Here is a 144,179-nt window from a genome sequence, read left to right as displayed (position 1 = left end):
CCGAACCAGATTGACTAAGCGATTGTTGACGTCACGAAACATGACTAAATAATGACCATCGGAACATAGATGAGATGATACACGGAGGTTGTATCTAGAGATATGTCCTTACGGTTTTAATTCCTGCCAAGATATTGTTTGTCACCTCTGTTTGTAAGGGTTGAAGCTGAAAGCCACGGGGAGATATCAATAAGAAGATGCATGCATGGGTCGTCTTGTAAGAAGCTGATTCTGAAAGATTAATTCAAATTAAAATATGAAAACGGGTACGATCAAAAATTTAAAGGGCTCTTTATATTTTGAGGTTGCATTTCAGTGGTGATGATTTTAATAGAAAGTTTCTCGAAAATTGCAGAGCAGTCTGATCTACGTTAGTGTCATTAACATAAAATGTTTAGCTTTTGATATAGCAGTGAGTAAATGATCTCTCACCCCTATATTATACTTTCTTTCTTGATATGCCCTAGTAGTTATTAGGCATGTCAAAGAAGGTAATTGCTAAAACTCGTAGATATATATCTTCAAACTAATATCTTAAACAGGCGATTGCAAGTTTAAAGTACCGGTATGAGGATAATTCAAAACAGAGTTTGTATATACCCCTACCGGGATATTTTCAATTCATTTGCCCAACTAAGAAAATACAAAAACACCCCTGATAGATCCTGAAAGGCGGTATAACCGTTCGCTAGTCTTCTTGCCAAAACCTTGGTATACACAACAGTAAATGTATATGTCTCTATATTAATAATCAAATAATGGAACTTAACTATGCATAATGTTAGGATATACTTGGTTTAATACCTATGTCATCCATAATGCACTATATTATATATACACGGTAAATCTACAATCTACTTATTTCTTGAGTGTAGACCCATATGCACACTAAACCTAGCTGACCAGACTCTCCGGTGCCAGCACGACCAATATTCATATTCGACATTAATATGTCTCGGAGTATAAAATAAGCAGCAATTAATTTTGAGATATGGGTCAAAATACAAACGCCCGTCTGAAACAAGGACTGTCGATCATTTGGACTCCATTTATATTTTTATCAATATTATGGCCCATTACTTTTAAACTACGACAACGCTTGAGAAAACTATAGTTAATTATGATGACCAATTTCTGTTGAAAGAAACACATGAAATAACATGAGACATTCAATGCAACCTACCTTTAGCTGATAGGTCAACATTTAGACGATCACCTCCTTTCCCATGGACTCTAAACCATAAATAAAACGTAGGGAGTACTCTTGAGCTCTGTGCGATGTAAGGTAGAAGTATAAAGGAACATAGTTTGTTTACGTGTAGTCTGCTGAATCTTGTGTAGGCCCTACACATGCTCAAAACCCAATTTTTGTAGAGAACCTATTGTCCCCGTAACGGTTCGCAGACTGTCAATAATACTCGAATCTAACAATTGAATCTATCACCATTCAAACATAATAGAAGTACGTCCACATGGGTCGATCAGAGTACTGATATCTCCAAGAGTTATGATTCGCACTTTCATGCACTAACTGCATTACATTTTCATTGAAACTTTTATAACGCTTTTTGTGCAAATTAACACATGATTGCTGAATTATCATTTTTGTCGACTATAATATATATCCTGGTTTTGGAACTATGATTAAGAAAGGCGGAAGCACGACCTGGTGACTTTGCACTTTGTTCGGTTCTAATGGACTTTGTGCCCCTGGCCATGCATGAAAGCAAATATATTAGTATGAGTGGCCATGATGCACAGTACATAGGGTGATCTGATAGAGACACTTAGCTTATCGTTAAAAATGTCAACCACAAATGCACATTAATATTAGGAGATATTATTTTTTTTATTTTAAATTCGTATTCATGCAAATCTGTTTGGCTACCCAAGGCAAGCTTCGGCTACTGATAGCTCACAGAACTGTGGTATCGCTCTCTTCTTCCCCTCACCTCCAGTATCAGTGTTTCATTCTGCCACTGTTTGTTGTTTTGTTGTTTTGTTGTTTGATTGGGTTTTAAGGCAATTCAGTCAAAATTAACTATTTATGCCTAATGATACTGTGATACCCGGGGTGCCTTTTATCTACCCCTGCTCTAAGATTGCCGAAAGTGATTTCTTTATAATTTATCCTTGTATTAAGTGTCTCCATCCTTCAAAAAACAAACCTAATAAAACAAAACAAAAACAAAAACATAAATACATGCAAGTCAAATAATGTCAGAGAAATCGTGAAGTGTAATTAATGTTATTCAGCGAGGTGTCCGAATGTAGATCAATACTGTCACAGTACTACTTCTTGCATGCGACAAAGAACTAATATCTAATCATTTTCTAAAGTTCAATGTTATAATTAAAACAATTAAATACACATGTATATTCCACTCTGCATGGACGAAAAAGGAAAGGAATTGTTCATGTATATATTTATGAACCAAAATTAAACTTCATCTTTCAGTCGGAAGTGAGAGAAAGGTTAGTGTTCAAGTTATACAGTATGTTAGGGTTAATTGTAAATGACTAAATAAAAAATAGAGGATGATAAAAATGGGTGTACCGAGAGTGTATAGAGTATGAGGCATCGTTACTCGACGACCAAAAGAAAAGAGAATGTGAGACAGGCGGACCGAACAAAACGAGTTAAGTAGAAAATAAAGCAATTATGAAAAGAAAATTTTTCTTCAAGTATCGTTAAATATTCTTATACGGATTCAGAAACAAAGTTACTTACGGTACGTCAAAATCTCACAACAAATAACACGATATCCATCAACTATTTGAATATAAAGGAGGTTTATTTGTATCGTTGTGGTACATTGTGCTAGTACTATATTTTGTTACACTGCATCTTTCAAGGAATTTTTCTTCATCAGGTAGATGATGAAGACGGTTATATGAAAACGACGATGACAAGGAAAACGACTGTTCTTTCACTCCATAGACAATTTGAGTACCAAACACCAACACAGCTCTTTCTAACAGCGTATATGAACTATACGATTTCACACTCGGAACTCCCCGTGTAAGTTTGAACGCTTCAGAAGTTTTTCGAAGGTTTTATTGATCTGAAGGTTCTCTAGAGCTTTATCTCAATTATATTTATTATGTCGAACAGCATCAGATTTAAATTTGGTCGGTCATTTACGCAATTTTTTTATCTCAAAAATTATATAAAATGTTAAAACAATGAAATTGGTTCAGTTTCTATATTCTAAATCAAATAATTAACGCTATGTCTTGGAGCCGTATCATCTTGAGTATGCACTCGTCGAGCAAGAATATTTTCAGCCACTATATTTATATGCATTATCATACGCATATTATTGTTATTATCAGTATTGTTATTATCATTATTATTAGTGTTATTATTAGTATTATAAGTAGTATTATCATTATTACAAATATTGACGGTTTTCTTATACCTTCTTTATAATAATATTTCTTCATTTCCAATGTTTGAAAATAAATCAGTGGAGAGGATGGATAAGTTCTCATGCCCATAGCTTTTAATATAGTCAACAATTGTCTTAAATTTCTTACAATACTTTAACACGACACGGGCAGGTCTGTTAATTTTCACTCAAAATTCAGTCAAGAATTCTATTCAACACACAATGAACCTCTCTACTAACAATGGCTTTGTCAGTGTGTTATACACAGCCACTTCAAACCATCTCAGTCTCTTCTAACAACAACCACAATGATATCAAATCAAATAAATGACGAGAATAGAAACAACAGGGCATTCGGGACATAATCTAGAGGACAAAATCGAACGAATTTTCCACTAATGATTTGAACAATCTTTAACTTACTTTGTGCTAAGACTTCACATCATAGGCTATAGCATTTGCTCGTATAGACTCTCTAGAACGCAACGACACTACCACAATACATTAGATTCAGTCGCAAGAAATTTCGTAGCAATTACTTGAAACCTCGTCAATTAAAGAATACCATGTTTAACAAGTTTGAGATGAAACTACTAAATTAATACTACACGTCTTTATTGAAAAGATTGTTATTTTGGGTGACAGACATAATTTCAGCTTGTATATACGTTGTGAATTAATCGAATCATTTTAATATCTGTTAAATATGTTCTGCTTGTGAGCGAATTGGAAGAGGTTTAATGAAAACGAAGGCCAACAAATATACAAGAAGGACAAACTTTATCTTTGACATAGTCGTATACGATTCAATATCTCGATTCATTTTTTTGTAACGTTTCTTTCACCTTTTCTTTCCAGTATTATATTATATATCTTTCAACTGTATACTCTACAGCACGGCTATACCTGCTTACAGAACAGTGGATACACGCCTTTAAAGCTAACATAATCATTTCTATTGTTATTATCATCATTATAGTAAACTTGCATTAGTAAAATTATATTCAGCGCAGTTCACTATAGAGTTTGCAACAACTATGAATAGAAGGTCGGGGTACAATATCGACATTATATGATTATGCTGTATAAATATTCTCACCAATTATTCTTGTATAGCATATGTTGGCTTTATACAATGGCATACATTAATTTCAATTTCTGTTATGGCATTGCATTGTTAGGTAAGACAAGTACAGAATATAACTGTTAAATATGAAAGATTCTGCGGGTATTTTTTTCCTCCATTTTATTTGCGAGAAATTTTGTGTATACCCACTCTAGTCTAAGTAATGGCAACGTGTGAAGGAAGAATAGAAATATACAAGCTTATATTATGTCACTCCAAATTATTTCATCTGTAATATTCGGCATACCTTCGACGCTGTCATTTAGCAAAAAATAAGTCAAAGTAAATATAAATTGGACAAAATTATAGCTTGAACGTTAATTAACACGTGCGAGGTCCACAGCAACACCCGTCTTGCAACAAGCAGTATTACGTATTTACAATGATGCAATCGTAAACAACAAAAAATAGTATAATTTTGAACAAAAATAGCAATATAATTTTGAACAAATCGTATCTGTACAGATCTTCGCTGGTACCGCTAGTGGAGGGAGAATCCATGATATCTCATTATGTTTCTAATTTCTTTTCTACCAACATAAAACTTAAAGGCCACACACCCTTTACTTTTCATTATCGTGACTCGGCTGTAAGAGTATTCAAAAATATTTATTACAAAAAACAATATTTTCAATCGAAATAAGAGTGTTTAGATTTTGCATAAATTTTCCCTTTTTTTCTCTCTAAAATATTAGAACGATTTAAGAAAAACAATGATCAGTTCGATGTTTTTTGTTTGTTAAAGCTTTTATAGAACGAAGGGTAAAAAGTAAACTATAATATTTGACCATAACTATGTTGATTATTGCATAATGACTTTGCGGATTTCCGTCACAGCCCACTTCTACCAAAAGTATTTACAAACTATTTTATACCTTATGGTAGAGGTCACTGTGCCTCAGCTAATCTTTAAAGCATTTTTTACCTGCTGAACTTACATTGCTAATTACTGAAAACACTCTTCACAAAACCCCATAATGCCTGTACCCGTTCTTACCGTGCATTCATCCATTTAACAACGGTTTGCACTATGCCATATCATATTTTAATCCACCGACTACCTACACAAAACTAATCCCCCTTCTAAACACTTTTTTATCCAGCATAGTTTCCTCCCGGATTAAGCAATCAAGCAAATGAAGAAAATTAAGATCCATCATCTAATGACCAAGCATATTGATGAAAACATACATACTTATTTGCTGCTGGACGGTTATTATTGTCACATAATCATTTCCAATGAAAATGCGAGAAAGATCGTTGCAATTCAATACTAAAAGCCATACAATTTGTATTGTATAATCATCAACGTAATAAATACTAACAACGATACATAACATCAAAACTCAATAAGATATTTCAAAATACTAGGTCTAGACAAAGAATGGCAAAGATAACTCATAACATAATCATCGCACCTTAAATCAGTTTGCACCGTATACAACAAGACAAAAATAATGCAAATTAATTCTATAAATAATCAATTATCGCTTTTGATTGAACAATGTGCACATCGCATAACTAGTCTGATGTCTCCTTTTATATACTTCTTTCTTTTCTCCACTCATTTCGAGTGATGCTATCCGTAAGAATGGCTTCTTAGTGCCCCACCAGGGCAGGGCCAATGATCATACTCCTTCTTGTTTGCGATCCCCTCCAAAAGTAGGCAAAGAAACGATTTTTTTTTTCGCGGCGCTTTTTAATCATATTGTCTGAAGAATAAAAAAGAATGGAAGAAAATGCACAATTGACATGAAAGATCGAGTCAGACCTGCACAAAAATGGAACGAGTGGTTCAAATTAGCTGTACCAGTTTTTGATAAAATAGATGAAATATTTCCTGCTTGTTTTAAAGTGATCACAACCAAAGGGTGAAGACAAATAGTTATTGAGTATACAGAGTTTGTGATATTTGAATATTAAGTACATCAAGCCTGCAGAATATGACATGTACATGTATATATAGATATGTTTTATCGCTGCATGTTTTCTTATACTTTAGGAAGAATTTGTTTACATCATAATTATATGGAACTTTTTTCCAATTTGTTTGTCATCGTAAGAATATAATCTTCCCAAAATCGTTTACAATCCTTATATAGATGCCTTCTTTCTTTCTTTCTTCACACACTAACCCTTGTAATGTTAAATCAGAATATAGTCCCTAGTCACGCGACGCACACGTTGTCAAATGATGGACTCGTTGAGAGCATTGATGTCGACATCTCGAGCGTCGATCACCCCATCGACATCCCGATCCCGACATTCCTTCACGTCGTCTGGTACTTGACGTCCATCGCTGCTCCCAGGGCCTTGGTAATCATCGTAATGATACCCATTGTGGTAGTTACTATTCCTCTCGTGCGTTGAATGATAGTTACCTCCTCTTTCCTGACTACTCGATCGATGGTAGTTCCCACCATCACCTCCACCACCAATATTTTTACCCCCTCCACCACCACCACCGCTACCACTGCCGGCACTACTACCAGCCCTTTCATGTCCCGAGCTATAGTTTCCTTCTCTTTCAAGAGACTGATTATTTCGAAGTCTCCCTTGCTGACGGTCGCTCGCTAGTCGCTTTCGTTCTTCCGTCGACTTGCTAAGCCTGCGGTGTACTTCCGGTTCACCACTGTACTTGTTGCCATGATTACTGCCGCGCGTGGCCGACTGCCCCCGTCGAGTAACGGCTTCGTAGTCAGCTTGAGGTATTTGTGGTGTGTTGGGAATGGATGCATAGTGGTCGTACTGCGAGTCTTCATGACTCAATGTTCTGTGTATCACTCTAGGAGTAGATCCTTCATTTCTACTGCTACTTCTACTTCTACTTCGTTTTTCTTCCAAGCCATGATTGTTACTAGAAGAAGCGTGGCCATTTCCACCACCACTTTTGCTCACTTTGCTCAAACTTCCATTGTTGGTACCGGTTTTGCCTGGTGTTTCTCCACGCTTCTTGTTGAGACTGCTTGTTATGACTTCGTCATCTTCTGTAAACACCTTGTTCGGCATGTTGGTAAACGCCATCTGTTGGCGTGATAATCTATGGAAGATGTGAAAACACCACGGGGATTAATTTCACATGCTTTTTACAATCTCAACTACCTGTTCGTTACTATAGAAAAAACTTTGAATTAATTTATCACAACACGTTAGTTTGTCACTCAAAATATCGAGAGATAAAGTCCCATACAGAATCTGTAAGCAGGATATTAGATCAAAATTTACGAAAAAAATCTTGTTATTAAAAGAAGAAACACCAAGATAAGACATAATATCAGTCCTGCAAAGTATTATTATTATTATTTTTTTTTTTTTACTATGAAAGAACTTTTAACCATCAACTCATTGTGACAACACTTTGTGAAGTTTTAGCAAGAAGACACAGTGTACCTTGGTCTATAATCATCTATACTCACTTGACTTTACTAGCCGAACCTAGCCAGGGTTTTCCCTTCTGCTTCGCCGCAGCATTTGTATAAGGGATATCTGGATGACGGGTTGAGAAGTGACGATCACGAACTATGGGTAAGCTGACTTCATAAAGCTCGTCTACGACCATGAAGCTTGTCTAAAAATAAATAAATAAACCATAAAAATAAGTTATAAACATATATTCTGATTGACACATGGACTCGTCTTACGAACCCGCAACATCCCATTAAAAGATTAAGCATACATCCAGTATTAAGAGGGCATGGACGCTTAAAGCATTATACGGGTCCTTCAAGTTTAGAGGCTTGTTCACACAAAACGCGGGAAACAATCAAGGTGTACCTCATTATGTGAACGAGCCTTTTTTTTTAAAGCTGTCTATGTATATAAGAACCCCTTTATAAGCCCACTGATGTTGTTTTTTTTTCTCCATAAACCTTATTGCATTAACTCTCATCTTACAGGAATGCCCTGTTTATCGACCTTGAACGTCCTTACATTGAGAAGGCGACAATCCTCCCAAATCCCCCTCCCAAGCTAATAACGCACATCTGTGATAGCCGTAAGAAGCCAGTCATCACGCCATTACATGGGAGAAGAGTGTAGCCTTGCTTTTAAATTACATTGCAAGCGCTGCATGCTTGCACGGACCATAACACCAAGAGCTCTAAAGGATTCCCCGTATTACAGGGGTATAAACCTAGTCATTCCCAATGACGTCGTAAAGTGTAATGTTGACGAAAGTGCAGCCAAAGAGTACGTAACATAAACATCATTAAAACTCTTTTTTAGACGTGCCTTGGATGCGATGCAAAATATATGTAATGTTTCAATTTAACACGGAATTCCATGACTATCGCAGAAGCGTTGCGAAATATACAATCAACTATTGTAAAGCAATACAATCTCCATGACGCCACAATATTGTTATTCGGGAAACACAATTCTCTTGTATTGTACATTAATACACTGGTGACAGGCAATCATTTCGTGTTCTTTTTTTTAATCCACAACGTACATGATAATAAGAATAATTGATTACATAATTATGAACACAATAACAGAAGCATAACATTGACTTGTAAATAGAAGTATAATATATCAGTAAAATATTTGAGGGATTTTCAGATTAAACAGATGCCGTAAGATGTGTTGATTTTAGGGTAAAAAACGAATGGGTATAGTGGTGAGCCAGGCTTCCACTACTTCAGGGCGTGACGACCATCCCTTCCTGACGCGCGCTGGCTCCAGCTGATAGCATCCATGCAGTATGGGCCCCTATATCCAGGGGGTTCGGACCCCCTACTCACTGCTTTTGCGATCACCCAACGTAAAAGGAAAGGTTATATTATTATTATCTGGAGGCCTTCCTGCTGCCTTTCTAGGACCACCTCAAATTAACTGTAACGGCTGGGGCCAGATAAAGCATTTTGTAATCAACCTTAACTGTTGTTGTTGCTGTTGTTTTTATTATTAGTAGTACATTCTTTAGTATTATTATTATTATTACCATTATTATTATCATTATTATCATCACCATTATTATTTATTCCTCAATGGGATAGGCCTATTAAACAAATGAGTAAGGACAAATAAAACACTTGCACAGGCAAGAAGATGTACCTTGACATTTAATTTACATACAGTTAAATCTTTATTACCGAGGCTTACCCAGAGGACAAAATAAAAGTTCCATCCTGCTAAAGGATAACAAGCTTCACATCCTTCTTGATGACTTCATGATACATTTTTAAAGGATCTTTTGGGGGCATGAGTAGATCGAATTGAAATGCCATTAAGCACTATCTTGTTTGTCTACCGCCACAATGTATGATGAATACAAAATTATGTCTTTTACAAGAATGCAACGTATGCGTTGTATAAGAGTGCGACGCAGTCTTAAATGTCAATACTGATGTTGATTTCAATAACCATTTCTCTATCCATTTCCGTATTAGACCCTGGCGTAATACTAATTACTGAAATTCCGTGATGATATAGAAATAGTCTTGCTTGTCACTTTGCATTGTGACAGCTTGAATGATGATGACCATTAGTCAGGATTGGACAAACGTAAAGAGACAGACATAATTACAAGAAGCCGGATCAGAATTATGATACAAGAAAACATTCATATTTCAGAATAAAAGGAGTAATAAATAGGTGAATTTTTATAGAGCATCTATACATACTACACATCAATTCAGTAAGTTGTTTTTCTCCTCCCCTTGCGTTTTATTTGTATAGTTATGCTAACAGCAGATGAAGCGAATTAAAACAGAATTTATGAAGTACATTAGCATCTAAATAACCGAATAAGTAAATGAATGAATAGATGGATAAAGTACAAACGTTTAAATAAATAAATAAGTAAAGAAAGAAATAAACAAGAGAAGAAAAGGGTAATGTGTGATAATACTGTGACGGTATGAAAAAACTTACTGAACATGAACTTAGAACATACTTATGTTTCTTACATCACGATTTCTGATGTGAATGACCAAATAATATAACAAGTGCTGACAGAAGTCAAACAATGTGATTACCTCAATATTCCTATCAACGATCCAGTTCATGTCAAAATCATCGTCGTCTTCGCCGAACGGGTTCATGAGGTTCTCCGCCACCTGGAGTAGGGAGGAAACGTCGAAATACCTTAAGCAAACGGACCCCAAACTGTCTGTCAGATGATAATTATTCTTTGAAAATGAATTATAAGACTGATATTTATAAAAGTACCATACCATATAGATTAATCTACAAATTTGAACATTTAATATTTCACAAGTAAAATATTACCACGTAAGCCTAACACGACTAGATACAAACACAAATCTGTACATGGGGCCGTGTCTCCTTCGATCTTTCTATATTCATACTCAACTTCTTTCTCTATAAGCCGTTCCTCTGCATACACAGGTTGTATTCTTTTATCACAGACTGACTGATTAATAGGTGTTACAGATGTAACAAACAAACTATTAAAAAAACAAAAAACACGTTTCGTTTGTGTCAAATTTTAGAAAATGGGACCTTAAGGCTCGTTTAGATAGATATATGACTCGGTAAACCGCCGCGGCCTTTGTTTACGTGTAAATGATTAATAGAATGACAACTGGGCGCAACAAAGATGTGTCATAAGGAACGAATATACTTTACGTCATCATTAAAACAAAAACCCGACATATTATCTGAACAAGGCTGATTCCTAACCTTTAACCATCCAACATAGAAGACGAATTCTAAGATGGTGAACCCTGGCACATAGACATCAATGGTATGCCCGTCGTATCCCATCAACGGGTCCAAATACTGGCGACCGAAAAGACAAGCTAGGAAGTAACTATATGTTGCTATTGTAACAACCTGTAGAAGAAAAAAAGAACTATTTATGGAAGCAAGTTATATCTGCTTATATGATAGATATTCAATACGACAAGATTGCAACTCAAATCGTATATAATTTGGAAATACATTGCAAAACTGTAACTTTGTGAGACTACGAGTCATTGTCGGCAACAAGGGAGATAGACGGGACTCCTCTTATTCCTTTTGATGTATCAACAAGTTTAAAACCTTCCTGTAATTTGTTCATGATAAATCCACTATTGATCGTTTCCGCCTTTCACAACACATAAAATTAGACAAATTAAAATACTGAATGAATGGGAATACACATTATATCTACAACAGAGGAGTATCTAACATACAGTGAAGCCTCTCCTCTTATTCCTTTTGATGTATCAACAAGTTTAAAACCTTCCTGTAATTTGTTCATGATAAATCCACTATTGATCGTTTCCGCCTTTCACAACACATAAAATTAGACAAATTAAAATACTGAATGAATGGGAATACACATTATATCTACAACAGAGGAGTATCTAACATACAGTGAAGCCAGCGTACCCGCCCCCACCCCCACCCCTCCCCCCTCACCACCATGCCGAATCAGGCATATTGAGAAAAAAAAACTAACAATTTGGAATGAGTTTACTACGCATGTTGCTGCCCATAATTATGCACACTACCACCCCCCCCCCCTTCCCCGGATCTCAGCGGAGTAAGTTCATGATTTTAAACGAATTTGTTAAGATTCCATGCATATTACTTTTTGAAAAAATCTTGTCTTTGTGGAGAAAAATATCAAGCATCAGTTGATTGCACTTTGTAAACAACAACAACATATAACATATTAAGGAATATTGCAATACGTCATGCGTATTACATAAACAATCTTTATTCACGCCTCAGAGTAATATATTTTCCATCATCCAGTAATTCGCTTTTATAAAATAAGATATTAGATTTTCTCAATTTAGAAACGTGTCTATTTATCTCTGCATGAAACTGGGTCTGTTGATGCAAAACACCCATTACATTGATACACTTTAAGCTTCGGAGCATCAAAACGTAGAAAAAAATGTTGCCATAGCAATGAATTGCAATATTTTCATATTACGTAGATTGCATTATTGGCAACGGAGATGGAAATGACAGTATTCCACACAACTCATTTGTATAATCTCAAAACGTATCGCATCACAAATAGAAAGAAGAATCTAAATAAAGACGGACGATGTTTCTTTTTATCTACTGTACTATATTGTACTGTATTCATCTTGTACTAAACAAGATACAAATATAGGTAATGTAAAGTGTTGGTTGGCCTTTTATTTATGACGGAATCAATTCATTTTCTAAAAGTCAGCCTTACGATTACATGTGCTTCCTTGTAAATCTTTTGTTTATGTTACATATTGTAACGTTCTGTTTTGATTAGTTATTTCCTTTCTGTTCTATGTGTCTGTGCATGGTGCGCAGTCTGAATGGATTTGAATAACATTAGTAATGTCGTCGTGGCCTTCAGAACACAAATTCACAAGTAATACATTCTAATCACAGGGTGGAAGCGTTTTCTGCAGTCTATTCAGGACTTCAAAATGACCATTATGCCCTAGCGATTGGTATATATATGAAAGTAGTATTCAGTTTAGTAATTGGGAAAAAAACCTTCACCCATGTTTGGTTTGAGTAGAAAAGAAAAACAGAGTAAGATATTTATGTAAGTCCTCGATAATAATAAAGAATGCTGATAAGAACATCATAGTTTTATCATTATGAAACATATTTTGCATTCAATTGTATAGGACGAAATTATGGATAAAGAGAAATATATATAACTTGCATACCTGAGTATAAACTAGTGGGACTACAATCCAGTCGTAACCATAGAGCTCGAAACATTTATTCTGGAAGTTGTTCAGCTCCTGCAAAAAAAGAACAGAAATATAAAATGCAGGAAGGAATTAACAGTGACATGCAGTGAACAGTTTTTATAGCGAGAAAGCTTCTAAATAAAAAGTGGATGATTCAGGTATGAGTCACATTCATGTTTCTCAGATGAGCATTAAGATCATCCAGGCTCACATCCAGGGGCTCATGACCAATAATGTTTTAAGCATTCTCTTTGTGAAGAAGAGATACGGCGTCGATAATGGTGGAATGAAATACGCTTGGGGATGAAGTGCGTTTTATCAATGAAATGTGTCACGTATCTGAATGAATCAGGTATCTGGATGGAGAATTATAATGACGTTCTCAATTTCAAGGATCTTCCGCTTGGCAGGGTGACTAATCAGCACCAGTTTGTAAGAGAATATCCTATTGAAACGTGACAAAGACACTAAATTTGGAACCAGATGGAAATGAAAAAAAGGCAAAATTTAGTAATAAATGCTCACTTGAACAATCTTCTTAAAAAAAGTGGTTTACTCTGTACAGGTATATATCTCTTTCCTTTCTTCTTTATCACCTTCTTCATAATCGTCTTCTCTTTTCTTTATCAGTTTCAAATTTCTCCTCACACATTTTGCCTTCTTTCTCTCTCTCTCTCTCTCCCCTCTCTCATCCTCCTGATACTACCCTCTTCGTCCCTTCTCCTCTCTTCTTTCTATAAATCTTCATCTTCCTCATGCTCTTTCTCTCGATTCTTATTTTATCATCTGTCTTTATCTAAGACCCTTCTCGTCTTCTCAATTGCACCGTTTGTCATATTCCAATTTGGACGTGACCCACTTTCGTTCCATTCTCCATCAACGTCTAATCAAATGAATACAAATAGGGTACAGATTCAGATTTCAAAAGCGTCAAATGCCTACAAGAGAAAATAGGAACGGGTGATAAATCAAGACGTGTGGCAAGTATGCTTTGGAAAACTTGGAGTGGTTACAAATACCTTGCTATAAGAACAGATCACAGAGACTGTGAAATTGTTAGAGCAATACAGCTTTCAAATGGGATGTAGTGTTTATATTTTTTTACCGGCTTTTAAGTGTAACAAAATAATGTGCATACAAAATAATATAAGCCTTTTTGGCGGTTTTGCATAATAAAAGAAAAACCGCTGCATTTGGAACTTTGTATCATTTTCATTTTTTAAGGTGTCGAAACCAAGGGCGGGGTCTAGGATTTTGTGAAAAGAATTGAAAATTCTGAAACACACACAATTTTTTTTTTTTCAGGTATACTTTAGCTCTAACATTATTTTGATGGGATAAAGACATACCTAAAGGTATGCATGATGTTCATTGGAGGTCTCTGGCCGTTTGTACCCTATAATTCAGTATCGTAATAATAACACACATGGCTGTCTCTCGTATGTGCAACATTGGTAGTGATATAGAGTCTTACAAAATCAGTCGACGAATTTTGTCTACATGACGAAATATTTTTTCTGATGTCACAACATTGAGAAAATATTCTTGTACCTATCATGTTTATGGATTCTGAAAGAAAGGCAAAGAGTAAAGCAACAGCAACAAATACCTTATTCCCCATTGATCTATTTTTGAGGTTACGAAGAAAAATAAGGTTGTGCAAAAAATACATTTCTGATACCAAATCAGCCAGGGGTTACTGCATGCATGCGATCCAACATGAAATATGCTACCACGTAAGAGGCGCCTCCAGTGAAATAATGGTGGGGCAGAGTTTGGAATGTGCCCATGTTGATCCCGAACGTGCCCCTGATGGCAACACGCTCATCTATTTCATGTCCCCTAATAGCGAGCATCGCCCTTCGCCTAATTGCATCTCTGCTGTCGATATTTGAACCGAATCGAACCAATTACAGATGCGATAGAAAATATTCTTGCCCTAGGTGCTCCTTGGTTGGTATCACGGGTGACGGGAATGGGTGCAAGAGGGTGAGATAAATTAATGAGAGATATGAAAGAAGACAGTGATGCGGGAATAAAGGGCAGTAAAGATGCAACGGGAGAGGAAACGGTGAAAGAGTGAAGAAGAAGGAAAGAGGGGGCAGACAACGAAGGGGAGTGACAGATTCGAGAGGGAATCATAGGAAAGGGAAAGAAGATGATAATGGAAAATCTGACAAATTACTTATTGATCGGTAGGTATAAATTAGAAATAGCTATCCAGGAGACCTCCGAAGATATTTTAATCAGCATTATGAAATTTGAACAAAGAGAAACATAATAAAATACAAATTAAATAAAAACAAATGAAATCGGGAAGTAACATGCAAGAGACAGCCGAAACTGTATAAGCTCTATACAGATGCTGAGATAAGGAGACTATGAGACATAGACAGGACTGCATACGGATAGAGTACATTATAAATGTAAGAAATCGTTGGCAAAGAAAGCAGTCCCAAGCGAGAGGGGCGCGCGGTGGAGGGAAATGACGCTCAAAGTCAGACAAAAAGCGTGGGTCAGATTTCGGGAAATAAGATTAGGAGCAGGGAATCTCATTTGCACGGTGGGCGAGATGATTTCCATCGGCTATTCACTGCCCACGTATGATCAATGACAGAGCAAATGGTGAAAGGGGAAAGACAGAGGAAAGGAGAGAAGAGGATGGGGTGGGAGAGAAGGAGAATCATCCATCTTACCCTCTCTCACACCAATGGTGTATGGGTGGAGAAGGACACAGAAGGGAAAACAAATAAGAACAAATTTAGAACGGCGTCTCAAATGTTGACAATTTTACCACGTATTTCATGTATAATTGATTTTATGATTATTTTTTGCAGTTTGATAAATATTTATTTCATTTTTCAAGATTAAGAAATACCCAGAAGAAAAGCTTTCAACTCATAGCATGTCCCATAACGTGCGTTTGAATGAATGAATGAATGAATGAATGAAAATTTCGGCATCCGTAAACATTACATTTGCGGTTTAAAACCTTTTAAAATTATGATCACTTATGAGCACTTCAAAGCGTGCGAAAAAGGTAAAAAAAAGTCATCTATTGCGTTCAATATTGTAACCGTAAATAGTGTTCAGTATACACGTATCGTAACATCTTCATGCTAGTTAAGTTATCTTCCTAGTGTCCATTCTACATAGAGCTCTTTTCCTCATTATTTGGAAACTCCGTAAAATATATCGATTAAACAGTGTTACCGAATGTATAAGATATACGGGAAAATATAGGACGCCATTCTACATGCATGTGTCATAATACATTGATAATAGTTTGTCTTCGGGGAAAATCTTTACAGTCAAGGAGCTCAACATGGAGCCCGGAAATTAACTCTTAACATCTTCCAGCCTCCGGTTAAACGTTGCATCCATTTAGAGAGATTTGTTGAGCCTCGCATCCCTTGACAGAACATGATTTATCATCCAAACTCTGGTCTCATTTACCGTATAGTATGAAGTTTTATTGTTTGTTTTTATTTTCCACATGAAACATAAAAATACTTGCATTTTACCCGCCCCCCACTCAGTGTTATTTAGGGTACGCATATGCGTGTTCCAAGCGACCCCCCCCCCCCCTTTCAGCAAAAGTCCGGTGTGTAAAGTCAATACGGTCGACCTTTTTCTTTTGTTATACGAGCCTTTTTCAGCACCCCCCCCCCCCATTTTCAGCAAAAGTCCGGTGTGTAAAGTCAATACCGGTCGACCTTTTTCTTTTGTTACGGACATTTTGGTAACACGCATGGGGTCCGTCCGTTCTCGGAGTGGGGGGGGGGGGGGGGGGGGGGGGGGGGGGCGGGGCATTTTATACGCAGAACATTTTTATATACAAAGGAGGAATTGAAAACAGCTGGATAGCTCAGGGGCATTGATATCTGTATAAAACCTTTAAAAACCTGTTAAAAAAACTTGCGGCGACAAGAGCTATGTGTTTATTGATATTATCATATGCTTTTGACACAGCAGTATTTAACATTGCTCGTTTAGAATCTTTCTTTGTATATTTCTTGAATCATTTAAGTTGGATTTTATTCCTCTTATTCTCTAATTTTTCACATTAAACGACATTAATTTGATGAAACACCATTTAAAAAGGGGGAGGGCTGGAAGAGAAATAAGAGAGGATGGGTGACTCTTTCACAGTCTCCAAAAACTGTATACATGCAGGCTCACACACAGCCACGCTCACTCACACAATCTTGTAAAATTTTAAAAATAGGAAAGGAAAGGAGCTAACGACAATAACGCCCTTTTCTACGATTAACATACGTATGTACAGTATTTTGACTGACGCCATCGTATCCTTATGGTTACTCCACTGCTGGTATGGTCATTTGATTGGCTTCTTTCCACCAGAAGGCTCTAGAGAATAAGATGCCTGTGGCCAATCTTGATTAAAGCATATAACAGGCGACGAGTGACGTATACCCCTCTCTCATGTAACACGTGTTTGATACCAGAGGACTACCTCTTCTTACATATGCTATATTTGACATTTGGGGTGAGATTTAAAATACGAAATATGGAGACAGTGGTGTGTTTCAACCTTGCGTTCTCGTATGGAATATGAATTCAAAGCCATGTAATCTGAGTGACATGAAATGCAATATTGGGAGATACAAAGATAACATGATTACCATACTCAAGAATGTCTCGATACATTCGATGTTATTCATAAATAAAACATTTTGAATACAAAAATACACAAAGTAACGTGTGAGACTCGCTTGCCTTCAGCAAAATGATTTGAAGAGTATTAGTATGCATGCCGGCAGTGTGTGAAATAAGGCAAATAATTATGAAAAAGACCAGTTTCAGAGAAGATCAATTTCTCTTTTGTAAGAACTTATGTATTTTTTTTTTTTTACTAATTCAAGAGATCGATGAAAACGGTTCAATAACGGGCAAGTGAGATATAATTCATGCAAAATAATAACAATGTGACTTTTAACAGAAAAGAAAAGAGATATGAGAGAAAGAGAAGAGGAATAGCGCATGCTAATCACAGAAAACTAAAGAAAACAACATACGACGCGATGAGAGATCAACAGCGGAATGAATAACAAAAACCTATAAAAACAATTGGATTAAGATACCAACGTAGCAAATAAAGGAAAGTTTAAGGAATATAAAGAAAAAAGAAAAATATCGGACAGCACTGATAGAAAGCCCACTAGACTACGAGCTTATACAGTAAGACTTCTGTAGGTCATTCATATTCCTTTGACCATCTTACGGAAATGGAGAACATCTAAGAAGAGGAAGATGTATTTGGCTTGTTATGATTGGCGGAAATTACAGACGACGAGTGACTTCTTTAAGTACAGATGATTTGCGTGGTCAGATGACTGAGTGGAAAGGGGTATCACTGGTTTCTCTTTGAAAGCTTGCCAATCCAATCGATCTTCCGTCATTAGTAAGGTCCATTAAAGTGCTATGGCAAATAACGGGATTGATTCATCATGCACCTTGCAACTTATTCCTAAAATGCCTAGATTGTCCTCAGCTCTATAGAATTAAGCGAAGGAGGTAATGCGAAGAGATGACGACCCGCCCCATTAACCCAAGTGTGCTTAGCCTACATAGAGCGAGAGTTTATACAGCTCACACAAACATTAAAAGCATTCTCGAATCCGTGGATGAGGCGATTTGGCGCTAACAGAACTGTCAGAGTAAAGCTTCCTAACACACGTTGAAAATTATATGTAACTTGGGAGCTAATCAGGGGCTTTAATATGTCAAGTTATATTCCACGTAGTGTCCTGAATATAATTATGCTTGCTGTGCAGGGGTATTCATTATTAACATAACATCATTCTATACTCGATGAACAAAACATCGCCATTGCCACAGAGCTTGGATTTTTACAAAAAGTAAGTCCTGAATGTATGAGAAAACACAAGTATATTGATTTCAACACATTAGCTTGACCACAAAATACTCCACAGAACAATTGTAGATCACATAACAAATCTTGTAGACCCATTATTAACTTTCACGTATACTTTCTTTGTTAGATGTGAACTTATTATGTTTTAGTTGCAAAGGAACGTAGAATAAATTGTGTCAACATTGCAATCCACGACGAAAATGTATAAGTTTATAAATATAGACTTAGGCCACCCTCGCACAGATATAGAAAAAGAGAAAGAGAGAGAGGGTGAGAGAAGGAGTAAGAGAGAGAGAGAGAGAGAGAGAGAGAGAGGCGCGAAGAGGGGGAAATAGAGGGACGAGATACAGACTGATAGAACGGAAAGAAGGGGGTAATGGTCTAGAAAACGAGAGGCAGAGAATAAGGGAGATTAAAGAGAGGAAATGAACAGTCATGGGCAAAGCGGCACATAGGAGATGTGGATGCAGAGAGAGAGAGAGAGAGAGAGAGAGAGAGAGAGAGAGAGAGATGCAGGGAAGATATCGTAAAGAGAAAGACAGAGACAAGCCCAATATACTTTTCCTCATTCTAGTTTGTGTGTTAGGGCTACTTAAATATGGATGAACTCACATTTAAACAATTAAATCACCACTTTGACAATGCTAACATCTTAATCTGTTCGTATTCTTTCATGATTTAACGTAACCAGATAAAAAAAAAAAAAAAAAAAAAGGGAAGCCTAACTTCTGGTTTCATTTTGTATGTGTGACTGTGGAGGGATATATAATTCCTCAATAATACTCCTATATTTTCATAATATCACTAATTTGACAGGCATAGTTGTCAATTACTAGTTTTCTGTGATGACTGATATGTAAACAAACGAATAATATAATCAGTACCACCAGTGATTTTTCAGCCCTACTTTCGTCAACTATCATCAGTATTCTTCTCCTTCCTCTCTCGCCATTATCATTCACTCTCATTAATATCATCCTCATCACATTGTCATTATGTTTCGTTCCATATTTATCAATATCATCCCCATTACTATCATCACTACCACCAACAACATCATCATGAACAACACTACCATCACCATCACCATGAACAACACTACCAACAACGATTTTACCACCAGCACCAACAGCACCACATCATCATCACCCATATTACCATCATCATCACCCCCACTAGCAACACCATCAACACACAATCACCACCAACATCTTCACAACTATCACCACACCATCACCATCACCACCACTGACCCCAACATGACCACTGCCATCACTACCATCAACCTGTCACAACCACCCCCATCACCACCATCACCACCACCACCACCACCACCACCACCACCACCACCACCACCACCACCCTCACCACCACCACCACCACCACCACCACCACCACCACCACCACCACCACCACCACTACCTGACACGGATACCGTTCATACTTACGTCTACGACTGTTTTCATGGCCGGGTCACTGATAATACGGGCTTGTTTGCGACACATTCTGCATAGATTGACAAACCAAGCACAAGGTACCCAGTATTTAGGATTCTCTGTGCCTAGGTTCTTAAATATATCCTTCTCATCATCAGTCATTAAACCTAAAGAAAAGAAATCATACGAGCAGTTTTTGAAGACACATGACAAAATTAAATTCAATTACCTTCATCAGAACAGACTGCAAAAAAATACCAGTATCTTTATAAAGAAAACTTTTTTTAGTATGAGTCATTGTTAGGTGGTAAGTAATTTAAAAAACGAGCAAATATTATTCATTGTCAAGGGGAAGATAGATTAAGCTTACATAATGTGAATTCTAAACTTATTGATACTGTCTTCTATGTGAATCCTTCATATATTAATTATTAATTGATACCTGTTTGTGAATATGACATCCATAAAGGACTATCGTCAGACTGATCAATCATTCTCATTTCTTTTATCATTTATCATTCTAACAAATCACTCAGTTACACATAAAGAATTGGACACGGTGAGGTAAATGATATACTAGTAGTACATGCATTGTCCTTGACATAATGCCCCACTGGGGAGTAACAAATAATAAAACCAGCTTACACAAAAAACGGCATGTCATTCAAAGCGGAATGTGTTATAGAACGGATATTTGGACGAGAATATTTTCACAAAGAGAATGTTTAATTTCTCTGAAACGAACCTGAAATTACTATTGAGCATGGAGTATGAAAGAATATTATTCCTGAAAATGCCTGCTCAATGGAAAGCAAATACGCCATAAATTATTGAGGTCTGTATGCGTTGCCGGAAGGTGAAGGTGATGTGAATGTATGTGAGGATACCCTAGGGTGCACGTAGCATGTGATTTATGATACAAGCTCAAGATACATGAACATATTTCTTCTTGTTGTATATTCAAACTCCCTTGGAAGATATTTCAGTTTTCATAGTGCCTATAATAGTATATGTGCCCGATGAAAGCAGACTGATGGTTTAAAAGAGGGGGGGGGGGGGTGGAGATATATTTTTGATATGTAATTGACACGTAGACATATTTTCATCTCACGACTTACTCTAAAATTCTTATCCCTATTAGACATGTTTTATTAAATACTAACAATATTTAAGGTCATTAGAAATTTCTTTCTTTATCATAATAATTTGATTTCGATCACCATCACAATATACCAATCCAAATTCCGAATATTATTGGAGGTATTTCATCCCTCCTCCTTATGACGTCATACCTGCCTCTACAAGATGCGCAAGAGTTGGGAACCTTTTCTTAACCCTCTTGCTCCCAGACCTGTATACCAGTATAGCTGCTAGGTTGACATAACGAGCTAATGTTCTCCTTATTATCTTCCCATCCTCGTCGTTCCCAAGTACATGAGCGGAGACATTATACACCACCCGGTCTGGCCAGGGTATCGATTTGAATTGCATCCACCATCTGGGTTTAGGAGAGAAAGAAAAAAAAACATCATGAGTTGTGGCTCTAATAATTTCTTTATTTTAAAGAAAAGTATAAATAGCATTACACGAATTTGCACAAGCACAATATTACAAGCACAATATTACAAGCACAAACATAGCCAGGTCCATGAACCTATTCGGGTTCAAGGCAGGTTTGTACAATGAATCATAGAAAATAAAATACAAATACAAAGATGAAATGATGGAATTTAAATAAAAGTGACTAAGGAGAGAACTATCGTAACATTAGCATGTAAGATTAATAATCTCATTAAATGGCATATTTATAATAACGAGAATCTTCTTTCGTCATTTCTGGCATGTCTATTGATATATTTCACTTGTAGTCATTGGTATTTTTTAGTATTTAATGGATCTATATTTTGATTCCGCAAACTCAAAGGTTTGGTTAGATTTTGTTCAGTGATGCTGCTGCAGCTATGTGACCCCAGTGTATATCATCTAGTTGACATGCACATGCCAAATAGTGTTGACAGTTGGTATTCATCCTACACTGGCATCATCTGACTTAGATAAACAACGAAACTTCAAATAAGTTGTTTTGAACTTTATTCCTACTTATACCATCCAAGAGTAGATCATTTTTAAGCATTGACCATACACTTAGTCCCATCAACTGTCTTTGATGGCGTTCAGTTTAGTCGTCTACCGAAGTAACAAAGTAATGGGCCTCCATATGACATGAGACAACATCTCATAATGACGTAAAGACGACGAGTGAAATGGTTGTTCAAGTTTTCTACCACACATTGAGAGGTCAGAGCCGTCGTCTGAAAAGCTTCTCCTGCTGTTAGGGAGAATGTGAAATGTAAATACCCTGGTCCATCATACGGGTCCCATCTTCATTTGAGGCGTGATGGCTACATCGTCTGAAGGCACGGAATTGTTTCACTTAAAGATAAAGTTGATTTCTGGTCATGCGATTGCATTGTGAAAGAGACTGCCTGGAAGCACCTGGGAGAGATTGATATTGTGACACAAAGTATTGGTGTATACTGTGAGGTCTTGGTATTATCAAAATGATGAGAAATCGATCTTCTTGCTGACAGTAATTATGCGCTGTATACAGGAATGTGTATATGGGGCTTCACAAACGTATGGCATGAAAGTTGCGTCCAAACATTAAATTAAGCTATTACCTGTCATATTCCGAATATATTAGAAACCAAACATTAAATTAAGCTATTACCTGTCATATTCCGAATATATTAGAACATTTGAAGAGTCATCCCTTTCAGAGAAAAAATTTCTATGATGTTCTTCCACACTTACAACAAAAATTGAAAAAGCTCAAAAAATACTTTTTATTTTCACCAGAACTCAATTTTCTCGTTGAAAGTGAGGCATTTAGAGAGAGATCCAATAATAACTGATGGTGACCGACAGAGCTGACTCCTATCTATAATAAATCATTTTTAAATAACCATGTTTCCCTTTTTTATGAAACGAATCGTTTATACTTATGTGATGAAGAGTAAATGCGTGGTAGTTGTGCAGAGCGGTACCATGAAAGAAAGGGAACAAATCAATACCGGTAATACAGCAACTTCTCCGAATGTTGATTGTGCTAAGGGAGCAGCTTTCACAATGAACCCAAATTATCAAACGTGTCACCTTACAACAAAATAAACATTATGGTTCTACGTTGCCATCACATGGTGAACAAAATCATGTTCACTAAACAACAGATGCACAGCCCTGGTTTCACAAAAGGATGTAAATGCCATCTAAAACCTGTCCAAAGGTAATGTGAAAACAGAGGAAAATACGAGACTTTGTGGACAACAGACGCATTCACTAAATAGGACACGTTCGGATTTGGCAATGAAAGACGACATTAAGTGTTCAGGAATCATATTTGTATTTTTGATATGTGAAAATGTGATTTTTTTTGTTGTTGTTGTAATTTTGAAGTTGTTTCCTTCTATTAGAATAGAAAATTAGGACAGAGTACGTGAGGAATTTTGTTCGCGTAGGCGTGAGTGTTAATACTCCAGTAATGCAGCTGGATATGACGGTTGACTCAGTTTCTAACTCGTTGACACATTGTTAGACAACACAATATGGAGGCAAAACGCATAGCCTGACTACAGAAATTGAATAATGATATAAAACGATGGGAGAGAGGAAAGAAAGGTTAAAAGAAGGTAGAAGGAAATAGATGAATTAGAGTTAAATGAATTCGGAAAAAGAGCAGACTTCCGTATTTAAACTGGCAAGGGAGATTGAGAATGCCATGCATGCAGGGAGTAAATAACTTGCGGTGAATGAAGATGCCAATACACATTTCGTGATCCCTCATCCCTAAGAGTGATATGCATATTTGTCAGAAACAATACAGAATCAATAATAGATTCTTTTTTAAAGAATAAACAAAGTATACAATATAATAATTTCAGTTTCGATTTATGTGTTGTTATTTGAAACATATTCGAACTTGGATGGTTGTATGAATGGCGTCTATTAATTCAAACAAACACTGTCTAGAAAACTGGTATTCAAAGTTATGTCAAGTCTACTTAGAAATGAAACTTACCTATCAAAGACAACGGTAACATAGAAACCCAGCACGAAACTTATAGGGAACACTTTGGTGTAGTCGTAAGCGTAAATGGCCAGCTTCTCGAAGCCTATTTTGACATCGTCCGATCCAACGAGCGCGAACCGGTAGATGAGGCTGACGACCGTGTAGAAGAGAATAAAGACAATCATCTCACGCCAGAGGAGTTTGTAGACACTGGCCCGCCATCTTAGAAGTAGGCCTGCAAGTCCACCGAGCTTTATCTGCAAATAGAGTAGGATAGTAGCATCACCAATATAGTTTAAGTAACAATAAGAGTAATTCTTAGATTAACATTAATGTTCAGGTGAGGAACAAAAGTATGTAGATGTTTTTAGCCAGGGGCTCATCTAGCATGGGATGGAGACAGTGTACACCTTCGATTTTCAGTGTGTCTACTACTGTCAGTACGGATGGCCGTCCAGAAACATCGCCCACCATGTTTGTCAATTTTAGACAACGTTCTTGCTAGTGATGGTGGTGGTGGTGATAATATGGTTTGTGCTGGTGCTGCTGCATGTCACCATGGAGCATGTTAACGGTTGTGATGTTGAGGATGATGGTGGTACTTGTGCTGGTACAGGTACAGGCCCTGGTGCTGTATACATCTACTGATGATGCTGTTTGGTGTTGGCGGCCGTTGTGGAGATAGTAATCTTGCTGCTGCTACTGGTTTGCTGGTTATTTTAAATAATTGATTTCGGTAATAATAAATGATCTCGATCATGTGCGGGTAATAGAAACGTGGTAATTGGGCGTGCTTTGGATCTTTAAGAAATTCAAATTTCACCTCTTTCGATAATTAACGTGCATTTACCACTCCAACTAATTTTAACAACGACCCCTCGAATTAATAACTTGATAATTACTTATATTAATCTATAAATATATATTTTCCTCATTAAATTTATGAGTACATGAGCCAACAGTCTTATCACATAAAATCTACTCACAATATCCGCTGGACATGCTCTTATATCCATGACAAGCTACATAGCAATTTATTTTGTTTACCTACCTGATCCATACATCAAGATGGCACGAGATAGCCGAGTTTGTTTTACTATCACCACTAGAGAGTAATTGAGATCCCTGTATATTGCTCAGGAAACGACATTACACAATGACGTCATGGTAAGGAAGACTATGAAAGCTATATTTCACCCTCAATCCAACTGCGACACCCTTACAAGGAACCCCCTAAGGCGAGAAACTGTTAGCAGTGGAAAACTAGTGCATCGAATTGACGAGTATAACAAAAACAGTATTTTTCGGTGTTAGTCGTTCATTAAACATGATACCTATTCATTCTATAATAACACGTGGGTTGTTCCATCTTATAATTAGACAGAAACGCCAAAAATAACTTACATACTTGCGTGTTGACCTGAATTTTAGAAGATACTAAAATATAACATTTCATTGTGGGCGTTTTAAAAATAAATCTTGCAGTGTGAAACAGTGTGACCATACTTATTTTCAATTTTTATCTATATGTTTTCTTTGTTATATCCATGCAGAACTGAGAAGGATTATCAGAGTATAATGTAAATGGATATATTATCTTCTTTCTACTTTAGAGAAAGATATAGGTACCCCAATCAGACTTCCTCTGTTAAGAAAACAAAATATTTACGATAATACATCGTAAAATTTGTTAGAAACTTCTTTCCGGCTTATTTAATGTAGTGTACTACTAAGTTCATTGTTCATATTTCTTCTAGTTTTAAAGCTTTTGATTATACTTGCATATTAGTTCATTTCTACCAATGACTTCAAATGTAGCTTTATATGACCTGAACACGTATATTACTCATCGATATAACATGTTTTTTTCGTCTTATCCATTCTCTTTTCTCTAATCTCTATTCGACTCTCTCTTTCCCCTTCTTTCACTCCAGCCTCCCCCTCTCTCTCTCTCTCTTTCATTTAGTATTAATCTCTCTCTCTCTCTCTCTCTCTCTCTATCCCCTCTCTCTTTCCTTTATTTCCAACATTTTCCATCTGCCTCTTCAAATATTTTCCCAGAATTCAGGGAACATCTGACTAATATTTATTCACCAAAAGGAATACGAGTTAAGAATTGAATTGAATGAGTGGCCTGAGTTGACATGCATAGTGTTTGATTGTTCTATGTACAGCTGACAAGGGTGTCGTGACCTTCAGAGGCAAAGTTGCTGTCAACCCCAAGTGTATCCTTCAAATAATCCAAATGATATTTCTAAGGGTCACATTACATAAGCTACGATATTGCGGAAAATGCAAAGGTTAAAAATGTCATCGGGATTAAGAAGATGATTTCGTTCTGATGAAAAATTCAGATTGCTTCGTAGGCAATCGCTGCAGTCAATACATATATATAACTAATTATTTTATCTGTAGAGGCGCCAGACTTGGCATTATTCCATATTGACTTACTGATCGCCTCAAAGGGCATATCTTTTCCTTCCTCTCTGGGAAAAAAACAAATTCATGAGTAAAGAGTTACATTCATGTCTTGTGAGACTTTGCAACATTCTGTCTTATGCAAATTGAGATCATGTTAATGTCATCATCACGTGGTTTGGAAATCATTGTTCGACCATGAACGACTATGGATGTTATGTCATGAAGCTGAAAGGAAGAGTGTTCTTGGAATCTGTCGAGAGCCTGAAATAATTGGATCTGATAACTGCGTCTTGAGGTGATCTCATATAACACCAGGCCACCTCCCGGTGGGGTTGGGAGATGTTCGACTTTCAAGGTGCCAGATATACAGCGGGCAGACAGATAGTTACGATGATCGACATTAGGGGATGTATTTTGCACATGGCATACAGTGATATGATGTTTTTGTCGTTATTAGACGTTATTAACGACAAAAAGAACTAATGAATAGATTAAAAGCATAGAAAGAGCAGAAATCAAACGAAGCAGCCAAGTAGTCACCTGTTCTGTCACCATGACTTCGTGCAACTCTGATGGAGTTTTCTTTACAAGAATCCTTAAATCATCTTTAAAGACGCTTAAAAATCATATATCAGATTTTTGAAATGTAAGAAGAAATATAGACAGTAACAAACAGGTTTAGAAAAACTGAGAGAAGTGAGAAACACATGAAAAGGCAATTAACAAGACATAATGATTGGAACAGGGGCAGCAACCACCATTTTGAAATGTAGCAGATCTCAGATATCTCTGTCAAGTATATAGGCGAAAAGGATTCTTAATGTTTCACATAATATATTTTCTGAGCGTTATTCGTGCCTAAATTTTTCTCAGAATTTTCTCAATATTAACAGAAATTTCTCACTTTTCAGTGTCGTGTTTTGCAATTATTGGGGGAACAATCTACCTCTGCGTGTCCCCGTAATATCAGCCTATGATAGAAATAAAATGGAATTAATTATAACATAAAATCAATCACTATGTAGATTTTAGATTAAAAAAAAAGGAAAAGTAATAACGTAGCTACTATAGTCTTCACACATCAAGAGTCGCCTGTAAATGTATACTCCTTCGCGGGTGGAAGACATGAAATCATGATGCACATTATGTCGAACATTCATGAACTAAAAGTACATTGTGATCATGTTTAGCAGCAGGTCAGCGCACTTTGTGAAATCATTTGCGTGTGGTTTGTGCATCAGTAATAAATGACAGCCTTGTCCTACTTCTTGCAAGTGTTCACATACCATATACCAAGCTCCAATCAGAGATGCGCTCCTTAATTCACTTACATAGAGCATAGAGGGTACGATGATAAAATAAACAACGATCCTATGTTTACAGCATTTAATGATGCAGAGGCCGGTAACCTTTTTTATAATATGGTACACAATTATTACAATATCTATTCTTAAAAATAACGTCCTTTCAGAAGTTAATATATTTATGCATGGTTATAATATATATTTATATCGTTATATTTGAAACAAGCAAATTCAACGTTGTCGAGTTTTAACATTTCATTTTTGTATAGCTATTTGATAAAATGTACTAGGTAAAAGAGAAAAGTGACGAATTTAAAACATTTCATGCCTGCTGAAACAGCAGGGAGCACAGCCCGAACTAATATTGCGCTCTTGTCACTGTCTCGAATCATGAAAGAGGACTCTCCTTGGAAATGTTGTATCGAAGCCACAGTGAACATTACCATAGTTCCCCCAACCCCCTCTCTCTCTTTCTTCTGAAATTTGAGTCCGTGAGCTTCTTGTGAGAAAACCTAATAATGTTTCGTGAATAGCACATTGTATTCTCAGCGTAGATTGAATGCAGCTCAAACTGGTTTCGGGTTCACCGAATAATATAAGCGGTAACATTAATGTTACGTGACATAGTGTCGGCCACGGTAATAAAATAGCTAGACCTACAACATCTGACTGCATATTACCAAATAACAAACGGAATTAAAGTGTACATACACAATGCCAAAGTAATTTATAAAATTAAACCCCTAAGCTATACAGGTAAAGGAAAAATGAATTTTCTCTCAAGAAAGCAATACGCCAAAACAACATTACTGTCTCTAAGATAATTATTATATAGGGAATTGAGAGTGGGGCTAGGGACGTGTTGGTGACATTAGGACTAAACTTTGAATAACTCTTATAGCTCATATAGAATATTGGTTCTTTTGTTTCTGGGAGTGCTTCATCGAGATAGGCTGCATTTGCCCACGGACCTGATGTAATAGAAGTCCCTTGACTCTCAATTTATCCGTTTTATCAACCCAGCCTTGCAGATGCCTGATGCTGATGCCATTTCACCCATACTTTACACTCTAGATAAAACGGTCCATCCCCGAACAAAATAGAAAGTAGCACTGGTATAATGCAGAAGATACAACCCACACATAGGAAAATAACAACAAAATTGGAACCAAAATACCGTTCAGGGATGAACACATTACCCCTCAGCCGTAAATTCATTTCCCTGCAGTACCTGCGCATTATCTTGAGGCTATATAGATGCTTCACTATAAAGCCTTCTTTTATGAGCGCTGTCCTCGGCTGGCGTAACATTCATTAGCATGAAATGCCATTCCCGCCAAATATGTGAGATAGGCCTATGTTTATCGTCTGCTCGTATCAATAGACAAACCAGGTTCAAGAGCAATGACATGGATGGTAAAGGTCAGGAATAGGAGCTCATGGAAGAGAGAGAGAGGGAGAGAGACAGACAGACAGAGACTGCATGAGAAAGAGAGAAAGGGAGAGAGAGAGAGACAGAGAGAGAACGAAAGTGGAAAAGAGAGAGAGGGTGGTGTACATGTAGAGTATGGACAGATAGAACAGAGGGGGGAAGAGAAAGAGAAGGGGAGAGAAATACAGAGGTATAGTGATAATTGAGAGAGAGAGAGAGAGAGAGAGATACTGAGAGAGAGAGAGAGAGAGAGAGAGAGAGAGAGAGAGATACTGAGAGAGAGAGAGAGAGAGAGAGAGAGAGAGAGAGAGAGAGATGCATTTTAGTAAAAATGCGAAAAAAAGGATCATAATAATATACAAGTAGCTATTTATAGTGGCATAAAAACGACGCATATTGCGTACGATCTAAGTGGGAAAAGAATTTGGATACAAATCTGACACTACCATCGTTAAATGCTGTTCCAGGAGCCTTCAATTTTCTAAGAAAGCGATTAGGCATAATTAGACATAATTGAAATTGATATGTAATCATGTTGATGTTTGATTGAAAATATAACATTTAAATACTGTAAATCCATCAAAGAAATGAAGAATAAAATAGAAAATGTGTTGCGAACTAAAGTCAAAATTTAATTTTCTCACAGTCTATTAATCCCCGCTGCCAAAATATCAGATGTCAGTTGTCCAGATATTGGTAATATCATCAGGGAGCTGTAGCCTCCCCCCCCCCCCCCTCGGCTTCTATACGCCTTAGACCTTCATCAATCACAAATGTAACTATATACATTTTTTAAACAATTGTGCTTATTCGTTGAGCCACCTGCCCCTATATATACCACTCGATCGGTCTTAACATTCATTGTAACAAGTCATGTAGCGCCTTCACCTCAATCCTGAGGTCACAGTGAAAATGTGATTATGTAATGGTTTTAAATACGGTATCCCATCATCTAGCACTTTCAGTTAAATCTGAAATAATACCATTCCTCTCTGTGTTTGAATTCTATTTTTTCTATAATTATGACTAATCGACCAAAGCTTTGAATTAAGTTTTCTATAATATACAACTACAACATTATGAACATCATACCATGTTGTCTTCCCTGATCAAAAAGCATTGAATATAAATAATTGTATAACTTATAGTATAAGAAGAACAAAATACAAAATGAAACACGATAATGCTCCAATCATTGAAGAGTTCAAAGTGATGCTTTGAGCATACGATAGAAATCATAATGGCACAACTTTCATCAATTTTAAATTTAATTTTTATATCATTAAGATGTACAATGCCATTAAAAGAGCATTAGTTAGCCCTTGAAGATCGTCAAAAGTCAGTCAAAAATGCAGTAGATGTATGCATACTCTGTCAGAAGATGAAATACATCACCTTGTATTCTCTCTTCATGTAAAGTACCTTATGGACTAGACGAGGGCCTCAATCCAGCTAACATCGGGTCCCGGGACGATCGGTGAATAATGTCACACCTCCAGGGGGCCTCATCCCTTACTTATGCACCCATTGAAAGTTTCCACCGTTGTCTCGATACAACATACTTATCCGCTGAATCTAATGCTATGTTCCATGGGCAGAATATCATTATTACAATGAATATTATGATCTTTGATTTCTGAACACAGAATATAATGTGTTTCCGTTTGAATTTACAGACATACAAGATGAAATTAGATACTGGTTTCATGATTAACATAATACTGTTCAATAAACCTATCAATTATTATTGTCAATGACCACTAAACAACAATCAATAAATAAACCTTAAGAGGCAATACATAGGAAAACATAATTTGTATGGACTTCTTGTACATGACTTTATCACCAGGAAGATGCTTTAAAAGGTAATACGGTTATTTCTTGAAACACCCTGCGCTCATAATGTGGCGGTAGAATACTTCAATAACACGCAATATAGCTGTTGGAAGGTGTAACACAACCCACTATATACGACTTAAGTGCCACTGAAATACACCTGCGCACCGAGGCTCTCCACACCAACTAATGAAGGCGAGGTAATATTGGAAAATGAATCTGCTATATGACCTGTTGTTTAAATACTAACCTGTTGATAGTGTTCTATTCATAGTAGAGACTCGTTATGAGTCATTGGGTGGATAATATAAATGTTATTCACAACAGCCTAATTAATGTCTTTATCAGCATTTAATAAGCTGTATATGGTGTGTCTGTAATTATATACATAAAAACTATCGGGGTAAATGTAATATATCGTAAGTTGTGTAAAGGAGTTTAGATAGGTATATAATATGTGTTTGGGGTGTAAAGGTACTACATCAATCAAAGCTAAAGGGTTTTTGGGCGGCTTTCATTCAAAAGGTAAATAAAAGAATATTCTCTTTTTTGTATTTTACTCTGATCAGTGCAAAAGCTCCAATATGTCTTTTATTTTAAAGATGCACACACAATACACAACCACGTACACTCACATACAAATGCCCACACCCATAATATACATATCATACATTAATTTTGTTCACTTAATAATATAGAGATCATGACTCCCATGCACAAACGCCTGAATTGACATCAAGTCAAAATACCACTACCATAGCCACAGAGACACTACGAAAAACACCTATACTTGTATATACTGGGAATATGATTGGGCGCCATACGTATTTGCAATATTATTATTATGATAATGACCATGAGGTTTAATTTGGGTGGATTGATCATTCGCACGTTCACTCATCAATAGGAAATGTGAAACAATTAAATGTAAATATTGATGCAACCTTGAATAATACCAGGAGAATTATGCGTGGTCGAAACAGATAATGTGTGCTGGCATTCAGGTAGTCAGAACGAGGAAGATGACATTTCAATCATGTTGATGATGCACATAGCAGGACATGTTCATCGTATTACATTATTTAAGCGTACCAATTATTCTGCTTTACTAAATTTTGATCAGAAAATAGATACCATGGTATTTTTGTGTAGTAGGAACAATCGCGTTTTCTAATGCGTTGCTCTTACTGTTTCTTTCCTCTTTGCCACTATTCAAACACATAGGACCTAGTCAATCAGCCTATGATTTATCATAAAATATATATGAACACAAAATCGAGATTGTTTTAGTTGTCCAAATTATCCAATGTGTAAGGATAATTGCCTTGTACACAAGAGTTGGGTCCATTTAATTAAAAGTTGGTTTTGCGTTACGATAATTATAACAAAATGATGTTTTAAAAGAATTCTGCGAAATTTGCATTGAATTAAAAAAACTACAGATATATGACATCGGCTTATTCTTCTTCAAGAAAATGTAAGACAGCCCAGTAACAAATAGAAAAGGATAGAGAAGTAAACCTGACCAATGTCTCACAGGGCATGTTTCCAACATGTATTTCTTAAATTTGTTTTAAATGCTTATAATTGATTTGTAATGTTTTGTTGGAAACATGAATAAATTTGAAATCTTGAAATCTTGAAAACCATGGGTTTTCTGAAGAAAAAAACATCTCTGAGCATTTTACTAGCCGAACAATAAAGTCACAAACTGCATGAATTACAATTCAGGATGATTATGATATCATGCAGTCTTTTTCAAACTCAGCATTATCTTCACTTGTTTTCTTCTGCGCATGTTTTCATGTTAAACGTTGACAGAAGCGAGACAGCTGCTGATAGATCGAACCTCGTTATAATCATCTTCGATAATGATTGCAATAGATCTTCTTTGAAAGATGTTTAACAACAAAGGTTGTACTGCCGTTTCATGATGACGTTTGCTTTCAGAAAGGATCATAGAAAGCAACAGCTATGATAAATACCGTGTGCACGTGTGTATAGCAGAACTGCCCTAGATGTCCATTATCATCCCTTTTTGCAACATCGTTCATGCGCGTTCTTTGATGCACGCAGGCGTATTAATAATTGATTCTATAATGAGATATGAGTGAACGATCATATTCAATTTGGCAGCGTCAAAAGAAATGATCAATGTATGTCAGGATATTGGATGAACATGACCACATCCAGTCCGTATCAGAAATGCATGCCATTACTCATTGAAGTATCGGGCTAATTTGTGGTGACACAATATAGAGGATTGGTGGTGAAAGACAAGCTGAATTAGCCACAGACAGGGGATAAAACTTCCACATGCCTTTGTAATGAAAATTGACATGGTGTAGATGACTCCTGTAGATCTTTTCTGATCGCCTTTTCCCCCGCAATATTTGTTGGGGTGTTTCATGTTTTGTAGACCCCGTGATTGAATATTTTCTTTCTTTGCTTCTGTGTTCCGGAAAGGATGGCGAAGAGAGAAGGGATTTACAAAAATACATACCATCAATACACTGTCTGGTTTCATCCAAGGAACCATTTATAATATATATCATATTATAGATTTTAATCCTCGTTCTTTTCTTATCTACATGATTCAGTTATTTAACAGCGTGAAGTATTAACGATCCTGTTCTTTTCATTTATTGTTTGAATTGCAGACGGGTTGAGTTTTATTCGATATGGAGATGCTATAGATTGTATTCATTTTTTTTTATTTTTTTTTATTTGTTTAATGATTATCGTATAGACAGATATATGAAGGCATAATACTGCATGAAAACACATAATTCCACAGAACTGGTAGGACACTTTGAAAGTGAACTACACGTAACAAATACAAACAAGTATACAGCATTATACATTTTTTTACTGCGGAAATCAAAATTCACTCCCTTTAAAAGTCTTGTATCCTGATCAGTATAATAAAAAAACTACCGAGAAGGCGGCTCATTATCATGGTAACCCTTGTAATGAATATGGACTATAAATGCATTAAAGACCATTGTTCATTGGGCGTAAGGTCTATGAATGCATTAAAGATCATTGTTCATTGGGCGTAAGGTCATTCGACAGCCATTTGCGAAATGAAAATTTGTTGCATGAGTGACCAACTGAGTCTTGTCGATGGAAGACGGGGATAATAATGAACTTTCTTGTTGCATTTGCATGATATTATTAGCATTATTGGCTTAGTTGGTGTATACCTACTTGTATAATGATGAGCAAACTAATGATAAGAAGAATAATGGTTCTATTTTCCCAGGGTAGCTACATCAGTATTACCGCTCGTCATGCACCGACAATGTTACCACGGCATTGCAAGGTACATAATACACCTAATTCGAGAGGATCACCTTTCCATTGCAAGGATGCAAGAGCCGAGAAAGGATCGAACATAGGACCTCTTGTCTCAAAGTCAAAAGCCTTCATCACTATATCTCACTGCAGTGATCCCACAGTTTCAGCTTAGCAAAATATTATATTTAGAGGCGTTCGGAACCTATGAAAAACTCACAGAATAAAGTGAAATATGATATTTAATCCTTATTCCCCCTAATTGTATATTTTGTTTCAAATGTACATCGCCTAAGAAATGATTTTTTTTTACTTGCCTCCTTTTGTTTATGTTTATAAATTTCTTCTTAATTTCTCTTTTATTGATTCATAATGACATAGAGAGTGAAAGGGAAAGAGAGAGAGAGAGAGAGAGAGAGAGATTGCAATAAACAAACAGGACACTTAATTAACGGAGATTATTTGAAGTTTCTATCAGTAATTGATCATGGAGGAGTGCAACTAATTACAAAATGTTTTTCTTAGGAGAACAAACATGCCCGGGATTAAGCAATAAGAGTGAGATTGGTCGCTGGGTCACACTTAATCAAAGCTAGATTGATACTTGCTTAACAGATGATCGGGACTTATTACAATGACACAACCAATGATTGGTCCTGATTATTTCACTGGTGTTAGCATCGATGACGTATTAGGTAAAAACAAGGGGGGGGGGAGTGGTCTGAGTGAAATATGCATTCTATTTTACTTCGAGGTCAAAATATTTAGACATGATATAAATAAGTGAAAGCGACGAGCCTTCTTGAAATAGTTACGGGATGTACGTGGCTCTATCGTAGTGACGTTAATCCATGGTTAAACATAACAATATCAATATATTATTGATAATAATAATGAAAATAATAATTACAATAATATTATACGGGCTTTAGCCGCGCTTTCATGATAAGGCACTTCATTTCTCCTAACCAAGTTTATACAAATAATACAGGTCGAGAGTAATGTTTTCCTTCAGGAGTTAAGTGCTGTGATCATCACGATAGACAGGGATTTGAACCAAGAACCGTGTGGTCTACACTCCTATGAGTCCAATGAGTTAACCACTAGATCACGACACCTGTATGATCTTGCGAATGCTACATGATTGTGGTTGAGACTTTGATTGAGACGACGTACTAACTCGTTTCGATGTAAAAATTGACAAAGGGAAATATGCTTGTCATTGCTCGTGATAAGAATATAATTATACTGGCTATTCAGAGTGCTGAATACAAGCACGTGATCACAAGGGCCTTCTTGAAGACGAACGAGAAAAAAGAGAAAGGTCGGGAATAAAGTGGCGCAAATGAATGTCTTGCATGATTTTGATTGTAGTATGTGGCGCTTTCTTTGGAGGCAGCTTCACCTTTCTGAAAGGGGTGTGGATTGGGGCGAGGAGATGCCTTTATGGAACAACGCGGGGTGATTCCAAGTGCATGCTTTCCCTCAGGAATTACATTTATTGACCGAAATTATGGGGTGTGAGTCGTTTGCACACAGCTTCCTTGTTCTCTGTCTCTACTCTCCATAAACGAGTTACTCCTTTTTCCACATACATGATTATTTTTTCAAGACGTGCTACTCTACTCTTAATGTAAATGGCATCCGTTCTTGGCAAATTTACAAGACGTGCCTTTGTGTGCGAGACACTAATGCACATACCCAAATACGAATGATAGCTGGTGGCGTAATATTTGCGCTTTTTTGACGACCATCACCCATGCCACTCACCCCTCTCTGTCTTTTGCTAGACCTCTTTCTACAGCACCTGACGCCACCGGTTTGAAGCTAGACGAATGTGAAACAGATCTGATTTAACAAGGCTGACCGCTTTTCCGAATGAACGCACGTAATACGTTGATGATGCTAATCTATATATATCTCTATAGGCATCGTTCTGCTGCTAAGTGGTTCATTTGCTCCAGGTTGTTTAATGTGCCGGATCGTGGCTTCCATATAGACCGGGCCACTAATCTGCATGGTAGCGCAAAATTTGCCGTTCGGTAGTGGTGGTGGGGGTGGGCTTGATAATAATAATAATAATAATAAAGTCATTTTTATATAGCGCATAATAATAAATTCTCTATGCGCTTTACAACAATCAATATGAGTATGGTTATAGATACATTTAGTTTTAATATGGGATATTAATTCACCGATTGCTACTACAAACTACATCAGCGACAACCACAATGATAACATAAACTTTTTTCTTTAGAAATCGATAAGTCTACGTTACATATCATAATTTGAATAATAAGAACATGATCAAAATGACCTTCGAAAAGTCAATTTAGGCAATTTCAATAGCCCAGTCCGTCATCTATTGAAATGATATAAAATGATTTCTAAGGGATAAATAACGGGTATCAAAATTGCCCTTTGGTTGTTTCTCGCATGTCTTTGCAATCTTGTTATAGTTACATTACGTTTTCAAACTATGCTTTTTATTATTATTGCTAGAACTATCTTATAATTCTTGTGCCACAATATTTCATTGTTGGAGTAGATTAAATCGAGGTATCTCTATTAAAAAGAAAAATCGTCAGACATCGTAACTTTGAATTTTGTCTGAACGTCACAAATACAGGTAACAGTCTTAACAACGCGTGCTTCTGTCTCATCTTGGAGCTCTCATCCCCCAGATTCACGTCATCATCCATTATCATCTATATGGAGGCATGCTATAATACTATCTATTCACATCTAAGAAAGATACATGCATGATAACAGACAGTACATGAACATGAATGTCAAGCAAAATGTCAGCTGAACAGATGGCAAAGGATTTGCTCTTTATATTCCTGTCTTGGAGAAGTCTATCCCCTTCGGCATAAATCATACATACAATGCAATCACAGTGTGCATTTCTGATCACCATTTATGCATGTGTTGTTTTTGTAATGAATTCGATACTAATACAAATACTTTGTGAGAAACACGATAAGCAATTTTGATGTCTTGTTAGACGAACAGCAAATAATTCGGCACACTGTTCAACGATTTCAAAGTTACTATATTGATATTGATTGATATTGATATTAATTTGAATTATTCGTCCACAATGTGGTTGTATCACTGCTAACCGCTGTAATTGTTTTTAGATTTCAATGTGAGAAATCAAATCTCATTTTTTGCATTTTGTTTTCTTCAAAATTTTCTATCGTCTACTTCGTCTATACTCTCTCTCTGCATGTGTTATCTGTGTGTTGCTCGCTCTTCATTGTAAAGAAATGTTGAATGTTCCACAGAATAACAATAAAACAACATATATGATTATAATAATAATAATTATAATTATAATTATAATATTAAAAATAATAATAATAATAATAACAATGGTAATAATAATAATTGGCCTTCTAATAATGATAATAATAATAACAACATTAATAATATTAACAGGCCTACTTTATATGATGATAATAATAGCAACAACAATAATGATAATAATAATAACGACGATAATAATAAAAATAACAAAAAAGATCATAGTAGCTTTTGCCATTATATACAATGCGTTGCCATGACTGTCTATTTAGAAGGCAAGTGGCATATACAGAAATACATATTTTTGGTCCAGTCAGGTAAAAGCTCTCGGTAACAAATTAAACGTCTAATATTGTGCACTAGATTACAAACACATATTACAGCATTTATTTAAATTACATGTGTTTTATATTTACTGACGAAAGCCATGTACTATAATGAAGTAAATGACCCTTAATTATTTACAAGTTTTACAGTGTACATGGAATGGTTAGGCCCCATCGAAATACAAAGGGCCTCCGAATATTCCCCGATTCCCGCGATCGCTGGACGCATAAATTATGTGTACGCAATGTGATATTCTTACGCGGGGGGTATTAGAGAGCTGTGACGTGAATGCTGTGGTTGTATCAATATTTGAAGAAGATGATGGGAAACTAAACAAAATGGATTCTCCATACGGGGGCTAACACACACATGAAGAGTAACATGTAATTTGATGGCAGGGATAGCCCTTCAAAAGATCAATGTCGTTACATATGCAGTTCTACGAGCGTGGGAAGAAAAAAGATGTAAAACCCGAAACAGTTACTTCTCCAGTGTATTGTAAATTGATAGATATATAAAGCACCCCGAACACTTTTTATTTTAATCTTGATCTTGGTCTCACTGTGACAAACCTTGAAATATACCTTGTAGAGGACGATCTGTATTTTACACTTAGTACCTCTTTCGTGGCCCACTCCCTTATAGGATTTGGGTCTCCTTCAAATATTGACTCTTTGTGACTGCCAACGTCATTGCGTGGCGGAGAACCGAATTTCAATACTCCAAGCTAGATCCTTTGATTTGAGGGGCACATCATCTGGGTAGTCGAAACTACATGTCTCAACTGGAGTGTTGTGGGGCGACAGGGAGTCATTGATTCCAATACTTCCAACCCACCAAAGTAACATAGGATTAACATAGGAGAGTCTACAGTTGAGGCTAGTACATAGTCATAATAATATTCCACTGTATACCATATAGTGGCACACAAAGATAGCAGTATTTAAAAGAACCATTACCAAGAATGAATTGATAATCATATTACTGGAGACTTTGATTTACGACGTTTTATTATATCCCAAAGTAACTATCAACAAAAAAGCTAAGAAATTATAAACATTAAAAAAGAGTAAATTTTAAAAATACTTTAAAAAATAATTTAATACAAAGTGAGCTGTTTTTCTGTATATTAGGTGTAATGGAATAACAAATAAAAAAAAAAAAACACATAACAATTCACTTTTTATATAACGATAGAGAACTATTTTGTGATTGATGACAACTCTAGGGCTCAACATATAATTTCCATAATGCTCAGAATCAAGTGGCAACCATGTACCTTGATACCTGTTAGCTAAGAAATCCTGCGTTTGAGAAAAAGAATGTTTCCTGTACTGGAATAATCGCCCCCATTATAAAATCCGATGATAACATTAATATCATGACCTGACGCACTATCGGGTCTCATGTATAGGGTTGTATTTACTTGTACATGACACCCAGACGGGATGCGTTCTGCATTTCCTAAACAGAGTAGTCATTCTGAAGCGGTTGAAATCAATAGAAGATGCATGGCGCCAGAAAGTGGCACTTTGGTAAGGAATCCTGGGACTTAAAATACCAGGAATCGGATGTAAAGAGGACAGAGTGAGAGAAGACGACATACTGATATCAAACTGATCGGTAGCACGTGCGAGATAGAGATACGGAACCCACTCAGGCAGGGACGGATTGAATTTGATTCTGCAGTGAATTCAATTTATTTCATTAACAACTGTAAAGTTGGAAGCATTAATAGTCCTTGATATTCGTCAGTGCAGAATCGAATTTTGCTTGGACGATGGAAGTTAAGTTCAATGAAGCTGTTAGTTACCACCTTTACAATACGTTCATTTAAGCACACAATCCAGCTTCGTGTAGAAGAGTAGAATATGAAGTAATCAATGTACGTAACCATGGTGATATTAATTGTCTGTTAGATTGAATACAATTCATGACTGTGTGTGTTGGGTTGTGGTTGAGGATGCCACTGTATGCAAACTATGTGCGAGGGGAAAGAGGACAAACAGGAGAAAGTGATCAAAATTTAGAGAGTGTGGAGTATAGAGACGTATAGGCAACAGAGAAAGGAGAGGAAAGTTGAAAAGGTTATATATTTTGTTTTCTTTCTTGTGGCTTTCCGATGATAGTTCAAAGTATACAGACATACAACTGAAATTAGCAATACTTTCAATCATAATTGGAGGCAAGAAGTGTAATCAAACACGGAAATTTTAGGTAGAATATTTCCAAAATGTGTCTGTTGTTTATGTTATTGAATATTGAATTTGAAAACAATACATTAACGTGTTTTCTGGTCATATTTGTTTTTTTAATATAATTTAACATTTTATTTCCCCTCGACCTCTTCAAAAAAATTCAGGATCGTCTCAATACATTCTGGATATTCTTAGTACATAATTGAAAGGCAGATGGTGTTTGAAAGATACCAGCACGAGTCATTTTTTTAAAATCAATTTTTCTCTCTCTGACTTCCTCTATTCTTTTCTTCAATGAAAGCCAAAAGCTCATAGTATATCATCACCATCTCATTAAGAAATAAATCTGGGCATGCATCACCGGCCATGGGATAAACTGTTTCAATGAGCGCGGTCAGAGACATCTACCCTTGGCTAGAACATAACAAGGGTAATTGGAGAGGCATTTTGAAACCCGTCTTTCAACTAACGTATACACGATAGAGTTTAAGTGTAACTCAGTTAAAGGTTCTGTGTCCCATTTGTAGGCCAAAAAATGAAAAGGTTAAATTCCACCGGCATTTTAAAAATAATACTAATTAGAACTTCCTTAAAAACGAAAGGGCTTCAAAATGTCTTTTTGTGGGAAAACATCTACCGTTAGTTGTCGAATCAACTTTAGGATTGCAATCCTTTTAGTAATAGTCTGATTTTCAGACTCTTGTACCGAATGGTGCACATCTTGTACTGCGCAAGGTTCAATCAGTTTAATTTTGGCCATTACAAGAAGGGGGTGATTGATGTAAGCAAATGCTCATGTACCCTTTACAGCTCATTTTATGTATGTTATTACCGAAGAAAAAAAAATCGAAGTCAGTCAGTCACTCAATAATGTTTGACAGTGAAGTCTAGAAAGTTAACAGGTTTCCATGTATAATTTGAATACTAGGACACTGCTGACGTTTAAATTCCACAGATAGGACATACATGACATATTCATAATTCCTGCAAAGTTTTACAGAATTTGATGTTGGCCGCAAAGTGGACATAGTACCTTTACGTGACACCGATGGATATGATTTACATAAGATATAGAGATTCTTCAATGAGTGTATTAATTTTGAAGGGGGTTGGATTTGACGATATTCAGTACAACACAATGAATTGGTATGTGATAAAAGATATCATCACAGAAAATAGAATCCATGACAAAAAATATGGATTTTTGCAAAAGTACAAAATATGATCTAGAAGCACAACATCGTTTTATATGATATAAAAACTTTTCATTAAATAATATGTATTTTTGAAACTTTACTCTACCGTTCATGCTGCTCGGTGCGATATCGCTTGGTGCGATATTACTCCCAACATTTTATTGAAGCAAAAATATGCAACTAAATATACACAAAGACATGGGATGAATGATAGTGCCCTTTTCGTAACTCCATTTAACATGTCGAGAAAATGAAGATGAAATTGTAGTTAATCCTAACAACAGTATACATCTAGTGCAATGAGAATATCGCGTTGATTTTTAGCAGGAGCCGAATCTAGACTCCCGTCTACACTGCGCCCCATAATTGCCCCTTAAAATACACAATTTTTCCTGAGGGAGACTCCATTTTGTTTTTCGACAAGTTAATTTAATTTTACAGACAGCTAGGGCACGGGGACCCTTATAATGGACAATTTGAATCATGTTTGGATTGACACCAACGCCACATTAAGAAATCAAGTAAGTTTTGCTTCTTCCCTATAGGGTGATGTTCTCTCTGCATGCAACTTGCCTGGGGTAATATATAATTACGGTTTCCCTACTAACCATATACCGTTACTAGAATTCAATCGTCAGTCAAATTGGGAAAGAAAATAACCCTTTTACCACCCACTTTCTTTGCATTTTTTTAGAATACCTTAATTTTAATCAATGGAAATATATCATTCGATCTGTTACATAAGTGCAATTAAAAAAAATATACTACTACTACTACTTCTACGATTACCACTCCTGTATAGAACTACTTTTGAACTGAAAGAAATATACATAAAACGACTCTCTTTTCACAGCACATGACGTAAACTAAAGAATCATTAAATTCAATGAAGTACCGAGTTTTGTGAAAATACATTCTAGGGATATTTTTAACAACGAATAAACGGCAGTGATGGATCACAGCGTTTTTATAATACGGTATAAGTCATTCTATTGTATTGTAAAACGAATTGACAATCTGCAAGTGTAAGTAAGAGTAAACTCAAATCACCTATATTTTGGGATGGGGCTGTCTAGTATAAAGCGCAAAACTGAAACGTAAACTAAAAGCAATTTCTTGCTAATTCTACAAACAACACACAACACAGTAGCGACGTCATACTACGCAATAGTTTCCTACAAGGCAGACGGTAGCATTTCTGCATAATGTGGTGCATATATTTTAGGCGGGAAATATGATGATGTTTCCTGCAGGTCCACAGCGCCGCAGTATTTATCCAGATGTTCCGCTCCTGGCCGAGTTGGGCATTAATTTCATAAGAGGATGTTTAGATACATGTAATAGACAAGCACATTAAGAAAAATGGGAAATAAAAAACGCAGAGACAACGTTCCTACATGAGGTTGAAGTAGGTGTAGTGTATGCAACGCTAAGCCGAAATATATTATCTGTATTTTGCATTCTAACTCACTACTCTACTTACATAAAGTGAAGTAAAATATTATTATAAGATCTTGTTCATAGTGCATTTGCTGTATGCATGCGGTCGAAACCAATGCACAACGGTGTTCAGATTTATTTATCAAAAAAAGTTATGGAACTACATCCCAGAATAACATTTTAATCATTTTGAATTTCACTTTATTAAGGTTTTATGAAAATAAGGTATAAAGCAAATCACTGACGGACTTCAATATGTAGGCGGAATTTAAGTTTCATTTCCAGCTTGTTATTTTTCTAGTATATGGATCTTTTTTAGCGAAAGATCGAGAAATCATAAAAAGCTTATATATATATATTTTTTTAATACTGAAAATCCGATATGCGAGAGCTAATTCGTAAAAAGAACTACCATGATTGCAAAACTATACTTCGCACTCGACCTTGTTTTGAATAAAAAATTAAAGAACCACAGAAAGCTAAAAACAATTGAAGCTACTTTGATCTTTTTTAACTGTAGTTACCTTAATCATGGAATCAATTTTTTCATTACGAGGAAAGAAATATGGCTGCATCGATAAGTAATCTCCCTCTTGGATACATTTACGTTGTCTCATTTTACCGACTCGTTTTCACTCACAGTGAGGATTTGACCTGGTTCATGCATTGATCTCAATGTTTACATAAGCCTTCATCTATCATGCATCCAGAAGATTGTACTCAAAACACGTTCCCACTGCCAGGATTTCATTATCACGCTTTTTCCTCTTTCCTGAGAAGTGGCGGTCAAAATACTCTCGAGTGCACGATCGCTTTGGAGTGAACAAAATGTACAAAGCCATTTCTTGCAGTGGAAGGTACGCAAATCAGAATGTTGATATAGAAACAGTGGAGAGAAAGAGAAGGGGAAAGGAGAGGGGGAGAGAGAGAGAGAGAGAGAGAGAGAAAGAGAGAGAGAGAGAGAGAGAGAGAGAGAGAGAGAAAGAGAGAGAGAAAGAAGGGGAGAAATAAGGGGACAGATTGGCAGGAAGAAAGAAGCAATGAAAGAAAGAAAGAAACCGTATGGCGTGGGTATTTTAGCAACCATGCGATGGAGCCCCGGGATGGAACTTTGTGCAAGTAGGAATGGTCCTTCTGGTAATGTAGGTGGGCTGAATTGTTGACGGTTGTGCGTTGATTGATCAATATCCTGTATCACGAGTCAGTCAGTCGAGAAAGAGAAAGATTGGCAGGTAAAATGACGTATGAAGGAAGAAGATGGAACTGTAATGTAGACCAGGTCAACGAACTGTCAAACTTTCAATGTGTATGATTGTATTTATTATTGTTATACTCGTAAACAAAGCAGACCTTTTCCGTTTCTTTTCATGGGGAATTAATTTCTCTGAAATAAGAACGGATAAGAGGACAAAAGGACTTACTTCATGGTAATTTTAGTAGATGGCAATGTAGAATACTTGGCAACTATTGAAAACTTACCTTGAGTGAACAAATAGGTTGGTGTATCTGTCATTTCAGTGCTTGAATATAGTGGAAACAGTAAGCTAAATCCTGTTATCCTCCGAAAGGATGTATGAATTGAATACTAATATCGATATTATAATACACTTCAATATTACTGGTCCCGTGCAAATAAACGAATAATTCACCAGAAGGTCGAGGCATTTTAATTTCCATTCTATTTATGCCCTGTTCGAAATGAAAGGGGTAACAGCGAATTTGTATTACCCGGGCCCTGTCTTATAAATAGTTGTGATTAATTGCAACTTGTTTGCGATTGATAAGCGACAGGAGACTGCAAACTTACGATTGATCCGGATGAATCGTAACTCTTTATAAGACGTAAGGCCTGAATGCAATAAACACTGTATGATATTCCAATCACTATGATAAATTGCACTCCTAGGTGTACGAGCTAATTCTCCGGGGGGGGGGGGGGTGACATCTCTTGCTCGAATATCAACTTTCCCATTTCTACGTTTTGCAAGCGAGCACTTTCTTGAACCCACGGTTCCCCGAATCGTTACTTTAAACGCTTAAAAAAACATACCATTTTTAATTTCGAGCCAAAAGCTATCAAAGGTATGAACAACATGAAGATCGAAGAGGACTTAAACAAGAAGCAGGTGGAAAGAGGATCTTGTTCAAGTTTGACCTGATTTGGTGGACTGATCTGCATGTGTGCTGAAGCTTTAACATCTTACGCTTCATGGGTTGGGTATAAGTGCTGCATGGTTTGAACTGATCGATGCCAGATATCAGGTCATACCAAGACAGATTGGCAGTTGGACAAACGGAAAGAGAAAGAGAGAGAGAGAGAGAGAGAGAGAGGGTGGGGAGGGGATTACTGCCAACATTTCATCGCGTTTTCTGGCCACAATGATTAGGAATTAATATAACTTATAGAGAGGCAGGGAGAAAGAGAGAGGGAGAGAGAGAGAGAGAAAGAGAAAGTGAGGTGGTGAGAAATATATGATGCAACAACAACATCAACAACATTTTCACTTAATTCATGACTTTGAACAAAACCTTTACTCACCTTTGATCAGTTCCAGTATATTAGACAATGATACAATAATTTCACATCGTTATATGATCATAGACAGGTTGAAAATATAGATAAAGAAAGATTAATTATACGTGCATACGGAATTATGAAGCTGGAAAACACACTAACACCCACGCGCACTCAAACCCACATACACACACGCACATAATATTACGCCCAATGGAGAAATAGAAAGCAAAAAAGATACGTTAATGAGTTGATCAAGCAAGAACGTAAGACGTATCAAAATATGCTCTGAACAGGAATACATTACAGAAATTTAACACTAGCCAATCCATATTGAAAGGCAAATTACTGTCAATGGCAGCTGGTTGAAGGAGAAAAGATAGTCCGAAACTGAGACGTTTTGAAAAGATCAATAAATAAGCAACCTCGGTCAGCCACTGACCGGTACGCATACAGCAACCACTTTTGAAAATGCTCAAAAACCAATCGATCGCGTAGGAGGAATCGAGGAATTGCTGTACAATTCCTCCAAATGGTTATTGTACAAATGCACCTTTACCCAGAGGTAGCTCATTGTGGTATTGTTAATACAACGCCGTCGACACGTAAATTGCAATAATATGGCTATATAATGCATGTTTTAACTGAAAACAAATGAAGATACATTTTGAGAAAAAATATAATGATGGAATTAATTTGGAATCAATATCGGTGCATTCGTTCGTTTCATTTTTATTTCCTTCATATAAAAATAATTCACAATAATGTAACAAAAGAAAAATTAACAAGAAATCTATAAAATTATACATAACATATAGTATACATGAGCAAGACAAAAACAAACAACAGCAACAACATTAAGAACGAAAGTATGTACAACGAAATAAGCAAAAAGACAGAGAAAACAGACGGCTAGAAGCACTTGTATAGTGCAGCTGGTCTTTCATGGGGACCAGAAGAAAAAAGAAAAAGAAGAAGTAGTGGGAAAAGAAGAAGGATGGGGGAGGGGAGGGAGGGGCAGAACAACACAAAGCAAAACAAAAAGAATAATGGTATCTAATGAAAAAACAATACATATTTTATGAAGGTCTTATGGTATTAATGATTTTAGTTGTGAAAGAGATCTTTTGTAAAAAGCACAGAGAAGTGCGATTGCGAATATTGGGGAATGCTGTTGTATAACTTAGCCCCCGATTCCTGTTCCTTAAGTTTGAAACACTCTCCACTGCTTATGAGCACCAATTATGTTTGTAGACTTTGGTTTTGCGTTATTGCAGTCAAAGTGGGTTCGGATTAGTCGCAGAAAACAGAAGGTCACCGCTATATTCTCCACAGAGAAGGGGCTGAGCCTGCATGCAGGTAACATTGCCTGGGGTTGCTCCAGGGTTTGCTAGGTATATACTATACCACTACATTGATTCAAAAAATTTTAAATAATTTCAATGTCATCTGGTACGTGAGCTCTGAAGTTTGTTGAACTGGGCAATAATCTAGAGGAATGTCTAAATAATAAAATAGATTTTGTGATATTTCTTTTGATTTCTTTTTTTATTCCATGCAGTGAAAAGAGTATTGTGATGTAGATTTGCTTATTCGAAGATAATGTTTGATCAAAAGATCCTTTTACTCGCATACTTGAATTGAATTGAATGGATGATCTCATGATTATGCCTAATAATGAAAGATGAAAAATTAAGGAATTGAATGAGTGTGTTAGAAACAGAATAAAGTAGAGAGACAGAGAGAAGGGGGGGGGGGGGTATGTTGGGTTATTGCATGGGATGCAAGAAAATTACTCTTTATAATAGAAAAAACGAGTTAACAATGATTAGTTAATAATATGAAAATTATAAAATATAATGCTATTTACTCTACCTATGTAGTCATGATACAATGCGCTGGAATGTAGGAAGTTTTCACAACATTATTATTTTATTACATTATGATCATAAAACATGACAGTCAAGGGAAAACATGAACAGCTAATCGTTAATTGATAGGCCTATATAATTATCTCGGTTAAAAGAGTATTCATACTCTGATTATGAGATAGGTAAAGCACACAGTAGTACTCAAGGAAATCTATCGCCCGTGTAATATCCCTTGGGATGTATTCTTAAAGAGCCTTGAGAGTCACTCCAAAAATGTCTTCATCTTTAATGTAAATAGGATGATATCGATAAGACGTACTTGGTTCTGCTGCCTAGCGGGCTTCAAGCCAGTGTACTTTCCCCCTGCCTGTTCTTGCCTTTTTACCTCATATAATTTTCCATTCTTTATCAGGTGACTAGATAAGCGTGCTAAGAGTAGGCTCCCTGGATTAAGGTAACATTAAGGTAATACGAGGGATATACAAAGTGTGATGAACTGAGAGGAAGAACGAGGCCGAAATATAATGGCAAAGGAAAACTGATGATTTTCCTCGTGGCACTACCAGCTACAAAATAAATGTCTGCCTTTTAGAATTTCCTAAAAATATATTTTATCGCTCAAAATTGGCGAATGAAGTTAGATTAAAAGGAAATTCGTGAAAAACATTTCAACCTTCTGTAAGTAGAAAGAGTTGTTATACCTACTTCCATGTGTGGTAGTGCTCTGACAATGATCTAACAACAGAACACTAATCCACACTACACTTAGATATCTTTATCCCTTTCTTGCCCTTGGTAGAATATAGAGATGGTACATCGGTCTATCACTACAGAACAATACATACAAATGCCAACACGAATACCAATTTTCGAATATGCCTAACAAAACGAAGAGGTAAAACAATATTTTTAAAACCTGATATAGTTTTATTCGTAGGGCTTGATCTAATTTGTGAGCTATCAATCTTAGGGCCTCCATGACTGGTAAAACTAAATGAGGGTCAAGGCCCAGCCGGATCCTGACCATACAAGATCAAAATCAAAGAACAGACATAAACTGGGATTTTGATATTTATGGCTATCCATTCAATTTGTTCTCAGCAGTTTTCAAATTGGTTCATATCTACTTGAGATTCCGGAATTCAACCAGTCTGAATACCACAGTGTTCAAAATGTAAATGCGATCTCCTTCAAAAGACGGCTAATACGTGGTGCAGTTAAAACATCAATATCCTTTACAAGGCACGTACATTGTCCTGGGAAGGCTTGGTATACGCACATTCATGGAATAACATCAGCAAGCTTCCAATGCTGTACACATTTGCCGGAAGAATAAACTGCAAGTTATAAGACGTTTAGTGCTTTCATATTTTCACGGTTTCTCATTCTGCTACGACCAGGGGGGTGTTTCACAAAGATTCTAAGTCAAACTTAACTCTAAGTTGGACTTAAATATTATGGAGAGCCATTTGTAGCCTTATAATGAAATATATTCAAAAGCGAAATTCAAGTATTTTAGACTTATCATAAATTTCACATCAAGAACATGAAATCTCCCATGATAATAGAAAATATGAATGATTTGAATCAACATTTTATGCCTTTTAAAACAACTTTTACAAAATATTTTCAAGGATGCTAACGGCTTTCCATAATTGTTTAGTCCAACTTAGAGATAAGTTCAACTTAGGATCTTTGTGAAACATCCCCCAGGACCATAGATTATAATGGACATAATGGACACGACATCCCAAAAGGAAACTGAGGTCACTTGCCCAAATATCAACATTTCCAGTTTGTAAATTGTGCGAGCGAGCAAAGCGAATGAGTAAAGTAATGACACTTTTTATAATGACGAAACAAGTTTGTCATAAAAATTCACTCCATGAGATAATTTCAAAAGATTCTAATAGACTACCTCTCTGTCCAAATGTCCAAACATGGCCTAGACCCCCCCCCCCAACCACCCCATCCCCTCCCTCTGACCTTACGCCTCGTAGCTGAGTGTGTAGGAAGAAAATATGTCGGATACCCCGGATACCTTTCAAAAAACCTCTTGACACTATTATAGTTCTTTCAATCACCCTTGCCTCTTCTCCGTTGGGATAGTGTAGTCTCGATCAACGTCAACTTGGGACGTGTTTGGAGTACCTCCTCGTCCTGTTTGTCATTCTCTGGCCATGGGGAGGTTCTAGGGGAGATGTTCCTTAATGTATTGTTAATCAACCCGTCTTACGTCATGGCGTGGTATTACCGCTACTGCCGTGCATGCGTAGCCGTTCAAATATTTGTGGGAATATAGTTAACTGATATCCGACGTTCCTTGCATGCCACCTAACGCCAGGGAATGATATAGGTAAAGGGTGAGTTGGAGTCCAAGAAATCCTTCACTACTACTTCTTCTTCCGCCTTCCTTTTGATTTCTATTTCGTTCAAAAAGACCAACGCAGTAATTCACTTGCAGGACCAGGGGGGTGTTTCATAAAGATGTTCGTAAGTTACGCACGACTGGAACATGTTCTTGGGTGCTAATCAGATTCTTAATCATTTACATGTAGCACAAGAACATATCACCAGTCGTGCGTAAAGTCGTGCGTAACTTACGAACAGCTTTATGAAACACCCCCAGATTGAATTCTTGTCCGAAAATCTTAAACTTCTCTTCTCTGTTCGTCTTTCATGTTTATTCTAAAGTTCATTTCTCATTTTCAAATGGGAAAAGCAATAATACAATGTGAGTCCTAGGGCATACAAGTCTATTACGATGAGGAAAGGACACTACAGAAGATGGTGTCAGCTGCCTTGAGGCAAGGAGCCTAACCAGTGCCACAACATGAATTGACGCATAAGAGTAGTTAGTTAACTAGAGGCCCTCCGTGCGAATCTGATCTAACTTAATGGAAAAATGAGATATTAGTACCTATATCATGTGCGTCATTGTTGGTGTATAGGTGGGTAGGTGCATGTGCGTGTGAGAAAAATTAATGTGTACGTATAATAAATCACGTGAATATCGTGGCGTGGAGAGGTCAGTAGGGAAATAATGAAGAAGACAATGACAGGTGCAGGGAGAAAGAGAAAGAGACCACATACATAATAGGTAACGGTTGTAAGAAAATGGGCTTCATAACTTAACCAGTGCGGTGCATAGATTTAATCTAAATCAAATCTATGAAATGAATTAACCTCTGCAAGATATTGTATATGAACATTTCGCACCCAGAAAGTAATTTCGTCGCATTATGTCGAGAAAATCGATTTTGTTTGACGGTCTCCGAATACAAGCAATAACCAGAAACGGAAATTGATTTCCTCTCTTCATGTATAACAGTGGTATATTAAGTTAAGATTAAAAATCGGGGACAAAGTCGTAGGAGTTTATTCCTGGGTAATGGAGTCATAATGAGGAAAAGAGAAAGCTCAGGTGTTATCAATCGATCTATTTTACAAAATAGGTATGGTAAATTTCAAATTTGCAGTTTAATGTTTTCTTGTTCACCTTGAAAACTTGAAAGTAAACTTGTTGATGAAAAATGTTTGAGCATCATCTACATGGGTTTAAACATTAACTTTGACAGGGTGTCGCCAGACGGTTTGGTTTTAAGTTGATAATAACGTAAAACCAAGTCAGCAAACAAGCTTGTCAGAATATTTCCAATAAGCACCTATAAGAATGGTCACCGAAACTTAAAATTTGCCGACAATACAAAGAAAACAAGTTTCGAGAAAGGAAAAAAATTACCAACAAAATTGTATGTTCTGATACAGTGATTGGGGTGTTATACCCATTATCTACCAAGGTCTAACACTGTCCAGTTCTCAACTTTAAGATTATTGAAAAGTAGAAACGGTAATTATCAATTTATACTGACTGCAGTTGCTCATTCCATCATCGACAACCAACTTGGTGAAGCAAGGGGTACATTACCAGTATCCATGGACATGCATGGCTACGTGCCTTATGCTGCATGGGGTACAGGAAAGAGGAGCAGCTGCAGTAAACAATATAACCAACGGCGCCCACGCATAACGGGACCAAAATATGCATAACCCCTTCATCATAATACTATTACGTTCTGCTTTCAACTCTTCCCAATCATATCATCTGTATTAACATCGTCCCAGTGGGCCCTGTCGAGATATCATGGAGAGATGTTTAACCAAATACATATAAATAGCAATAGCTTGCCTCCTTACATCAAAATATGTCAAAATGCAAGGAATGGGCTACTAAAAAGGAAATGCTGTTTCTATGTATTTAACATAATCATACGGAAATGGATCGATTTGCATCGTTGTTTATTTAAAAGGCAAACATAGTCGTCAAACAGGCTCAGGTGGTAGAGATGTAAGTAATAATTTACAGCTTGCAATAGAAATGGAGAACGACAGGCTTTTCATAGTTTAATACGTTACAGGCACAATTATGTTTTGATTTTTAGATGTAAATACTTTAGGATCAAACACAATATTAGAGAGATTAAATGTAGAGCAATGATACCTTTGTACCATTGGCCCTCCGATAGTAATTTCCTAAACACAGGAATTTTTATGGGTGTTAAATATTTATTTAAAAAAGGAAGACAAAAATGATGTTCGTTACCAACGGATAGATAATGCAACGAGCTATGAATCTCATGTCTTCTTTTCAGACAAACAAATTCTAGTGTCTTTTAAATAGTGGTTCTGATTTTTAAATTAAAAAAAAAAAGATTTTTGTATGAAAAAGATTGACAAAACCTATAAATGTATTAAAAGTACTATGTCCCATTTGCAGGCCCAAAAAATGAAAAGGCTAAATTTCAACGGCATTTGAAAGATAATACTAATTTAGAACTTCCCTATAAAAAGGGGGGCTTGCAAATGTCATTAAGTGGGAAAATAACGACTATTAGTTGTCGAATCGACTTAGGAGCTATATAGCCAATAAGTAGTAGTCTTGATTTTCACACCATTGTACCGAATGGTCATATTACGTTTTATGCTGCGCAAAGATTCAATCAATTTAATTTTAGCCATCACAAGAAGTGGGTTATTGATGTAGACAAAAAAGCTCGTGTACCCTTAACAACTCATTTTATGTATGTTATTACCAAAGAAGAAAAAAGCCAGTCAGTCACTCAATAGTGTCTGACCGTGAGGTCTAGCAAGTAAACGGGTTTCCTTGCATAATTTGAATATTAGGACACTGCTAATGTTTAAATTTCACAGATAGGACATGCATGACATATTTATAATTCCTGCAAAGTTCTACAGAATTTGAGGTTGGCTGCAAAAGGGACATAGTATCTTTAACACAAGCACTTAAACCATCTGATTTGAATTTAAACTTCTGCGGTTTACCCTAATTATTTACCCGTTATAATAATCAGATGTGTTAGGATTGATCAAAAAACATGCAATATTGATGAAAAGAAGACTGACTCGTGTCATAATCTAAGACATTGTATACCGCGGCTACACCATGCTTCAGCGTAATGAATGGGCATTTTAATGGACGTCCATAAATATTTTGACAGTGAATTGGACAATTCCATTAGGAGGCAATACGTGGGACCCTTAAGCTCAACAGCCAAGAAACTAAATATATTCCGTGGTACAAACACCTTGCGGTGAGCTTCGCGACATTTCTCCCTCCCCGCACCAATAGGCAATTTTCTGCCCCAGCGATCATCGCAAATTCAATATCTTGAAGCGATGAGATTTGACGCGCTTTGCTCGGTCCAATCCGGTGTTATGACCTAATCTGGGATATTAAGCGAAATTTAAGTCATCCCCTTGATATAAGTGATCATTTCACGTCAGAACTGACGGTTCTCATAATTATGATCGATGATTCGGCGTATAAAAAATAAGACGGGGTTAAAGGGGTTAAAGGGGTTAAAGGGTGTCCATTTAATACTTTGATCAGACCTCTATTAATTGAAAATGAAGTACAGTAATCAAAGTAGAAGTGAATGTGACAACAACGTAGACCTCTTCGAAAACAGCGATATTGAGATATATTTAGTAATCAAAATTGACTGGCTCGGGCATTCATTCCATTTAGTCCACACTAAACATCGAGGAACCCAAAATGGACTGAACTAGACCACCTAAAAATCAGTTCACAGAAATCAAACTCAAAGCTGATTCAAATTGCAACAGAATCAAGTAAGGCTTACCATTCACATTTTCGAGCAGCGTCGCAACCTTATAGTGTACTAAGATCACAACATCTAATATATATATATATAATGATTCACGAAAAAATTCCTTTAAAAAAAGGGAGTAGTAATTCCATTTACATCTCTATTTAAAACTAATGGCCTATTTTGTTTAATAATAATAATAATAATACATGAGATTTATATAGCGCCATTATCCATTTTAATTAAAATGCTCAAGGCGCTTCAAAATATTAGGGAACACATTACATCATGACAAAGAATCGTGTACATTTACATAAGAAAGAAAATGCAAAAATGAAAGAATGAATGTCTGTCTTCAAAACGCAAATTTAAACAAATGGGATTTCTCTTGTTTTACAAAAGTCAAAAATGTTCATAATCTATCTGGCTATAATTATACTACAATACAATTCAAATAATTGTTTCTGAGAAACACACCTCAAGGCGTGTTAAAATTGAATAGAATTAAAGGCGCTTCACTGGAAATGTTTTCAAAACAGGATTGTATATATCTGTTACAATAAAAACCGGGAACTCATCGGACAGTTGGAAATCCCAACGCAAAATAATTTCTGCTACTGTAATAGATCACCCGCAAGGGGACCCAGCGTGTCAAACCAATTTGGTTCTTCTAGTGACGGCTTCATCATGGCATCGGCATGGCACTGTTTTACAGCAGGTAACCAGACCAAAGAGCTGAACCGAAAGCTGCTGAAGTAGATAGTGAAGAATACCTTCTTTACCGAAAAGAGAAAAAACATGGGCAACTATAAGGAACTTTTGCGAACAGATGTACAGTCCATATTATTGTACAATGTTAAATGTGTGACTTTGGAATGAACAAAAAAAAACTATTTTAGATAGTTATGACAGGTCCTTATATTAAATCTTTAAACATAATTTCATGAAACTGAAATCGTGTCTAGAATGGTCCAGTAGGATTTGTATTTATATCATTTAAAGCCCATCTATTTAGTGTTGGGAGCCCCACTAGTTTGCTGGCAAAATTGCACTTAGTTTGCATCACAATAAGAAAGAGGATGTCATTTTTGCAAGGATTTTCAAAACAATTGCGTGTGGAGTCGAATATTGATGAAAGAATACAAAATTTAGGTTTTCTGCATAAAACATGCAGAAAACCCAAGTTTTGTTATCAATATTTGTCTTCAAACACATTCTTCTTTTTTTTTTTGGGGGGGGGGGGAATCTTTGCAGAAGACGTGTGTCTAAAATTAAACCCTCTTTCACATTATGATACATTTTAATTGAAATTGTGCCATCAACTTTTTAGCGAATTTGGGGCTCCCAACACTAATTTAGAGAGGTTTTAAAAGCCAAATGTATGGTGATTGATTGACGATGATTATGATATGAAATTTGCAATACAGAATCGTTTTTTTAAATTTTTTTTTATCCCGTTTTGTTTGTACATGATTGTGGGACTCACGTATTGTACCATATTAGGGCTAAATAACTTTCCCATATGATGTCATAGTCATTCTTTATAATTCACAACAAACCTATGCATTAATTCTGATAGACGTTATATTATCTGGTCTGGTCTAAATCAATGTTTAATACATGCATTAAGACGGGCTTTGTATCACTTATTACGGTACACTATTCATACAAACCATGAGCTTATTTTCACTGTCATAATAATCGTGTCACAACATGCATGTGAACCAAAAAAATGACAATAATGTTGGTCGGTCTTATGTTGCAGGCCTTGCATCAATACCAAGGGTTGAATCATAAGGTAGTTAATAATTCTTTTAGAAGTGTGTGCTTACTGGAAACTAATAGACTATGATTGTATAATTCATGTGGAAAATGTTGTTTGAAAGAGGTAAGAGCACCCTTTAAGACAGCGGCGCGGGCGGACTGTGAGCTTTCACGTGTAACGTATGCGTTCGAGCGTCAATGTCAATTAACTGATGACTTCGAAATATACCATCAGATTAGTATGCATACCGCAACACTCAACTTAAAAGCTCGTTGTCATTGTAAGGACATATACTAAAACCCAAGGTCAGGTAAAATAAAATAGACTGTGGCTTTTTAAAACGAGCGTTTTTAGAAATCATAGTGAATATATTTTTTCTTGTTTTGCATCCACTACTAATATTCTGTTTATGTATAGCATAGGCTAATATCACGATTGCGAAAACACACATGGTAAATTATACACACTACGGATATATATAAGAATTCATTCCAACTCCTGCATACCATTTTAAAGTTGTGTACAACCCCACTTGAGATAAGATTCTCTGAGCTTCTTCAATTAATATATCTTTTGTGTACACATAGCCACAGTTAGATAGTCATCATCCCAATCCGCTCCGAAGTAAGGACGAAATTAACATGTCTTTACGTCATTGATGACAATCAGTTACTCGGCAGACAGCCTTACGGGGAGACACGGAAGAAATAGAAACAATGTTACCCACGGTCCTGTTACAACTATTGAATAAAGAAGATAATTTATTTTGGACTGCACGCCATTTAGGAACCCTTGACTTCAGTGTGCATAGGCGCCGGAAGTGGGGTGGCAGGGGGGGCAGCTGCCCCCCCAGTCAAAAAAGTGGGGGGGCAAAACGCATTTTTGCCCCCCAAAACGCCCCCCCCCCCCCCCAAAAAAAAAAAAAAAAAAAGGCAGTAAAGGAGTAAAGATGGTTGTATTTTTACCCAAAAGTACATAACAATAATAAAAACCAGAATTAAATCACATATAAATTCCATTCAAAGAAAAGGAAAGTTAATAGGAATTAAATTTCCTAAAAATTGCGCATGCCACCTATATTTATCAATGGAGGTTTTTATAATAGCGATACGCGCATATCGTGGACATACATGTATTGTGAGAGAATGTAAAAGCGTGTCTGTTTTTTGTTATATAGGGGTGAGAAGACATGAGCTCCTGAACGATGGCGTACTGATGGGGGGGGGGGTATTTTTTTATTCGATACCAGTGATTTACAAATGTTGCTGAAATGACATGAATTTCCAGTATTTTTGTAAGTCATACCTTTTTATGCGTTTGTTGGAAAATTAGAAATTCCCAAATTTACAGTCGGGCGAAAAATATGCTTATTTAGAAACCTTTATGTCATGGTCTGCAAATCCGCTGGGCTCGGGGGCTCGAGCCCCCTCACTTTTTGAAAAAGTATGTTACAGAGAAAAAGAAAGAAAGAGAGAGAGAAATATTAAGTTACCTGCCAACGTCACAAATGAGGTATCAAAATATGCTCATCTGACCGTAATTAAAACTTAAACCTCAGAGCATACGGACTCCACCAAGGGCCCTAAGGCGGTCCCCTGGATGCTCATTTGACAGTAATACCTTTAAAAAAAAACGAGCTTCCGGGGGCTCTGCCCCCTGGACCCCACCAAGGGCCCTAAGGCGGTCCCCTGGATGCTCATCTGACCGTAGTTAAATACCTAAAACCCCCAAGCTTCCGGGGGCTCTGCCCCCTGGACCCCACCAAGGGCCCTAAGGCGGCCCCTGGATGCTCATCTGACCGTAATTAAATACCTAAAACCCCTGAGCTTCCGGGGGCTTTGCCCCCTGGACCCCACAAAGGGCTCTAAGCGGCCCCTGGATGCTCCTCTGACCGTAGTTAAATATTAAAACATCTGAGCTTACGGGGGCTCTGCCCCTGGACCACATCAATGATTTTAAATAGGGCCCCTGGATGCTCATCTAACCGTAATTAAATACCTAAAAACCCTAAGTTTCCGGGGGCTCTGCTCCCTGGACTCTCCGCCAATTAGTGACCTGCCAGCGTCACAAAATAATAAGGTATCTAAATCTGACCGTAATTTAATGCCTAAAATCCGTGAGCTCCGGGGGCTCAGCCCCTTGACCCCTGCCGAGGCTCAGGTCCTGGACCCCAAGCCAATTTACGCTCTACCTGATCGTTAATACCCCCACTTTGAAAAGCGTTCCGCGAGGCCTGCATGTAACGTGTAAGAGTGGTGGTGATGCAGATTTTTCTTCTGCCCCCCCCCCCCCTCCTTCCAAACTTTTTTGCTCATTACGTCACTGCCCCTGGAAGGTGAGCCCCCTGGAATGTTTGCCACCCCAATCCCAAACTGCTTCCGGCGCGCCTGTCAGTGTGGGTGTATATATGAGCACGGATGCGTTTTCCTTGATTTGAGAAAGAAGATCGCAGATGGGATGTGCATGGTCTGCTATTTTAGTATCTTTCTGCGACAGATGCAATGTGCTTTGCTGTTCATAACCTTAGCCACTGTGAGGATTCGCCCTATAATAAGATTACACACAAATGGTTTTATCGTTACAGTTTGATTAGTTCAGCGGACCCAGTGTGGGTATGTGTGTGTGAGGATATAGGTGCGTGAGTATACGTGAGTGCGTTTGTTATGTGAGTGCGTTCATTTTTTGTACGTGTGTTTTAAACAAAGAACATTAAGTTATCGAATAGAGTCTATGCTCAAGCACAGTTTGCTTTGAAATAATAATGAAACATGTTTGATTACACTACTTAGCGCTCGTCGTCATTAGATATGAACACATTGTAGGGTTAATGGAATTCCTAGGCCTATATATTTTACTTAAGTACTCAGATGCATAAGCTCGTAAGAAGAACTCAGAATTGTCGAATGTCGAATTAATGTGCGCTAGGCTACTTACTCAAGCAAATATCCCAAATTAAAAAACAACAACCTTGTTTTTGAATAATTATGACTATTTAAAAAAAAAACATCACTGACCTTCAGCTTGAATGCCTTTTCATGTCAAAAGGGTTAGAACGAGTTCGTAAACATCGTTAAAAAAATAGTATTTATTATTAATATACACTGCATTCGTCTTCATAAGATATGAACACACTGTATATCCTTTTTTTTCTTCATAGGTAGAATTGCATAAGATTTTGACAAGGTCATAACTATTTTGTGGGAAGATGCCCCCAAACATTATAGATACTGACTATGTATCCTTTGGAGCGTGTGGTTTCGCACAATGGGTTTGCCCCTCTACCTCCCTCCCGTACTGGGACTGTCTGGCGCCTCAGGACGATGGTGCTAAGCAAATCCGATTTTAAAGCAAATTTCATTTCTTTATCTATTATGGTATGCTTATTCATTCATTCAAATTTTATGGAACAAAAATCAAGACATTATTCTTTGCAATTTGTCAAGTAATGCCGATTGAAGCATCATGAATATATTCTACATCACCTAAGCCAAGCAACTTGTTTCGCTCATTTCCGCCATGCACCAGATAATAAAAGCCACTAACGCGTTAAGCATAAAAGGGTGATCAATCACATTCTTTAACTCCTCTCTCTCTCTCTCTCTCTCACTCTCTCCTTCTTCTTCTCTCTCACCCTCCCATTACTTTTTCTATCTTGTCTCTGTGTCTCCATTTGTCAATCTTCTCTCCCACACTCTCTCTATCCCTCTCTCTATAATAATAAACCCTCTCTTCTCCTCCTCTATCCATCTTCATTTTCTACCTCTCTATCTCTTCTTTGTCTCTTTATATCCCTCCTCTCACTCCTTTTCTCTTCGTCTCTCTCTCTCTTTCTCTCTCTATTATTTCTCTCCTTCTTTCCGTTCTCTTTCTCTCTGTGTCTCCATTCCATCTGTCTTTCGAACTACATCCTCTTCCTCATACTGTCTACTTACAACACGCTTGGACAATACTACCGTTATTTGCTGAATTCCTTACTATTAGCTTTGTACCACGTGATCACAGAACGAAGGAATTTAACGCCGCCAGGTACGCAAGGGAGGATGTGGAACCAGCGCTCTCTCAATTTTGGCGGATAACGCATTAGCTCGGAAACACCAACCTTGTCCGAAGCCATGATGGAAGAGTTCAAATGTGAAAGGGGCTTTGGGCTACGGGATGGGTATTAGATAAGTAAAAGTGAAAGAGGGAGACAGTGTTTATTCAAAGCTGAAGAGGGCATTCAAGACTACGATGTAATGAGGTGAATAGCGTAGCTTTAAAGTAATTAGCTCTTAATGTTATTATGAAATCATGGCATAGCGATTCAACAAACCAACTCAAGAAAAGACATCCTTATCATGTTTACCATAATCAGTGAAATTCAATATAAAAACATTTATGACGAGGAAATTAAAGAGATCTGTATTATATTTATGTGTGATCATAAATCTTCATTTTTGAGGAAATTTCATGAAGAAATAACGTGTGTTCTTGACTTGGGTATGATTGGTTTCGCAACTATGGGCATAATAGTAGTAAGATAATATTGCAGCAATCAGCAAACGTTCTATCCCTATATTTTATCGTATTTATCATGTTTATGGTTTAGCGGCCAGAGGGTATTGTTTAACATTTCCCATCCATTCCTTTTCGCATAAGCGTGATACACTTGATTACTTTGATATAACACGGCATCTCAGAACTCTGATTTATCTGAAAGGATGTTGGATAGTGGATATGCAGCTTGAAATGTCAGTGCGCTTTGAGGAAATCATGCTAAAATGGCCTACATGAATTAGCCTGAGGGACCGCCATTTGCCCGATGTTCAAGCAAGGAAGAAAATGACTTGCCGGGAAGTCATAACAAATATTTTTGTTTCCCCTCGCGTTCATTGCCAGTCCGTAAAGGGATCATTGGTAAAATTGTAATACAGTGGTTCCGTTGACATTATAAAAGAGGGTCTTTACTGCTTTTCTGTGTCAAAGGAGCGTCCTAAAAGGGTAGGGGCATTACATTTGAAACGGTATAAAAGCATTTGGTGAATAAATGGGACACAAAACATTTTTCCTTCATCTCTGTAAAAACGCTCAACTAGATTTGTTTTCTCTATTGGAATCTAGCCTTTAAAATAATTATGCTGGGAAGAGTAGTATCTTATTGCTCTCGACTTTTGAAGGCGCTTTTGCTACTATTCAGGTCAAATATAGTTTGCACTGACCAGCACCCAATATGGACTGCATGTATTATGGGAGAAAGTCAAATGAACTCACTCTTTTCAACGACCGTGAGTGATACGACGTTCAAAAATAGACTGTACATATCAAAAGGATGCAGCCGCCTTCACTGTAAAAGGTAACCTAACTGTATGTGCGATTGAAAGAGAAGCTGGTCATAACGTGAGCAACACCTGTCATCCAGTGCGGCATCCATTAGACATGGTCGGTGGTAGCAGTATACTATGACCTAATCAAAATCATAAACATCAACGCACTCTTTCATTATACATGTCCATGAGGTCCACTCTGTGAAATATAGAGCCAATGTCCTGAAGAAAAAGAGTGTAGATCTTAATGTTTGGGAATTAGCCCGTTGGGTCTATTCTTAGCTAGGTCCATTAACAATATGTCATAATAATATGGCGCCAAAGTTATGTGGCCCATCAAGTTACCAAAAAAGAGAACAGCATATATGGGCTGTTTAAAAATAACTATGTTAGAATAAAAATATAACGGCCAGTTTGGTTCTCGGCACATTGAACATATTATCTCCCTCGTTTCAGAGAATAATTACTTAAGACAGTTGATATATTGCTGGGTATGGAGGCCGAGAATTCTTGTGCAGTCAAGAACCTAAGAAAATCTGCGCTGTCAATCATAGTAAATATAGATATGATATTATTCTTATTCCTAAAAATATTAAAAAATAAAAAAGATAAAAAAATATGCTTGACAGGTTCCTCTGCATTCCTGCGAAATCCTCGCACATTATGAAGGATTCTTGAGTTTTGCGTTTTCCCCTCGTGGCAGTAAAGCAACACGAATCCGAGGGAGAAAAACACAACACTTAAATGCGATGTGAGGACGAAAGAAGGTCGAGGCCAAAAATGAAGCTCACACGCCCCGACCTACCTGAGTATTTCTCTCTGTCTTCAAAATGCTTCATTTAAACTCTTAGCCTCTATACTTTCCTTGATGGAATGGGTGAATGGAATATAGCCTTTAAGGAATGTGAAGGGTTAATACACACTGACAATGTATGTCATCGGATCGTGACTGGAATGGGTGTGTTGTGATACCCTTTGGTTTGCAGAAACCATTACCATTATTAGACCTTAATATTCCATAGACCAATTATAACAATTACAACGGTAGCCGTACAGCTCATTGGCCCCGAAGAAAGAGGAGGATGATCAGGGGTTTCTTCAGTCCCATCCATACTACTGGGGACACTGTGTGGCGTTGGCGAAGGCCTTTGGATATCATTCAGAAGGTCCCAGATTCGATTCTTGGTGGGTGCTTTATTCATTGGAAATGGTGTCGATCCAAGTGAATTTTGTACCAGACAATGTTCGGGTGATAACAAGAGTAGAGGCTGTAAGAAGACAAGTATACTATAAAATACTGAAGCGACTACTCCTGGTTAATTTAGCACAAATTATTAGTTATTTAATGAAATAGTTGATTACGTTTTAAAAAGTTGTTATCTTTAGCATAATTTAAAATATATTATATACCCCACTTAAGAAATCCAGCCATCTGATTGGTCGAAATTGCATTCATAAACTTTAACTATTACTGTAAAATTCCCGGTAAAATTCCAAACCCATGTAATAGTTCTAAGATAATAGTTCTAAAATCCCGGCAAAATTCCAGTTACCATGGTTACCGGGAAAATAGTTCAATCTTGGTGAAATACACATGTTAAAATCTGGTTTGAGCGATCGAGGATACCGTACGTGTGCGAAGAATTGGTCGATATTTTTAATACAGCACAACACAGAGCAGACGACCGTACGTACGGCATTCTCGGGCAAAAATGGCTGAAGAAACTCTCCCAAGATTTAAACTTCTTGATGAATATCAAATGCAAGACTTGCTGACAGCAAAAGGGTACGTCAAATTCTCCATAATATATTTAAAATAGTCTAGATCTAGTAGTAGTGCTAAAATCCTTCCCATATACTCTCATGAGTGCGCAATGCATAGGGATGTGTGCAATTGCACACATCCATAATGCATTGCGCACTCATGAGATTCAAACTAATATTGCTCGTGATCCTGAAGGTGATACTCAATAAGTGAGGTGTTATATGAAAGAGCAGGTTTTTTCTCCATATTCCCCACAGGGCCGGCCCACCCCCAAAATTGTAAAAATATCTTCCTTAGACTAGAATCTAGATATAGTCTACTCTCAAAGATACACTCAGTCATAGTCATAAAAAACAACCGTGTAGATAATCTAGAGAAAGGCCAAGGTGGTGTCATAATAATATGTTGACTATTTTTTTTCGGCATATAAAAGTATTAATGACTGCTTTAATATTAGAAAAATAGTCGTTTTTATACGCTCTCGGAAAGGTTACAATTGGGCTATTGCCCTCGGCACGCCTCGGGCAATAGCACAATTGTAACCTTCCCTTGAGCGTATAAAAACAACTATTTCTCTCAAAGCAGTCATTAATACTATACTATGATACCCTGCTGATAGCCATGTAATATGTTACCGTGCAGCATTGGTCAAACGGTTGTTGAGCACCAGTTTTCTATGAATACCAGTGGTCATGGAACATCGCCCATGCAATCTGGCCATCTTTATCAAATTAACAGGGCTATTTTTAGACAAATGGATATGCGTGTGTCAGTGATAATTATCATTCGTATTCTAGCACTATTATAAAAAAAAATGATATCAATCATTTGCAAGTTTGTCATAATAATAGCTGATCGATTTAGAAGTGAACATTGAAAATGTAAAAAAGCCATTTATCATTTTCACAATATTATTCAGTCGTAAGAACCTGTTCTTAATTACAAATATGGACAAATGAATCAGTTTATCTTGGAAAGCATAGAGAAGATAATTATCACAAATATTGTTTTGTAGTATCCGCACATGGCATGAAAACAAACAGGCAGTATATTTCCCTTCAAGTAATTTCGAAACAACTGAGAAAGGAAAGACTTATATGCTCCGAAAATTAGTGAACATCTTTTGAGAAAAAAAAAACGGTATATAGTACCACAAGTAAGAATTACGAGAAGAAAAACAAACGATAGCATTTATAGCATGATAGAAAAACAGGTCAAGCTCTACTATGAATGCATATGCGTTGCCAGAAACGCTCCATGCCACAGAAAGAATTTATGCAAGACAGATCAGACCAGATTTATAATGGGGGTCGGTGTCAAATGGAAACGTTTCATCAAACGAGACCCTTTTCCGTGGTAAACAGGTCGATAAAGAAGGAATACGTTTCACAGTTTGATTACATTTTGTAGACAACCCTAAAGAAATGTGTCAATTCGTGACCGGCGTCTTAATGTTCTGGAAAAACGGCGATTAGAAGAGAATTTCTATGTGGTAAACGTGAACTCAACTGGATGCAAGTAAATAGAAATAAATCGTTTAGCTGGCCAGTATTATACTAGAATATGTAATGAATATCAACATAAGTTTGTATGCGGGCCTAACATGTAGGGCAGTTTTCTGTCAACAATGAGACCATAAGCTAAATAAATTATCAATAACAAATTAACAATTTTTGACCGTTTGCAGGCGCAATATCTATTGCAATGCTCATTTGGTCAGAGCTTCAATAATGTTTGTAACAATACCCATTTGGAACTTTGTTTTATAGTTAAAATGAAAAAAGTAATCACTGATTTTGACAATTGTAAGTGCTTTGTTATGAATATTTATGAACTACGATGTCATCCGTGATTTTATCTGAATAAAGATTTATTTCAACAACAAAAAACAAAAAAAATCTTGACAATTGTAAATGCCTGTAAGGCAGCTTATTTAAATATCGTTGGAAGAATAATGACTATTTGTTCCAAAACTATTTGTATTTCTGTTGGTACAAAATGATAAAACGTTTTATAAATTAGAGAAAAAATACGATTGAGTAAAACAGTGCAAAGATCAGTGATAAATTCATATCAATGTTTTATTTGATACCGAAGATTATGAAGATACAGAAAATCATCTCTGACCCCTCTTCAAATCCCTTGTCCTATCAAGACCGCACATGATACACACCCTTGCTACGTCATGCCTCTCCTTAATCTTTACAGTCTAAGCTGCGATATAGCCCCCTAACCTCCTAGTTAATCTCCTACTGAAAATGATTTAACACGACCATGACTACAATCATTCCCTAGTCGATATCATATTGAAGGCAGCAATGATGGCGGTGGGTATGATGTGTCCTAAGAGACAGTATTTTCATGGTCATGAATTAACGCAGTGAGCGGTTCTCTTTCACCCCAGCACGTGTCCATTTCATTATTTCTCACACCATTAAAAATATGGTGGCTTCCCAACTTGGTTTCATATCGTGTTTCATTTCTATGTTCTAAAGTACAGTGATTAAATATGCAGGTGACACCAATAACGACATGCTACTTCCAGGGAGCGGAGTAAATTTCGTGGGCTGCGGAGGAGCAGTTACCCCTCCTTAAAAAAAAAACGGGAAAAATACACCCCATGAAATTGTACGCATAAAATAATGTGTTCTCCAAGCCTGAAGACGCCACTTATCAATGACTAAATCAATTACATGGGTTTCTAATATTTGTCAGTGTCCAACAGGTAATTGCTTCACAATAAATGTTAATATTGCTGCATGGCCAAAGGGTTCATCATTTCCAGTACCCTTGAACTGTATTCCTACCATGATGATCACCGTGAAAGTACATTACAAATTCGTTCACATTTTTTTTTGCATTCTACCAGGTTCCTATTTCCCTCCTAGAGGACCTCGGTGCTAAAGCTACAAAATAAACTTTAAGAAATTTGATTCAGAATCTGATGAGATCACAACACGCAACAAAATGATATCAAACATTACAAGGGTTTGTTTTTAGACTCTGATTAATCAATAGCAGACTAGTATTTAAATTTACTGATTATAATCAATTTCCGGATCTTACAAAAAATACAAATAACTGATAAAAATGGGGGGGGGGGGGCAGTGGAACCATCCTTGTAAGGGGAGGTGGGGGGGTAGAAAAATGTAAGGATCCCCCTACTGTATCCCCGTTGAAAAAAAAAAGTCAAATCCATTTTATTATATGTATTTAGAATAATATGTACAGGATCTACTTCAATTTCATTTCATAAATCTGCCAATTTTATTGAGGAGCTTGAATACTTGCAATTACGATTTTTTTTCTTCTAACAAAACTCGGAAATGCTTCCAACTCTATATTACATAGCTGCATAGCTCCACTCGTTGCGCGATAAACGTCACTGCAAAAGTATTACATTTGCATTCTATAATTGTAACCTAGTTCATGCAGACAGACTTGGAGTGAGAGAATTATGTAGATGGATTTGACAAATTCATTTTCATTTCTCTTAGGATGACGTGAAATATTTATTATTCATTTCACCGTATACTATTCCACCTCGATCTGGGGAAAAATTATCCGAACTTTTGATGCCTATCAGAGTAATCTCACATCAGACACATTAAGAAGCTATGGAACCATAATCCATCATAATATATTGACATAGAGTAAGAAGGGGAGTGAGAGAGAAGGAAAGAAAGAGAGAGAGAGAGAGAGAGAGAGAGAGAAGGAGAGAGAGAGTGAGAGAGAAGGGAAGAAAGAGAAGATAGAGAGAGAGAGAGAGAGAGAGAGAGAGAGAGAGAGAGAGAGAGAGAGAGAGAGAGAGAGAGAGAGAGAAAGAGAGGAAAAAAGGGGAGAGACATAATTGTGGAGAGCAAGGCATCCAGAGAGGAAAAGATGGAGGATAGAAAGAAAACCATAGAGAGTGAGAGAAGAGAGAAACAGAGGGAATGTGATAGCGGGAAAGAGAGAGAGAGAGAGGCAGAACGGGGAGAAAGAATGAAGGAAAGAAAGAAGTGAGAAGAGAAAAAAAAAGAGATTGGGAAAGTTGGGGGAGAAAAAGAAAGAAAGGAAAAATAGATAGGAACAGAGAGAGAGGGAGAGAGAGTGAGACAGACAAATAGACAGAGAGAGAGAGAGAGAGAGAGAGAGGGGGAGAGAGAGAAAAAAAGACGATGGGAGGGGCAAGAGATAGCTTGTATCAATCATTACGTACTCCTTGAAAAGATACAATCAGGAAATTAAATTGTGATGATGGAGCTCCAGGGCTCGATCGTATAACCGTTCATCTTTCGTAGCACAGAAAGAAAACCTTCTTTACTTCCAAATCCTTAAAATCTCCCTATGAAAAAGCGATGCATTTGTGTAGTGTTATTTCGCTTTGTACGTCACTCGTTCAATCACATTCATCATTTAGTAATGCATAGTTTTAAGTATTATTATCAGTTTGTAGTAAAGCGTATTAGCTGAAAGCAGGTTGCAGAAACCAGCATGTATAATATTCTCATACGCAAATTGAGCATGTGAAGATGCATTCTAATACAACAAAAGTTTTATTGCTTAAAATTAAATTTAAAGATAATGTTGAGTTCTGGTCATGCGATTGCATTGTGAAAGAAAAGGTGTGGAATGGATCAGAAAAAGTTGATCATGACACTGCAAGGTTCTGGAGTCATCAAAATCATAATAAACTTGGCCCAGTCTTGGTAAGGTAACAAGCACTGTACACAGAAAGATTTATATGGGACGACACAAATTATGTCCGGGCTACCAACCTTGATTTCCTTATCTTTCTATGCTCATTACTCTGCCAGTATATATTTTCTACCAAAATTGTTTGGCAAATGACATTTATTTGTAATCTTGAACATTCAGTGTAAGTTTCGTTTGATTCTGTGAGAATTCATTTTCTTTTTGTTACCAGAACTCAAGTTTATCTTTAATATCACATGAATGTTGGTAAATATCAAGACGATTACGATGAAAAAGTAAACTCTTTTTAGACAAATTTTGGAAACTGCAAATAAAAAACGGGAATTTAATCTTAGTTACATCCGATTTAAAATAGAATTTGAAATCTTCCTCTTCATCGATCCACGACTAATTAAAAGTACATAGAGCAATATTGAATTTACCGATTATTGAAGATCAAAAACACATGCCAAAAACATCTGCCTGAAATCAAGACATACAACCATTATTACACCTATGTTTGATATCGTGAAAATGAACGAGGAAATAAAATGGACTATAGGCATACTGTGGGTGTGACGACATAACCGAATACAAATAGCTGCAAAAGTTATGAATACATTTTCGATAAATTGTTCATGGTACACAAGCTTCATTCTGAACTTTTATTTTCAACTTAAAAGAAAACAAAAACATAATTATCTTGTCAAAAGATAAAGAGACGTAAGAGTCAGTCATCATAACAACATACAGCAGTACTAAAATGGTAGATGTAAGAAAATCCCTTATAATTTAAGACATGGATATACTGGTTTACGTACAATAAAGAGTGATAAAAGAAGATAAATCATGAGGCTCATGGGGTATCAAAACATTCACAAAAATAATTTATTAAATTAATTTTCGTTCTGGGTTATGATAGATTTTCAATGAATGAAACGATTTCCGATTAATATTTCAATCATCGGAACCTATTGTATGTAATGATGATAATGCAAATAATAATAGCAAAATTAACAATTATAATGATAATGATATTGATAATAATAATAGTAATAATAATAATAATAATAGTAATAATAATAATAATAATAATAATAATAATAATAATAATAATAATAATAATAATAATAATAATAATAATAATAATAATAATCCCTTTAGAAGTACTAGTATTGACATATTTACCCATGGTATAATCTCATCAGTTTTGACACGGCTCTTCTTGGAGGTCTTGTAATTATTATATAATAATATCTATTTATAATTAAATTCATGAAATACATTATCTTTAGAAATAAATTATCTTTGCAAAGGAAATTACTTATCATTGTTATTATATTAGACCTAGGCATTTATTGACGAAATATTACTTTCAATTATTTGTTATTAATTTCTTTAATGAAAAATAAGTTACTTACGTTACTGAAGATAGATTCCGTCATTTTTTCCGAACTGATTGAAAGTTCGGGTCTTAATCCTTGATGCTGAGTTTCCAAAGAAAAACTTTTGCTACACTTAGTAATATCTTCTGGAGGAAGAGGGGGAGGCGGAGGAGGAGTCGGAGGAGAAGACATGATGATAGCATACGGCAGAAAGACTCCAGTACGTATAGTCCGATAAGTTTTCGCAGGAATGGCGGGATGGGTAATATGGAGAGAAAGATCGGACACTTTGCGTTGTAGGAGAGCATTGAGCGTGGTCGTTAGTACACGTAACATCCATGATGGTGAGGATGGTGAGGCTGGAAGGAGGGTGGGGCCCCATCATGAATACAAGGGGTAGCTTTATCCGAGAAAAAACTTATTTGAATCTTAAAGAGTATACGCGCCAGACAACATCATGATGTTCTGTTTGGTGCACAGTCCAGTGCGAGCGAGGCCGTGGCGGCGACAGGCAAACACAGAAGCACATTCGTGAGAGAGAAAGATAGAGAGACGGGGACAAACACCGTCTACGACGAGCGCGCTCCGACGATCCGAAATGAATGCTCCGATGGGCTGGAGAAAGAGCTGGTGTATTTTCTGTGTGTATAGCAACAACGTCTCTCCCTCATATACGTTGCTCAGATGCAAGCATTCCAGTCGTAAAGCTACCAACGTCACTCGTCTGATTCTAGGATGACTTCCATGGTTGTCGCACAAAATATCATTACTTCATAATGCTATATTCAACGGATGAAAACAACCAAAATGAATTAATGCATGTGTTAAAATTGCATTGTCCGCCCCATAGAAATCCCTTTTGATACAGCCCGTATATAGCTTGACTCCCACAGTTGGTGACGGAATATTAAAGGTCTCTCTACTTGCTGGGCAATCGGGCTTTTCTATCTCTGTAGTTTGGTTGAACACCAGTATCGTGTCAACATAATTACGTTGACATAGCTGGTTCATGGCAGATCCCGTAAAGGATAGATGTCGACCTGTCAATTCTCCTCTACTCAGTAAACGCGAGAGAATATAGGTTAAACAAGATATGGGGCATGAAAAGGCAGTTTAGATAAATATGATTTACGAATATTTAAAAAAAAAAGGTTCCAAATTGGAGGCGACGTATTTATGAATTTGCTTAGAGTTTTACATATCAGCTTTCTCGACGTCCCTGACGCCAATCTAAATTATCCGTCAGACCAGTAGTGAATTGAGATAGCAGTTAACAGATTCTGAAGATAACTAATTTAATACCTTTTTGACGACGTCTCAAAGACGGTTTTGAAGTTTCAAAACATGAGTTATCCGATTAAGTATTAGAATGTTCTTAATGTCCATATCCCCCATTCATTTGTTGAAGAAAAAAAATCTACTTATTGATGCATTCATTAGACGTATACGTGTAACTATTAGTTACTATAATGTTTCTACTGATATTCAGATCTGAGGTACTTCTCAAATATTATATTCTAGTCCGCTTCACAGGAGAGAAATTTCCTCCCACATTCTTATCTGTTGATGACCTCTGTTCTTATGCTAAGAGAAGAATTAAGGTATATTTTCACTAGTAGACATATACAAATTATGCATTTTTATATTAGGCACAGTGTTATTTATAATACTGCTTATAATGTTAAAAAGTCATGTTTATTTTTAGAACATATGTGCATTACGAGAACAATAAATAGAATTGAGAAATAAATAGAGGTATATGTATTGTATGCCTACTATATTATGATGGCACACACACACTCTATCGAGGGGAATTATAGTGACAATTAAATCACGGCGTAATTACGTCACTCTATGCACCGTGTAATGATGTCAAAATCAGAAACTGTCGAGGTTGATTAATCTTTCATATAACGTTCGAAGTGTGGACCAGGATATCAGATAGATTAAGTGTTAGCAACGGTGTGTTACGGTTTTAATCGGACATCGTCACATCGACGTACCGGTTTAAGGTGAAAATTGATGACGATGTGAGTGACTTGGGATATGCCTATTATATTCTTGATATTATGTTATATTTGCGGGGTTATCTTTACCCGGATGAAATGACTTTATAAACTTCACCAAAAAATTTCAAAGTACACACTAGTTTATAAGACTTTTCTCACCACTGACGATACGTTAGATCTAGATATGCCTCTGGACTTAAATAAAGATTGAGCGAAAACGATCATGTCTTATCTTATCTTGTCTTGTAAAGCACCACATACATTATTTCCGCAGATGGGCGGAGAAAAAGGTTGAAATCAGCATAAAGATAAATGAATGAAGAAGCATATCAACTATTACTTTATTCAGCACCCCCCCCCCATAAAAGGTATTTTATAATTCCTTTGTTTTTCATTGCTCTACACATGTTTTTAACTTGGTCAAGTCATGATTTCACATTTTCATTAAGCCCTATTGTGTTAGAGGAATAATTATATTGTATATATAATTGCCACCACAAAATGCCAAGGCTCCTCGATTGTTAAATGCAAGAAATGAAAGAAATGCAAAAAATGAAAATAGGAGAGCTGTCATGAATTATTGTAAGATTGTTAAGATAAAGGGACGAAGGATCATGATGAAAAACAGCTTTGCTGATCATGTTTTTTTTATCCTGTTTCAATAAATAAAAAAGAAAGAAAGAAAAAAGAGAACTAAAGAAAGAGGGAGAGTCTAGAAAGTGTATAGAGAGCGTAACAAAATAGAAGCACAGAGATGCAGACAAAGAAAAGAAACAACAGTATCAAGAAAGATAAGTGAAGCAAGAGTAGCAAATTAATAATTTGTTATTCTTTACGAGCAATGAATTACACAGAACACACATAGTTACTGCGTTAAATTTTCACTTTCTTCATTAGATGTGAACGTGTTTTTTTCCAGTTACATTATACCCGGAATTGAAGGCAGGCATAGATCACCAGTAATAGAGAGGGAGTGGGAACAGCGAGAGAGAGGGGAGAGAGGGAGGGGGGAGAGAGAGAGAGAGAGAGAGAGAGAGGGGTAGAGAGAGAGAGAGAGAGAGAGGGGACGAGAGATAGAGAGAGAGAGAGAGAGAGAGAGAGAGAGAGAGGGGACGAGAGAAAGAGAGAGAGAGAGAGAGAGAGAGAGAGAGAGGGGGGGGGGGGTGGAGGCGGAAGAAAATAGAATAAACGGTAAAACCTTCAATTCGGCGAGGGAACCAGATGCATACAGGAGGTATATTAATATATAAAGAATAAAAACACACAAAACACTACGCAGCACACGTTTTAAATGTTCAATACAAATTTATCTGATATGAGTATAAGCTTTCGTCAGTTGTTTTATTTGTTGAAAAATTGAGCAATATTGATTGAATCCCTCTTTACAATGTTTTAAGTTCATATACCTATTTATTATATTATCTGTAGAATTTGTTGAATTCTTGAGATATCTGGCGAGGTATGTGTGTTAAAAATTGGTTAATATGCAAGATCCAAATTGGTTTGAATAAAAAAAATTCCTATCCCCAGATTTAACGAAAAAGAAATTTGGAATAAAAATACTACCATACTACTACCTTCTAATTCTTCTTGAAATGTCAATTGTCGTGTGCTCACTGTATGTTTTATTCACATCAAAACACCAAACCAGTACACACACAGTAACTACAGTGGAGGGACTCTTATGTGTGAAATGTTTAAAACCTGTGGATATATGAATGTAATATATTATGCCATTTCATAAAGAAGATGGGAATTCATCTCACTATAGTCTCCCCCCCCCCCCCCCTCTACACACACAATCATCTTCCTGAACAATCATGCATTGCATTCCTTGATATAAGACAGGAAGTTTTTGATTGAAGTGGTAGAAAGGAAAAATGTAGGACAAAAGAAAGACACGTATATATAAAGATAAGAGATGGAAAAATAAAAAATAGATGGTGTAAGGGGAGAGAGAGAGAGAGAAAGAGAATGAAGGGGAGGAAATAGAAGTATTTAAAGTTTGGAGGGAAATTAAATAGTGAAGACAGCAAGATGTGAAAAAAATAGTTGAAAAACAGAGATCTGAGATAGCAGATTAGTTTTAATATCAGATTTGTGTAGTATACACACATGATAACAATCAACATAATGAAACATTCAAAATCCATTATAGGTACACTGTAGTACTTTAATACATTTACATGACAGAAACAACAGATTTCAAGATTTAACTGATTTTCTTGTTTTTTTTAAGAATTTCTTTAATCATCCTTAAATCAGAAATACATTTTATATTTATATCTTCTTTTAGAAAATACTTTTATGCCTTCCTTTTTTTTCTTCAATTTCCTTCTATTGTCTCTTTTTTAAAATAATAACTAAACATTTTATTAATATTCATTGTATTTTGTGTGCGGGTGTGTTCTTTGCTTGCTCCATTCATGTTGATACACACATGTTATCGAGGGGTCAGTGACACCATTTTTGGCATTTTGAGAATAAGTGGTTTATGTGTTACTAAGCACTTGGGCCTCAAGTGAAGTCTATGTCTATGTTTCACTAGCCATTGACTTCAATGGGGTGTTGGGTGGAGTTAAGTATTTGTGTTTCCTGGAAAGCTCACATTTTCCTGAACATTTTGATATCAAATACTTGTTTTGGCAAAATGTGGAGTTACGTCTTTGTGTCACTGAACCCTCAAAATGTAATATACACTTACTCATATTTCTATTGCATGGATGAATGAAAGTCAGACCTGCGATCAAATATTCATACCATAGGTATGTGGAGGATTTTATATTTATATATTTATATAATTTACTTCAATATACATGTAGGTAGAAGACAATGATAAGAAGTGTCCAAGAAAATCATGATCAACCAGCTAAAAGTAAAGGGCTTATGAGGTTCAGACTTTCCATTCAGACTGTGTTATTCACTATTGCAAGGGTTTGTGCTTGCAAACTAGGTCTTGTGAATCATACACTGTAACTTTATCCTGCAATCAATAGTCCCAAGCTGCTGATAGTCCTCTAAGAGAAGACTCTTTTTTTTACTTTGAAGAACTGAATTCCCAAGCTAATGTAGTGAGTGGGCACCATCTGTACAAGAACTCAACTTCTCATGTGTCACCTGTGTGTGATCCTTACAATACAATTACTAGTCTTTAGTCTTCAGGTTTCCCACGCCCTACTAGATCTCATCTTTTTCTTCCCAGCTAAACCGTCTTTTCTTTGTGCTTCACCCATCTCCTTGGTTTTCCTCCTCTTCTTCTCACTCTTTTGATTCCCTTCAGTTATCGTCTTCATCTTCTTCCAGATCGCTTCACTCTCTTCATCTCCCTCTTCTCCCGCTGTCTTCTTCTTTCCCTTCTTGCTCGCCTCTAGCATATCTTCATCCTATACAAACAAAAAGAAATGGTGAAACAGAGTGAATATATTTAATTAGACACTATAAGACACGGCTGTTCGAAGGAAATATTTTCCTAATTCTAACATTTGAAGAAGAAAAAACATGAAACAAACATTGCATTCTTCTGTAAATTTTGTAATCATTAATTTTTTTTATATATATATATATATATTTTTTTTTTTGGGGGGGGGGGGGGCAAGGATGCAAAATCCAAATTATTGTTGACAGCAAATTAACAGGAGCTTGGTTCTTTAAAAAAAGTAATAAATGAGTAAGACATTAAAAAAAATTGTAGTAATTACAGCTCTCATTGTATTCCGTCCTTGGCCAAATAATAAAAGAACACATAAGAATTTGTTTTTCTTTAATGTAGTACATGTCTAATCATTTTCCAGAAAAATTAGCAATTCTATTTTTCAAGTATTTTCGGTAATAATAACGTATTATTATAGATTAAATATCTTACTTTCACTTGAATTAAAATGAAATTCTTAAAGAAATATACTACAATACATGTAAATTGGACACTGAGAAAGCAAAAGCTTAGATACAATATTTCTTATAATATGCAACAAGAATCCCTTTCCTTTAAGTTTATATTACCAAGCAGGTAGGTTATTTCTATTAATTAACCTCATCCTACAATCAATAGACTCAGTCTGTTTAAGACCCCATACATTAGCTTGACCTTGTCTGTCAATTAGCTTCCCAATACCATTATCCAATACAGTCTAAATCCAATCACTTCATGTCTAACATTGAGAAACCAATCTCCTCCTCTAACAGCAAATCACTCTAATTAATTGGATTATAACTAATGACAAGACAAGGAGCACAATGCTCATTATCAAATCTGCAACGTGGAATTTCATCAATGGAGAATGCATAGAAGGTCTCATTTACATACATCTTTCATTTAACTATGGCTGAGCTGAATATCTGATTGGCATTAAATGAATCAATTTTGTAAATGAACCACCAATGGAACTCAAATAAATGTACATTATGCAACTACACAGACTCATTCTACAAGCCAGTTTAAGAAATACTCTTGGCTATTCACAATGCCTACTAAAATAAAGAATGCTAAAGTCAACAATATCAATAGCATTATTTACCTAATTTTGGGAAGCTCTACATATAAACCCTTTTATTATTAATGCTCTCTGTCAAAACACATCCAATTTCTGGTTCTGTGTCTTTTCATTCATGCACATACAGCCAGAGGTCGGACGTCCTTTGCAATATTATTTATATCAAACGCTTGATGAATATATAACTCACAAATTGCAATACTTATCAATATTTTAATGATTGTATTTCTTCTTGGAGGATTTTCGTGTTCCAATTAATATCTCTCATCATTGGTTGAAATTATGTTGTTATTGTAAATTTGAATGTTTATCCAAACAAGTCTTTTCTCCCTCTTCTTCTATTTTAAACTTCATCTCGTGTGTCCTTTCATTTTCCCCTCTTTTTCCATTTCCTTGTTGATTTTCTTGTGCAATTTTATTCCTACTCTGTATGTTATTGTGCATATTACTGTATTTTTTTAAAACAATTTTTCTATGTATTGTATTTTACTGCAATTGGTTTATATTTTGTAAATTCAATTTGTTTCAGCCCCTGTCTGCTATTTTTAATGCATTTTTAAAATCAATAAACCAGTTCAAACAAATTAATTTGAAACATTCCAGCAAATTTGTTGAGGTGGAATGGTTAACAAATTTTTCAGTAATTCATGTTGTTTAATTCAAATTCATTAGTTTATACATTCAAATATTTTCCCTTTGTTGTGAGGAACACCATTGCTGCCATGAAAATCATGGCGGGTACTATAACAGTCAATAAAACAAATATTTCCTACAGTAAAAGTCTGTTATCATCAATATAAACCTGCATTTGACAAAAAGAGTCTCTTCTTTCTTCTAGCCTCACGCCCTCACCTATGTCAAACTCAACATTTAACCCCCCAAATAAAGAAATTAATGACAGATAGACATACCTGGGTGAAATCTCGGGTTGAAAATAGCAAACAATTCAGTTTTGACTTGAGATAAATCTGAAATGACAAGAGATGAAAATACACATGTACAATTAGTCATATTCATAGCGAAAGAAGAAAGCAAGAATATAAATAACACAAAGAGTGTTTCAAAATGCAGAATTCAAATAAATTGTTGTAGTTTGAATCATTATTTTATCTTAAGAATGGAAAAGTAAGATAAAATCGTTGCATAGGTTTTTAACTGATACATTTTTTATTCTTGCCATTCAAAGGATGTTTACCTTTGAAATAATGTTCATAAATCTATTAAATTGCAATGGAACTGATAAATACACAAGTATCTCATCTATTTCATAAGAATAACAATCAGACATATGACCCGAAGAGCACTGTGTCACCTATTAGTGTTACAATTTTTCACAAAGTGCCACTTGTTTAAATCTACTAACCCAAGGACATTAAAAAAGTGATTTCTATCAAAGATCTTTTTTTCTGGTGCCCAACACAATCTTTAAGTCTACACAAAGTTGTCACATGATTTAAATCATGCTGAAAGTGACAGCCTTGCAAGCCATTTGGCAGTTATTTATTGCCTAAACAGGATTTCAGTTAAAGTAATGTTTTGAACATGTATAAACAGAGATAACATGTACACACATAAATTGTGGAGTAAATTGGCAGCAGATTAGTCTGTCTTTACAGACACCTTTCTCAGATTTAGCTTGGAAATGCATGGATCCCTCTTTTGATACTTGAAGTCTTTCAAATTATGCAATAGTATTAGAAACCCTTTGGATTATTCAATTTTCCATTTCAGCTTTGTTATGGGTTATTTATTCCAGCTGTCTTTTGAATATGGAATCACTGTTGAATTGAGCATAGAGGGTCGGTTCTTCAAATTCAGTTCTGAATGTAGATTGACAACAAAGCGATTTTGAGACAAAGAAGTGATCCTTGAAGGTTTGACCCCCCCCCCCCATCCCCAAAATGAATATATAAATAAATAAAATAAATGAATAAATAGGTAAATGAATTTAAAGAAATAAGAAGTAAAACAATAAAATTAGGGTCATGGTATTTAAGCATCAAGACAATAAAGAAATCAGAAAAGGTAATGTTCCTTTCTTGGAAACTATCAATTAAACAGCAGATGCATCCAAATGCACCTGTCTTATTTTCCTCATTTGATTTATTTGTTATCATCAGTGGTACATTAAGTGCGAATTTTGATTACCCTGTTCATAAATCTATTGGAAACATTTACATAACTGTCACAATTTACAATTAGACCATACTCTTGTTTTCCCATTATATTTCTATTAACCACAGCATATTATTTCATAAATATTTAAAGCTTTTTTCTCATTATTTGACGTCCATCAAACAAACGATAAATAAAACAAGAGAAGGTATGATGGATTTTATTATTTGCCAATACATGATCTATCACGTAGGAGAAGTTGGAAAGAGACAAATCATGAAGTATGTTTATTAATGAAAGATGATTGACATCAAACCTCAATGCGTAATGACTGCATAAATCCAGATTATTATTATAATCATTTCATGATTAACAATGAAACAGAACATATAAATCATGATAGAATGGATAAAGAACAACAAATCTGTTTTTATTTACAAGTGACATCACATGGTAATGTTTGCAAAGTAATAAATATGTTTGCTTGTTACAGCAGCCATTGATTAATTACTCATGATTAACTCTGACATGTCGGTTCCGTCTGTCTTTCGTTACATAACAACATAAATAAAGTTGGCTTAGGATGAGCTTTAACCTGTGACTTATTTTTTATTTTTTTGTATGTTGGAAATCAAGAGTATAAAAAGCTACTCTATTTTTTCTCTCATTTATCAAATGGCCATTTTGATAACATGATCTTTGATGCATATACCATTGAATTTCTTTGATTTATCATTATTGATTTACCAATAGATTTCTTGTTGTCGCGGGCAGCGTTGCCTGCGAGTTCCAAGATTTTGGCAGTGAAAAATCACCAAAAGCCTGGTGATTTTTATTTTCAACAAGAAAAATCACCAAAAGCCTGGAGCCAGTGTTTTATATAAGGTGAAAGTCCTTCCTTTGATTTCAATTTAATGATAATAAGCACAATACTGTAAACAAGAGTCTACAAGACTGTATTTTAACTACTGATTAAGAACCAACCTTGCTTCTAATAGAGCCATCCTGTATGTCATGTACTCTGAGGAATCGATCCAGACCACATGAAGCAACTAGAGGTAGGGTTGGATGGCACTGCATGTCTCGTATACTCCCTGCAAAACCTTTATATATCCTCCCTACTTGACCTGCAGAAACAATGATCAAAACTACCATCATTTTCGGGATATATTGTGCATCGAGTCTCAATCTATACTCCCATAAAGTAACATGTGCAATGTGTAAATTTAAAGGTTGTTAAAAAAAAAATCCCATTCATGACAATTATACATAAATAAATCACACAAATACATTTTTATAATGAATCAAGATAAATCAACATTCAATTCTAATCAAATTCTATATGCATTACCTGAATTCATGCAGAGTCAATAATGCTTATTTTTTTCAAAAGATAAACAAATATGAGTACATGTATACACAAAAAAATACAAAAGTATGTACTATCATCCTCGTTGGAAACCAAGCCTAATGAAATAAAGACTACATTATACATGTAGGTATCATCATCAAAGGTTCTAAATAATCACTATGGGGAAAATGAAGGAATGATGCAGAAAGATATCAAGCTAACATACATCAACCTGTTTGGATACACTTGTGTAATGTAAGTAAGAATGTATTTATTCCAATACTTTGCCACATACCTTTTCTCAGATCTATTTCTGCCATTCGACCTTGTGTATTTCCAACCAGTACTGAGCTGTCAATAGAAAATTTATTAGAAATATTATTGGATGTAAAATTTTCTTCACAGCATTCATCTTAAAATTCATCAAGAAATTTTAGGGTTACAATGACATCAAGTTCATGAAGCAAGTCCTCATGGTAGGTATTATGAAGTAGGAGACTTCAACATATATACTATGATTTTCATTTTCAGATCTCAAGATTCAAATAGCAGTAGTGAAGTATAACAAAAACATATTCAATGACAATAAATGCATCAATTCAGACTCCAGATAGTTCCCTTTACACATTGACAATGACAGAGGGCGCTATGCAAGCATCTGATATGAATCATGTTAAGGTTTGTTTACTCACTTATCACCAGGAACCAAAGCCATTGAGATGATAGGATACTCATCAAATGGAATGTCTAGAACAGGTCTTCTCTGGGTTGAACTCGGATCATATAACCTCACCTAAACAACAAAAATAAACAAAAAATATAAAAAATGTAACAGAAGAACTTTTATGAACACTATGTTACTTAATATCGATCTCAAATTGTTGAGGATATTATGTATGGCAATTTTCTTTTCCTTTAAATTGTCCAATAATGAAAATAAGAAATACCTTCAAGGCAACATTAAAATTAAACAAATATATATTTTGACAAACTTGTATAAATGCTGCTTGTAAGTATCAGCTTCCATGGTGATTTAGATAAACACTAGGCTTTCGGTTGCACTGTGTCAGGACTACTGGTCCCTACTGTATCAGCAGTCCTTTTCAGGACTACATAAGAACGATTACCAATAGTACTTTTCAGGACTCTCCAATCCTCGCCTCTCACATGGTGCAACCGCAAGCCTACTGTATAAACTTTTATAAAAGTCTATACTATCAAAATTCTTTCCATACTGTCACAATTCTGTCCATACCATTAACATTTCAATCTAATTTATACAAACCTGGCAATGACCTGTGCAGGTTACAACTTTTGATGAGTTAGCTAGAAACTGCATGTCATTCACCCATACAGGAACCCTCAGGTCTAGAAAGCTATTCCTCACCTAATGAAAGTGATACAAAACAAACATTTATACTTCCATCATTCTTTTCTTAATGTTTTTGTTTGTTTTATCAATCAAACTTGTAAGGAAAACTTTTCGTTTTCAACCTCAAAACGACATTAACAATACTAGTTTAAAGCAATGTGTGTTTTGGAGACTGAAAATGATTGAGGATTATAAGTCACATACTACAGGAAAGGATATTACGTGGAATTTTTACTTGAATGGGCTAAGAGTGCAACTGATTCTGAATAATAACTCACAAACTTAGAAAATAAAATAGCATAGGAAGAACATATTATTGTTTATACCTACATTTTTTGCTTTGAATATTGGATCATCTGGACGTTCAAGATCCCACACTTTGAGGTCATTCTCTTTTCCACCAGTTGCTATACACTGCCTTTTATGAGGATTCTGCCTCATCCTAGACAAGTTAGCACCAGCTTTGATTTCAGTCTGTTGGGAGAGAGAGAAAAAGGGGGGGGGGGGGGGGGGGAGGTAGAAGAGAGTGGAGAGAAAATAAACAACTTGGGCATGTTAATATGTTTACATCAATGGTTTTATAATCATGATCAAGGAAGTTTACAGAAAATAATAACTGGCAGTAACTTGCAATAGCGGGCAGTTTCAATGAGACAGTAACTAACAGAGAAAAAAAAAGAGAAAGAGAGTAAAAGAAAGAATGAGGGAAAGAGACCAAATATGGTACAAATAAAGATGACTGAGAGAGAAAGAATTAGATGGAATGACGCAGATAGAAAGTCAAGGTGGAAGGTAAGGGGACTAAATGGTACAAGAGGAACATGTGATAACAAGCTTACATGGAGGAAAATGAGAAAAAAAAGGAACTAGGAAAGTTCAATCGGTTAACGAAAAAATAAAACAATCTTGGATAACCTACTATATGTTCTGGCTTGCCTTTCTGCCACACTCTGACCATTCCTGATTCTTGACAAGTGATAAGTCTCTCGTCATCTAGAGAGGCTAGCCCTTTGAAGAGACCTCCCTCTCTATCACATTCAACAAAGTCCTCATCATAGACCAGCTTCTTGGGGTCAAACGTTCGTACAGTGCCATTCCTCAAACCAAGAAGTACCTGAAATGAAATTCAAAGAAAGAATCAAGTACACCTGTATTGAATACTCAGCAGAGAAAGTCTTTTGGTCACATTAACTCCTACATGACTCCATTTTTACTTCATTAAGTGAAGCAGGAAGCTACCACAGGTTAAATTTGGGTAGGGGGTCTCAACTTGAAGCATTTAAAGTGCATCATTATTATTTGATCTGTTATTTGATATCTAAATACAGGAAGTGCAAAACCATTCATGATTTAATCTCTTACCGAGTACATCTTCTCAGATCTTCATCAATGAAAAAATGGGGACAAAATCTTTTCTCGATCTGTACCTTACTAAAATTAACATCTTGACCTAAGCAATCTTTTAACGGTAAAACAATTACAGTGTCCAAGAATTGTTCAAAAATGAATAAGTGGACTGAACCAGGGGTGATAGTGAGAGTTAAAAAAAAAAGGTTTTAAAAATCTGAGCTCTTGCGCGAAGCCTTCAAGGAAGTTATGAAACAATGGCACCTAACCCCCCTACTTCTAAAACAAAAATCAAGAAATTATCAGGCCTGTTTGCTCTCACCATTATGATCTTTAGATATTATTTTTTCCTTCAATAATGAATTATCAAAAAATATAAATTCTGTAGATTTGTGACCATGATTTGTACATCCCTTGAGAGTCCAATGCCAGTAAATGGTGAGAGCAAACAGTGGCATGAACGGCCTGCCATATTTAAGTTCAAATTAAAGTCGATCTTAGTCTTTGTGAAACACCCCCCTGGACTGACTTGGGTAGAGGTCACCTATGAGATGCATACCTGTCTTTCATCAGCTCCAGACCAGCATATGGACGTGATTTCTTTATCCTTCTCTAAAGTTGTGAGGTCAGTGAAATTGGATGCTGCATTCTTTTTCAAATCTATTCCTGTGATGACACAAGCACACACAAGAAAGAATTTTTAAAAGGTAAATGTACTCCTTTCTTATACTTGGTGTCTTTAGCGTTTCATTTTAAGACACTGCTTTTTTGTAGTTTAATAATGCAGGTTTATAAAATACTGTTTTCAATATACCGTATCATTATATTCAGGCACCTTTAAATTGCAAATTTGAAAATGTGGAGGTCTGAACAAACGGCATACTCATTCTTCTACAAATCTCAGCAAGGGCAGAAGTAAAAATTGAATACAGATTAAACTGCCTTTAATTTTAACTGCTTTGATGATGTTGTCATCAAAATTTTTTATTTTAAATCTTGATATCCAACTTACGGTACACCTGTACATGTTTCAACCAACTCTGTAATGTTAACTCATGACTTTACAGTTAGAAATTTACTGAAAATATTGTAATCAACTTGGCCGATAAAAAATGAGCCACCAAAAACTCAGTCCACATCACGCACCTATGTCGTGCACACAAATTCTAATCAATTTTTTTTTGGTGGTCAAGTTGCAAATTTTGTCCCAGAGATTTGAGTGCTCGCCCACTATTTCTGCGACCAAGAAATGCACATAATGAATCAACCAAAAAATTACTTTTTTTTTTACGAGGGCTCTTTTCAGATTGTCCCTTAAAAAAATAGCCCCCCTTAATTATTTTGCGGTGGCTATTTTGGAGCTCAGGGGGGCTTTTTTTTTTAAAGGTTGTATTTTTTTAAACACGGTTTTACCTAATTAAATTCCAAGCAAAGGCAAATATAGATACAACTGTAGTGTACATGTCATGTAGAGTATTGCAGACATTCAGATACCCATGATTTATTCACTTTGTGTTAAACGTGTGGCTTTATGATTTACATATACATGTACCGGTAACTAAAACTTGTCAAAAGGAGTGTTTTGTTTAACTGTTCGTTTTTCATATCCTAAGAAAATATTATCACTGACACGCGGGCTAGGAATTAATTTTTTTATGGGGGCTACTTTTCCCCATTGCCTAAAAAAAACCAAGGGGCTACTTCCTTAAAGCCATATTGCAAGCTGTAACAATAAGTTGTGTTTTTCCTTAGCCATCATACTACTAGCAACCAAATTGGTAGGTAATATGTTATTTAGTCTTTTTTTCTGTCCCAAATTTAATTGTTATCATGGACAATGCAATCCCATTAAAAAAAATGTAGACCAACTCCCTTTAAAATTGTGTTATTTAGACCATTTATAACCATTAAATGTGAGTTAATATTTTTACTGTTGTCCCATATACCGATGTAGGGTCTATTTGTTATGCCGAAACATGCAAAATCATGGCCTTATTTTTTTCTTATAGACTCTAATTCTAAAGGCCAAGCCAAAGCTAGTTTCATTTCGTAGACAGAAATTGATGTCATCATCACTCATGACAATTGGCCTGGCATCGATCGTATATAAATAATTTTATTTAATTAAACAGTTGTAAGAAAAATTCTGAGGGGTAGGAACATCCTTTATATATTTATTTACGGTTTTTTTTATAACAAAATTCAATTTCTGTGTACGAAACTTGCTTTATACCGATTTTACAGGAAAAAATCCGGCATTGATTTTGCACGTTTCGTTATTAAAAATATATCAGTATGTGGGACAACAGTAAAAATATACTCGCATTTAATGGTTTTAACTTATAAATAACACAATTTTAGACGAAATAACACAATTTTAGACGGAATAACATTTTTTTAATGGGATTGCATTGTCCATGATAAAAATTAGGGCCAGAAAAATGACTAAATAAACATATTACGTACCAATTTGGTCGCTAGCAGTTCAGCTCTCGTCACTCGCAAATACTTATTTGCTTCATACTAGGAGCGTGCGGGCGCGCGCTGGAGCTGAGCTAGTACGTTTCTGTGTATTGTGAAAGTGTGCGAACTGCGTATGCATTGATCATGCTGTGCACGAAACTACATCGGAGCCGGTGGCCTGTCCGGCCGCCGGGAGCTTAGGCGCAGGCAGGCGGATACCGCTGTAGATCTAGCTACAGTAGGTACGACCGCCGATCCGCTGCAACTCACAAAACTTTTAAAATGTTGATGGAAGTTTCTAGTTTTGGAGTTGGTAGTTGGAACGGAGATTTCACTCAGACACATCAATAAATTGGTTTATTAATTCATAGGGAATATTAATTTATGGCGGGGGCGATTTTTCAAGATATATTGATTTTTTTTCGCCCTCGTCTTGATTTTTACCGTGGCGATTTCAGAGGTTTAGGGGGCGAATCGCCCGTCGCCACCGTGTATTTTTTTCGTTGTAATGAATACGAGGCGGCTCTTTACCTGAATTGACACTAGATTGTGATTTACATTTTTCAAAGTATATTTTCAAGCATCGGTGAGTTGAATTGATTGTATCATCCTGTTCTTTAGGTGTCATCAATTGTCACAAAAGTGCCAATTCTGAGTGAACTATGGTGAGTTTTTTTACAGTGGTGTTTGAAAATTTGGAGAATCAATAGTGAACATGGTGAAAAAAGGGTTTCTTAACATTTTTCCCTAAACACAAATACGTATGCATGCTCCTATGAGTGTCAAGATGTGCTGATTTGTATGTTAAATTGTTGATAATACTAAAAATCAATGCAAAGTTGTACATATAACTTTTTATTTTTAATTTTATATAGAGTAAAGGAGGGGGTTTTTCGATCATGAAACAAATATTATTATTATTTAAACAAAAAAAGAATCCCAGAAAAAAATCACGAATTGCCATGACAATATTCATTTCAATTTTCACTGTTTCGGAGGCAGTTATCAACATAGCGAGCCAGTTTTCGACCGCATGTACAAAGTCAGTAGGAAGCGCGCGCACGCGCCACGCGTTTCCGCGCTGATCTATAGCACTACCGGGCGGGGCATGTTTAAATCATGAAGCAAATATTATTATTATTTAAACAAAAAAAAAAATCCCAGAAAAAAATCACGAATTGCCATGACAATATTCATTTAAATTTTCACTGTTTCGGAGGAAGTTATCAACATAGCGAGCCAGTTTTCGATCGCATGTACAAAGTCAGTAGGAAGCGCGTGCACGCGCTGCGCATTTCCTCGCTGATCTATAGCATTACCGGGTGGGGCAGGTATCCCACGCCGGAGCTCCCCGGTGCTCGCCAGGTCGAAAACTAGCACTGCATTGATCGGAAATTAGAATCTGAATTAGACAGAGATATAGTGTGTGCGTTGCGGTGTCCGGCTGCATTGATTTAATACATGCGATGAGATACTTTTGAGCTTGCAACTAGCACAAAATCGGGCTCTAAATCTGAAAAATACTTGAAATAAAGCTCATTTTATGGTACCATTACTTCTTACAGACACGCGTAAGATACTTGATTTTTCAGATTCGGGTAGCGGGACCGCCGATTACATCGCTAAAATGTGATATTTTAGGATATATTTTCCATTGCAAATGTGGTTCTTCAGTGACTCTGGCATGGCATGGTATGTGTGGGATATGTGATATGCTATTATGCGATGTATTTTAAAGGGATTTTACCATGCATCCAACCAATCGGCCGAAACCTGGAGATGGTCGATTACCCCCTCCTTTACTCTATATTTATTTATATATTTATCTAGTAGGTGCGCTGGTCCAAGGATAAGGATCGTCTGCATAAACGAGGATCATCTTCGTAAATGCGGACAGGCACGTCCGCATTTTCGCAGGCATTTCATATTTTCGATCCGTGAGTTGGCAATGTGAAAAACCGATTTTCTTACGCACACAGAATCTGTTTCTCGCATCGCACGGTTCGGGAACCCGAAACCCGCAGAGCGGCGATGAAAAAAAATCCTTATCCTTATTTTTTAGGACGCAATTTGTCTGCGTTCACGAGGATATCCTTGATTAAGGCTTTAAGCAGACAATCTTTATTCTCGGACCAGCGCCCCTACTGTACATTGCACTTTTTGTAGTCTAGTTATCAATTATTCGCTAATCCATTCATTCGATTATCAATTTAGACAGTCTACCGATTATTTTTTTAAAACTTCTTTAGTCTATCAACAATCATGGCTTCATGCCTGTTTTTAATCTTGACAATAGACTAGTCATAGAAAAACGAAAGATAGGGTCTATCAATACTCATGTACAAGTAGAACTTAGAAGAAGAAATCGAAAAGAACAAAAAAATGTTTTTTATTCCTTCAACTTCAACTAGATTCTAGATATTAGTTCAACTTAAGTTTAAAAATAAAATTACAACGAATTTATCAACACATGGGACTGCCCGAAATTCAGAGCACATTCACATCACACAAGTGTAATCCAATTACAATATCAGCAACAAACCGTGGTCGATAAAACGAAATTGTGTGACGATTCAAAGACTCCTGCTCTGTAATTTAGATGATCGCAAAAAAAACACATCGACCTTACCCTTCAAAATGCCGGTCTGAGCTCCCATCCAAATTTGGCAAACTTGAGGCTCCATGTGGGCTGCCATGGCTTGCAAATTGCAGACGCAGATGGCGCTTCAGTAATCTTGCGAAAAATAATAAGCAATTCGCAATGACTGCTCATTATTTACAAAATACGGTGGAAGGAATTAATTCGTAAATACGTTTTTATGGCTTCTGATGTTGATGTCATGGGGAAAGATGATATATCGAATGCCTCACACCTGGCAAGTGTATGTGATTTATCAGATTTTGACAATTTTAGCAAGTAACATCTATGTTTAATATTTGAATTGATTTTACTGCAGGCAGAGTTGTTGCGCTAACTCATTGCAAAATGCTTTTACATCTCTTATATGATTGAATGAATGGCGAGTGTCGAGTGCGTGATTGTGAACATGTTGCAACAAAGTGGCAACAACAGAGAGAGAGAGTGGCATGGCATGAAATACTGGCGATTGAGATTTGAGAATATGACTTGGAAGTTGTGACCGTTACTGAAACAAGAACTCAACGATCCCTTTGACTGTGTCCTGTGGTGTATTTAGGCCTGTGGGAAGGGGTGAAACATTTAGAGAAAATCTCAATGTCCTTGACACATGTTTTTCAGCAAGAAAATTAAGTAACTTGGGAGCTGCAGGATCAAGAGACGGAGGGATCTATTCTAACGTTAGATCTAGCCTATAGGCCTAGAGACATTTTCATGACTCAGCACGTGTGTGAGGGTATAGCGCACGTGCCCATATGGCGTTTTTTCAAAATCGCGCGCGCCCGTCGTGCCTGAGAGCGTTTTCAGACCTTCGAAATGCGTGACGTCACGCATAAAGCGTGACACTTGGTAGCTCTGATTCTAGACTAGGGAGTGACATGACGAAGTGAAGTGCAATGCCAGTACATGTAGAACTTTCCGCATTGAGCGCTGTGCACTTAGTTTGTTTACGCTCTCTCTTTCTCTCTCTATTTCTCTCAGCCAATGAGATTGGCGGAGCTGCTCGAGCGACTTCGAATTTAAGTGAGAGAGGGCCTACCTAACTTAAGCGCAACTTAAGTGCAGTGGTAATATATAATATTACTGACCCTTTAAAGGTACTATGTCCCATTTGCAGGCAAAAAAAATGAAATAGTTAAATTCCAAATGCATTTGAAAGATAATACTAATTTAGAACTTCCCTAAAAAAGGTGGGGCTTGAAAATGTCTTCAAGGGGGGAAATAATGAATATTAGTTGTCAAATCGACTTTAGGGCTATAGAGCCCAAAAGTAATAGTCTTGATTTTCAGATAATTGTACCGAATGGTCATACGTTTTATGCTGCGCAAAGATTCAATCAGTTTAATCTTGGCCATCACAAGAAGTGGGTTATTGATGTAGACAAATGCTCATGTACCCTTTACAACTCTTTTCATGTATGTTATTACCAAAGAAGAAAAAAAATAGTCAGTCACTCAATAGAGTCTGACAGTGAAGTCTAGCAAGTAAACGGGTTTCCTTGCATAATTTGAATATGAGGACACTGCTAACATTTAAATTTCACAGATAGGACATACATGACATATTCACAATTCCTGCAAAGTTCTACAGCATTTGAGGTTGGCTGCAAAAGGGACATAGTACCTTTAAGTTGGGGCTTTGATCAGATCGGAAGACCAATATAATTAATTTCAAAGTCATGAAAAGGCACTAAATATCAACAAACGTGGTTTACAACAACTCCAAATAAAAAAAAATAATCCCAGCTATGAATATTTTTAAAGCATTTGATAGCCAAAAACTTGAAAATTTTCAGCATTAAAAAAAAAAAAAAAAAAAAAAAAAATTCTGCAGATTTTTTCCCGATCATTTTTGTTGATCGGTGATCAAAAATTATTATCCGATCACACCTGATCGGCTCAAGATTGGCCCCCGATCCGATGATCGATTACAGGCCTAAATATTACATAACACACTGACATGTCATGGCGCTTTGAACAGGTGACGCACTTCACACATAACTAACGCACACTTGCCATAGGTACAAACATAAAATAGAAAAATCAGCGAACATTTCAGTACAATTTTCCAGTTTGTACCTAAACCATGACGAATATTAACATTTTTCAAACTTATGTAAGACTTAAACTTAAGAGAAATATTTAAATTTTTAAAGGTAAAGACCAGTATTGGAAACGCCCCAATTTAAAAAAAAATGAAATGGAAGCTCTTATTACCAATCATGTGAAAGAATATATTTTGACTATAAATACATGATGATAAAAATTTTGCCGGGAAACCGCCTACTAATTGATATATTTGGTAAATTAGTTAATCTACATGGTCTGTGAGAGATAAACGCATGTGTCGCGCACTTGTGCGTATAGTCCCATATACATCTTTCTGTGTACAGTGCTTGTAACTTTACGAAGACTGGGCCATATTTCTTATCATTTTGATGATTCCAGAACCTTGCAGTACACACCAATACTTTATATGCTAGATGATCAACCTTTTCTGATCGATTCCACAATGTTTCTTTCACAATGCAATCGCATGACCATAACTGGTCTTTACCTTTAAGGACACTGAAAAAATCGTAACGAATAGAGGGTTTGACTGAAATATCATGATTTTGGTATCAGATCAAACAAAAAATTGCAAGCTTTAGCCTCGCACCAATATCTTATAACATTGAGCGAATGGCAGCCAGCAATACCCAATCAGAAGGGCCCTTGTAGGCGTAAATTTAGGAAAATGAGGCAGAGACCGGATCAACGTAATGCGCATGCGCTATATTATGTAAGCTAAAGTTCTACGCGCAGTACTACATGTACATGTAGGTGTAGACAGAAAATTTAATCATGTCGATCTGGCCTGGATAGATATCGTGAATGCATTTCAACATTGAACATTTGGGCATTTATTTGTGCTTTTTTGCAAATTTAGGCAGGTTGAAGTATTTCCAGTTCTTTCCAGTTCTTTCCAGTTCAAGTTCAAGTTCAAGTTCAAGTTCAAGTTTATTTGTTTCATTGTTCTCAAAAAAGAATTCACATAATTGACAAAATTAGAACATAATATGAAATATAGTAAAAGTGTCACATCATATAATTAATTCTTTGAAAAGACGTCAAAATTAATTGTAATGAATAGATTAGAAGGTTATACAGGGTGAAATGTGAGGAACCTATTAAAAAGCTCAGCTTGTAGATTATAGGTTCCCATAAATAAAACTAACATTTGATTGAAGTGGTTGTAATGGTAAAGGAAGTATTGCCATCTAAACCTCTTAAGGTAATATTTAAACAATATTGAATGGATATTTTGCACCCAAAATCCTTGAACCACAATTTTACCAATACCGGTCGATATCTTTAAAATAAAATAAAATATTGCTAGCAAGTTGGTCAAGTGGACAGCAAAAAAATGAGAAAAACATTTTTTTAGATTTGAAAAAAAAAGAGATAACAAATTGAGATTTCTATGGGAAATTAAATTTAGAAAAATGGTAATGTCCAAGGCTCATGCAGCCATTACAGATGTGTTGCAGTAGTTTCACATGTTTTTGCTTTTTCCTGACATAGCCTCATGGGTCGCATTTATCGCCATTGCTTTTTGGATTCTAGAAAATTGCACCATATATGTTTTTGTTTATGAAGTGCTGCCTGAGCATTTGGGCAGCTAGAGAAAGAAGAGCACAAATTCAGCTGTTGCTCTGGGTACGCTACTGTGTGTGTGTACTTCTTATACATGTAGTAGCGCAGAGATCTGCAGAGCCCATTATTATTGGCTGCTATACTGTACTCACAACATGATGAAAATATTGTTTTTTAATAAATTTTTATTTTATCGCTAAGTACAATACATGTATGGTCCTTCAATTATTGGAGGATAGAATGACATGCTTTCCATGATTTTTCAGTGCAACCCAGAGAGATAGAAAATAAGGTGTGCAGGATGACCAACTGCTTGTTTGGTTTTCCAAATTCTTAGCTTTCTTACTACCAGTATTTATCCACTTTCCGACTCTTCTCAATTTGTTAGATTGCCCTTTAAAATGCACAATTGATCCATTAGTATTTAATCTCACTGCACCTGTTGCAAGCAATAGACCTGGTTGGATAATGACCCTTTGAAGACAAGGTAAATTTAACTTACATGTAATGGTGCATGCGTGACTTGATCTACCGGTAATGATGGAAACCGTGATAATTATCCATTCAGCTATTGAGATCATACTCCTTTGACACTAATGAGTAATGTGCAGTGGCATAGCTATAGGGGGCATAGAGGCATGTGCTCCCCTCCCCCGCCAAGTAGTGAAACAAAATAGCAAAGAAAAAGCGAGAAAGTAATAAAGTAGCCTTGTAAATTTGAATTTCATTTTCCAAGTAATGGATGAACATGTACTACGCCACAGCTAATGTGCATCCATTTACCCTACATGTAAAACAGAGTGACAATTCAACATAACAGTGTTTCATGACATGACATTATAATTTTATGAATCAAGTACATTATAAATCACTCCCACTTCACAACATTCCATGTGATGAAATCAAAATGAAGAAGAAAGAATAAATGCCCTTGCTACATGGATGCATGTTGCTACATGCTTGTTGCTAGGAAATAAACGGTTGCAAGTCATTTTTACAAAAGTGCTTGTATTTTTATTGAATTTTTCTTCTTTTGTTTTTGGATACAATTTCTACCAACTGATTCTTATATGATATTGACATACTTCCGTATCAAAATATCACATTTTTAAAGGACCAGTACTTCTCCTTGAGAAATCTTGAACTCTGTTCATGAAATATTTTAATTCAATTTGTCAGAGTTGTAGTGAGTGTGGTTTGAACACTGTTTTAAAGCAATCTTTTGTTCAAAGAAGTTAAGGAACTGTAAGTAGTGAACCCAAGACCACACGTAATGCCCAGTTCCTCTCCCTTTGGATACCTGAATATAATTACGTCTCCATCCATTGATATGCATGCATATTGTGTATTGATTCCTTCCACACGTTTGAAGCTCATGTAAGGTTAATGAGGTATGGTGAGGTGACATATATGATATGTGTTGCGTTTACTTGAACTTTCAAAGTGCATCATCTTGCTACAATGTGGGTGGGTGTGGATGACTCTTCAAAACATGTACATGTATGTCCACGGAACACCCCTATATATGTGTTTAGATAACAATGCCTTCATGCTAAATGTATCAATTTACAATTTAATAAATATTTTGAAGTTTGGATGTATTGTATGCAAGGAGAAGTAGAGATTTAAACAATAAAACAAATTTTTACCAAGAAAAATATTTAGAAAAAAGTTCTACAAATGGAAACGTGAAAGAAAATATGAAGGCTTGGAATAGAAAAGTATTATTTGCAATTGGTAATGCCAAAATGAGAGCGCTGTATGTAAAAAGTGAAAGATTTACAGACTAGATAGACGGTCTCAACTTTTGCCATCTTCATTCTCTTTTTATGATTTATTTTCTTAACGAAATTCGATCATTTGTGGTGTTTACATTTTTTGGTAATACCGGTAATATCAAGAAACAATCTCATTATCACCAAATGGCCTACATACTTCATACATTGTATGTATGTGTGGTACTAAAAAGCAATGAGTGAGTTCACATTGTTTCAGTGTCATCAAAGATCATACAAAATTATTGAACATAAGATTAAGAAATTGAGAGGGGCCTCATTAAATATTTTTCTTTCTGCATCCCTTAAAACTTCAACCCTTATAATCAGAAGACTTTTGCCCTAGAAAACTAACAATGCAATGAATAGTCGGGACTTGTGTACCGGTAGGCTACAAGAAGGAAAATACTCTGGAGACAATACTGTCAAGACGACACAAGTTCAGCACATCTAGATTGGAATTTGCATTTGAATTGATTGTATCTGTTACAATTTCATGCATGCTGAGTGAGCCATGTTGAGATGGAATGTTACATCCCCTTGCTACAAATGTACATCCTTCATCCCCCCCAGTGAAGCAAGTAAGCCTAGATCCCGCCTTGATATGAATATAAAGGGTACATGAAGGAAAACAATGGTGCAATCTTGTGTTTTACACTTTTAATGCCTAACAGAGCAATCTACATGTATATAGCATCTCCAGTGGTAATGAAAATGTTATCATGTTTTGTTTCATAAACACATTTAATGTGCTTTATACCATAATTGTTATTTGAAAACAAACATCAAGGTACATGTATATGATGCGAAGTCACAGATCAAAGGGAGCTCAAACACAAGTACATGCACTGGTATTTTCCATGACTTGCATTCTTTTGTCAGATACATGTACATAAAACATTTAATACATAAAGCCCACATATCCTTGTATATTCATATTGTAATTGGGATTCATATTTTATGTACAATTAATTTGAAGAGCTCCTTTTCCTGGACTCCCGCTCTCACTTCACTGTAGTCAATTATGTTTTTATTCAATGAGGGGCAAAAATTTTACGATTGATTACATGTTTTAATACTCCAAATGGTATTTATAGCAAAAAGAGCAATTGGGTAATGAAACATGAAGTCTTCAGTCACAATTACAAGCAGTAATTAGTTTTGAAAATGATTCAGTCAGAGTCGCAATAATACCTTCTACCTTTAAGTTCAGGCATGTTATCCTTTTGAATGGTGAATGCTAGGAATTAAGCCGAGGGGAATATCAGCTATTTTATTTCAACCCTGCCTTTCAAATCATCTCCAACAGCATTTCAATCTGACCCCCAACAAAATGGCAGTACAGCAAACTTATTCCCTTTAGATTATGTCGTCCATTGTGCATGCCTTGCTGTTAAAGAATCAAAAGCATAACATTGGTGATTGGATTTTTGTGCTTTAAAGAATGTAGTGCTTTATCCTTGGTGAGATCATTGTTAAATACTACACATCATATGCAGAAGGCGGTAATGTGCTGATAGAAACATGCTGTTGATGAGGCTGGTGTGAATTTAATTCTAGAGTTCACTTCCTGTAACTTTTCTAAATTTAGGCTATGGAAAAAGAAGTTGAAACAATCCCTTGTTCATGCATGTTGGCAAGGTTATTTTTTATTTTAGTCCATTTACACAAAATTACATTTTCGGGAAATCTGAAGTATTACGGTACAAAACTACATACTGTGCAGTATGTCGTTAAATTATTTGCAGGAGATGCATGACTGTACGTACATGTGTAGTATGTACAGTATGTAATAATGTATGTAAATAAATAATAAGAAAAGACTGGAAAGGAGGCTGATTTGATGGATGCATGAGGGTTAAATAGAGAATGGAATCTTAGACCAGTTCACATAACATTGATCTAATCAGTTAGGGATGATCTCCTTTCAGTGGAAAGCAGGTAAAGGTCAGGGTCATTAGCCTTCATTACAAGCTAATGACTGTCATTATTTATAGCCTGCCACCAAGTTTCTCTCAGGAAATGAAAATATGAGTAAATGTCATGGAATATTGACATGTATTTGAAGAATGTTCTTAGTAGGTCCATGGTACACCCCAACTGTTTGTAGAGTACATGTACTTGTACATGCGTTGGTCGGTTGAATGGTTATGTGAGACTCGTACATGTACATGTAGCTGTCATCTAGACCAAAAATGTAAACATGTAAACCGACAGTATAAATGTCATGCATGAAATCTGATATTCAAGCCCTGTTCAGGCAGAATGCAATAAACTACCGGTATCTTAAAAAAACACTGCACAGCAACAAAAAAATTGTGTGAATGAATGGCCAGACACAATCATCTCCAAGAGATATTTACTGTATATGCAGCTGCATGCAGCAATGGCCCATATTCATTGATATGTGTGTTGGACAGGAACTCGAAACATGCTATATATTATATGTATCATATTTAGTGTCTCAATAATATCATAAGGTCTCAATAATCAGGCCCCAGCATACGTAGGTGATCTACTTCATTTACACACATCCATGTATAACATACAATCAGCCAGTAGTAAAACACTTATACCGCCCCTCGAACCAGTATACAGATAAGGGTAGGGCTTTCCCTCTATTGCCCCAAAACCTGGTGTATAAAAACACATCTTTTCTAATTTATCGTAATATTTCTCTCTGTTTGTAATTAATGTAAGCTCTGTATGATAATGTATACTTTATTTTAGTTTGTTTGTAAGTATTTCTTTTTTATGCGCTTTGTATCTAATAAAAAGATGCTTTATTATAAATGAAATATTATGATTATTATTATTATCATGTTCATCTCATAAAATTTTGCAGAGGCTTTTTTTAAGCAGTTCATGCAGGGCTAGACACTAACAGGTGCCCAGTACACTTGGGCACCTATGATCTTACTTCAGACACCCACAATGTTAATATACATGTACATAGTGTATTGGCATAGCGACTCTAAAAAAGTTTAGTCTGGAGTCTGGACCCCCTTCCAAAAAATTTAGAGTGAAGCCCTGCTGTATATATGTCTGAATGGTCTTAATAGAAATGTTTGTTCCCTCGTCAAGAGGTACATTGTAGATGGAAACTAAGATGGACAATTTTTCTTGTTTATATGTTTAGGTGTGGGCAAAGTGCAAGGACAGTAAATCTTTGAAGAAAGCTATCTTCTCCTTCCTAGCTGATGCCGTCCCTGAGATCTTCAAAGCTAATGAAGTACAACCTGAGGAGGAAGAGGAGTTTGCACGCAAGGTGACAATTCTCTACAAAATGTGCTTGAAATTTAATTTATATATGTCAACTGATATTATATATTTCCAGGATCCAAACCTGTTAATCATGTCTATAAGCTATCCATCAGTTTAAAAAAATAGTTTTAGTCTCTGTAATATACTTGCTGTGGTGGGTTGAATATGAATGATCTATTTACCTGTACATGTGTCGTTTGTCCATGACTCTTCTTGCTTATCATAAAGTAAAGTATGCTTGACCTGTTAAATATTTAACCACTATGAATTGATTCTGCTGAGAACTGACTAATGTATTATGATGTTTTGAGTTTAATCACATGCCAAAGGAACTAAACTATTTTTTCATTTTCTGTTTCTTCTTGAGAAATGAAAATTAATTGGACTTTAGAGTATGTATGCATACCCTGTGTTGTATTTGAATGGCCTCACTGTATAATTAATTAATTTTCAATACAAATTAAGACAAAACTATCAACAAATGTATCCGTCGTCTTCTGATAATATAACACAGATACATGAAGACTTGTGTATAACACCAGAATTGTTATCTCAATTATACATTTAAAAAAACAACCTTGTCATTTAATTGACTTCAATTTGACCTTTGACCCCTAGGTGGTGCTGATTCTTGAGTGGTATCTGTTTGGACCCAACCCTGATCAAGTTAGGAGTGAGCTGAAGGCCTCTGAGTGTCCCCCTCAGCTGTGTGGACATGTCTTCAAGAATGGAGAACCAACATATTCGTGCAGGTCAGGAGAACTAGACCACTTTTGTATTGTTTTCAAATTTCAAAAACATTAAAGGAACAAAATAAGACAAGTGCACTATTCATTATAAATAGAATAACATAACTAGCATAATACATTTTGTCTGTGTGAATTACAATTCAGAAAATTGTGAATGTTTTGAATTTATTCATCCCAACCAATATGATAATCAAAATAGAATCAGAAAGTTGGTGTGTAAGATAAAGTCCATTGGATGATATTGGCTAAAATCCAATGAGTAGGAAATCAGTTTGGCTGTGTATGCTTTTCCATAACCTGCATAGCATACTGATTGTACTCTAATGGCCATATTGTCCAAGAACAAAATTGTATTCCAGTTTCCTGAAATGTTATACATGTAAACTTGTCTTCTGTTTTTTTCTCACAGGGATTGTGCTATGGATCCTACCTGTGTTCTCTGTATTGACTGCTTCCAAAAGAGCGCACACAAGTCTCATAGATATAAGGTATTTACTCATAATAGCCCATGCTCTGCAGAGCTGCCAACTAGTACGGATTTCCCGTAATTGGTACTGAAATTAACGATCATTACAGCAGTACGGAATGTTGTCTAAAATAATGGATTAATAAAAATATAAAAAGTATGGCGGCCATCCAACACTCGCTGAAAAAGACGGAAAAGTATCAAGTATTCTCTTAATAGAAGCCAATTTTTCATGGAAAAATGATGTGTTGTGATGACCTGAAGATCAATATTTAGCAACTTTGTGTGAGTAAAATCACCAAAAATTTCAGATAATCATGCGCGTATGCGTCTGAGCAGTGTTGGCATGCCGTTTTTTTAAAGATTTATAGCGCCGCCTAGGAAATCACTGATTTATTACCCAAATTACTGATTTTGAGCCTTGTGATTACTGATTTTCTGTTCTGGAGGTTGGCAGCTCTGGCTTGGATGGATCAAAAATATTACACTTTTACAGACATTTCAATGATGATGGGTATGGGTTATGAGGAGGAGGTGAGTGATATTGGTGATGATTGAAATGAAGATGCCCGGTAAAAGGTCGCGTAACGTGCGCGCAGGTAAAAAAGGTGGAACCGAGAAAAACGCTTTTGAAGTTTTAATACCTACTTGCTGAAAAAGACATTGTTTCTATGTTCCATGGAGCCAAAACTATTCTTAGAGAAAGATATTTACCTGATTTATTATATTCTCAAATTAATTTGCAAATATATCTTTCATTTGCTGCACAATGTTTTGCTGGGAACAAACAAGCCTGAACGCGCAATTTAAGTTCCGGGCAAAAGGTGGTGTAGCGCTACGCGACGTTTTGCAGGGCAACCAACGGGTTTTGATTGCAGTGAATCATGATATCTTGGTCTTTCCCCTCTCTCACTCTCTAGGAGGAGTAGGAGGAGGAGGATATTGATGATGATTGTAATAAAGATGATTGTGGTACTTGTGATTGCAATGAATGTTGAATAGTGTTTATGATATCTTGGTCATTCCTGTCTTTCTCTCTAGATGAATACCTCAGGAGGAGGAGGCTACTGTGATTGTGGTGATGAAGAAGCTTGGAAACAAGAACCATTCTGTGAGCTTCATTCCAGAGCTGCCACACATGTACAACAGGTGATGATCCTGTTTGATTTTCCTACCTAGAAATTACAGTGCGTTGATAGAGAAGCTGCACAAAACATATATGAATTAACATATTCCTCTGAAACCATGCATTGTTGACAAAACTGACAACCATTCATCTGTATTCCTTTATAAAGAGATAAATTAATAACATGAAGAGTTTCCAATTGTTCATACAACTTAAGTAGAGGTTTAAAATGCTGTATTTTTTTTTAGAGTAGATAAGATTTTTTTTGCAAAATAGAGTGTATTCTTTCATGTTGAGTTTAAGAATTACAATAGACTTAAAGACGATGTATTTCAGAAGCCATTTAATGTGACAGTAGCAGGTTTTCATTTGACAGTTTTAGTTGAGATGATAATTTCAGTTGATGACTCTATGAGAATAACAAGATTGTGTATTATTGTTCGTGGCATGTCAGATATGTCTAGATAGCAAATTTTTCCACACCCACATGTCATTAGAAAAGAAGGAAGGGGGGGGGGGGGGATTGACAACCAAAATAAAATTAGCAGAGGCTTTTAGAGTAACAAGTTATTCTTAGGACTTTGTATTATTGTTTAATGTGAAGTGAGAGTATCATAGTATCCTTTATTTATGAGATGTTCTGGCATACCCTTTTCCTCTCCATCAGGATCCCCTTGATAACCTACCCCAGGAGATGAAGGCTAGAGCAGTGATGCTGTTCCGTATGCTCCTCAGACATTGTTATCGTATCTTGTTCTTAGATGAACCTAAAGATATACCAGATGATCTTCAGGGATCGTAAGTCATCTCACATTATCATAATCAAGCATATCATTATCTATTGCTCTGTTTAAATTTTAGTTCAAGTGCTTTGATATAATATGTAAGAATTAGAGGACTAAGACTTGCATTCTGCTATTAATATTGTTGTTCATCACTGTTATGATGTTAGCATTACTTGTGTTTGTGTGTTTTTCCCTGTAAAGCTGAGTTAAACATTTCAGTGCAATTAATATTTTTGGACCAAGGTAAGTTTATCCTTCTTCAAGAAGTTTAAAACAGCTTGATAAAGTTGGAAGTATGATACCATGGGATAATGTTAATGTCTACATGAACAAATTGCAAAAACAGAAATTGTTCTCATACTGTACTTTGTCTCCTGGAAATCTACTCATGATATATTCTCATTTTTGAAAATTTAGTCACAATATAATGGTTAAAATTAAGGATGTACTCAGAAACCTTTCAATTTTTTTTGGCTGTAGTAGTACCGGTAGTCAAAAGAAAAAAACATTTGTAGGAAGAGATTAGAGTGGAAATGGGCATTTTATTGTTATCTTTTTTGCATCATAGCTTAGGTTTTTGATACCCATTTACGTTTCCTTCCTCTTGTTTGTTTTCTCATCCATACAGGAACAGCATACCAGATGTCTACTGCACAATGCTTTTTAACGATGAAGTTCATACTTATGAGCAGGTACTATAACAAATTAAACTTGTATCTTCATTGTAATTTGTAGGTGAATCAATACATACAGCCCAATATCAACAGATAATTTTTTTCTTCCAATTTTGACTGGTTCATATAAGTTCATGTTAAAAATTATCCCCATTGTGAATAGCAGATGAGTTATTGTTATCTTCTTGAAGTACTCTGTATATCCTCCGTCTTTCTCTCTCTCTCTCTCTCTCCCTTCCCATTTCCCTCTCTCTCCATATACATGTATATAATACAGTTGAATAGTCACAACAATATACCAAGTATATCAAAGATATCATGCAAGAAGTATGTTCAATAAAACTATTAACACGACTTTGCAACTTTCAATCTTAACATTATTTTTATATTATTTTCATATTAATGTGTTTTCACATGTGTGTATGTTTCAATGTGCAGGTCATAAGTTCTTTGAAGAAGGCCGTAGAATGTTCACGCAAAGCAGCATTGCAGTTTGCAACCATTGTGGATAAGGATGTAAGTTTATTGACATTATTCATAATTATATGCCAACAAGTGTGTTGGTAATGTAGAGTGTTCATAATAATAATAATAATAATTACAGTGCTTATATAGCGCCTAACACTTACTTTGTCAGAAGTCTCTAAGCGCTCTACAATAATGCAGCATAATTACCCTGGCTTTAGCAGTGCAGCTGTTACGCGCGCTGCGTTTCAAGGAATAAATTCCTACCAGGTACCCATTTACTTCACCTGGGTGGAGTGTGGCAAATGTAGATCAATGTCTTGCCAAAGGACATTAGTGCAGCGGCGGGACTCGAACCGCGGACCTTGTGATCGACAGTCCGGCGACGTATCCACTCGACCACAACACTTCTACACAACATGACACTTCATGACTGCCATATACCTGTCTTAACTTGAAATCAGGCAGAACCATTGTGTGCTCATTGCATTTAAAAGTAAGAGAAAAAACCTCTCAACTACTAAATGCTTAATGTAAAAAAATTCCTTTGGCAATCTATATTAATGAATAAAGCTGATACTATTGAATTTAATAAATAGTATTATAACTGTATGATTGGACAATGCATGCTAACTACCCTAAAATTGAATCAAAACCAAAACCCTAGTCCTTATCTTCACCAAATTACATGCTTCTAGCGCATGTGTCAGATTCCCATTTTATCAGTGATTTAATTTCATAAATTCATTAGTCTGTATTTCATATTTTATTTTTAGTTATTTTTTTGCCATAAATTTCATAATTGATTAATGAGATATCACTTGATACAAAAATGACCTGAAATATTTAGTTCATAGTTTGATGAAAGAGATTAACCAAATTTCTGTTTACCACTGCTACAGGGTCGCAGTGCTGTACGTAGGGGGAACGAGAGAGACTGTGAGAGGGCTAAGAATGTGATTGAGAGATCGACATCTAGACTCAACAGTACCCCATTGAAGGTGTTAGTGATGAACATGGTAGTAGTTGCTCATCAGACATGTGCTCTCAAGTTACTCAACTGGCTTTCCACTGTCGCTGGTGGATCAGGTAATTAACCAGTTGCCTACTGAATTCTCCCATTCCCTTAGGCTTACTGATACCCTGCATCAAATTACAAAAATCCAGATTTGAGTCTAGTAATCCTTCACCGTATATATATTTTTCTTGAATTGTATTTCAGTTTGGATTTGAAAGAAAAGCAAAATCTGAATTATGCCTGAAGATGTATTATTAATGATTTAAACAAAAATGGTACTATGCACACTCAGTTCATTAATGTATATAGAAATGTATGTACAGGCTGCAAAGTAATCCTCTTAAACTTTGTTATTTTACCATCTGCTTTTTTTGTTAAATGCCTTTAACAATATTTGAGATGCATGGCCCTACGTGTTATCAGTGTCTGTGATATGGTGTAATATTGAAGCCCCAACAAAATTGCGTTTCAAAATGATCATGAAGTGACTCAAAAAAGTAAAAAATGTGTGAGTGACCGGTTTTACCATACTTGTTTTCCCCAATAGACTGTAGTGTTATGAAAACCGTTAGGAAAACGCAAAATTTGATTTTGATACCTAATCATAAATATCTTGATAATCAGACAGGCGATAGGCTTGCAAAAGTCATGGGGTTCCTGACTGACCTAAAGGCTTATAATTATCATTGCAGCATGAGCTAAATCCAGGATTTTGTTTCAGAATCTGAGACAAAGTAACCCACTCCCTTTAAGGTCATAGAGGGATTTTCTAAAGTTGAGTATGTAATATAATAACTTTATTAAAACTTAAAAGTAAACACTTAATATCTTTTATCTTTTGTTTATTTAGATGCTATGCGTGTGTTATTATGTCAAGAGCTTCTAAGCATCAAAGAAGAAGGTCAGGTGACTGCAGTCATAGAGGAGAGCATGCTCAATGATACACATCTATGGAAAGGTATGTGGGTCAATACACTTCTTCATTCACTGAGGGGCCGAGAGCCAGACGCTAGGATATTTTCATATTTTTGATTAGAGTAAACACCCTTCTGGTTGCCAGCAGACAATGTAGTCACAATGCTCAGGGCCCCGTTGCACAAAACTTACCATTGATGGTAACTTTGCCATCAATGGCAACTACCATGGTAACAGGGCTCAACAGCCAATCAGAATCAAGGTTTCCATGGTAGTTACCATGGCAACGTTACAGCCAATGATAAGTTTTTTGCAACAGGGCTCTGGAGGGACATGTTTTTGGAACACGCTTTCTATGTAATATCTCAGTGTTTCAAAGTGGTATGTAGAATAATTTAATAGTCGTGTGTGAATCTAACTTTTATATGTGAGAGAGAGAAAGGAAGAGAGAGAGATACAAAAGAGAGAAATGGGAGCGATAAACAAATCATCAGTTATAATAAAAATGAACAGGAAAATATGCATTTGGGGCTAAATCTCTTCTCAATTTTGTGCATACAATGATAGGTAATAAAAAAAACATGTGTTACAATTACAACAGTAAATTTACAATTTGCCGTGTTGTATATCTTTCATTCCTTTTTATTTTGAGAATTTCAAGTGGGCAGAAAACCAGTGTAAATAACATCTACATTGTACCACATTAACATACTTGTTTAATACTCTTTTATCATTTCAGTTGCTCGAGCTCAGTGGCATCAGCTGTTTATGAGTACTCTCTTGATGGATTCAGAACACAAGAAACAGTTTGCAGTTCTCTTCACCAAGGTAAGATTTAACATCACTTTACAGTTATCACAATTTGTCGTAAATTTTTAAAGCAAATTTACCATAGCTGATAAGCTCTTTAACTTCACTATATAACTTACTTTCCAAGCTTTAATTTTGGATACTGATAACTCAAGAGAAAGGTATCCCTAGAGGCTAATTTGGGGAAAAAAAGAAGAAAAAAAGGCTTCATTTATGAAACAGCAACAGACCAACATTCTAACCCTCTTTTGACTCTGCTATTGATTATTAGATTTCATAATGTTATATATAATAGTCTCTGAAATATTTATTTTAAGTTTGTTTTATCTTTGTAATGATTGCACTTATCTTTCAGTAATGTTTTGAGTTTATTTTGCCATAATAATATTTTCAATCCATGAGTCTTAATCATCATTATTTCTCATAGCTGACGATTACCAATGCCAAGTATGTATTCATATCAAATAACATTTTCCTCATTTCTTTTCCCCCTTTTTAACCAAACATTCTGTTTCTTTTTTCTTTGATGCAGCACTACCCAACGATCCTTGTAGACTATTCTACCATTGATGACCATGATCATGCCCTGTCTATCTCATCACTCTCTGTACAAATCTTCACAGTACCTACAGTGGTGAGTGCAAGGCTCCAACATGCATTTTGGTTAACACTGGCAACTGTACTGTAGAAGCCTACCATTAACAGGGGGGATTGCAATCAGAGGCAGAATTGTCCTAATTGTTTACAGTTGCAAAAGTTGTATTTAGTATTTATCCGTTGATGATAATATGTGGGTTTGCTTGAATAGATGGAAGTACCTAGCAGGCACGTAGCCAGGGGGGGGGGGGGGCACATGCCCCCCAAAAATGTCCAAGATTGGTTGAACTTTTTAAGACCCCTCCCCAGGACGTTGATCGATTACATGTATGTGCCCCTGGTACCTAGGGGTGATTATTTGTGGAAGACCACTTGGTTTATAGAGCAGGTAAGTCATCATACATTGTGATCTTACATGCATTGTAATCTTATCCAAATGTACATTTACGTTATGACATTTTTGATTTTCAAACTACAATGTAACATGAGACAAGCATACATTTGCATTCAGTTTTATTAGAAAAAGTAATGTTTATTATTTTAATGCAATCATGATTTAATGCAAACATATCAGTATTATCACTGCAAAAGATATATGTAATATTCTTTTGATTTGTTGACAGTCTCGCATGCTTGTTGAGGAGCACAATCTACTCTTTGTTATCCTAAGGAGCTTTGTGGATCAGACTATTCAGTTCAGAGATGGTAAGATTTGATAATTAAATGTGACACAAGTTTCTTATAATGTTCCTTTGTTTTTAATATACTGTGTATGTTGATAACAACAGTGTTCAAATGAGGGTCAACTCTGTAATCTTTTTAACTAGTTATGAATGTGAGGCAGACAAACAAGCTAATAATATACAATTTATACAGTATGCAAAATGTAGTTAAGGCAGGACTTACTGCCAGTGATTGAAAGGGATAGAGACCGAGACCTTGTGTCATTACAAATAGTTAGGCTGAACTGTTTATTAGATAGTTATAAATATATCTATGTAGATGATTTAAAACCAGATTTGATTGGTAAACTCATTTTTGTATAAACAATGGTCAAGTGCACTGAGTTCTGGGAGCCTGTGTCTTGGAATGACCAACATTTTATACTAACATAGTTTGATTTATGTTTTTATTTTCTGATCAGGTATGGAGGATTCTAACTCTTTCACTTGTTGATTATCTTTTTGTTCATTGTATTTTTCTAGGGAGGGGACATTTGCAATTTCGTAGGAATCCTCCACCCAGTATACGTAGGGCCCTCTATGGACTTCTTGATCTCAGGTAATATACAATTCAGTCATTATTTTTCAACAAATACTTTATAAAAAATGACATTTTATGACTTGTTATCATGATGTTGAGGTTATTCTTCAGTACATGATAGAATATAACACAGCTGTGTAAAATGTGAAAATGTGGGATCTCCAGCTATAAAAATGGCAAGGTATTTTAATAGTACACACCTTCATTTTATTCATTTTTGATTTTCTGAGGAAGGAAGGTCTGTCATTCAATTGGGAAGTCATAAGTAAACAATATCATATAGTAGTATCATGTTGTATCTTTGTCATGGGTGAACTTCATCTGTAAATGTATCCATTTCATGTACATGCCTACTTGTGCAGATGTCACATTCATTGATTGATTTCTCCCACACTTTCAGGTATGTGTTGTCCAACAAACCTGAGTCCTGGACTGGCGATCTTAGAGACAGGGTGATGGAAGGAGTCACTGTCTTAGTAGAACTGCTCTCTAGCATGCATGTAAGTATATTCATTAAAATCCTGTTAATCTTTCAAAAAGGAGGAAGAACAATATAATTGGCTGAGGTCCGTTACAAGCTGTAGGCTTTTAAGTTTTTGGTTCTTGACATTTATAATTGAGCATGTCCAAATAATCAGCAGGAGAATATGGAAGCAGTATGACCAATAACAGAATACTGAATATTAGCTATGCTAATCTTAATACAGAATGCAAATTATAACTCTTTTTTCTCCTGTTTCTCGCAGTGTATGGACAGTGTGTTACGGCAAGTTGGTCACCACATAGAGTATGAACCTGAATGGGAAATGGCCATCTCTATGCAGATGAAACTTGGTCCGTGTCTGACACTCCTACTAGAATGGTGTGCGTCGGATGTAAGTTGAACCATACTGAAGATGTTGGTGATGAAATTGATGATGATGGTGATGATGATGATGATGATGGTGATGGTGATGGTGATGATGATGATAATGATGATGATGATGGTGATGATGATGATAATGATGATGACGTGTTCTTATGACACAGACTCATTTCATTCGTACAGTCGCATCTTTTTATTTCCTTCTTGTTATTTTAGACGTTCTCTGATTAACTAAACAATTTCATATCATTAGCATTGATAACAATACTTTCTGTTTGTTCATGTGACAGAGGTCTTTACTAATCAAGGCATACCGAGCAACCATGGCAGCACTCAGGAAGCTATCTAGAGACCAGCAGAGAGAAAACGTAGAAAGTATGTATCTCTTTATCACACTTAATTGTTGTAGCAGCATGCACAGAATCAAGTCATATCATGTTTTGTCATATTTATGTAAATTACTTGTATATAAGTATGTTATCAGAGTTGATCCTTGACGATTTATAAATTGAGTGACTTAGCCATTCATTCATTCTACTTTGTGGTTCAGTTCTGTTTCTCTCATTCTACATCAGTTTGTGACTGGGTGTAAATTATAACACATGATATGAGAGGAAAGGGATTTTATTCTTTTCTCTATTCTTTCTTCCTCAGTTGAAGATAAGACGTATAGTTGCATCAAGTACTCAGTGAGTTCTATGACAGTCAGCATCCACTATGCCCTGGTTAGATTCCTTGCAGGTAAGTTTTACACGCAACAGATCTAAAGGGTTTGGTTCTCACTTAAATCGGGTGGATTACACTATTCTTTTTATTAAGAAGATTGATTGATATATTGATATATTAAGAACATATGGTTGATTATCAAACTCCACCCTTGTGGATTCAGTTTACACCTTGCAAACTATATCCCCATTCTCCTGGAGCAATCTTGGTCAGTCATGCAATATATCATATGTAGGAAGGGTAATGAACGTTCCATCTCAAGGGCTTTCATATATCCTCCAGTGTCAGGGTATCCAGTGGTGTTGTATATCAGTGGACACCATAGCTGGTATTCAAAACAACCCTAGTTCCTTTTTGTTTCGTAGCCTACTGATTCAGATAAACCAGATGCTGTGTATAATTAAGAGAAAATGTAGACCTTGGTCTAATTGCCTATGTTAAAATCGACTTTAGACTAATAAAGCTCAAACCTGATGTTGGCTTTAGAGTAAAATATGGACCAAGCAGTTTGACTATGTGTCTGTACATCCCTAGGTCACCTATAGAAGGATACTTGAGTTTACAGTGGTCTAACCTTCTGTTTTACCTCATCCTCCCATACAGGTCTTCACCTTCACCTTGGTCAATATGAGCTGGGTTTCTACACCGAGGGTCTGATGAATGGGGTGAGTTATTTCCACATGAATACATTAAATAATTCAATCATTTGTTTTATGTTCAATTATGTAAATGCTATTATGGATGCATACATGCCAACTGTTCAGATTAAAGAGGAACATTCCTCTTTTTGGGAGAAGATAATTATCATTTTAATGCAGGTGTTCCTCTTCCAGTACAAATTTGTCTGTAGTATTGAATAGGAGAGTTAGGATTGTTCCTCTTTTTTTTGAAAATAGCATAATTTGTACAGATTTCTGATTTTCAAATGTTGGCATGTATGTGGATGTCTAGCTTATGCCTATTAATGTCTAGCTATCAAAAAGAAAGATGTAGGGGCAGCTTACTTTAGTTTGATTACTTGTCTTAGGATAAAGTCTGAACTATAAACATTGAAAAAGCGATGTGAGTACCCGTAGGAAGTCATTCTTAATAAAAGTTTTAGAATAATTTCCTGTGTCTTAAAATTAGGAAAAATCATCCCCGGCATAAATATTCATGAATAAATGATACATACCAATAAAACTAAAACAACAACATAACAGTTTTTTTTAAAAAAAAGGATAAAAAAGCAATATTGACTTTTGATTTTTGGTACCCTTCCTATTCCCTAATGACTCAGCCAAGCCTACTTCCTGAGGAGTTGATTGAGGATCCCCTGAGGACACAGGTTCTAATTGCTCAGGTGCATGCTGGGATGTGGAGGAGAAATGGATATTCTCTTCTGAATCAGGTGAGGAACAATTTTAGTTACCTCTATTACAAACGTCTAGTTTAACAAATATATGTGAATTGTTTGTAATATGTCTGTGTGTATATATATATTTGGAGTGATTGTCATGACGTATGGAAGATAGATAAAAGATCTACATCAATATATTTGTAAGCATCTGTCTCCTGCTAATATGATGATAATGGTGACAATTAGAATAATGATTATTATTAGGGGGTGATAATGAAATATGGCAAAGGATGAAGAAAAGGAAAATGGAATGGACACACATTTATGAAAACAGTATTTGGAGTTATTGCCATGACGTATGGAAGCTAGATGAAAGATCTACATCAATATATTTGCAAGCATCTGTCTCCTGCTAATATGATGATAATGGTGACAATAAGAATAATGATTATTATTAGGGGGTGATGATGAAATGTGGCAAAGGATGAAGAAAAGGAAAATGGAATAGACAAGCATATATGATAACAGTGATTTGAATGTATACTGTATTCCTTTATTTTTTATTATTGCCAGATTTACTACTACCAGAATGTGAAATGCCAGACAGAGATGTATGACAAGGATGTTATCATGTTGCAGGTAAGAAATCTATCATTATGCTTTAAAAAATACAAGATACAAATTATTTGCTATTAAAAATTATTTAATACAGTAAAGTCAGTTGACATTATGTCTCAGTTAATGTAAACAATGTGACTGATAAATGAATGACTAGGTTTAAAAAAATTACTTCTACTCTTAATAATTGCTGGTAAACATTCATATCTAAGAGGTTTCTACTTTCTAGCTTTTTGTGTCCACTCAGTGGACCTGGTTATAAAACCACTTGAACCTCGCCTATTTTAAAACCTGATAAAGCTTGAAGCTAGCTTTAATACACTGTAATTCAAGAATCAAGTTAAGAATTACAAATAAAGTCATGCTACAGGCAGAAGGTCCTTAGCATGAGCACATGCCACACAAAAAATGAGAAAATAGATTGTACTTACTGGTACCTATTTTTGAGTAGTTTCATATTAATTCATATTAATTGTTTGTTCCATGTCGGAACAATAGCCAATACGGAAAACAAAGAGTTAAGCTGGTAATATAATTCAGTCAGAAAATTGGGAAAGATTATATTATATCATAGGACATCATATTATAATTTCATGCACAAGAACAACTGTCAATATAAGAAACTAAGGGATAAACTTGTAAAATAATGCAGTCAGAAAATTGAGAAAGATTGTGTTATATCATTGTACATCATGTAATGATTTCATGCATAAGTTAAGCAGAGTGGTCCACAAATAGAAATATAAACACGTAAAATAGCAACTTGGATGGATACCAAAGTATTCAAAACAAGCCGAAGTGAAGTGATGTGCACAAAGTCTTGCAGCCAGGGACCAGGACCCAGGATCAGGGGTGCTTGGATGCGTCCTAATGCAAATTTAAGTCCATTTGTTGAAGCAATTTCAGACAATTTTTCTAACCGATTGCTTCATGATTATGACTTTTGCTTTAATTCACTTCTTTTTTCAATTCTTTCTTTGTTAATGTATGCACTTCTCTCTCACTATCTCTCCCCCTCTCTCTCACTCTCTTTCTTTCTCCCACTCTCTTTCTCCCCTAGCTCTCTCTCTTTCTCCCTCTCTCTTTTTCTCTCTCTCTTTCTATCTAGTTTATTCACACAATTTGACTGTATTCCAGGTTTGTTTAGAAAGTGTTGTTGCAGTATTTAGGAACACGATAACAATTTATAAGGCATAGGGCGGCATTGTTTCATCATGGACCTACATATATATGTACAAATGTACATAACAGCAGTATGAATTACATAATTTCACTGTATATTCACACAAATTTGGCAGTATTAAAGGGGAAGCCTGCCCTGATATTTAGTTGGTTTTAATAGAAGCAGAAATTGAGAGTAACAGATCCATGAAAGTTTGAGCAAAATCTGATGAAAAATAAGAAATTAATGAATTTTGGAAAATGCGATAAATCAAACACAAATTGGCATCTCTGTGATGTATCATTTTGCAAGTTTATTGAATTGATTTGGTTTATTACAAAGAAAATAAAGTGCAGCTCCTGGCCGATATTGCCTGTTTCACAATGTAATCAACTAATATTAGTTCCAATCATAATAAAATACATACAAAGTAAAAATAATAAGTTATACAATCCCATTATAAAATACTTATTCATACTTATAAGATATATATCAAAGATTAATAATCAAGGTATCTTAGGTTATGTCGGTATTATTTCCAACTGTTTTAAAAGTATGTTTATGAATAGAGTCATAGTAATATATCTGTATGCATAAGACAATATTATTTCAAAGTAAAACACCATTAAATGTGAGAAAAAGAAAAAAGAAAAGAAAAAGGAAGCAATATTAGAATTGCATTGTACATATATAATGACTACCAAACCAAAATTAGAGTAATATGTGGTGGTTTATTAAAGAGAAGAATCAATAAAACAAAGAATTTCAGAGGCAACAGATGAGGGAAAATGGAGGGTTTAGGAATGTAGAAAATATATACAGATAAGAGTTATGAAGACATTAATCCACCTTTATGAAAAATAAAAAAGAAAGTTACTGGATTGTTTTATTATAGTACATATATATGCTAAAAAGCAGTAGTAACAGATTGATAGATTTATCATACAATGATCATACAATTTATCATACAAATGAAAACATAATACAACCTGGATGTTGGAAGAAATGCATTAACAACTACAATGACAAAATACATTATTAAGACAAGGTTAAATTAAATACAAATTATGTTTAAACAAACATGAAATACACTTCAAAGTAAAGAGCTATTAGCAAATATTTCTGTTTTGAGCCAGAATTTAATTTCCTTGTTCAATAACATTATACAAAGTAATTAAATATTACAGAAAAATAATTAAACATATTTTTAGGCATCTACAAACTACTTGTAAAAACACACAATTGTGATAATGATGTTGAGGAATTCAGCAAAAATGAGGCATGGAAAGACAAGGAGAGATGAGGAAAGCGAAGACTGAAGAGAGAGGAAATAAATAAATAAAATTGAAATGCAAAAACATGACAGATCAATTTCATTATAGATACATTATTTCACTTCAAAGACTACTGGCTACTATGCAGACAGAGCTAAGGGGTCAATGAAGAGCAATATTTTTCTGTTCTAGAATGATATCAAAACACTTTGTCATTATTAAAGGAGTTACAAACCAAAAACCATCCATTAAAGAAAATTGTTAATAGCTTGTAACACACAAATAAATTTTAGAATTGACAACATTAAGCATTGTGTATTGTCATTTCAGACTACATGCCAAGTTTTTAGAATATTTGATATCGGGAAGGGTTGGTAAGAAATTTCGAAAGAAATATTTCCTACTTGTAGCTGATCTCTATTGACAGATTTTTGCAAGAAGACATTCTTACTGTGCTATTAAGTAACATGTCCTGAAATTTTGAACAAGATGAAATGTCATAAAAAGGGCTTGAAAGTAGAGGAGAAGAAAGGAGAGGAAAAGAGAGCAGAGAGAAGAAACACAGTCATGACAAATATTTACAATATTAACTAAAATTACACATAGTATTAAAAGTAAAATGAAATCATCTCTCCTTCTGCTGAGGTAAAAATCCCAGCAACTTTTAAAGGTAATACAAAGTTTTGAGAAATTTTGAAAATGGTCGGATAGCGATTCTTTAAAATGTTGATATATTTGAATGGCCCTGAGGATGTATTATAAGCAGTTGAAAAATTAGCCCCTAAAGCACTTCTGCTTTCGAGCAAAATTTAATATAGAAATTTATCGGTGCTCCCTGTAAATTTTGATAAATTTCAAATAGCTTATACGGCCATCCAAAGTTAGCTGCGACCATGAAAATCTCAGAATGTGCAGTTGTGATATATAATTTCCAAACGGGAATAGCAAATTGGGTCGATTTTAGTAGAGAAACATTATTGAAACCTAAATAATATCTTGACCTTGAGTGGGAGATATGCAACATAAAGACTTTATTATTTACAATTTCATCACTTTAGACTCGATTTCAACCCCGACAACGATCACTGAATATTGTAGGATCGCATGCTTCCAACATGTTCATTTGAACCAAATTCATGACCCCGTTCCAAAACTTTGTATTACCTTAATTAAACATCAACATATTATGAAAGATGTACATGTACATGTTATGAAGTAATATGACGACTTGCAATCTAGGTTGCTAATAATAATAATAATAATAGTTAGCTCTTATATAGCGCATTTAATTACCGAAGGTAATACCAATGCGCTTTACAAATGTAGAAGACAATAGAAATAAAGACATATATAGAAATAATTACATAAACATGTAATTATAATCAAAACTTACAAGTAGGCATACGTTATACATTAGAAAAATCGAAAGTAGCTTCTATTAAAGGTGATACATGTAATATTTGAAAATGATTATAATTATACAACAATATAAATATGAATAGATAAATAAACATCAGCATTCAGTCAGTCACAAAGATGGTATGTGCTGCACCAACCCTTTGGAACCAGTACAAAATTAAAAGGAAATGTTAAACAAATATGTCTTGAGCTCTAAGTTAATAGTGCTAATAGTTAATAGTGCCATACATTTGAGGAAATGAATACAAATGTGGTCACTAAAGTCATGTTATGAATAATTTGTTTGATTTTTAAGCAGATATACATGTATCTGCCTAAATAATGCTACACATTATGCTCCTCCACTTCCTCTCCATTGACTGATAAGCATGGATCTGTACTTTCTGGTGTTATGCTACTTTGCAGTCTTGGTAATTCCTTTACTTTGCGGTGATACGTACATACTAGGCTCACATTAATGATAACCAAAATAAAGATTACTGTAATTAGTGTACAGGTCACTGTCCAGTAAGAATTGATCTTTTGATTTTCAAGATATTTTGTAGGAGCTGTTACAAGATTTGAAGGTGAAGAATTAATGTTATCTATGGGGGTGCTGAGGGTTGACGTATGATGTTGTGTGGACATTGCTTGAGGACATGGATCTGCTATGTCAGATACACTATCACTCATTGGATCCCATCTCCAGTCTGTACAGTTACACTTGTCTTTTGTCCCAGTTAAGATAGAAGAACAACAATATACCACACCATCTAACCTAGCGAGGATAATCTGATTTAAATTCCTACCACTTTCTCCCAGTTTATTCTTTGGGGGTAATCTCATATCATTTTGATAGCATACAATCTGGCCTGGGAGAGTCCCTACTGGAGCTGTACATTGCAGTGAGACCCACTCCCCATCATTATGATCATTGCTTATTTCACACGATGCTTTACCAGGAGGATAATCAACACCCAAATAGATTCTAGGATAGTCAGGTAGCATGACACCATTCTTGTAAGCAGTGAGAATGTAGGTACCTTCATCGTCTCTTGACACAGGGTTGATTGTTATGTTAAGGAAACACTGGGCGAGTCCTGTCTCATTATAATTTACAAGATTTTGGTTTGAAGACAATGACATGTAGTGTGGATTGGCTGATCTGTAAAATGGGCGTGCATTAGCATGTTGAAGTGTGACTACTGTACTGTCACATGGATATGGGAAATCCAGTTGTGCCTTTTCACCCACCCTGACTTTTATCATTTCAGATCCACATGTGGTTATTCTACTGAATACAATAATATTAATGACAAAGTATATTTTGCTGTTGAGTGAAATATACTCCTGTTGAAACATTGTGTGAATAAAATGAGTTTCGACTTTCTCAAGTGATTTGATTGAAAGAATAAAAATAGTATCAAAGATGAGTCTTTTGATCCGTTTACACCAGGGTTTGGCGGCTGCTCTTTTGTTTTTGCTGATTTTGCTGTTTTTTGCTCTATGGAGACAACGATGATTCCTCTATAAGTGTGTTTTTTCATTGGAGTCCTATTTTTTCCACCCAAATGATCTTCTTGGTAAACTTCTTGATCTTGATCCACTCTTGATTGAAGGACGATATAGACAGAACTACAAAATCTAGGCTGCAAAAGTGTTGAATTGAATAAGCTTGGCCAGGAGTTGTACACTGTAGGTTGAAATATTGTTGAAATTGTATCCCTGAGTCCTGAGAAGTTGAGAAGGTAATGTGTTGCTCCGTGCTATGCTTCAACTTGAATTAAGTAAAAGATTGAGCAATGAAGAAGTTGATCTTTTTCAGTTGTGCAGATGTTGATTCAGCTCTTTCTTGTGTTCCATTTGAAGTTTTCTCTGTCATTTCTGTATCTCCAATAATTGATTGTTTGAAGGATGAGGGAATCTGAAAGAAATTTGATATTACAAGATGGTCTAACATAGCATTCCAAAATATGTTCTACATGTACTTCAATATGCTACAGGTCAAAACTTTACAATACCAAAATTATTGTTATTATGGGTGGGGAGGGGGGGGGGGTATGTTATATCGAGATTTGAAAACGGTAGGCGGGTTAATAATAATAGTGGCTACTTGTATAGCGCACAGGTCCTCCTTTCGGTGCTCATGGCGCTTAGAAAAGAGTACATGTAACAGGCATAAGAAAGAAAAAACAATAAACCGAAAAACAAATTCGGAATTCTCCTAGACATAGTAAATTAAAATATTGCAATAATTACAACGAAAGAAACAAATAGGTTTTTAGTTGTAATTTGAATGTTTCTGTCGATGACAGTTGACGTAATTTTAGAGGGAGCTTATTCCACAGTTTTGGACCCATGGCTGAGAAAGCCCGTTCCCCCCAAGCATGTTTTATTCTGGGTGTATTAAGTAATAGTGTGTCTGATGAGGAGCGAAGACTTCGTTTGGGGTTGTATTTTGAAACAGAGTTGCTCAGGTATGCAGGGGAAGAAAGAGAGTAAACTGAATGATGTACAAGTAACATAATTTTAAAAATAATCCTTAACGTACTAGGGAAAATGTTACCTTAATGAAACAGAATCTAGGTTATTGGTTCTCTCACCAATGACCTTAGTGTTCATTATCCCGTTTCAACTGTTAGTAAGCAAATATTAACAGACTACGAGGGTAATGGTACAACTATCATCGCCGAGCCGTAAGGGGAGGGATGATGCTAGCCCCGAGATCACTGAGGTGATGATAGTTTGTATCCATTGCCAGAGTAAAGGAGGTTAATATTTGTTTTATATCCCACATCGGCAATAAGGTCTATTTAAAGTGAATTTTACATAATTAAAAGATTCAACTAGGTTTTTGATCACGGTGTTCTGATTCTGCAGACAGATTGAAACCTCGGGTGCTCCTGCCCATCACTCATGAGGATCGTTGAACTGAAGCCTAAAAAGGATAAACAAAACGGGATCCAAAGGCAAAGTCAACAAAAATACTTACAATGATGTAAATCCATCATTCTCAGTAGTCTATAATCCAATATTATCCAAATAACAAATGTTTAGAAGCAAAAAAATGTCTAGATCTAGTCTAGAGCTAGTAAGAAACTAAGACGCAAGTCGCGCCGCCACAAAATTTTAAGTGGTTTTAATTTGTTTTGCTTTTGTCGCGCATTAATGATATGCATCAATTGCGCTTATACTTCAGCGCATTTGTTTCATGTTTACGCGATTTTAGGTTCAAAGCACAACATGCATACATGTAATAAAGTTGATGCGTGAGTATTTGAGTTTTCAAACACTTTAAATTAAGCGTTGTTGACTTGTACTAGTTGAACACTGGCATTTCGTGTAACCTACTTTGCTAGGCTTATATGGGCAAATGGGGCAGCAGCAAAAAATTGTGTTACATACGTACTATCTCAGGTAGATAGTACTTTGGCACATATAGCTCACGGCCATGAAGTGATGGGAAATCTATCATTGATCATATGACCTCGTTTAGACCAATCAGATTGCAAGATTCTTAGTATGCGGGATATAACATAAAATATTATGTTGAAAACTCACAGCACTACTATAGCACAAATTTGTTATTGTTTCAACCCATACATGTAGTACATTTTCCTTTAAAGTAGATATTCATTGATTTTAAAAACTAACTTTATTTTCATTATCGCAAAGTTGAAACTTTGATTCGACAAGGTTATCAAAATTCAATGCTTGGAAACATTTGAAGTAATGATTATTATAAATTACAAAACGCTTAAATACAGCCCCGGCATAGCACCTGCAGAGCTCTCCGAACGCTGCTGAGATGTGTGAGATCACAGTATGGACATTTCTTGCACAAGCAGACGATGTCCCATGACATCTCACACATTTTCAGTGCCTGTGTTTTCATCTCTTGAGTTCTTTCTCTTACTTCACTACCGTCAGGCTAAATGTATAATATATTTCCTCACTCTAAACCCGTGCACGATTTTATTTTGATGACAAATGCAGCAGTACCAAAATAAAGGAATCTGTCGCTTGTAAACAAAATTAGACGCCATTGTATATTCAGCTGCACACACCGCGGTATGTTCGGCATTTCAAGAGGGAACAAATGCCGTCCTTAATATCATTCCGGGGGGTTTTCAATTTGAAAGTCTGGTTTCTTTGATTGTTAATTAACCCCTATCCTGTGTATTTACAAGTAAAAGATTTTAGTTATCAGAATCGGGTCATATCTCCTTTTGAATGGTTTGACATGCCATTACATACACTAAACTCATTATAATTTGAGAAATAATAGCTTTGCAATTATGTTCATTCTCTATAGCATGTCATCTGCTTGGGCAGTGTTGGTCCATATAGTGACGTCATTAAAACATTGTTATTTTTCCGGCGAATCTCTCATATATCCCAGCTGCTATGGAGGTGGTTGTATTTTTATTTTTATAAATCACCCGATATGTAGTCGGCCTAAAACTTGTACGATGGTCATCTGTTAGCTTACCAGTTTCTAGTGATACATTAGTTGACATATTTGTGATCTTCTTTGAATTTCACCTTTAATAGCATCACTTGTTTGTGTGCATTATACATTGTCGTCAAAATGCTGCTTGACTGTAAAAGAAATTAAGTAACATGAAACCATGTTTAATAATCCTGGTTCAAACATATTCACAACTTATTCAGCACATTTTTTTTTTTTTTTTTTTTTTTAATAGCCTAATAGTCCACTCCAAATTTTATTAAACGGAAACGGAAATTCTTTTTTCCCAATTAATCGTGAGCCCATTAACCGGCAGCCACTGAGCAGTGCCAGATCAACGTTGCTCATTAGAGTATATGTATAGGTTCAAGGAAACAAAACTGATTAAGGAGCATAACCCTTTAACTTTTCTCTCTCAATACAAAAGTTACTGATAGTGTGTGATAATTACATCAGTTATGAATTTCCTTCCATTTCAATCAAAATGATATACTGTGAATTGTTGGTAAGGTCACAATCTCATCTATGCCATACAGTTTTATGTTAAAATTAAGAAAGAAAAACAAAATAACATACCATTTGCCAGGCACCGGAGTATCCTGTAATGTTATCTTAAAAATTCACAGCTAATACAACTGCAATCCGCATGAGTATAAGATTTGTTTCACTGCCACTTTTGAATCGTGATGACAACGTTCAACACTATAGAGGTACAAAGTCCATGGTCGGTCGGTCGTATGGACTATGGACCTTATTGTACATGTTTAATGATAATTGATATACCATATTTTTAGAATCAACCAACCGTGAATCTCTTCGGTTTTTGTCTCGCCTACGTAGCAAAAAGCGAGACATAGGCGCTGCTTTTCCGGTGACGGCGGCGGCGCCAACATTGAAAACTTAACCTAAGGTTAAGTTTTTGAATTTTCAATATTGATTTGAAAGTCCTTATTCAATGAAACTTAGACTTAAGGGTTATCAAGTATTACCAATCATGTGAGCAGAATTTCTGGTCACAAAGTCGAGGTCAATGGTCGTTTTAGGTCAACAAACTTAGACTATGTTGTGGCATCATCATCAAAAACTTAATCTGAGGTTAAGTTTTCGAATTTTTATCATACCTTTGAAAATATACATTCCTATTCCATGAAACTTGAACATAAGGGTTATCAAGTATCACCAATCATGTGATTAGTCTTTTAGGTGACAAACTCAAGGTCAAATGTCATTTCAGGTCTGCAAAATCGACTCACCGGTAGTTGTGGCATCAATATCAAGATTTTGAATTTTTAGCATAATTTCAAAAGTGTTTGTTCAAATTCCATGAAACTTGTACCGAAGGGTTATCAACTATCACAAATCTTATGACACAAATTCCAGGTGACAAAGTTAAATTCAAAGGTTATCTTAGGTCAGTAGACTTGGATTATGTTTTCACAACTTAATGTGAGAATTAATAAATCAATTTTTGTTATTTGTTCATATTTCATTAAAGTTATCAATCTTGGTACAAATTATGGTAAATAATTCTTCTGATGATTCTAAGTCAATATTCACTTCAAAATGCTGATTATATTCAGAGGATTTCATTTTGGGGAGCTTGCTAATGGGCTACCCTGCCTATAAATAATGTCCCAACCTCAATTTTCCATCATATCGAATTGCGTAATGCAGGCGAGACCACCGAGAGCGTTTCCCTTTTTTAAATATTTTTTATTAGATTGAATATATTTTTTCATGGGAGTCCGATCCCAAGTGATCTTCTTGGTAAACTTCAGTATGATCCACTCTTGATAGAAGGACATATTTAGCAAGTATTAAAAAAAATGTAGGCGGCAAGAGTAATAGATTCACTCAATTCTACCTAATTGTTTTGCAGTTGCTGGACCAAACCTTTGGAACAATCTTCCCAAATTGATATGACAGGCACCCACTTCTGCAACGTTCAGATCTTTACTAAAAACGCACCTCTTTGGCCTTAATTAATTTGCTTAAACTATCCTTACTTACGTTATTTGTTTTGACCATGTTAGCTATCTCCTTATTATGTTATTTACTATTGTAAGTTAGTCATTTTAGTAGTTATATGATTTGTATATTTCTCTGTGTTGATTCCTTTTATGTGATTATATTTTTATTCATTCATGCTTGCATAGCGCATAGAGAAAATTTTGTTTATTATGTGCTTTATAAATATTATATTATCATTATTGTTTAAAACATATCCCTGATTCCTAAGAAGTTGAGAAGGTATTAATGTGTTCCTCTGTTCAACGCTTCAACTTGAATTTATGTGGAAATTCAAAGAAAATCACAAATATGTCAACTAATGTATCACTAGAAGCTGGTAAGCTAACAGATGGTCATCGTACAAGATTTAGGTCAACTACATATCGGGTGATTTATAAAAATACAAATACAACCACCTCCATAGCATCTGGGATATACGAGAAATTCACCAGAAAAATAACGATGTTTTAATGACGTCACATAATGGACCAATACCGCCCAAGCAGACGACATCCCATGAACATAATTGCAAAGCTATTATTTCTCAAATTATAGTGAGTTTAGTGTGTATAAATGTGATGGCATTTCGAACCATTCAAAAGGGGATATGAAACCGATTCTGATAACTAAAATCTTTTGTTTGTAAATACACAGGATAGGGGTTAATTAACAATCAAAGAAACCAGACTTTCAAATTGAAAAACCCCCGGAATGATATTAAGGACGGCATTTGTTCCTCTTGAAACGCTGAACATACCGCGGTGTGTGCAGCTGAATATACAATGGCGTCTTATTTTGTTTACAAGCGACAGATTCCTTTATTTTTGTATCGCTTCCTTTTATCATCAAAATAAAACTATGCGCTGGGTTTAGAGTGAGGCAATAGATTATACATTTAGCCTGACGGTAGTGAAGTAAGAGAAAGAACTCAAGAGAAGATGAAAAAACAGGCACTGAAAATGTGTGAGATGTCATGGGACATCGTCTGCTTGTGCAAACCATGTCCATCCTGTGATCTCACACATCTCAGCAGCGTTCAAAGAACTCATCAGGTGATATGCTGGGGCTGTATTTAAGCTTTTTGTAATTTATAATAATCATTACTTCGAATGTTTCCAAGCATTGTATTTTGATAACCTTGTCGAATCAAAGTTTCAACTTTGCAATAATGAAAATAAAGTTAGTTTTTGAAATCAATGAATATGTACTTTAAGTGAAAGATTGAGCAATGAAGAAGATGATCTTTTCCATATATTCGCGGATTTGAGCCAGCCGTCTCTCATGTTCCATTTTAAGTTTACTCCGTCAGTTCTGTATCTCCAATAATTGCTTGTTGGAAGAGTGAGATAATCTGAAAGAAATGAAATATTAAGAGATGGTCTACTATACCATTCCAAAATGTGGTCTACATGTACTTCTTTATGCTACAACTCAACACTGACAATAAAAGAGTAATTGGAATTTGAAGGTTCACGTACAAGAGAAAATGTGACCTAAAAGAAACAGAATCTAGGTAATGGTGATGACATCATCTAACCAATGACCTTGCCATTCATAACTCTTTTTTAAAAATTTTAACATAAAATATTATGTTTAAATGGATGGGAAATAGAAATTGAACACCTACTCACAGCACTACTATATTGTACAAAGTTTTAATTGTTTCTACACATGTTCATTTTCCTTGACACTTAACAATTAAGTTACAGTTCCTCATGCTGCCTGTTTCCAATTAATACCATCACTTATTTGTGTACATCATACAACTGTGCCTTAAAATTGTAAACTAATTAAGCAACATGAAAACATGTTAATCCTGGTTCATAAAGATATTCCCAACTAATGCCTAGGTCACATTTGCTCTATGGCTTGGCCATAGGCCCCCAAAATCGAGAAATAACTGCGGCGGCTGAAGTAAATCTGTGGTGGCCTAAGGGCCACCCTAGGGCGTATCCACATCTTTCAGGCCTGATAATTACCCGATTTAAATTGGTTTTTAGATTTTTATGCCTCCGTTACGAAGTATCCAAAAGGGATTATGTTTTCGGGTTGTCCGTCCGTACATGTACGTCCGTATGTCTGTACGTCCGTACGTCCCGTTCTCATGATCTCAAGAACCGAATGATGGATTCCTGCCAAACTTTAATCATGTATGTAACTTGCAGAGCCAATGAATTGATTAGATTTTGGGGATCAAAGGTCAAAGGTCACAGGGCTCATTATGTAGGCAAAAATAGCTTGTGATCGCGTTATCTCAAGAACTAATTGATGGATTCCTTCCCTTCTTAGGTCATGTATGTATCTTGCAGAGCCAATTAATTGATTTGATTTTTGGGTCATGAGGTCATAGGTCAAAGGTGACAGGGCTCATTATGTATGTAAAAATTGCTTGTGATCACATTATCATTAGAACCGATGGATGGATTACAATCAAACCCAAGATATGTATGTTTCTTGCAGAGCCAATGAACTGAGTAGATGTTGGGGTCATGAGGTCAAAGATCAAAGGGTCATACATGTATATCAGAAATAGCTTTTAATCACAATATTCTGAGAGAACCTGTCAATGGATAACAATCGGACTTGAATTTGAAAATTGCTTCTGTTTTGGTTTGTAAATTGCTCTATGACGGAGGCATCATTTTCTACTGCGCGCAGTTGAAGTTCCATTTAGTTGTTGTTGATTTTTTCTTGTTTTTCTTGTTATTCTTCTTCCCGATTTTACCCCGATTTTCCAGATTTTCCCTTATTTTCCTGATTTTATCTTAATTTTCTCACTCAAAAGGGGGGATAATTGTTAAATCCCATTCCCCCCCCCCTGAAATCCTGAATCCCTGAATAGTTGAGGGGGGGGGGGGGGAATAAATACAAGATTCCAGTTTTAATGTCCACATATATAATACAGAAAGTTAACTTCTACATGGATTTAATACATGGTAATACCATTTGATATTTTACGTATAAATCAAGTTTATATGTAGCAGACAGATTGTTTTTAAGATATAAATGATAGGGTTATTTGTTAGAGCAATACATGTATAACACAGTATTTCAAAATGCTTTATCTTGACCCTTTGACAGATTGGTGGTAGCTTGATGGAACCTAATGACTTCATGGCGTCACTGGTCACTCGCTTTGACCTGGTTAGATGCTGGACAAGGGACTTTGAAGAGAGCAAATCACCAGAGGTAAACTTCCAGGTCAATGTTTGTTGACCATTGAAGATCATTCAATGTCTTTAAACATCGAAAATCTGGCAAATAATTCATATATGCTCTGTGCATTAAAGGGCAGTTGTTTGGACAATAGAATGTGTGATAACCACTAGGAATTGTATTGTTATGGTAGACTAAGGTTGGCCCATATATATAAAATGCATTAATATTTGTTGGGGGCAATGGTTGAGATTATTTGGTCCTAGACGACTATTTGGTAGTTGCTATTTACCTCTTAAAAAAAAAAAACAACAACTCATGAGTGATTTACCTCAGATTAGTAGTGTGTCTTTAATACAGTATTTATACCATATTTCAAATAGTATGGAGATAATAAGGATAAGGATAAGGATATGTTTTGCTTCTTTCAGGACTGCAGTGCTCATCTTCCTATCATCACGGAGGAGTTTCTTGGCTTGCTTATTGTCCTATTCTGTAAGTTCTTGAAAAAATAATTATTTATAAGCCTAAATTTCAAATTTATACATGTAAATGACAAGTAGTTTGTCATTTCAATATAAATTCACAATGAGTTCATGCGCTGTTAAAATTGATACATTAAGAACCAGGATTTTTCTAGATAAGAGAAGAGGAAAATAAAACCACTATAAAATCCTTTTATGCTATACATGTTTTTGTCTCGCTTAATCGCCTTAAAAGCGAGACATAGGCGCCGCTTTTCTGGTGACGGCGGCGGCGACGGCGACGGCGACGGCGACGGCGACGGCGACGGCGACGGCGACGGCGACGGCGACGGCGTCAACATCAAAAACTTAACCTAAGGTTAAGTTTTTGAATTTTTGGTATAATTTTTAAAGTATAAGTTCTTAGTCAATGAAACTTTGACTATAGGGTAATCAAGTATCCCCAATCATGTGAGTAGAATATCAGATCACAAAGTCAAGGTCAAAGGTCATTTCAGGTCAACAGACTTGGACTATGTTGTAGCATCATCATCGAAAACTTAACCTAAGGTTAAGTTTTTGAATTTTTGATATAATTTTGAAAGTATAAGTTCTTAGTCAATGAAACTTGGACTATAGGGTTATCAAGTCTCCCCAATCATGTGAGTAGAATTTCAGGTCACTAAGTTAAGGTCAAAGGCCATTTACATGTAAGGTCAACAAACTTAGACTTTGTTGTGGCATCAACATTAAGATTTTCAAATGCTTCTTCTTCGTTATTTTTCAACCGATTTTGATTCTGATTGTTTCATATGATAGGGCTAGGAGGGGATTTAAAATTTCTACACCAAATCGTGAAATTCATTATCTATGCTAATTTATGCAAATTTATTCGAAATCACAAAAAAGGCTTCTTCTCCTTCATTTCTCGACCGATTTTGATTTGGTTTGCTTTATATCGTAGAGCTAACTTTGGTACACTAAACTTCTACACAGAATTTTGAAATTGTTCTTCATTAATTAATTATGGTAATTTATGCAAATTTATTCCAAAAATAACAAAAATTGCTTTTTTTCCCTCATTTCTTGACCGATTTGCCTTATTTGGTAGAGCTAAATTTGGAACAATAAACTTCTACACAGAATTGTGAGATTTTGCTCCATTGATTATTTATGGTACGATATTTGTTGTTGTGAGATGCGGATGAGCGCTACGTCATTGACGTTCTGGTTTATCATATTGAATTGCGTTATGCAGGCGAGACCGCCGAGTGCGTTTCCCTTGTTTAATGTTAGGTGATGCTCTACAAATTAAGCATGACAGGATTCATATCATAACTCAGAAACATATATCAAAGCATGATTTAGATATCCTCTTTCAAATTTATTATGACAAGTAGATTTATGCAATTACAGTTATAATCATGAGATTATGCATTTCCCTCTCATATTAAACACAATCATCTTTTTTCCCCCTGTGACCAACCATCACATGGTATTTTGTTTCATGGTTTTTAGGTGAGAGGTATGTGAAGGGAGTAGGTAATGTATCTGATGAAGCTAGAGTTAGGAGAGAAGTACTACATCAACTCTGTATCAGTCCTATGGCTCATAGTGAACTCACCAGAGCACTACCTGAAGATGTAAGTTGCCTTTTCTTTTCATTTGATGTTGTTGAAAAATTATTAATTACTATTGATGATTTGTCAGTGGATAACCACAGTATGACAGGTACCTCATATCTTGTAAAAGAGAGAGTGGGAAACAATCAGCCCATTCCTAGATAATCTGATGAAAATAGATTCAGTAAACCTTACACAAGCATAGCAACTGCATTTGTTTGTTTTTTACAAGTCAATGAATGATCCAATTTTTTTATGTTGCAAATTGACCCTAATTGTTCATTATCTGTATTCTTTCTTTCCAGCACTGCCATGAGACAGGCATGGAGTCAGTCATACATGACATTGCTGACTTCAAGTAAGTTCAAACACTATCTTACACTCTTCATCTTCAAAATCATCATTTTCTTCCAGAGAATCTTTCCCTCTGCAGCTGCCTCAATGGACATTCTAATCTCCTTTTGTTGTTGAAACTCTGTACTAAAAGAATAATTATGGTTGTAAAATATAGTACTACCTGATAATTAAGGTAAAGGAAATTATTCCACTACTGGATAAGATTGTTGGCAATGTTCCCCTTCAGATGAAATGTTTATTATGTATGTCATTACTTCCCTGCTATGTTTCATATGTCCATGAACTTATCTCACCCATCCATCGTAGGAAACCTGCTGGTGGTGTAGGGAAAGGAATGTATGAATTAAAGGCATCATGTCTAGATGAGTACTCTCCATACTTCTACCACTACTCTAAAGTGGATCAGACAAAGGTACAGTATGTCTTCATGTAGCTTGTCTGCCCATATGGGATGGTAGAAGGATGCTAGCATCAGTCCAGTACTCTTTAGATATCATGTTACATATCTTAATTAAGACAAAGTGAATATTAAGCTAAAGATTACTTGATTTTAGTAAGTTGAAATGCATGTAATATGAAAATGAAATCATCTCCATTGGGTTAAAAGCTGTTCCCCTTTATAGGTAACCTTTACCAATCTTTGATTACTTTCAAGTATCTTTTGATTTTGATTTCTATAAAGCATACAAGTGAAGTTAAATGTTGTATTCAAGGATATTCAAGCATGGCAGAATCTAGTTGTCTTTATTATATCTTTAGTATATCTATAAAGCGCTTAGAGACATTTGTATTAAGCGTCATATAAAAGCGGAATATTATTATTATCAGAATGAATTTGATTTGTCCACATTGATTTAATGTTTGTTTCAACATGCAGTCAGAAGAACAAATCAGACAAAGGAGGAAACAGGAAGACAAACCACAATGTAAGATATCAACACATTTATCTCTCTTTTACCTATGTGTCTGTCTCTGTTTCTCTCTCTCCTCCTCTCCCACACCCCCACTCTCCCACTCTCTGCGTCTCTGTCTCTCTCTTTCATTCTCGTTATGTGTGTCATTGTATTTTATGAGTTGTGTTTAATTTGTTTCTATCATATGATATCTCTCAATGATTGTTCCAAACCATCATCATGTCTCTATTAATACATTCTTATAGTTTTCATCCTCTTTTTAATGTGTGTCATACATTATATAAGATGTATCTTAAATGAATCCATCTCTGTGTACCCTTCAGTGATTCTGCCCTACGCGATGCCAGCGTTGATGCCCAGTTTCCAGCCTCTTCTGAGGATCCTATATAGTGATACCTTCATGTTCATCATCAAGACACTTCTGGTTAGGATCAGGAAACCCAAGGGGATCCACCTCACTGATAACATTGTACATAGGGTAAGATTCTTAGCAGAGATTTATGTATGGATAAAGGAAGAAGTCGATGGATACTAGGATATTGAATGGATCAATGTGACTATGACCATGTATTCAGCAATAAGAACACATGTGGATGGATGGATGGATGGATGGATGGATGGATGGATGGATGGATGGATGGATGGATGGATGGATGGATGGATGGATGGATGGATGGATGGATGGATGGATGGATGGATGGATGGGATGGATGGATGGATGGATGGATGGATGGATGGATGGATGGATGGATGGATGGATGGATGGATGGATGGATGGATGGATGGATGGATGGATGGATGGATGGATGGATGGATGGATGGATGGATGGATGGATGGATGGATGGATGGATGGATGGATGGATGGATGGATGGATGGATGGATGGATGGATGGATGGATGGATGGATGGATGGATGGATGGATGGATGGATGGATGGATGGATGGATGGATGGATGGATGGATGGATGGATGGATGGATGGATGGATGGATGGATGGATGGATGGATGGATGGATGGATGGATGGATGGATGGATGGATGGATGGATGGATGGATGGATGGATGGATGGATGGATGGATGGATGGATGGATGGATGGATGGATGGATGGATGGATGGATGGATGGGTGGGTGGGTGGGTGGATATGTATGAATCATTGATGAATAAATGGGGGCTGGATAGAGGAAAGAGAATACCTATGTATGTAGCTTAGAAATAAGGATTTGAAGACAAAATGACTAAATATCAGTCTTATCCTTTTAATTATTGAGGTTGATAGTTTCTTCTATAAGTATTTTGAACAAAGTTAATTTTTTCAAAGAATTGAATAGGTATGTCTTCTCTCTTTTGCTTGCATTCAATCTTTGAATGATATATGACTTTGTTTCATTTTACAGACCTTGTACTTGGTAGGTGTAGCTCTCATAGAAGCAGAGGCCAGTCATAAAGAAGGCAATCCAATGAGTTTCATCATCAAAGGAGCACAAGGTATATTTTTTCTTTCAATTTAATACGGTTTATTAATAAACATATGATTATCCCCTAAAGTGCAATGAAAAACGTCATAGTAGGGGTCTTTTGCCTTGTTAAATGTACATTACTTGAATAAAACAGTGTGATTAAAAAAAAATCTGTATTATATTTTGTAAACAATATGTATGATATGTGTATATATAGTGAACTTGTGTTCTAGCGCTGTAAAGTAAAGAATACTACTACACCCCCACAAGAAAAGAAGAATTAGAAACGAATTGAAAATGTTCACTTTTTGAAGATTAATCAAACCCAAATCAGTGAAGATGGAATACTCACTTGTTTGTTTTGACAGGATCACCTAACATGTTTGAAGCACTTCAGAGCCTGGTTGGACATCAGAGGATCGAATCTAACAAAGACTTCTTGGAATGGCTCATCAAGGTGAGATACTACTTTAGTCATTCTTTCTTCCATGTTTCTTACTTATAAAGTTTATTCTGATATTGATTTCATCTCTATTTTATAAATTTATTCATAGTTTTAGAGTGAGAATTTGCTATGCATGTAAATAGATTACAGTCTGTGCTGAAGAGTATAAACAAACGTGTCACTCTATGTAATGTTCATCTTGTTGTTATTGTCAATCTGATTGAGCAGAGAATGCACATGAATAGGGAATGACACCATAGTGCCGCATTATTGAGCAGCTTATCCAGTATGCAGAGGTCATGAGATGAAGGGTGTAGTCAGTATGTAACCCCAGTAAATAAAAGTTTATTGATATTCAGTATTATGTAAAAGCAATACTACACTATTCTACATTCTTACAACAAAGATTTATTAATCGGTGGGATTGCCTTTTTTTGTTGGTCACTGTGACCTTATCACACACAAATCTACAAACGTTCAAAATCCCTGACCCATTTGATTTGTTTGTAGAAATATGAGGCAATGCTGAAGCTGGCTGGACACACTACCAGCACCCAGATGAAGCCTCCTCCAGCCCCGGCTGCTCGCTCTGCTGAGGAGCTGGACAAGGAAGCAGAGGAGAAGAGGAATAGACAGGAGATGGCCAGGAAGAGAAGAGAACATCTCATGAAACAGATGTCAGCCATGCAGAAAAACTTCATCAGAGAGAACCCAGAATTCTTTGATGCCACCAATGAGGGCGGCTCACCTCGTCACCGAACGGCTTCCACTTGTAGCATGGAGACAGGGTATGTAGATGTACATTGAAGACACTCCTGCTCTTAATAATAATAATAATAATAGCTCGTTCTTATATAGCGCTTGTCAGGACCGGAGGCCCTCACAAAGCGCTTTACAGATAAGTATATTATTACCCCGGTCATTAGTGTTTCATTGCGTGTACTCAGCATACTAATGAAGCTGCCTCTACAATGGAGCACTGATAATATAGTATTCCTACAAAAATTGTATATTTTCTTTTGTAGTAGGTTTGTAGTAATAAGAAGAAGATTAGAAATCCATCAAGAGCAAAGACAAGTTGAAGACGGGCTGCACCCACTGTAGATAACTTTTGTACACAGGAAATCATGTAGTAATTAGGATGATAGACCTATATTTAAAAAAAAATACTTTCTGACATCTCCAACAGTGTGCATCTTTTAGGAAGATTTAGCTTAGGGTAATAGCTCAGTTGAAATGAGATTAATTGAGTGTTCTCTCTAAAAACAAGCTTGTTTAGGAATAACCTCTAAATTTGTTCACAGCACATAATATGAATGAATTTGAGTAAAATGTTTTAGAGGAAAGGAGGATGATAGATGCTAATTTACTTTCTTGTTTTCACATGACTTTGTGCAGGACGGTACAGGATATAACTATTTCATTTGATATATCAAATAATGATGTGAACAAGTTCTGTTGTTTATATCCCAACAGTGATGTACCTGCCCATGACTATCCATGCTGTCTTGGTCCTCGTCATAGTCCATCAGTCATGGCTGAATCATCTACAGCTACCTGCATCCTCTGTCAGGAGGAAGAAGACATCACCTTCGATGGTAAAGCCATGGTACTTGCTGCTTTCATTCAAAGGTAAGGTACCAGCTTATTTACTAGTTTATTTATGTCAATTTGTTGGTTTAAAAAAGACAAAAGTGTATCCCTAGAGCAGTGACTATGTATTTTGATTTGAAGTTTTCCATACATCCATAAGTAAGCCTAAAGAAAGTGAATAACTTTTCTCAGAAGGGATAGAAACTATCAATAATTCTCAAGGTTTGTGCCCTTCCTCCACTGCTGTGGAGTATCACTAAGGAATGTCTATTGTTCTAACATTTGTTGATTCTCTCAGATCACCATTACATACTGTGGTAGTGAGAATCAAATGTTAATTTGAACTCCATTAAGTGTATTCAGAGCCATCATCTGCAGACAATTGGCCATGCCTAGCATTATGTAATTGTAACATGTAAATGATGATTTATGCAACCTAGGAGGGTTGAAATAGCAGTTGTTATAATGTTACATGTCATTCTGTATGTCACAAGTATCTGTCATGTATCCAGTAGAACATCAGTACAAGAAGTAAACATGATTTCTGTTTTTGTTTTCATTTCAGATCCACAGTTCTTTCAAAGGCAAGACAGAAGACAATAGAAGATGGGGGTAAGATACTACAGAAAATATGAATTCTAATGAATTGTTTCGTTTTCCATTTTAAAGTTAGATATAGTTTGCAAGTTAAATTGAATTAAATTAATGGCCAATTCTCATTTAGGATTCATTTAAAGAATGTTAATCATAATACTGTATTTCACTATTCCTTTACATAAACTTTTCTATTCGTAAATACACAATTCTAATCCATAAAGCTCATTGTAGCACTGGATAGTCTGTGAATAAAACTTAGAATTATGATTCTTTACTTGACCATACAGAGAAGTTTGATCCACTGTTTGCTAGTTCTGATCTGTACTGGGGTACCAATGTGAGTACATGTGGTCACATCATGCATTCAACATGCTGGCAAGGGTAAGTCAACTTACATTATATCATCATTACTAATTCAATTAACATGTAATGTTATTATAATGGATGTACCAATTGTAATGTGATTGTAAGGGATGTGATCAACTAAAAGATTACTGTTAAGCTTGCCACCACATCATCTTATTTACATGACCACACAGATTACCTTCACTTAGCTCACACCACTTCTTTTTTCAACATTGCAATTTTAGTCAATTTAATTTTCCTATTGCTGTTGTTTGTCGTTTTTAGTTTTAAGATTACCACAAAAAAGAATTTCTCTATATTTGATCTTTCACTGTTGTTGGACTCCAATCTGATTCTAATGTTTATTTTATTTTGATATGCATAGGTTCTTTGAATCACTGCTTGCCAAGGAGCAAAGAAGGAACCTGAGAATGCGAGGGATCCTGAACTATGACATCAGTCAGCATCAGTTCCTATGTCCACTGTGTGAGACGCTAAGTAATACAGTCATACCTCTGCTGCCCTCTGTAGTTGGATTACAGAATGCTACCCAAGAAGGTGCACCAGTTGAAAGGTGAGTGTTTGAGAGGTTTTCACGTCCCGTCTTGAGCAGTAGTTTCTTTCATCTTCTTCTGCTCATTAAAAATAATGTGTAGAGGATATAATAGGGGAAGAACTGAAAGAGGAAATTGAAGAAGAAATTGCATGTTTCCTCTATTCCCTTTGCTTAAGTATATCAGTTTGTGAGTTTTCATTGATTGTGCTGTCATATGGGAAGATTAAAAAATGTATTGTATTTGAATGAGATGACAGTTTCAGATTTCATAGGTGATGTCAAAGAGTTGGAATTAAAATTCTGGAACTTAACATCATCTGCTCTCTGACAAATTACTGAAGATTAGCGGTAAGCAGTAACTGACAAACTATGTTTATATAAAACAGAAAATCTGGAGAGACTGCAGTCAATCTTCAGGAGTGGCTTGAAGGCATCCAGAAGACACTCCAAGCCTCTGCTCAACAGAAGGAGTTTGAGAAGGAGCAGGAGGAGGCAGGAGTAGTCCCCATGGAGGCAGGAGCAAACAGTGCAGCCGCCTCAGATGAGGAGGACATCGAGGAGAAGGAGGAAGGAGAGGAGGAGATGGCTGGTGAGATGGAGCTTGGAGCAATGGGAGGAGAGGAAGGAGGAGCACAAGGTGGAGGAGGCCTTGCTGAAGGAGGAGATGGGATAGGAGCTAAGGAGATGGAGGAGGAGGGCAAAGTGGAAGGAGCTACAGCTATGCCAGGAGCTATGGAGGGAGGAGAGATAGGAGTTGGAAGTAAGTATATGAGTGAGTGTCAAGATTTTTTCCGGATATACAAAATAGCCACAAAGACTCTCATAAATGAGTTCTACAGACTGTTTATTGACAACTACATCAACATCTAAATTCATAGAAATCTGCTGTTACACAAATATTACATATACGTACGGTCATTTAATTACTCCAATACCCACAAGTGTAATCCAGTCTAAAGTTAACTTCCCAGTTTTTTAAGTGTCCGAAATTGAGACAATTGTCCGAATAAGGCGGAAGCCTTTTGCTTGGTATTTGCTATATAAGAAGATCAAATACCGACATGGTTCCTACGACGATTCGATGCTGGGAGACTTGTGAAGGTTGATGTCCCGTAATCGCTCGTTACGGCAATTGGTCACGTGCTTCACGATCCCGGATATACTGACTCGGCGATTCTTGGATGCTAATTCGACGACGCTCAGCGTGCTACTAGTTTTGTAGTGAAGAACGTTCTTGTCCCTCGTTACACAGCTATAAATGAAATTATCAATATATCCTTCAAAATACATCATATTTAATTTCTACGGTTTCAACACTTATTTCTAATAATCATTTTGGAATAAAGCAAATGATGAAATAATAAAGGTTACTTCACCAGACTTTCTTTATCCGGTTATAACAAAACCAATATGGTTTCCTTCCACTACACTTTCTTTTCATTATTAACTAGGGTCACCAATCTAACGGACCCGGGCAAAAACTAAGATTTAATTGCTATATCATAAGATCCAAAACCGACATGGTTTCTACGAGGAATAGATCCCTGGAGACTTGTGTCGGAAAGATGATGACCCACAAACTTAATCAATCATTATAAAAATTTCGTTATGTCAATAACAATTCGTTAGAGAAATTAAGTCATTTCTAGCATAACAATTTCAATAATAAATTGTTTCTCATCATTACTACTAGGTTGTACTGCGTTAATTCATTAACACAAAATAAAATGTTCTTTTACATATAATTTCAAAATTTATGCATTAAGCGTTAAAGCATTTATAATAATAAACGTATATAATTATCCCTATCGAACGACGCTCAGGAGAACGATAGTTCATGAACGGCTCTTTCGTCACGTGTTCGTGAATAATTACTTTTGATACACATACGAGCTAATTTGCTCTAACGTGGTGCTTCTTGCACACTGTAAATATGTAAATTATCTGAATCTCATTATCACACGTAGGTTATGTATAGAAAGCTACTTACAGTTATGTTGACAAGGTTTTGCCAATGGCAGGAAAATCGAGGTTCTGGGCTACATGGAGGATACCTCTCGTACCGGTGTCGCCTGAGGAAAAAGACTGCTTGCGCCGAATACAAAATCAGGCTCTGGTAGCAACTTCCACAACACACATAAGGGTACATGTTCAAGACCTCTCACACGTCCAGCTACAACCTCCGTCTTCTAGTCAACTGCACTGATTAAATCCACACGTACACACCTTTAAGCATTCTCGGACCACACCCTAATTTGCATATATTCAGACAAGCGAAATATTTTCTATCACCAATGCCCTCTAATGTCTAGATGACCTTGAAAATAGGAAAACAAATAAAATAAGAACAAATTTCCCTTTTTACTCTGACAGTGAGATTCAATGCTAATGATGTAACTCCTACTAATAATTATAAGGTATCAAGAAAATATTACATTCCAAGATATTTAGAAGTTTCACTGATTCATGTGCTTTTCAAGCTTTTGTGAGACACCGTTATAGAGTTTGACAGATGTGTATGCCGTATTGTGAATATATCTTGTGAGGATCACTTTGTAAAATATCAAATGAAATAATTGGTAGAAAAAAAAAAATATTTGTATCCACATTCTTTTCTAAAAGAGAGAAGAAGTTTGTCTATTTGAATTAAAACCTCTCTTGTCATTCATACTTCCTTTTCCATTTGGTGAGTTCATTACATGGACTAGATGGAGATAAGTACATTGTACATGTTTTTTCTTCTTCTTTTTGGAAGACAAATCAATGACTATTTCATTCTGCAGTCAATCAATACAATATATTGTGAATGTATCTCTTGTTTTATTTTGTAGGTTTTATTCAGATCTCAACCATCCCTTCCCTGAAAAGGCTTCTTGCTGAAACTGTCTCCCAGAAATTTCAGCAGCTCTTCCAGTTCATCCAGGTTTCATGGTCAGTTTTAAATTCATGTATTTTGCTTGAAAGTATTGTAGTTGTATACGAATAAAATGTTATGCATCATCACTTAACTTTGAATAGACACAGATGTTTTACTTAAAGCCTGCCTGCACTACTTTTAGCTACTTGCGCCCTCTATATAGCAAACAAAGCCTAAGCGGTGACTGTTGGTCCCCCATGATCCCCTTTTTCTTATGTTAATTGAGAGCTGATTTGATGAGATAACCACCTGCCAGTGACCCTGCAGGGAGGTCTGATCCCTCCTGGCCAAACTAGAGCAGACAGTCTTTAAGAGAGTGCATTCTTTGGGGAATGGTGTATCAAGGAGCAGAGTTTCCTTAATATTTTTGTGCTATGTATGTATTGTGATTTCAAGTTATAAAGGATGTGAGTGTTTCCTACATGTGTAAATTTAATCTTATATTTTGTTGATTCATTGCTTTTTTCTTCTTTTTGTCAATAATTCAGCTTGCCAATTTCAGAGAATGTTAAAGAGATGATCCGGCACTTTTCAAGATCTGCCTACACTGTAAGTAAACAGACTTTTATGTTGTGTGTGATTGCCATTTTTGTTTTCAAGTTAAAGTATTAACTGTATTTGGTTTCAAATATAAATGTACCTTTGTTATATTACATACATACATACATACATATTGGCATTTATTTAGCGCCTTACCATGAACATGCTCAAGGCGCTTTACATTTTAAAATACAAACATAATAGTTATATACTCTCCAAGTGCATTACACTCTAAAAAATAACAATTACAAAGAAAAAAAATTAGTTTTTAAATTTCTCTTAAATGATGCGACTTTTCATGTTGCCTGAGCCTTTTTATGATTTATATAGAAAGCCCCTTTATACATGATGAGAAGACAGAACCTGAATGTGCTAGGGTTCAACCTATTGAAAGTCCAAGCTGGATGGAAATGAAATTGTTTTTTTCATTTGGTTAATGATATAAGCTCCATTTCTTGTGACATCTCAACAAACACATCACAAGTTAAGCATAGGATTCTCTAGATCAAATTGTCATTAAAAAATATCTGGGCAAAGAATATCAATTCAGGGGAAATTTCTATATAAGATGATACAGTACATGCATGTAAGATAGCAATTCTTGTCATTTCCATGATGTTAAGTAATGCATCTCCTATTACAGGTTGGACTGGGTGTAATGCCTCATGATGATGATAGCAGAATGGCTATACTAGCCTGGAATACATGTGCCTATACAGTGCAAGTCACAGGTAAGGATTTAATACAGTGTATGATCTATATGCATATGAAAGGAGTTCATGGCCATGTATAATAAAGCCTTTTGATTGATCGTAAGGTTAATATTGAGCATAAGTCTATGGCTCATTGTGTATTGATCAAACTTATGATCAATTATAACTCTTTATGATACGCGGCCCAGATCATTTAAACTTATGTAATTCAATGTTCTATTATATTATGGATATTTATGCAAAATTTGTATAATGTGATATAGTACATGTAAGTGTAGAGATAAAACAAGTTGTTTTCCATCCTAATGATCAGTTAAATGTTGCATTGTTTGTTTAACATTACATCTCTGCTTTGTCTCATTCTAGAAACTCAGCTAAGGAATGAAGGGAAAGCACTGTTTGGAGCATTGTCACAGAGACAGGTAAGACTAAGAGGTTTGTTAGTAAAGAGCAAGAAATACAGCTGATATGCCTGTGGACTTGTATATTTCTTTAATCATCAGGTAGTGATGTCACAGAAATGCATATGTGGCAAGAAAACTATTGATGTAATATTTGACTGGCTGTAATAATGCAAACTGTAAAAGTTCTATGAGCAATAAGAAATCTAAGAAAGTTAATGCACATCAAATTGCCCTCCCCCCCAAAAAAAGAACAGAAACATTTTGACAGAAGTTTGATATACAAAGACATCATGCTTGTTAATCAAAACATTTATGAAAGCATTATGGTTTACAATCTTGAAACGCTTTCACAGAGCAATTTTTCTTTGAAATTTTCTTTGAAAAAATAAAAAATAAATTTGTAGTGAATGATGTTTTAATTTGTTATTTTCAGATGGACTGTCTCCGTTGTTTGATCAGATACTCTGTAGTGAATAGCTGCCTGTGTAATTATGCCCATGTGCAGAGGCATGCTATTAGACTACTCTCAGGTAAGTCCATGACTGTAATATTCAACTTCTTTGTTTAAAATGTGACAATGAATATAGATATATAAAGGAGTATTTAACTCAAAAAAAAAAAAAAATCTGTGTTTATTTGTTGGTAATAGTGTTTTTTAAACTTGATAAATAGCATTATAATGCAATACTTAATGAAGGTATTATTAACTCATCTTCTCCCATCTCCCTCCCTCCCTCTCTCTCTCTCTCTCTCTCTCTCTCTCTCTTTTTTGTTTGTATTGCAAGGTGATGATAAATCAAAAGTCATATTTAAAGAGAGTCATATTTTTATTTGTCTCCTATTTCATTTCATGCCTTTATTCTTGTGTGTATAAACAGCCCTCTATCCTCAGGAGTCCAGTGGAAGGCCATCTGATCCTTGTATCCTAGATATGGATGTCTTCACATTACTGGTAAGAATAGATTTAGTTTGATTTATTGACTAGAATTGATATATATAGTTTATATTGCTGAAAATGACTTTAGATGCGTTATTGGACTAGCACAGGTGTCGAGTTTGTTGAAACTAGAAAATGGAGGAAAAAACATGGAGTAAAGTTTACTGGAACGGTATGCATTTGGCAAAGTCCTGTAAAAAGAATTAGTATTCAAATTCAATGCATGAAAAAATCTAGGAGTTTAAGTTTTGAGAAGCTCAAGATTTTTCCTGCAATATTTGTGTAGGGCTAAATGAATTAGAACCAACTGTAATTTCAGGACAATGCAATCCTTTTTCTAACTGAGTGTACGTATGTAAGGCGGCCATACATACAACCGCCCTTTGGTTCACATGGTTAGAAAAAGGATTGCATTCTACCAAATGAGCTTCAATGTTGACCTTGGACTAGTTATTCTACATCAAGAAGGTATTTTTTATTAATTTTTAGTATCCTTTTTACTCATTTTAGTCTGATTTAGAATGTTCTGGAAGTTTTTACTAATGTGGCCAGAATCTGTAGAATTAATTAAATTTTATTACTTTTCAATAATGAGCATCCTTTTTATTCTTCAGTCTTTTATTTGGTCATATAAAACCATGGATCTCTACTTCCTTTTTATTTTTAATGTACAGGTGAGTGTCTGCATGTCACTGCCTCGGCTGTATAATAGCAATGAGAGAGTAGCTATGAGTCTGCTTGGTGGTCCAATCAGTGATCATCATCTCCTGAGGGTAGCTCTAGCAGCTCATCTAGTCCAGGTCCTACTCACTGCATCAAGAGATATCCCATGTAAGTTGCTCTCTAGCTCATCTCTTTGTGCTGTAATTTAATCTATAGCTGTCTGTATGAGGAGTCATAGGTATGGGTAAATGAAAACATCCAGATGGAAATATTGACTATGTAGTATTGCCTATTTTCACTTCAATTTATGCTATATTTACTTCATGTAGCAAAAACAAGGAACTCAACTTACAGATATATTTCTAGATATTTATCAAAGAGGAGTATTTTACAGAATTTTACTTGATATGTATTTGTAAAATGTTATAGTTTTATAATTTTGTTTAATGTTTTATACCATTTGGTGTCTGTATCCATCTTATGAAAGGGAGTTTGCTGACTTTTTCATTATATTTTCATTCATTTTCAGTTGAAGAATCAATGGAGGAGGAAGGAAGCAGTGTTGATGACAGCAAGGAAGGACGTGATCTTCTACAAGCTTGTTCAATGCTCAAACAATATGCAGGGTATGTCCACTTTCCTCCACTCTTTATTTAATTCACCCCCCCCCCTTTTGTTTCCAACCTTACATACATGTATATTGTGAAAGTGTGTATTTGTGTGTATGTGTTTATAACTTGTGTTTCTAAATGGTTGAAGATGTTTTTTGCAGTGGTGATACAAGACCCCTCATAAGTTGATGATTGAATTAATTGTAAGATAAATTGAGAAAACATTAAGATATGCTGTTGATGTTTACTGGTGATAATCATTTGAATGATGTCAAAGATAGAATATGATGTTGAGGATGGTCATGATAGTGATGAGGGTTGTCATTGGGAATTTAGTCAGATCTATCAATACTTATTACGTAATAATGATGTTGGTGGTATTGATGATGACTCTTTTTTGTTCAGATTGGAAGCAGCCCCTCTCCCACCTGGATGGCAGCTGGTCAACCACGTCCAGGTATCCTGTCTGCCGTTCCTACGCTCTGCTGCCCTCTTCTTCCACTTCCTGACCAGTGTCCCGTGTCCAGCAGAACTTCAGAGTGAGTTAGAAACCGAAAGTCAACTTTCAGAGTATAATCAGGGTAGGCCCTTCTCTCTTATCTAGAGTTCATGCTTGTTGAAGGCATGGTGTGATGTGAGACTTACTTGACTTGCTTGAGTAGGGAGGTAAGTGGGTAAGGTGTAGAATGATAGGTCCATCGTATCAATCAGAGCATCGGAGCATCAGCACATTGTTTAGGTCACTGGTTCTGTATTAGTACTCAGTGACTGAATCATGCCATGGGAAATCCTTGAAGAGGTCAACCAGATATGTTTTCATATATTACCCTTATTGAAATACACCCAACTGTGTATTTCCTATCTTAATTTCATTTTTTAATTGAAGGGGTTTTAGTAAAGCTTTAATGTAATTTTAAAATGCATGATTTCAATCACTAAAAATTGAATTTTATTACAAGATTGAATTTTTTATTCTAATAACACTCTAATCTTTAAAAAAAGACACCTCTTGGTACTTACTGTTTGATGGAATGGATTGATGTGCAATTCTCATATCCAAATAATTCAGATATTACAAAATTGAGCTTGCTGTGTATATTTGCAACTATGCATGAACAGACATAAAATTTATATTCCAATCACTCCTGTCAATTATCAAAACTACTCTAGAAAATTGAAATATGATAATGGTGATAAAACAATATATGACATGAAAATACAATGAAAGCAATATAAGTCAAAACAGATATACTTATCACTTGATTTGAGGAAAAAATCGTTATTGAGGTTCAACATTTCCTTTTTTAAGTTTAAAACTGCTATTAATGAAATATGTTTTTAAACACAAAATACACAGAAGAGAGAAGTAGGAGGCAAGGACAATCAAATTTGTTTAAAGTTTAAGGAAAAATGTTTCAAGAATTGTATCATGTTTTACTTGTTCCACTTTTCCATGAAGGTGCCAAGATTTAATAATCACTGAAATGATTTAAATTCTACATATTTACTTGATGTCAAACCATATCATCTGCTCATGATATTGCTTCATACCCTGATGTTATTTGAATGTGTCTCCCTCCATAGATGCAGGCATAGATGAGTTTGAACCACTGTGTAGGTACCTTGGCTTGCCTACCAACCTAGCTACCCTCCTAGACTGTTCAGCATCACCTATCATGGAAGATATGATCAAACGATGGTGCTCTCATCCATCCATTAGGATCAAGATGACTGAACACAATCCTGCTCTTGTCAGGTGAGTGAGTGGGGGGATGGCAAAGCGGGGGGGGGGGGGGGGGGTGGTGGTAAAGGGGGACGGCATAGATTGGCATTCATTTTATAGACAAGCATTTGGATGAACATTTAGAGGATTGTGTCATTATCTATCTTGCATAGAATTAATTTTCTATAGGTATATTTGTGTTATTATAATTGATATATTTTGTTATTAAATGATAAATACCAACAACAATTTAAATTTTAATTCATTGATAAATACCTTAAAAAATATATTTATATTTGATTTCTTTTTGCGTGTTGAAGATGGCATTATATATTGTGTACTCTGAATTTCTTGAGGATTCTGATATGTTAAATTTGTATTTGATTGCTTTAGGTATCCCATCGAGATAAACCAGCTAATTGACTTGCCTCGAGACTACAGTGACCTCATGAATGACAGATCATTGTTTGCGTAAGTCTTTCAATCACTTTCAAAAGTAATTCAAGGCGTTTGTAGTCTTCATCTCTTCATTTTGCATGTGACGGGGTACTTCAGTGGTCATTTCCTGTAAGGTATATTCTTTGGAGTCATAGGAATGAGTTAAAATCTTTCTTGCTATTCACCTTACATCATTTGGCAAAACGCCATTCTACATTTGCTACTTTTTACCCAAGAGTAGCCAGTAGGTACCTTGTAAGTAAATTCCTTGAGTGCATGATCATGGGAGCTTTGCTGAAGTCAAAATATATTCCCAGGAACAGACTTTTATAAATCTAATATCATTAACCTTTTAGAAATTTAACTTTTCATAGTAAACAATTGGGTACTATAAAAGTAAAATAATGTTATGTAATCTCTTGTCTTGCTATCGGTGTAGGTGCCCGCGTGGTAACAGTACAACCCAGAGTGACAGTCGAGCCCCAGCCATGTGCCTGGTCTGTGGGACTGTGGTATGTTCTCAGAGTTACTGCTGTCAGAGAGAGATCAATGGAGAATCAGTAGGAGCCTGTACTGCACATGCTATCATGTGTGGAGCTGGGTCTGGTGTCTTTCTCAGGTATAGTAATCTGTTCAGAGCCTCAAGGGCTTAAAATCTGTGTTAAAAGTATATGAGTTACGCTCCTCTGGCTCCAAACAGATAATATTGCTTTTATTGGTTAGATCTACAGAATTCACTTAGTATTTTTTAGAAAAAAATATAGGAAAATGGATCATTTGAGTTATACATAGAAAAAGAAAGACATATTAAAAAGCAATCAGAAATAAGATTGAATTTTGAAGAGTTTAGAGATAGTGCTAGAGAAGTAAAGGTGAGATAAGGGAGATGGAGATGAAGAAAAATACAGATGAAAAGAGAGTGGAGGTTAAGAAAGAAAGGAGAGAGAGAGAGAGAGAGAAAGAGAGAGAGAAACAATGAAACAATAAAACAATAAAACAAAATGAGAATTGAAGAATTTACAGACAGAGAATTGGAGAGAATTCAAAGGGGAAAAAAAAGATAAACAAACTTCTTCATAGGGGCAAAAACATCGCTTTTCTTTCAGTTCAATTCATGATATTACAAAATCATATTTAAATGAACAGTTTCTCATAATGCTATTATTATAATACTTGTTGCTAGTTATTAGTTTTGTTTTATCATTATATTGCTGGTCTGGTATAGGGTGAGAGAATGCAACCTACTATTGATGTCAGGAAAGAGTCAAGGATGTTCCTACACCCCACCTTATCTAGATGAATATGGTGAACCTGATCCTGGTCTGAGGTGCGTCAAATATCATCTCATTTACATTGCATTTCTTTCTTTTGGTTTCTCTTTACACTTATTTAACTTTTAAATGATGCATTATACTTGTGTGCCATAAAATGACACAAAAAACCAACATGGAAAAGATATTAAATTAGTACTGATGTTGAGATGGTCCTAATTGCTGCATTACTCACTGTGTATTAGAATGCAATACACTCTTCAAGGTCAAAATGCATTATGTTTGCATATCTTTGAAAGTGGCCTGTACATTGTGGTTTTATTGTAAGAAGGATGGAATGTCGAATTTACTATAAAGGCACTTTTGCTGCTGATATATAAATATTGATATGAAAATTTTAAAAATATTAGCAACAAATTTGAACTGGGGACTTTTTCTCATTTGTGCAGGCGTGGGAATCCTCTGCATCTGAGTAAGGAGTGTTACAGTGAGCTTCACAAACTCTGGCTCTCTCACGGTATCCAGGCAACGGTCAGCAGGAAACTAGAAGGTGCCTCTCCTCTCATCAACTGGCAGAACATGTAGTGACCATGACAACATCCTTAATGACAACATCTTCCATAGAGATTAGATGGATAATCAGTCAATTTGCCTTTGAATCTCTTAACAATGGAAATGTTTATTTCTCATAAAGTTGCTATGGTAACAACACCCCATGGGTGATGATGAAGCTCAGTCCAATGTCTCTAACTGTCAGAGATATATGACTTCAAGTGGCATTACATTATGATAACATGATTTCATTCAAACAAATATTTATGATATACTGCATTCATTCACATCTTTCAATTACTGTATTAGCATCAGTATTACATGAAATACATGTTGATGGTACATGAGCATGTACCGGTATGTGTTATAGATCTATCAATGTTTTAGATATAGGATGTACTTTAAATATTGCTTTTTTGGACATTTTGTCGAGTAGTAAATATCTAGATAATATGAAATAGATATCGTAATGAAACTAAAAGTGCAAAAAAACATGATAGTTATTAAAGTAGGAAATAGAGTTGTAAAATATGTGATAATGTAATGTCATTTATGAGTACAATATTTACAATGGGTACATTGCAAACTTAAGTAAGTGCTCATGAACAAAATATCTAGACACCCATATATAGATGGGTGTGATTCCTCATAGAGATGGACTTAATCACAACTTAAGTGACAAACTTTTCAAAAATTGAATCTGTATCGAAAGTCTTCTTACTATTGACAAGCATATTCAAATGTGGCCTTCTGTCAACTACAGCAAACCTATTGACATTAATATTGGAGAGCAATTTTCTCTGGAGACTATGCTTGTCTACTGTGCCCAGGTGTATAAATGAGTACTTGGTATGAGGAGGGATGCCGTGTCATCATGAATTATCAGCTCTAAGTTAATGAAGAGATGACCCATTTTGATTTAAAGGTTGCAAAGGTGAAAGGTCATTTGTCATTGTGAAGATGCAAGTAGAGGAAATTTTGCATCATAATCAAATATAATGCATTTTCCTCAACAGTTGGGGAAAAATCTGTATGTCAGATCTATCAGAAATGAGAAGACCTGTAGCTTAATGTCATAATTTCTGGCTCAGAGTGTTTCAGGAGTACCTATGATCTTCAGAAGTTGTTTTTTTCTTTCTGTTATCCTAGTCACTGGTCCATCAAATGTGATAGATCTTTCTTATTGAAATTCTTTTTACACTGATGTTGAAACTGAAATGAATAGAGTTATTTTTTAGCATAGGTGATTTGGCTGGCAGTGATAATATCCAAAATCAAAGATGTTATTAATGAAAATTCAGAAGGAAAGAAACAAACGTTTTCAATTAAATGAGGTCTTTCTTTTCATTGCTCAACTTGCCCTAATTTTGATTTTCACTTCATCTTTGTCTGCAGTCCACTTTTATGAATACCCATGTTCATTATGCAAAAAGATCACAAATTCAAGTGTGTGTTTGAGAAACTGACTTTCACATATTTATGAGAGGGACACTTTTGATAGAAACTTGTTGAAAGCAAAGCAAAGAAATGTTAAAATCTATCATCTAGTTTGCATGATATCTTTGCATGGATTCTGAATCTATTGCGTTTTATGTGCTGTGAAAATTCAGACTTAATGAGTAGCAACGTGTATTAAAAGTGGTCTCTTGTACAGGAAAGCATGTGACAGATGACTTGGTATCAGTCACTATTAGCATACCATTGTAGACAGTAGTTTGTTCTCCTCATGAATGAAACAATATGTATATATTTGTTCATTTTATCACTTGCAATTGATAGTGAAAAAATCAGAAATTGTTTTCTTTCATCATGCTTTTGTTTTGCGATTCAGAGCTTTAGTTTCAAGAGGTTTGCAAATCTATTAATTGAAATGCATGTTTTTGTTCTACATTTGCTTGTAAACAGGGTATGAATGCACCATTTTAGCCTCAAATACTAATTCTTGGGGATAATATTTATTTTCTCATATGATACAGGAGATATTCATTTATTAACTTTATTATTCATATCTATGCATGTAATTATACTGACAAAATGCAGACTTTGCATGATTGAGTAGTACTTGAAGGAAACGAAAGGGATCATCTTAAGAGCAAACTATGTTGCTATTGTGTTATAGAGTTAAAGACTTTAAGTACCGATGTGAAAGGTAAGTTGAAATAATAGCTTTATTTTTGTGAAATCAGCTAACTGTAGATGAGATGTATATTATGCTTATAGTAGAAACCCTGATTGTAAAGTTAATGCAGAGATTTACCTTAGCTTGCTTCTTGAAAGAAAAAAAGAAAAAAAACAAAACATAAACCGTCCCTCTCTCTCAGCATGCACAATTTTGATTTTGTATAATTTTGTCAAATTTCTTATTCTGAAGGATTGTTCTTTGATGTAATTAAGTTGAATTGAGTCTTTTGACTTAAAGAGAAGGTTGAGTTCTGGGGAGAGGTGAAAAATAATTTGTGAGCGATATCATTGTATTATGCAAGTGTGGAAGAATATCATATCAAAAATGTTCCCTGAAAAACATTGCGCATGGCTCTTCAAATGCCTTAATATTCTAAATATGGCATGTAACATCATCAAAATCAGGACAGGTTTTTATGCCACATGTTCGTGTTGTCCCATATACATCTTTTTGTGTACAGTGCTTGTAACTAATTTACCAAGACTAGGCCAAATTTCTTATCACTTTGATGATTCCAGAACCTTGCAGTACACACCAATACTTATATGCTAGATGATCAGCCTTTTCTGATCGATTCCACAACGTTTCTTTCACAATGAAATCACATGACCAGAACTCAACTTTATCTTTAAATTGCATGTGCTCTTGTAGCAGTTGTAGGCTTGACCACTTGGTGTTTTTTTTCTTTCTAACTTTTTGAATATTGACTTTCTTTCATTGCCAATTCAGTTTGTTTGATATCTCCTTGGTATTTCTTTTCTAATTCAAATTTACTTCAATTACATGTACTTTGATACATGAACTACTTTCATTTAGCTTCTAAGCAAAGTTTATTATTTTGACAAAAGATCGTATACTATTGGTATTTGTTTCTTCTTTTTTTGTAGGAATTGTTTGGAGGGGAATATTTTGTGAAAATTGCTGCAAGTCATTATGGGAGCAAATTGCTCAGACTTTTATTATCTTTAAAAAAGAGGAACGTAATGATATAGTTGGACAAGTTTGAAAATCATAACAATTATATAACTGGTGAAGGTTCAAAAAGCTATTCAAAATGTGTGATGCCAATCTAATGGCAAAAGGCAGTGCAATTACAAGTAAAAAAATAAAAAATAAACAACAGTAGAAAAGACAGAGCTTTTTGTCTGATTAGAAATCAAGTATATATATTTTTTGCCCAGGAATGTTGTTAGTAGTAAGTCTGTGTTAATGGAAGTTTTGCTCATGTTCTTGTATATATGCCATGAAATCATTTTGCAGTATTATTTGCCTGTCTACCCAACCATTATTTTTTAGCCTTGAATTCATATACGTACATTGCAGCTCTAATTATTCCTCTCTTCATTTTGCTGCTCTTATACTTGAAATTAAGTATCCCTGAAACCGAGTACAGAGAATAACATATTTTAATATCAATATATAATGTATGCCATTTCTTAAATGAAATAGTTATGTTCAAAATGTAGAAGAGATTTATTAAAATATTCTTGAATATAAATTGGCATCATGGACTAAAGTGTAGGAATCGATTAGATATGAAGTATCATGTGAGAAAACAGGGAACCAAAATCTAATTGTAAGACAAATAAGAGGGATATAATTCCCTGATAAATTGTTTTAAAATTTAGTTGTTTGATTAATTATAGTCTTCTGTAAATCATAGATATACTAGTTTAGTGTCATGTATGTAAGCTCACCACCTAATGTCCATTTTGTTGTGAACTAGAAACCATGGCTTGTTTGTGGCCGAGAAGATTATCTTCCATATTTCTTGTTATCTTTA

General features: G+C 35.7%; 3 protein-coding genes and 2 long non-coding RNA genes across 6 annotated transcripts in view; 1 reads left to right on the top strand and 4 right to left on the bottom strand.

The window, feature by feature from the left end:
• LOC115929706 overlaps nt 1–1,420 on the bottom strand; it is a 3,635-nt gene extending 2,215 nt beyond the window's left edge. Inside the window, exons 1-2 of the long non-coding RNA XR_004066685.1 lie at nt 1,184–1,420; nt 1–231 (exon numbers count right to left, since the gene is read on the bottom strand). The exon at nt 1–231 is cut by the window's left edge and continues 2,215 nt beyond it. This is a non-coding gene — a long non-coding RNA (uncharacterized LOC115929706). The remainder of the gene's footprint in view (nt 232–1,183) is intronic.
• Nucleotides 1,421–5,652: 4,232 nt separating this feature from the next.
• LOC580880 (bestrophin-2) lies at nt 5,653–24,896 on the bottom strand (the record flags this gene model as incomplete). Its single annotated transcript, XM_030999224.1, has 8 exons — nt 5,653–7,558; nt 7,935–8,086; nt 10,497–10,577; nt 11,164–11,316; nt 13,143–13,220; nt 20,517–20,671; nt 21,797–22,002; nt 24,583–24,896. Coding segments are annotated over 8 exons (1,992 nt in total), but the record flags the coding sequence as incomplete, so codon positions are not given.
• A 47,926-nt stretch (nt 24,897–72,822) lies between these two features.
• On the bottom strand, nt 72,823–86,612 carry LOC587044 (WD repeat-containing protein 74). The gene is made up of 10 exons (XM_786799.5): nt 86,522–86,612; nt 81,989–82,095; nt 81,002–81,196; nt 80,413–80,556; nt 79,996–80,097; nt 79,403–79,503; nt 79,006–79,061; nt 78,344–78,486; nt 76,156–76,212; nt 72,823–74,137 (listed from the first exon to the last, which is right to left on the bottom strand). The coding sequence occupies exons 1-10, from the start codon at nt 86,586–86,588 to the stop codon at nt 73,913–73,915; spliced, it is 1,197 nt and encodes a 398-aa protein (XP_791892.4). The 5' UTR covers nt 86,589–86,612; the 3' UTR covers nt 72,823–73,912.
• Nucleotides 86,613–86,624: 12 nt separating this feature from the next.
• On the top strand, nt 86,625–142,507 carry LOC591135 (E3 ubiquitin-protein ligase UBR2). 2 transcript variants are annotated; one of them, XM_030998478.1, is made up of 50 exons: nt 86,625–86,774; nt 95,081–95,209; nt 95,824–95,957; nt 96,364–96,442; nt 97,462–97,569; nt 98,214–98,344; nt 98,960–99,023; nt 99,444–99,521; nt 100,373–100,559; nt 101,339–101,446; nt 102,143–102,231; nt 102,746–102,847; nt 103,434–103,515; nt 104,016–104,091; nt 104,474–104,573; nt 104,820–104,948; nt 105,229–105,313; nt 105,593–105,679; nt 106,268–106,329; nt 106,944–107,054; nt 107,577–107,642; nt 121,018–121,125; nt 121,524–121,587; nt 123,075–123,199; nt 123,484–123,536; nt 123,842–123,947; nt 124,413–124,461; nt 124,773–124,927; nt 125,847–125,937; nt 126,278–126,366; nt 126,865–127,142; nt 127,831–127,986; nt 128,513–128,559; nt 128,832–128,925; nt 129,275–129,463; nt 129,832–130,205; nt 132,277–132,376; nt 132,851–132,911; nt 133,546–133,633; nt 133,982–134,037; nt 134,453–134,549; nt 134,898–134,971; nt 135,631–135,787; nt 136,149–136,245; nt 136,636–136,769; nt 137,815–137,986; nt 138,347–138,424; nt 138,831–139,010; nt 139,617–139,718; nt 140,112–142,507. In XM_030998478.1, exons 1-50 carry the CDS (start codon nt 86,712–86,714, stop codon nt 140,245–140,247), a joined length of 5,580 nt encoding a protein of 1,859 aa, XP_030854338.1. In that variant the 5' UTR covers nt 86,625–86,711; the 3' UTR covers nt 140,248–142,507. The 2 variants fall into 2 exon arrangements, with proteins under 2 accessions (XP_030854338.1, XP_030854336.1); XM_030998476.1 differs by having other exon boundaries at nt 129,832–130,217.
• Nucleotides 130,273–131,910, bottom strand: LOC115929484. The gene is made up of 2 exons (XR_004066509.1): nt 131,436–131,910; nt 130,273–130,697 (listed from the first exon to the last, which is right to left on the bottom strand). It is a non-coding gene; the product is annotated as an uncharacterized LOC115929484 (long non-coding RNA).
• Nucleotides 142,508–144,179: the final 1,672 nt, after the last annotated feature.

The sequence above is a fragment of the Strongylocentrotus purpuratus genome, unplaced genomic scaffold, assembly GCF_000002235.5.
Source record: "Strongylocentrotus purpuratus isolate Spur 01 unplaced genomic scaffold, Spur_5.0 spur5_scaffold_5, whole genome shotgun sequence".
Lineage (NCBI taxonomy): Eukaryota > Metazoa > Echinodermata > Echinoidea > Camarodonta > Strongylocentrotidae > Strongylocentrotus > Strongylocentrotus purpuratus.
This window is presented reverse-complemented; position numbering and strand designations above follow the sequence as displayed.

What these genes read in the sequence shown, in the direction of transcription:
- LOC587044 (XM_786799.5), bottom strand. Translation starts at nt 86,588, where the DNA reads ATGGCAGCCCACATGGAGCCTCAAGTTTGCCAAATTTGGATGGGAGCT. An exon ending in AAGGCAAGCCAGAACATATA is followed by an intron (nt 80,557 to 81,001) that starts GTAGGTTATCCA and finishes CTCTCCCAACAG; the next exon opens with ACTGAAATCAAAGCTGGTGC. An exon ending in GCTTTGGTTCCTGGTGATAA is followed by an intron (nt 79,062 to 79,402) that starts GTGAGTAAACAA and finishes TTCTATTGACAG; the next exon opens with CTCAGTACTGGTTGGAAATA.
- LOC591135 (XM_030998476.1), top strand. Translation starts at nt 86,712, where the DNA reads ATGGCTTCTGATGTTGATGTCATGGGGAAAGATGATATATCGAATGCC. An exon ending in CATTCAACATGCTGGCAAGG is followed by an intron (nt 128,926 to 129,274) that starts GTAAGTCAACTT and finishes TGATATGCATAG; the next exon opens with GTTCTTTGAATCACTGCTTG. An exon ending in GGGTCTGGTGTCTTTCTCAG is followed by an intron (nt 139,011 to 139,616) that starts GTATAGTAATCT and finishes GGTCTGGTATAG; the next exon opens with GGTGAGAGAATGCAACCTAC.